The 126,173-nt window shown below is 39.2% G+C and overlaps 8 protein-coding genes, 2 long non-coding RNA genes and 1 other non-coding gene across 11 annotated transcripts; 6 read left to right on the forward strand and 5 right to left on the reverse strand.

Annotated features, from left to right (window-relative positions):
* The first annotated feature begins 9,120 nt into the window (after positions 1 to 9,120).
* Positions 9,121 to 9,227, forward strand: LOC130734851 (small nucleolar RNA R71). The gene has a single exon (XR_009018190.1). It is a non-coding gene; the product is annotated as a small nucleolar RNA R71 (small nucleolar RNA).
* A 9,219-nt stretch (positions 9,228 to 18,446) lies between these two features.
* On the reverse strand, positions 18,447 to 21,161 carry LOC130727927 (uncharacterized). Its single transcript, XM_057579233.1, has one exon. The coding sequence runs from the start codon at positions 21,159 to 21,161 to the stop codon at positions 18,447 to 18,449; it is 2,715 nt and encodes a 904-aa protein (XP_057435216.1).
* On the reverse strand, positions 21,125 to 22,010 carry LOC130731635 (uncharacterized). The gene is made up of 2 exons (XM_057583910.1): positions 21,436 to 22,010; positions 21,125 to 21,226 (listed from the first exon to the last, which is right to left on the reverse strand). Exons 1-2 carry the CDS (start codon positions 21,990 to 21,992, stop codon positions 21,220 to 21,222), a joined length of 564 nt encoding a protein of 187 aa, XP_057439893.1. The 5' UTR covers positions 21,993 to 22,010; the 3' UTR covers positions 21,125 to 21,219.
* A 7,429-nt stretch (positions 22,011 to 29,439) lies between these two features.
* LOC130733817 (CASP-like protein 2A2) lies at positions 29,440 to 32,150 on the forward strand. The gene is made up of 3 exons (XM_057586091.1): positions 29,440 to 29,733; positions 30,550 to 30,667; positions 31,593 to 32,150. Exons 1-3 carry the CDS (start codon positions 29,471 to 29,473, stop codon positions 31,881 to 31,883), a joined length of 672 nt encoding a protein of 223 aa, XP_057442074.1. The 5' UTR covers positions 29,440 to 29,470; the 3' UTR covers positions 31,884 to 32,150.
* Positions 32,151 to 32,545: 395 nt separating this feature from the next.
* On the reverse strand, positions 32,546 to 34,500 carry LOC130733818 (uncharacterized). The gene is made up of 4 exons (XM_057586092.1): positions 34,305 to 34,500; positions 34,135 to 34,210; positions 33,274 to 33,446; positions 32,546 to 32,915 (listed from the first exon to the last, which is right to left on the reverse strand). Exons 1-4 carry the CDS (start codon positions 34,418 to 34,420, stop codon positions 32,828 to 32,830), a joined length of 453 nt encoding a protein of 150 aa, XP_057442075.1. The 5' UTR covers positions 34,421 to 34,500; the 3' UTR covers positions 32,546 to 32,827.
* A 4,088-nt stretch (positions 34,501 to 38,588) lies between these two features.
* Positions 38,589 to 42,885, forward strand: LOC130733819 (uncharacterized). Its single transcript, XR_009017642.1, has 5 exons — positions 38,589 to 40,199; positions 40,315 to 40,354; positions 40,999 to 41,102; positions 41,263 to 42,169; positions 42,487 to 42,885. It is a non-coding gene; the product is annotated as an uncharacterized LOC130733819 (long non-coding RNA).
* A 5,272-nt stretch (positions 42,886 to 48,157) lies between these two features.
* On the forward strand, positions 48,158 to 52,466 carry LOC130733820 (helicase sen1-like). The gene is made up of 7 exons (XM_057586093.1): positions 48,158 to 48,357; positions 48,922 to 49,406; positions 49,670 to 50,941; positions 51,043 to 51,367; positions 51,461 to 51,719; positions 51,801 to 52,019; positions 52,235 to 52,466. The coding sequence occupies exons 1-7, from the start codon at positions 48,312 to 48,314 to the stop codon at positions 52,254 to 52,256; spliced, it is 2,628 nt and encodes an 875-aa protein (XP_057442076.1). The 5' UTR covers positions 48,158 to 48,311; the 3' UTR covers positions 52,257 to 52,466.
* Positions 52,467 to 69,478: 17,012 nt separating this feature from the next.
* LOC130731636 (probable helicase MAGATAMA 3) lies at positions 69,479 to 83,601 on the forward strand. The gene is made up of 8 exons (XM_057583911.1): positions 69,479 to 69,592; positions 71,827 to 72,390; positions 72,796 to 74,061; positions 74,173 to 74,497; positions 74,603 to 74,861; positions 74,940 to 75,158; positions 82,482 to 82,958; positions 83,042 to 83,601. Exons 1-7 carry the CDS (start codon positions 69,479 to 69,481, stop codon positions 82,561 to 82,563), a joined length of 2,829 nt encoding a protein of 942 aa, XP_057439894.1. The 3' UTR covers positions 82,564 to 82,958; positions 83,042 to 83,601.
* Positions 83,602 to 102,499: 18,898 nt separating this feature from the next.
* LOC130731637 (uncharacterized) lies at positions 102,500 to 104,777 on the reverse strand (the record flags this gene model as incomplete). Its single annotated transcript, XM_057583912.1, has 1 exon — positions 102,500 to 104,777. A coding segment is annotated over exon 1 (2,208 nt), but the record flags the coding sequence as incomplete, so codon positions are not given.
* A 4,147-nt stretch (positions 104,778 to 108,924) lies between these two features.
* On the forward strand, positions 108,925 to 111,370 carry LOC130727938 (uncharacterized; the record flags this gene model as incomplete). Its single annotated transcript, XM_057579252.1, has 3 exons — positions 108,925 to 108,933; positions 109,438 to 110,007; positions 110,117 to 111,370. Coding segments are annotated over exons 1-3 (1,833 nt in total), but the record flags the coding sequence as incomplete, so codon positions are not given.
* Positions 111,371 to 121,755: 10,385 nt separating this feature from the next.
* LOC130731638 (uncharacterized) lies at positions 121,756 to 123,456 on the reverse strand. The gene is made up of 4 exons (XR_009016767.1): positions 123,102 to 123,456; positions 122,780 to 122,877; positions 122,381 to 122,462; positions 121,756 to 122,213 (listed from the first exon to the last, which is right to left on the reverse strand). It is a non-coding gene; the product is annotated as an uncharacterized LOC130731638 (long non-coding RNA).
* Between the last annotated feature and the right edge of the window lie 2,717 nt (positions 123,457 to 126,173).

Raw genomic sequence — 126,173 nt, forward strand, 5'->3', positions numbered from 1 at the left:
AAAATGACGGTTTAATATTTAGTTGTTGATCTTCTTCTTTCAAGGCTTTCACCATCATCCATTATTAAAAATGGACCTACCCAATGCATGTCACCAAATTACCGGAAAAGATCAATGTTGTTGAACTTGTCTGTCCGTGCATTGATCTATCCATATATGTTGCAGCACAAGAGAAGTTAGTCATATCAATAATTAAGCACCATTAGGACTTGTATATTTTCGTCCACAAGCTTCGGCCAATACTTACTCATCCACGCAATGCAAGAGCTTAATTGCGGGTCTCCATCAGGGCACATTAATTAAATTTATAGCTAGGGGATGATGTGGCACTTAGAGAGCTTCATGCATGGTAGTATATAATATATATATATATACACACACGATATTATTGCAGAAACAATGTATGGTGTTAGCATTTTGTTCGTGAGACCTAACAATTAGGTCAAGATTTATATATTTTCCCCTAACGTATGGGATGATGATGTGGCCCATTTCTGCCTTGAGGTTCTCCAAGTCCATGAGAGGGTCTCTCTAAGTAACTATTAATCAAATTTGCTTATTGCTATTAGAATTTGGATATTTTAAGAATTAAAAGATTTGATCATTTCATTATTATTGAATTAAAGTCATGAACCAAATTCTAATTATATCAGGTGATATTAATTTTTTAAAATAAAAATTAGATGCGGAAGCGTATCGAGTGAATTTATTGATTGTTGATGATTGCAAGATGAAGCATAATATTGAATGCGGGATAAATGGATGATCTTCCATACTATCAGAGCTCGTTTGATATGTTGTATATAAGACCCTTTTTTTTTTTGATGCATCGGAAAATTACAAGAACAAAAGCAACAAAACTAACTAGCTGATATGGAGTCCTTTAACATAAGAAACTCCAATTCAGCATCTACACTAACTACCATTCTAAGACCCAAACTGGTTGCAGTAGATCCTCTCCGAGCCAGGCAATCAGCTATTTCATTGGTATCCCTAAGGATAAGGCAAAGTTTCGTTGTCCAGTTCCTAGCCACCAAGTCCTTAATTTCCCTCAGAACGTCGTGGGCTTCATGAAACTGCATATTTTCCTCATGTTCTAGAACTGTAAGCAAGTCTTCACAGTCCGTTTCACAGCAGACTTTTCTGTTCCCCTGATCCCACGCGAGCTTCATTACATCACGAAGTGCAATCGCCTCCGCAAAGAAAGCACTACCCGCGGTGGTTGTGGCATAAAATCCACCCAACCAGTGCCCATGGTGGTCACGAATTACACCTCCAGCCCCCATAACATTCGCCTCCTCCCTGAAGCTCCCATCCGAATTGCATTTTACTTCTCCCTCTACTGGTCTCTTCCAAGAATGCGACAGGAAATGCGAATTTGTACTCAAATCATCGCCAGACATTGATCGAATAATATCATCATGGTCATGGCAGAGCATTCTCCACGATTTCTCCACTGAGCGCGGGTTTGCATCTAGCAGCAAATTGTTTCTCCACTTCCAACAGTTCCACATACCTGCCAAGAATCTACTCGCATTCCTGCTGAGAGCCAGAGTTTTCACCCATGTTTTAATGTCTGCGAGTCTAAAATTAGGCCAGGCTGGAGCTCCCAAACGTTGCCAAAGTTCCATTGAAGCTGGGCAGTCCCTAAGACAATGAAGCTCGTCCTCCATCTCATGCTGACAACGGGTACAAGCTGCCGAGGGAGCCAGATTACATCTGAACCTACTTTTATTAACCTGAATAGCTTGATGCATCACCTTCCAAATAAACAATCTCACTTGCTCGGGCACTTTGAGTTTCCAAATCCACTCAATTCTCTGGGCGTCTGTTGGTTAATCCGCAAGTGTACGGAATTCACCCGGTTTTAAATTATCGAACCACAGGGAATTGGTGTGGCAATTCAGTTTAAGATTCGAGTTCACGGTTGGAAAGCAAATAAAATTCAGTTTTAAGGGTTGATTGTTCAAGTGATTGAGTGACAAACTTAAGAAATGTAAGTGTGTGATAACAATGGTGATCTTTCCTTGGGTTCTTGCTTAACTAAATCAGTTTTAAATTAACCTATTCTCCCCACAAAAATTCCGAGTCTCTCCTTGATGTTATAGCCTATGTAATCATCTATCAATGCCTTGTATAGACAATCCTCTAAAGTCAAAAGATAGGTTCAATTCCTTGACAACCTAAACATTTGCTAAAGGCACTAAGCATGCAATTCAGGCCAACAAACCCCAACCCCTACTCTATTCCTAGTAGCAAGCATAGAAGAGGTAATCCCATATCATGTCCCTAATCTATAACAAATTTCCATTATATTATAGAAAAGCATAAAGCTAGCTCATGATCTAACTTGAAACATAAAGCATAGATATGGAATTCAAGGGTTTACTCAGAGGATTCATGTGAAGAAAAAGGAGATAAGATTAAAACATCAAGAGTCTTACAAGGAACCCAAAGCAAAAAGGTGTTTAGCCAAACATGGCTATGAAATCCATGCTAGAAAATAAAGATGAAACCTGGAACATGAGACCTAGGGAAAGCTCCCAAAGCTTCAGAACTCAAGCTCTCTCTTCTAACTTATGAAACAAAATGATAAAAATGACAAAAGTTACAAAAGAAATGGCAAAAAGTCTATTTAAAGGCTAACAGGTCGAGACTGGGCGCTCAGGCGCCAATTCAGAGCGCCTGAGCGCCAATTGCACTTAGAAAACATGCTCTCTGGACTAATTGGCGCCTAGGCGCCCATCCCCCAGCGCCTAGGCGCTCAAGCTCGCTTGAAAATGACTTTTTGGCTTCTGAAACTCCTCTTTTCAATCCTCTTTATGTTCTTCATCAATTCCATGCTTCTTGGCCTTCTTTCTCCTTCAGTTTCTGCACTCCAAACCTAACCAACAAGACAAGGAAGATTCTAGAAGCTCCAAGAGCTCATTAGCACAAGAAGTCCTTCACTTAACACAACAAAACCATGCAAGTCCTAAACTTTACCTAAAATGCAAGAAAACTCCCTATAAAACTACTAAATTACCAAAACAAAATAAAGACTAAAGAAAAGATAAAAATGCATGAGAATGCATGAAACACTACATGAGACTCAACAAAAAGACTCAAAACCCACAAAGAAATGACCCTAAAAACACTACTAAATCCGGGTCATCACACCACTATACTCAACGACAGCTCGTCCTCGAGCGTAAATAACATTCGCTTGCCCTCAAACGCAAGAAATGCTCCCAAACAAGTGCTCTCAACAAGGAATACTTCACCAAAACAGGGGGACAAAGTAATCACAGCTAGTTCCAAGAGAAAGACTCAACAACCTACTTCATGCATCTTTTGAAAAGAGAAGAGTGTAGAGTCCATTCATGAGAAGCATTTAGATCTACAAATCCTAGGATGAGACGTTCATTTAGTGCACTGAGCATACAAGCAAGTTCATAGGTCCTGAATGTCATTCACTCAATAGCAACAAAGATCAAACATGCAAATATTCAAAGAGACTTCCATAAGGGTTGAAACATTGGCTAGGTAAAACACGATGGTGGTTGGTCCCTAAAGGAAAACTAGGCTTTCAAGCACATTGAGTGTGGTCCTCTTCTAAAAACCCCGGAGCTTACACACTTTTCTTTGCACAAGTCTCTTGCACCTCACCTTTTCAAACCTTTTTTTTCTTTTTTTCCAACTCCAACTTTTAGTTAGGAGTTCTTTTTCTTTCTCTTTTTTTTCACTGTTTTTTTTTTTGGGACAAGAGACTATTTCTCATTTTTTTCAGCTCCATACAACACAACAAGGACCATCACTCCCCCACTATTCCAACCAAACATCCATCCCAAACTTTTGGCTACAAAAAGATTCTCCAATTAAGCTCAAATGAGACAACTAAGGGCAATGTTCAACCACAAACTCAGAATCTCAAGAAATCCTATAAGTCTCAAGAATAAAACAGAAATCACTAAGCATGCTATGAGTGAAATTAACGCAGGACCAAGAATTGCAAGTGAGTCAGGATCCTCCAGAGAATTTTTTATGGTGAAGGGTCAAAGATAGACCCTTAATGGACTCACCTCGACTCCTTTCTCAAGAAACATTCGGAAGGCCGAAGTCTCCTCCTCTCTTCCCCAACATGCAATCACTCATCCCCAAAAACAACAACAAGTATTCACAAAAGCATTTACGAAAACAGCACTAGTAGGGAAGCAAAACTATAGCGAAAACATGTGAGTATAGGGAAGTGAAAAACCCAAAAACGAAAACTTAAATAACAATGCATGATAAAAAGAAAAATAAAAACTATAAAAGAGAAAATATGTAAGAATGCATGAACTAAACTAAGGGAAAGAGTTGACCTTCTTTACCAATTACCATAGAGGTCTTAGAGTCACCTCCTACTCTAGCATTTAGGCTCTCAATCCCTGCACAATGCAACAAACAAACAAGCAAAAACAACAAAACTTGGGTTGTCTCCCAAGAAGCCCATTGTTATAGTCTTAGGTAGACTATCCCCCTTATCAAGGAGGTTTGAAAAACATGGTTTCCAACTTCAGCACCTCACCACCTTGGTACACTTTCAACCTCTGTCCATTCACGGTGAAAGTGTTCTTGGTCTCTGGGTTTTCAACCTCAACAGCACCATGAGGAAACACCCTCTTGACCACAAAGGGTCCCGACCATCTAGACTTAAGTTTCCCAGGGAAGAGTCTCAATCTAGAATTGAAGAGCAGCACCAATTGCCCTGAGACAAATTCCCTATTCAAAATTTTCCTATCATGCCACTTCTTCGTCTTTTCCTTATAGATGCTAGCACTCTCGTAAGCTCGGAGTCGAAACTCATCAAGCTCATTCAATTGCAAGAGTCTCTTCTCGCTAGCAACTTTCCAATCAAAGTTCAATTTCCTTATGGCCCAATAGGCCTTGTGTTCTAATTCCACAGGTAAGTGACACGCTTTCCCAGAAACTAAATGGAAAGGAGAGGTACCAATCGGAGTTTTAAAAGCGGTTCGGTAGGCCCATAAAGCATCGTCAAGTTTCCTTGACTAATCCTTTCTGGAAGAATCTACCACCTTTTCAAGAATACGTTTCAACTCCCGATTAGAAATCTCAACTTGCCCACTAGTTTGGGGGTGATAGGGGGTAGACACTTTGTGCTTAACACCATAGTTTTTCAAGAGAGACTCGAAAGCTCTGTTGCAAAAGTGGGTACCCCCATCACTTATAATTGCCCTAGGTACACCAAACCTAGTAAAAATATTCTTTTTTAGAAAAGCAACCACCACCTTAGAGTCGTTTATTGAGAGTGCAGCGGCTTCAACCCACTTGGAAACATAATCCACAGCCACTAAAATATACTGGCAACCAAAAGAAGGTGGGAAAGGTCCCATAAAATCGATGCCCCAAACATCAAACAACTCAATTTCCAAAATATTCTTGAGGGGCATCTCATTTCTCCTTGAGATGTTACCAGTTCGTTGACATCTGTCACAACTCTCAACAAAAGCTCTACTATCCTTATGCAGTGTAGGCCAATAGAAACCACTTTGGAGAACCTTAGCAGCGGTTCTCTCCCCACTAAAATGTCCACCATAACTTGACCCATGGCAATGCCAAAGAATTTTCTCAAAATCAACTTCTGGGATACACCTTCTAATGACTCCATCAGAACAAACTTTGAAAAGGAAAGGGTCATCCCAGAGGTAAGATTTTGCATCATGCATAAATTTTTTCTTTTGCTGCCATGTCAAGTCATGGGGAATAAGTCCAGCAACACGGAAATTAGCAAAGTGTACATACCAGGGTAAGGGTTCCTCGGTGGAAACAGCTAGGAGTTTCTCATCCGGAAACTCCTCTTGAATAGGTATTGGGCTGCACGCTCCACCTTCCAATCTTGACAAATGGTCTGCCACGCCATTGTCCTTGCCTCTCCGGTCAATGATCTCAAGGTCAAACTCTTGAAGGAGTAAGACCCATCGAATCAACCTTGGCTTAGAGTCCTGTTTAGCAAACAAATGCCTCAAAGCAGCATGGTCAGTATGAACAATCACTTTAAAACCCAAGATGTAAGGCCTAAACTTTTCACACGCAAAGACTACACCCAGCAATTCTTTTTCAGTTGTAGTGTAGTTCCTTTGGGCCTCATTTAACACTCTACTTGCATAATATATCACATACAAAACTCTTTCTTTCTTTTGACACAAGACAGCCCCTAAAGCTAGATCACTAGCATCACACATGATTTCAAACGGTAGAGACCAATCCGGAGCAACAATTATCGGGGCTGTCACCAAACTCTCTTTAATAGACTCAAAAGCTTTCAAACAATTCTCATCAAAAGTAAAAGGTGCTTCCTTCTCAAGCAAGTTGGTCATAGGCTTAGCTAATTTGGAAAAGTCTTTAATAAACCGCCTAAATTCAGCATGCCCGAGGAAACTCCTAATACCCTTGATGTTAGTCGGGGGAGGGAGCTTTTCAATGACTTCAATCTTAGCTCTATCAACCTCAATCCCCTTTTCGGACACCTTGTGTCCAAGAACTATGCCATCCCTAACCATGAAATGGCATTTCTCCCAATTCAAGACCAAGTTGGTCTCTTGACATCTTTTCAGAACCAAGGCTAAATTCCCTAGACAAGCATCAAAATTTGGACCAAAAACAGAGAAATCGTCCATAAAAATCTCGATGCAAGTCTCTATCAAATCAGAGAAAATAGCAAACATACACCTTTGGAAAGTAGCTGGGGCATTGCAGAGCCCAAATGGCATTCTCTTATAAGCAAACACGCCGTAAGGGCAAGTGAATGCCGTCTTCTCTTGGTCCTCCGGTGCAACACAAATTTGGTTGTACCCGGAATAACCATCAAGAAAACAGTAGTATTGATGCCCAGCCAACTTATCCAGCATTTGATCTATGAAGGGCAAAGGAAAGTGATCCTTTCTAGTTACCGAATTCAACCTTCGATAGTCAATGCAAACCCTCCACTTCGTCACTTGACGAGTGGGAATCAACTCATTGTTCTCATTGGCAATCACAGTGATGCCTCCTTTCTTGGGAACCACTTGAACGGGACTTACCCATTCACTATCCGAAATTGGATAAATCACACCTGCATCAAGCAATTTGATTATCTCTTTCCTCACCACATCCTTCATGGAAGGGTTAAGTCTTCTTTGAGGTTGGACTATAGGTTTGTAATTTTCTTCCAACAAAATTTTATGCATGCATATCGCAGGACTAATACCTTTGATATCATCAATAGTCCAACCCAAAGCTGACTTGTGATCCCTCAAAACTCTGAGGAGTTTCTCCTCTTCCAAGGGAGTGAGAGCACTATTCAAAATAACAGGTTTATTCTCACCTTCCTCAAGAAAAGCATACTTGAGAGAGGAAGGGAGTGGCTTGAGCTCACTCTTATCCTCAATTGGAATCTCCTCATCCCTAGTTAACTCTTCTTTCCAAATGCTTTTGGTGGCAAGAGATGAGACAGATTCTAATTGAGATAGAGTAGCATTAACCTCACGATACAAAGAATCAAGTTCCCTCTCAAGATTTTGGTCCTCTATCTCTAACCCCTCCATGATTGTTGTTTCCAAGGGGTCCTTAATTGATATCCTAACAAACTCTTCACACACGAGCTCATCCACTACTTCACATCGGAAAACTTCCTCATCCGCTCGGTGTTTCAAAGAGTCGAAAATATTGAAGAGGACCTCATCTTCACCTACTTTCAAAGTTAGAGTTCCCTTAGCCACTTTAATCTCAGCCTCACCAGTGGCTAAGAACGGTCTACCCAATATGAGAGGAACTTTAGAGTCCTCTTCCATGTCTAAAATGACAAAATCCACTGGGAAGACAAACTTATCCACCTTCACCACAACATCTTCAATGATCCCGTAGGGGGTTTTTAAGGACCTATCCGCCATTTGCAAAGAAATCATAGTTGGGGTAACCTCACCTAAGTTCAACCTTTTAAACATACTAAGCGGCATCAAATTGATACTCGCTCCTAGATCACACAAGGCTTCTACCACAGTTAACCCCTCTATCTCCACCGGAATAGTAAAACTCCCGGGATCTCTCCTCTTTTTAGGCATCTTCCTTTGCAAAATGGCACTACACTCTTCGGTCATCAAGATAGTTTCATCGACCTCACTCAACTTCCTTCTCTTACTGAGGATATCTTTCATGAACTTAGCATAGATTGGCATTTGCTCCAAGGCTTCGGAGAAAGGAATATTAATGTGAAGCTTCTTAAAAACCTCTAAGAACTTAGAAAATTGTTTATCCAAATTTTTCTTCACCAAAGCCTTGGGAAATGGAATCTTGCGGAGTTCAGGAGTATGGGTGTTAACAACTCTAGTCCTAGTAGGCTCTCTAACTCTTTCCTCCACAACACCCTCATCTCTTTCTACCTCAGCTTCCTCACTTTTCTCTCCCTCAACTTTCTCCTCTGGCCCATGTAACACTCTTCCACTCCTAGTAGAAACCACAGCAGCATTTTCTTGCTCAGTCAAAGTTAAAGTTTCGGAAGAAAACTTACCTTGGTGATTCTCGGACATTTGCTTTGCTAGCTGTCCCAATTGACTCTCCAAGCTCTTGATAGCCATATCATGGCTCTTGTAATTACTCGATGTATGATCCATGAATCTCTCAATCAGCTCCTCAAGACTCCTCTTGCCAACCGTCTTTACAACAATTTGCGGCTGGACAAGAAGCCCTTGTTCTGAGGTTGGAGCTTTTCCTCCTTGAGTCAAAGTTCTGACCTTGCCACCATCATCATTGACAGTACACTGGTCACTATCATGAGATTCACCACAAAATTTGCACTCCAAACTAGTTACTCTCGCTCCAATGGACTTAGCATCTTGAATATGTTTCCGCATTTCCGCAACTTCCTCGGAGAGTTGCTTGTTGGAGGCTATGAGCTTGTCATAAGTTTCTGCTTCAAAAGAACTTCTTCGGATTTGGCGTTCATTCTCGGAGTTCATGGCTCTCATCGCCATTTTTTCTATCAAATCATACCCCGCTTGTGGGGGAAGAGCATCGAACTCCCCACTTGAAGCCGCGTCCAAGCCAAACCGTGATGAATATAGTAACCCATCATAGAACTTCGCCACACATTCAGCTTGGGTGAGATTGTGTTGAGGACATTTCCTCAAAAGCTTCTTGAAATGCTCCCAAGCCTCATAAAGATTTTCATCTGAGGATTGTGTGAACGTCATGATGTCATTTTTCAATTTCCTCAAGAGGGACCTTGGGAAGAACCTCGTTGTGAATTTTTCTGCAAGGTCTTCCCAAGTAGTGAGACTCCCTTGGGGTTGTGAGTTCAGCCAATCCTCTGCTGCGTCCTTCAAAGAGAAGGGGAAAAGGCTCAACCGGATTGCCTCTGAAGAAACATTCACCACCCGATAAGTGTTGCAATTCCGGATGAACTTCTCCATATGAGCATGAGGATCTTCCGAGGAACCTCCACCATATTGGTTTTGGCTCACCATGTTGATGAATGCTGGTCTTAATTCAAAGTTCCCCACTCCTTCGGGAATGACAATACTTCCGGGGTAGTCAAAGCTCATGGACCCCGAAGTTAGTTCCCGAAGAGTTCGGTTGGCATTCTCAACTTCTTGTTCACGTAAGTGGAGGGTGATACCCTCTTGGATCCTTGCCTCAATGTGGGCTTGCATCTCCTCCTCTGTCATGCGGCCACCCATGGTGGCGCCTCTCTTGAAAGCAACCTGCGTATGACACTCACAGAGAAAGATTAGTAGCACCAATTCTAGACAAGTTAAAACTTAAAATAAAACCACAAACTAAAAACTTAAACCAAAAACCACAAACAATTCCCCGGCAACGGCGCCAAAAACTTGTTGGTTAATCCGCAAGTGTACAGAATTCACCCGGTTTTAAATTATCGAACCACGAGGAATTGGTGTGGCAATTCAGTTTAAGATTCGAGTTCACGGTTGGAAAGCAAATAAAATTCAGTTTTAAGGGTTGATTGTTCAAGTGATTGAGTGACAAACTTAAGAAATGTAAGTGTGTGATAACAATGGTGATCTTGCCTTGGGTTCTTGCTTAACTAAATCAGTTTTAAATTAACCTATTCTCCCCACAAAAATTCCGAGTCTCTCCTTGATGTTATAGCCTATGTAATCATCTATCAATGCCTTGTATAGACAATCCTCTAAAGTCAAAAGATAGGTTCAATTCCTTGACAACCTAAACATTTGCTAAAGGCACTAAGCATGCAATTCAGGCCAACAAACCCCAACCCCTACTCTATTCCTAGTAGCAAGCATAGAAGAGGTAATCCCATATCATGTCCCTAATCTATAACAAATTTCCATTATATTATAGAAAAGCATAAAGCTAGCTCATGATCTAACTTGAAACATAAAGCATAGATATGGAATTCAAGGGTTTACTCAGAGGATTCATGTGAAGAAAAAGGAGATAAGATTAAAACATCAAGAGTCTTACAAGGAACCCAAAGCAAAAAGGTGTTTAGCCAAACATGGCTATGAAATCCATGCTAGAAAATAAAGATGAAACCTGGAACATGAGACCTAGGGAAAGCTCCTAAAGCTTCAGAACTCAAGCTCTCTCTTCTAACTTATGAAACAAAATGATAAAAATGACAAAAGTTACAAAAGAAATGGCAAAAAGCCTATTTAAAGGCTAACCGGTCGAGACTGGGCGCTCAGGCGCCAATTCAGAGCGCCTGAGCGCCAATTGCACTTAGAAAACATGCTCTCTGGACTAATTGGCGCCTAGGCGCCCATCCCCCAGCGCCTAGGCGCTCAAGCTCGCTTGAAAATGACTTTTTGGCTTCTGAAACTCCTCTTTTCAATCCTCTTTATGTTCTTCATCAATTCCATGATTCTTGGCCTTCTTTCTCCTTCAGTTTCTGCACTCCAAACCTAACCAACAAGACAAGGAAGATTCTAGAAGCTCCAAGAGCTCATTAGCACAAGAAGTCCTTCACTTAACACAACAAAACCATGCAAGTCCTAAACTTTACCTAAAATGCAAGAAAACTCCCTATAAAACTACTAAATTACCAAAACAAAATAAAGACTAAAGAAAAGATAAAAATGCATGAGAATGCATGAAACACTACATGAGACTCAACAAAAAGACTCAAAACCCACAAAGAAATGACCCTAAAAACACTACTAAATCCGGGTCATCAGCGTCCACCGAAGAGTTATTAATCCCATTCAACCAAGCATAAGCCCCTTTGACAGTATACCGCCCTTTCTCCCCCTCATCCCAAACCCATGAATCTCTCCTACCTGGATGCAGCTGAGCCCTCACAATATCGAACAGTTGTAAGTTATGGGGGGATAGTATAAGACCCTGATTATATTATGCTAATATAATGAGGCCCGAAAAAAAATTAAAAAAATGCAGTATTTGATCATACACTGTATAGTTTGGTGGCGACAAGAGTAGTGATGGTGGTATTGGAAGGTGATAATGGTGGCGGTGGCGACGTGTGGTGGTAGTAGTGGTGGTAGCCGTGATGGTGGCAATGGTGGAGGGTGGTGGCGACAATGGTGGTGGAGGGTGATAGTGGTGGCAGTAGTGATGGTGGTGGAAGGTGATGATGGTGGCGGCGACGACGGGTGGTGGTAGTAGTGGCGGTAGCCGTGATGGCGGCAATGGTGGAGGGTGGTGGCGACAGTGGTGGTGGAGGGTGGTAGTGGCAGTGGTGGTGGTAGTGGCGACGGCGGTGATAGTAGCGATAACAATGACAGTATCAACGATAGTGACAGTGATGGAGCGTGGTGGTGGTGGCGGCGACAGTGGTGGTGGCGGTGACGGTAGTGGTGGTGGTGGTGGAGAGTGGTGGAGGTGACGACCATGGTGGTGGAGGGTGGTGGCAGCGACGATAGTGATAATAGTGGCGATAACCATGAAGGTATCAACGATGGTGGCAGTGGTGGTGGTAGCGACGATAGTGGTGGCGGTAGTGGTGGTGGTGGTGGTGGCGGTTGATTAAATATATTCAAGTAGTTTATTTTTTTATTTTTTTATAGGAAAATGTTAGTTGTTAGTAATGTTAGTAAATTAGTCTCTCCTCAAGGTTCGAACCCTGAACCATTCACCCTTCATCCCACCCAATCCTTCTGTCCCCTAACTCTTACCACTTGAGCTAACCTTTGGGACGATGGCGGTAGTGGTGGAGGGTAATGGTGGTGGCGGCGGTGGTTGTAGTAGTGGAGATAACGATGACGATATCACCGATGGTGGCAATGGTTGAGCGTGGTGGTGGCAGCGGTGGTGGTGGTGGTGGTGGTGGTGGCGGCGGTGGTGGTGATGGTAGTAATGGCGATAACGTTGGCGACAATGGTTGAGCGTCGTGGCAGTGGCGGCGACGGTGTTGGCGGTAGTCGCAACAGTGACGGTAGTGGTGGTGGTAGTGGTGAAGGGTGATGGTGGTAGCAGTTGATTAAATATATTCAAGTAGTTAATACATCACACTCTTACCATGCCTAATCCATTATCTATAGGATGGATTAAATAATCCTTCATTTTAATATATAAGACGAGAATGATGTATAAACTTATACAATGTGAGCCCCAAACAATGAATAAGTCCATAATGTGTTGTATAAGTTTATACCATCGTGCCTAATGGTGTACCAAATGAGCCCTCAATATTGGAAGTTATTGAATGTTCTTAGAAACGGGGATAACATATGTTTTCATGACAGTAAAATTTGGGATCATGACCCTTTTAGACTTAAGTTGTGATAATTTTAATTTAGACCCTCAACAAAATAAAAATATCACTTCTATCTCTACACAATTATTACCAGGACAATTATACTCTTTAGCCCTTAAAACCTTAATGCCAAATGAGATCACTTTATATATTATTCGATAAATAATGGCTACACATTTTAATAATTACATTACATGTGTGACCTTAGATGCTTAATTTTATTCCAACAATCTCTTACTGACCCACATATGTAACTTAAGAAATATGTTCTACTTTATGAGCTCAATAACTTGACATTATCAATATAAGGTACACACAATCTAATCCATTAATTGCATCAATATAAGATCAAAGAGGTTTTCGTTAAAATTTTAACATGACCAACCCGACCGTGGTCACATATGCTAACACAATCAAACGACGTAGATCAATGAAGGATGTATAGCATGAAAATTTTACATGCAACATGATCTATACATGTCTATTTCTAACTGGTCATATTTTACTTTAACAAAATCATTTCTTTAGTACATTGTATTATTGTGAACCACAATAATTTAATGTTGAATAACTTTATTTCTGATCATGAAAATGTCAACACATAAGTCTTATCTATTGGACACAATGCATACTCTCACTAGATATCTCAAACACAATAACCTCCATATAAGTAGTGTGCTTATAAATGACAAAATATGATAAAGTGGAGTTGCTACCTGTTTACACCAAATTTTGGTAAAACAAATAGAGAATCCAAGGATCAATCTGGGACTGGATTCGAGTCCTCTTGGGTTCTTTGGTGAAAATGAATTAAATTTAGTCACTCAAAACTAAAGAAATTTAATAACAAATTAGAAACAAAACGAATAAATTCGACTTAAATGATAAAAACATGAATAAACTTTCTGAATCTGAATAATAATAATGAACTATAAGATGCAAAGTGTTACACGAATCCCTACTTTTTCACTCTAACTTGGCTTGTAATCATTGTGATCGATCGTAAGCACTTGAGAGTTTTCGAGTAAAGATTGCGAACCTCTATTCTTTCTACAAACCTACTATTTATAGACTTAAAATGTAACTGACTTCTAACGGTCAATTGATAAAACCATTACAAGTGTCTTCTGAATATGTCTTCATCCTACACGTGTCCTGTTTTGCTCCTTACGTGTCTTTCGCGAACTGTCTTCAAAACAACCGGCCTCCCGTAATGGATTCTTCACATCTCGAAAAATACTTTCCAACCGAAGTCACTTAGCACTTGGTAAATTTTCTTGAGTCTCCTTACTTTCGACTACATAGGTCGAAATTATGCAACATAGGTCGAAATTATATAAAATTGTGTAGTCAACAGATGCCCCCCAAAATATCATTTATTCGATCAGAAAAATGATATTTTCGTCTCACATGATTTCGACCCAACACTAACTGTCAGTTTTTTCCTTTTCCATTCCTGACAAAACAAAAGTCTCTTTTAACCTTTAGCAACTTCCACACTCCACTATCATAAATGTCTAATCATGTCAGACACGTCCTTCAAGAGAAACCAAAAAGTAGAAACTGCCATACCCCACTCAGAATTCAAACGGATTAAACTAAATTTCATTGAACAAAGTTTTGGCATCCGGTCTAATCTCAACCGCTCATCTTACTCAGACTTAAGTCTTATAAATAGGTGGAAAAACCTTTCTACTTCACTTCTTCTTCAACCTCCAGCTTTTCTCTCTGAAAAAACCCATTTCCAAACTCTGCAACTCCTTGATATTCCAAAGCTCTACCGGAGCCATTTCGGTTTGCGCGAGCTTTCACCATCACCATCATTGCATCATCATCATCTTCCCGTTCACCGGCCACCACCATGACTTCCACATCCTCTTCTCAGGTTCCGTCTGCGGTTTCTCTTTTAAAACCCATTGAAGTTGAAGGGAGGACCTTTGTTCCAGAACCTCCCAATGAAGAAGAAAAGATTAGGATCTGGAATTCCCAGGTACTTATTCCCTTCTCCATTGGTGATAAGTTGCATGCATATCTAGGACCTTACCAAACTACTTTCCCAAGAAATGCATCTGCATTCTTTCCTTCACCTTTACCGGATGAGAAAATCTTGGCCTTTAGGGATTCCTACAATCTGTCCTTTTTAGGTGACCCCCCTCGAGCTTTCCGTTCTTCACCTCCAGTGAAGACGAATCCCTACATTGAATGGTTAAACAAAGTCGAGAAAGTGAAAGGAGATTTCTGGAAAACTTTAGGGATTTTTGACATAATCCAATTATCCAGGACGAAAATTGTCTACCATCCAGCAATGTTAGCCAGTTCTTTCTTCTTTTGGGAGCGTTCGACCAATACCTTTCATACTCCTCAGGGAATGATTACCCCTACTCTCTTAGATGTAGCTGCTATTGCCGGTCTTCGACCTACAGGTTCTTCTTTTACATTCGACCGGCCTGTTAAGAAAGAAATCAAATTAGACTATAACCATCTAACTTACAAAAGCTTCATTCTGAGAAACCACGACAAGACCTCTGCAAATGTTTCCGACTCGGAACATGTAGCTTTCTTGTTGTTCTGGCTCTCTGCTTTCTTCCTTTGTTCCAAGTCTCTTCAAGTTCCTCAGAAATTTGTGCTTCTTGCTCAGCTTTTGCACGAAGGTACCGACGTCTGTTTAGGTAAAGTTTTATTAGGCGAACTTTACCTTTCTTTGAGTCAAGCCATCACTTCTCTTCAGAAGCCCTCTGGAGCCGAGAAAAACATCCTTTTTGCTGGACCTCTATGGTTTCTTCAACTTTGGCTAAATGCCATATTTGAGACCAAACTCTCAACTCCAAGTCCACAAAATGTCTCGACTTCTATTGCTGCTTTTCGACTTAATTTCTTGACTCCTTCCAAAGATAAAGTCGATCCAGAAACCACTTTCCGTGAGTTTTTTACTGCTTTTATGGAAATGACCTCTTTTACTCCCGACCTTGCTCCATTTGCTGCTCCAACTACTGGTCCCAAATGGCTTGTCCGACCTTTCCCATGCGAATCTCCGGGCGAACAACTTGAAAGTATTAGCATCTGGAGGGAATTTTTCCGACCTCAAGTTCTTCCCCTTGGTTTCAAAAAATCTGAGGTGAACGTGTTGGGTTACCAGCCTCAACTTGTGGCTAGACAATTCGGCCTATGTCAAATCGTTCCTATCCCTCTTTTCTCAAAAAAGGATGCCATTTGCAATGAAGGGTTTTGCGACAAAGATGTCGACTCTTTTTATGAAGCCCTCAACTATTATGACAAGAAGACGTCTGCTCTTCGTCTTGAACCTCTGTCTTTCGAACCATCCTTTTATTGCACTAAAGAATTCGAAGTTTGGTGGTCGACCTACTACAAGTCTATTCAGACCACCTTAGGAGTTTGTATTGGAAAGATGACTGAAGCTCTTCAATCTGTGCAGAAAAAGGCTACAAAGAAAACTCGAGGTATGCTCATCAAAGAAATCCAGTCATTTCAGAGATTCTTCAAAACTGTTTATCTTCCAGGTCGATTGAATTTAACCCTTTCGGAAGCGGCGGAAGTTTTAAAAGAAAAAGTCAAAGCCAAAGTTTTAAAAATTAAACTTTTTCCCCCTTTTGTGGATAAGTATGTTTATACTCTTCGACATTATTGTCCAACATTTCCAGCTTTTCCTACCAGTGACATGGCTTTGGCTTTACCTGTTATTTACCCAAAGTGGCTCGACCATTTTACATACAAATGTTTTATACAAAGTCTTTTACCACTTCCGAAAAGGGTTACTTCGACTAAATATTTCTTGCACAACTACCCCGGACACATTCATGTTAACTCATGTCACGTCCAAGTCCTTACACAAATTCATCAAGGTTAGATAGACTCGTCTTACTTTTGTTCTTTTTTCTTTTACTCTCGTATTTATACCCCTTTTCCTTCAGCTGAACCAATACCCAAAGTTCCATGCAAGGAAGACGAAGGTTCCGACAATTCAACAGGCATTCCAATTCAACAAAAGAACGTCCCTAAGGTATATTCGTTAATGCGTTGTTTTACCCTTTATTCAACTCCAAATCCATATCTTATATATTTTCTAGGCTCGAAAGAGAGGTTCTCAAAGCTCGACTTCGGATGCTCGAAAGAAAATAAGAATTTCATCCGAAAAGGACGACTCAGAAAGAACTTTGGTAATCTTATCTTCTATCCTTCTCTTTCGATTTTTTTTTTTTTTTTTTTACTCATTTTCTTCCCTTATATTTTGCAGGTAGACCCAATTCCTGAAGACGAGAACATTTCCTCCAAGACTGTCGATCCCGATGAAGCTGCCCAAGACAATGCTAACTCTAAAGCCTCGGACATTAACGAAGAGAATCCACCGATCTCTTCTGCAAAGAAACGTGCCGGGGCTGAGCCGAATCAAGAGGAGCAACAAGCAGAAACTGACCAAGAAGATTCTGGCTCCTCTCAAAGCGAAAGTTCGGGAGCTTCTTCTCCGACCAAAGCTCAGCAAGAACAAGTAAGTATTTTTCGTTCAACACTCCTTTCTTCGTTATTCCTTAATCCTTATATTTACCTTTTGCATTCTTTTCCAGGACACTTCCTCGAAACCAAAGCCCCCTCCCCAAGTAATCCATTTGTCTTCGAACTCTTCTGATTCCAGTTCTTCTGACTGCCAAAGTCTTGATGACTTTTTAAACTTTCAACCATTACGAATTCAATATCCTTCTGGTCGAATAGTTAGTTATGTTTCATCTGACAATGAGTCCTTTACGCAGGACCTTGGTGCTTCGGCCGAAAAGTCAGATACTGATGAAGACCGTCAGCCTATCCCTTCACCCATTGCCAAAGTCTCGAAGACCCAAGAAAAAGCCCTTGAGGCTTCGAGCCCTGTTGCTGGCAGGAAGTCTCCTCAGTCCATTCCTATCGAAGACTTTGACGCTCTTGCTATGGATGACCCAGTATTAGCCCTTGAGCAACTCATCAGCGGTCAAGTCTCTCTTAGCACCAGTCGAAGCCAAGAATCATCTATGCAAAACGAAGGCACAAGCACTCTGAACACTGCTACCACCATGATCAACAAGCTGCGATCTCTTACGTTCGAGCAAGATCTATTCTCTGCCCTCACCTCGAATCCTAACTTAGGCCGAGAAATTAAGCAACTTATCGCTGATCTTGGCAATGAGGACCTTACTGATCAACAAGAAAAGGGCATTCAAGAAGTTCAAGAGTTTCTTGACGAATCACTTTCGACCCTTGACCAAGCCAAACTTGTCGGTCAAGACTTAGCCTCCAAATTCACTGAGTGCACACAAGCAGCTGAATCATTCGACCAAGCTAAAACCGAAGTAGATTCCATCAAATTACTCGAAGAAGCTGACTCGATGCAACTGAATGAAATTTTGAAACAGATTGCCGAACTTCAACAACAGGAAAAGTCCCTCAAAGCCAATTTGGCCAAGTTCAAGAAACAAAAAACTGAAGTTGCTGCCAAGGCCATTTCTCACGTGAAAGACAAGAATCGGCTTGAAGGCGAAATTTCTGATCTTCAGAACAAGAAGGCGAAGGTTGACAAGCGACTTAAGAAACTCAAGGGTCGATATGCTCCCATGAAAGCCAATCCACCATTTTAGTCTTCTTATTTCTGCTGATCATTTTTTTTTTTTTTACATGGCGCCTGTGCCACTTTATTTCCACTATGTACTCTCTAATGGCGTTTTCGCCATATTTATTTTCAGCTTATGCACTACATTTCTATATCGATCTTTATCTCATGAATCGCTGGCTTAAACCTTTTTAAGTATTTTCCATTTATCGTCAATATTCGAGCAATCGTTCCAATTTCCTCAATCGAATACGCGTTGTTTGAATAACACTTGATCACTTTAAATGGCCCTTCCCATTTAGGGGCCCATTTTCCGTATGCTCGATCTTTTTTGTCCATTGGAAGGATCACTTTCCAAACTAAGTCTCCAACGTTGAATGCCTTAGACTTGACTTTTTTATTATAACTTTTAGTAATTTGTTCTTTTTGTCGAATCATAACTTCTAAAGCATTTAATCTTTCCTCGTCCAATTCAATTAACTCGTCATACATCATATTCCAATAATCATCACACGGAATCTCGAATTGCCTTTGAATTCTAACGGACTGTAAGCATATTTCGATCGGTAAAACTGACTCATGCCCGTACGTAAGTCGAAAAGGGGTTACTCCAGTGGCCTCTTTGGGCGAATTTCGATAAGCCCATAAAACTTGACTCAAAGTTTCATGCCACCTTCTCGGCTTTTGACTAATGTGTTTCTTAACCAAGTTAATTAAAACTTTATTAGCTGCTTCGACTTGTCCATTCGCCTGAGCATAATATGGCGTTGAGGTTAACAGTTTTATTCCAAAATCCTCAGCAAACTGAGCCATTTTCCTCCCAGTAAATACTGACCCTTGGTCAGTAGTTAACGTCTCAGGGATCCCATATCTAAACACTATATGTTCTTGAATAAAACTAATAACCGTATCTTGGTCGACACCTCTCAACGGAATGGCTTCGACCCATTTAGTGAAATAATCGATGGCCACTATTATATAGTCATGTTGTTTAGACGAAGAGGGATGTATTTGACCTATCAAATCCAACGCCCACCCCCTAAATGGCCAGGGTTTCACAATCGAATGTAACTCACTTGCCGGTACATGTTGGATGCCAGCATGCTTCTGACATTCGGCACAAGATTTGGCATATTCAATACAATCTTTTAACATATTTGGCCAATATACTCCTTGTCGAAACAATGTCCACTTCATCTTATGGCCAGCCTGATGCGCCCCACACACACCATCATGAATGGCCTTGACTGCTCGAAACGCTTCTTCTTCACTTAGGCACTTTAGTAAAACTTCATTCACCCCTTTTTTAAACAATTCGTCATCCAAAATCAAGTAACTTAGAGCTCGATACTTTGTTCTTCGGTCTGTTGGTGCATTTGGGTTTTGCAAGTATTTTACAACAGGTTTCCTCCAATCACTATCATCCAAATTACTAATGACCAATACCTCCTGCTCGATCTCCACTTTCCTTTCCTTAAAACTAGGAATGAACTTTCTTTTGACCTTTACTAGCTCTTTAAACTTTTTCCGAGGTAGCCGGTAACCTGACGCAATTTGTGCCAAAACATTCGCTTCAGCGTTCTCGATCCTAGGGATATGACATAATTCGACTTCATCAAAACTTCTTAACATTTTAACTGCTTTCGAATGATATTTCATTAAATTCTCACTAACGCATTGGTATTCACCCGTTAGTTGCTTAATAACCAACTCTGAATCTCCACGAATTAAGAGCTCTCTAGCCCCCAAGTTTAGAGCCGTTTCGAGCCCTATCAATAAAGCTTCATACTCCGCCTCATTATTCGAGCACTCACCTTCGATGCCCAACTTAATTTTTGTCGGGATTCCTTGGGGTGAAATTACCAAGATACCTATCCCGGTCCCCTTTTTATGCCTCGAACCATCGAAATACATTTCCCAAGGTTTCAACGTTACCACCGTCTCCTGTTCTTTCGACCCACTATGATCAACCAAAAAATCAGCTATTACTTGGCCTTTCATAGCCCTTAAATGTTGATAACTTAAAGAAAACTCAGTAAGGGCCAACGCCCACTTTCCAATTCGACTATGAAGAATGGGCTTGAACAGCATATGCTTTATTATATCATAATGGGAAATAACAGTTACATCAATGGGTTTAATATAGTATTTAAGTTTAGTACATGAAAAATACAAACATAAACACAATTTTTCTACTAAACTATATCTAGTTTCGGCATCATTAAGGATTCGGCTCAAATAATATATAGCCCTTTCGATTCCGTCTTCATCATCTTGAGCCAACACACTGCCAATAGTTTCCTCTGATGCCGAAATGTAGAGTTTCATTGGCTTCCCACGAATGAGAGGAGCCATGACTGGTGCCGTTGTTAAGCTGGCTTTTATTTCCTCAAACGCCTTCTGATGCTCTTCCATCCATTGAAACTCTTGTTCTTTCTTGAGTCGAAGCAATGTGGAGAATACCTTGGTTTTCCCGCTTAGATCCATGATAAACCTTCTCAAGAAATTGACTTTGCCCAACAAAGATTGTAACTGTTTTTTATTCGACGGTGGTTGAGTATCGAAGATTGCTTTCGCCTTGTTCTGGTCGATTTCAATGCCCTTTTTATGAACAATGAATCCCAGAAATTTCCCTGCAATTACACCAAAGGCACACTTGAGTGGGTTCATTTTCAAGCCGTACTTTCTCATTTTTTCAAATGACAACTTAAGATGTTCGATATGAACATCCTCAGATTTCGACTTTACTACAATATCATCGATATACACTTGCATAAATTTCTCAATATATTCATGAAAGATAGTGTTCATCACCCTCTGATAAGTTGCACCGGCATTTTTAAGACCGAACGGCATCACCACCCATTCATATGTTCCTAGTGCCCCTGGACACCGAAATGCAGTCTTCGACACATCATCCTCTGCAATGTAAATTTGGTTATACCCCGAATATCCATCCAGTAAACTTAAATATTCATTTCCTGCGGCAGAATCTACCATCATTTCGGCCACAGGCATGGGATATTCATCTTTCGGCGTAGCCGAATTTAAATCTCTATAATCTATGCAAACCCTCATTTTACCATTTTTCTTAAGTACAGGAACTACATTAGCTAACCAATCGACATACCTGGCTGTTCGTATGAACTTTGCTCCAAGTAAGCGCTCCACTTCCTCTTTTATCTTTGAGAACACCTCCGGGGCGAATCTCCTTGGGGCTTGCTTCACTGGTTTCCTACCAGGCCGAATTGGTAACTTCAACTCCACTAACTCCCGGCTTAAACCCGGCATTTCGTCATAATCCCATGCGAAGCAATCTTTGTATTCCTGCAACAAACTAACAATCCGATTCTTAAAACCCGAATCGATCAACGAACTTACATACGTCGGCCTTTTCTTGGTCCCATCTCCTAAATCAACCTCCTGCAAAGGATCCTGAGCCTGCATTTTTAACATGGGATCTAAAGATTGCTCGAATCCAAGGGGTTCATCATCATATATACAATCAAGAACCGGCTCTGATCTGTCTTCATTAAAATGATCCAAGTCTAGGCACTCCTCCGGTTTGCAAATTTCTTCATATTCGGCTTCCTTTGCCGTTCCTATATATTGTTCGGCCTCCAAGGCCGTCTTTATTCTCATCTCGGCCGCATAGGCCGATATTCGAGCTACGCTCGACTCAATCATCTAATTCGACGATTTGCCACTCTCCCGTGGCATTCCGAGCACGAAAATTTTTATTCCAAAGAAATCCGTACTCCGGGTGAAGATTCATTGCATAACTAGTGGAACCTTCCATGTGTTCTTTTCCTTCTGATTCATACGGAGCGATGTTTGCCATCCGCTTCTCGAAATTCTTTCGGTCAACAAACTCCACTTCAGCTTTGTAGTAACTCTGGTCAGCATCAACATTTTCGACCACCCCATCTGGCCTCCAAATTGACAGCTTTTGATGAAGGGAGGACGGCACAGCCCCCACCCCATGAATCCATTCTCGTCCTAGCAACAGATTGTAGTTTGCTTTCGATGGCACTACCACAAACAGAGTAGGTCGAGAAACAGTACCAATTGTGGTGTCCACCAATAACATTCCCAAAGACTTAGAAGTTTTTCCCTTGTAATCAGTCAACATCATGTTATGAGGTTGCAAATCCTCGACAGATTTCCCAATCTTCTTAAGCAGAAACTTTGGCATCAAATTTATGGCGGCCCCGCCATCAACCAAAACTTTGTTGACGCCTACTCCTTCAATGCGGGCCCACACAAAAAGCGGTTTCAAATGCTTCTTCATCTCCATATCTGGTTTCTTGAAAACGGCACAATCATCTTCGATTCCTCCTTTAGTCATCACATAATAACACAGTGGACTGTCATCATCCTCCTCGACGTAGTAATCCTCTTCATCATCAGTGATTTCAGTTTTCACATCGAACTCTTCTGGAAGGATCGAGACTAAGCTGCACATGGACTCAAACTCAGACTCCAGCATTTCAAAGTTGTCCTTCATTTCGACATCTTCAGACTGTTTCTCTTTCCCTTTTGCCTGGTTAGTGGTCACCCAATTCCCAGCATTCTTCATACTCTGCTTAATCACCTGAATAGGAACCATAGGAGCCCCACCACTTTGGCCCAAAAGTTGGTACTTGACTGGCCTCTCAGAACTGGATTGGCCTGCCTCGAAGGCTTTCTCCCTCTGGTGACGCCTCCATTGAGTTTTTGTCATTGGGTTTCGACCTAGATACGGCCTTGGGACATAGGTATAATTCTTATGATTTCGAGAATTATCCATATAGGCAGACCCACTTCCCAATTCGACCACCTTAACCTTAGGGTGAGGCGCCTGACTCCTTGCCATCCACTTGTTGAACGGAACTCGACTTGGTGGCATATAAGTTCGACCACGCCCTCTTCCAAACCCAAAGGATCCCCTTCCCCTTATGAAGGAAGAATCAGCTCGTTCTCTGGACCCAAAACTAGGAGGCCTTTCCGGTATTACTGCGCGGCGTTTCTTGATTTCAACATCTTCTATAGCTTGAGCAGCCACCTTGTCAAATACGACACTGCACCTTGGGCACAACATCACTTCAGAGTAAGACTTTTGGCAACGCTGCAGGAAATCCAGCAGGCTTTCCTCCGACCGAGGGTAAACCACCTTCTTAGCGGTTTCGACCTCTTCTTCCACGGAAGGAGCATCCATTCCCTCTTCAGACAATTCGACCTTCTCCATCCCTGGAGTAGGCCCCACAGCTTCGATATCATCTCCTCCAGTAGCAACCTGATTCAAATCAGACAACTCAACCATCATTATCCCGGCTGGCTCGACGTAATTGGCGTTGCCAATTTGCATTGGGTCAGAATCAATCTTCATAGCAGCCTTATCCTTTTCCTCGAACTTGAGCCGTCCTTCTTTGATTGCAGTTTGCACCAGATCCCTGAAACGTACACAATTATTAGTCCAGTGACTGAATACATTATGAAACTTGCAAAACTTTTTTCCTTTCCTTTGGTCGAAAGGTACTTCTTTTTGATCAGGAGATACTTTAATTTGACCATCTTTTAACAGAATATCATAAATCGCGTCGCATTTAGTAACATCAAAATTATACGCTTTCACAGGAAATTTACCAACACCTTTGTTTGTTTCCACATTTTTAGATTCATAGGGTTTTAACATCCTACAAACATAGGGAGGTCCTGATACCAATTCGGCCACATCAACCTCCTGCTGTTCGATATCATCACAGTTGCCTGGATACGAGTCATAATCGACTTCATATTCGCAACTTTCGACGAACGCGACTTTACCCTTCTTGGGAACTCTATTAAATTTTTCTTTTTTGAGTTTCAAATTTTCAATCTGTCTGACCCTGTCAGCCAATTGAGCCATGTCCCTAAGATGTTGGGTATCTATCTTCTTACGAATTGAGTAGTCTAGGCCGCCAGCCGCCATTTCGACTAACTCATGTTCTGGGACCTGAGTGAAGCACTTCGACTTCATTTGTCTGAACCTATTCAAGTAATCATCTATGGTTTATTTGAATTTTCTTTTCACGCTGGCCAATTCTTTCAGACTGACTTTCGACTCACCCCTGAAGAACTGTTCGTGAAAAACTCTCTCTAACTGAGCCCAATTATGGATTGAATTAGGCAACAAAGTAGTAAACCAAGTAAAAGCATTTTTAGTCAGAGAACTCGGAAAATATTTCATCTTTAGGTTCTCATTATTTGCTATATCCCCTGCTTCTATTTGGTACCTAGCGATATGCTCAACTGTCGACTCTCCAGTATCCCCTGAAAACTTGGTGAACTTAGGGACTTTCCATCCTCTAGGCAATTCTGTTTGAAGGACGAATTCGGAGAAAGCCGAAGCAAAATGGGGTCGATTTGCATAACCCACATTGAATCCATGTTGGTTCAATAACTGTTCGACTATGCCTGCTATATTTTGATGCCCCCCAACGTTATTTTGTCTAACTCTCTCGACTACCCTATCTGCATCCATATTTCGATTTATTAAGATAGGATTTTCAATGTTCAGAGGCATTTGGCCACCAAGGTTATCCAATTGATTTCGACCTTGCACTGCCGCCACTTCGGCATTTGCTTGAAGCGGAACATTTTGAGGAACCGCATTCATTTCGACGGCATTATTCGCCGCTGCCCCCACAGGATTCGCCACCTCGTTTCGAGGGACTCCAAAAGCGTCAGCAATTCGACCCATTTGTCTCGTCAACTGCTGATACGACTCATTTGTGTTTTGGATTAAAGGATTAAACACAGTTCCTATTTGTTGGGCCAACATGTTCACCATTTCGTGGTTGCTATCATCCATTTGTTGCCTCAATACGTTAACAGAGGTATTTGTCAACGAAGTCCCTATATGGTTGACACTCGCCCCTGCCATCCCTTGAGGATAAATATTATTTCGACCCCCGACATTGGAGGCCGAAGCCTGGTGTTGATTCCTCGGGGATCCGACTGACATTACGTTATCTGAATATACGGCAGGAAATGTCCCTACTCCAGCCATTAACCCTGGAGGCATCCCAAATGGCGGATTCACCGGCATGTTCACCGGTTGAGGGCGAGATGCCCCAGCAACCATTTGTGATACGACTGGAGTCGTCGGAGAGGGCACTGTAGCCGCTGGTGTCACCACAGGTATAATATTTTCGGCCACATTGGTCGTTGTTGCCTGTGCCGTTCCAGAGTTCAAGGCATTTCCCTCAACATTCACTCCAGCACCGGGATTTCCGGTTTGATTTGCCGAAGGTCCAGTATTCGCGGGAGGGGAATTACCACTTCTCGATCTACCATTCGCCATACTTACTAGTCTTCCACTTCTTAAACGCATAAACGTGGGTTAAGTAAGTTTGAATGATAACCGAATTCAACAACTATTTTCACAAAGAGGTCCCACTGGGCGTGCCAATTTGTTTACACCAAATTTTGGTAAAACAAATAGAGAATCCAAGGATCAATCTGGGACTGGATTCGAGTCCTCTTGGGTTCTTTGGTGAAAATGAATTAAATTTAGTCACTCAAAACTAAAGAAATTTAATAACAAATTAGAAACAAAACGAATAAATTCGACTTAAATGATAAAAACATGAATAAACTTTCTGAATCTGAATAATAATAATGAACTATAAGATGCAAAGTGTTACACGAATCCCTACTTTTTCACTCTAACTTGGCTTGTAATCATTGTGATCGATCGTAAGCACTTGAGAGTTTTCGAGTAAAGATTGCGAACCTCTATTCTTTCTACAAACCTACTATTTATAGACTTAAAATGTAACTGACTTCTAACGGTCAATTGATAAAACCATTACAAGTGTCTTCTGAATATGTCTTCATCCTACACGTGTCCTGTTTTGCTCCTTACGTGTCTTTCGCGAACTGTCTTCAAAACAACCGGCCTCCCGTAATGGATTCTTCACATCTCGAAAAATACTTTCCAACCGAAGTCACTTAGCACTTGGTAAATTTTCTTGAGTCTCCTTACTTTCGACTACATAGGTCGAAATTATGCAACATAAGTCGAAATTATATAAAATTGTGTAGTCAACACTACCTTATAATGCATCTCAATGTGTTTAATAGATATGTTTTCACTATACACTCTTTCTCTTAATACTACTTATTGTTCTCACAATATAACTTTAGTGGTCTTTCTATATTTTTCAGTATTTGCAACCCAACGACAATATTTTCTTTCATATTCTTTACTTAGATGCCTCATAATCCACGAGTGTTTGTCTAACAATTTATCAAGAAGTAGATTCATCTTCCAATAGAAAATTGTAGCCTGATTTGTACTTTTCTACTTTATTGTCATCCAACAAAATGAAATACGACAGAATATGGAGAAATAAATTTTCCATTGCAAATTATATTCAATCGCTAATTACTTTGCAACGGTTTTCCTCTCAATATTCCGTTGCTAACTCTTATTCTATTCACTAGGATTTTGTGACGGATATCCGTCGCAATTAATACTCTGTCACTAATTACTTTGTGACATAAAACTTCTTTATTCACATCTCATCACTAATTTTTTTTTTTATTATTCAAGAGAATTTTGTGAATGATTAAGTTTCCATAAAAAAATGTCAAGGGAATGTAAAATAAATAAAAAAAAACTGTATTGCCAATGAAAGTGGCAATTTTAGAATAAAAAAAAGTCTCGAATGATAACTCAAGCGGTAAGAGTTTGAGACATATGATATGAGTTGGTGTGGGAGGTCCATGTGATATCTGAAGGATGCAATTTATATTTTCGATTAAAAAAAAGAAAAAAAAGTAATATCACCAAATCTCATTGGCGATTTGCACTAAAGTTGTAAATAATTTTTTTTCTCCAATTCGATAGTAAGTCTTCCAAATTACACTATTTATTTAAAAAGTCGAAAACCCCATCTGATCATACAATATTGTCTATGGATTAAAGTAAAGTTGATGATACGTCCCCTTCCAAAATTTATTACTACTCAACCATCACTTTATCGTATCACATTCATGTACCCTTTTCTTTCTTTTTCTTATTTGATGAGAACCCCTTGTGAACCCAATGGAAATGGAAAGAGATGATGGATACCTCGAAACTTGAATGACAGAATGGGCAAAGCCAAAGTCATCCTGATCGCTGACAACAAAGCAAGAAAGTTTTCTTTTAAAAAAAATTGTTAGCAACACACTTTTAAATAGCTATAGCTGGATCTAGAATACTTCACCATGGAACCAAAGTGTGTTAGCAACCAAACAAAGCCTAAAACCTCTATGTTAGCCTCCTTGAATGAGTTACCGTCAAACAATCAATTGTTTCAAAAGTTTAAATTATTAGGTAAGAGTTACATGAACGATTTTATATTATATTATTTATAAAACGCTCCATCACGCAAGAGTCAATTTGAACTCGTCCGTTTAGACTTAAATCAGGACAAAACACAAGTCCAACTCTATCATGTGCTAATATTCAATTGCTTATTAAAAAAATTAAGAGCGATAATGAATAAATTATTCTAAGATCTGACTCAAACAATCAATTATCCGTAGGGTCGAGATATCCCCACCTTCAGAAGTGCATGTGGAAGTCTCTCAAAAATCACATAAACGGTTTTATATTGAAAATGCTCTTAGAGCATCTCCAACGCTGGTTTCTTAGACCAGGTGGAGATGCTAAGGAACCGTTTCTTATTTTTTGGCAGCGTTGGAGTTGATCTAGGTGGCAGTTTGGTTCCTTACAAACAGTGCAAAGTTCCTTCCACAAGGAACTTTGCTTTTTGGTTTCTTAGCACTAAAAAATAATTTTTTCTCTCACCAAAACCCAACTGATTTCCGTGGAAATACAACAGAATGAAGATGAAGGCAAGAAGAAGATGAAATTGAACCCAACACAGATATGCAGAACATAATAGGAAGACATGAAATTGAAAAAAAACAATATCATTAATTTTTTGAAAATTACAGAGAACAGAAAAGTAAATTTTTATAGAGAAAAAAAAATCCATGGAAGCTCGAATCTTGTAGTGCATGTGTGAAAAGTGACCTCCTTTCCTCCGATCACGTGGAAAAGGAACCACATTAGCTCCGATCTGGTGGAAAAGGAACCACCTCCGATTTGCTCCGATCTGGTGAAGTTGATGACAGGTAGTGATGGGGATGTCGGATTTGATGGAAAAGGAAGCTCCTTTGCGAGCTCAAAGCCTTTGAGCGTATGAAACAAGGGTTGTGGGGGCGGAAGGTGGCTGTTTGGTGGCCGGTTGGGGGAGGATTTGTGGCCGGTTGAGGGCTTAGGCCAGAGAGACAAAAGAAGTGAGGGAGAGAGGATTTGAACCCATAAGTCAGAGGAGGAAGAAGAAGTGACAGAGAGAGGAAGAGAAGAAGAAGAAGAAGTTCAGAAGAAAAGAGGAAGAAGACATGAACGGAAGAAAAAGCAGATTGAGAGCGTGAGAGGAAGGGGTGAATGGAGGCTAGGGTTTCATCAACAGGTTGGGGGATTTGATTTTATAGCTGGTGACCGGTTCACCCGGTCATCCACCCGTTGGGACCGGTTCCAGACCGGTTTTGACCAGCTGGAGCCGGTTTTAAGATGGGTTTGGGTAAAAGTGACCCGTTTGACCGGTTTTTAATATTAAAATTGAATTATTGATTTAATATTTTAATTTAAATTAAAAATTGATGAAAATTAAAATTATTTTTAAATTAGATTACTTCAAAAAAGAATTATTGTTATAAATATTAATAACATTGATTTAATATTAAATTTTAAATCTAAAATGAGTGAAAATATATATTATAAATTAATGTTGTATGGTGGGACACGGGTGAGACCCTTGAAATAGTAATTTAAGAAACCATGGGTTGGAGCAAAATCTGCTTCAGTTCCTTAGGAGTTCCTTAAGTCTGATGTGTCAATACAGGCTCACAGAAATAATGTAGAATATTGCTGAATAATGTGTAAGAAATCAAATAAGAAACTTTAGCATTGGAGTTGCCCTTAGTAGCATAACACTCACACTCATGACAAGCTATGGTCCTATTCTTATCTACTTGACTTGTCAAGTTACCTTTGTAATGCGTAGCTTCCCTATAATTAATGACATGATGGGACATTCAATGCTAGCTACCCCAGTGGTTGGCTGTGCCTGTATATCACAGTGATGAAATTCAGCCAGTTCCAAGTCCAATTTACCAAAGCCTTAACAACTATGGAGAAGGGAAATGTTGTGGAAGCAACAACAAGATCTTCCATGAGACATGGTGATGAGGAAATTGAAGGCAACACCAACATCTTACGCATTGTGGAGACGTTCCTGCGTTTGTTTCCAATTGGTTTGTGTGTGACGGCGCTTGTCATTATGCTTAAGAACTCTCAGGAAAATGAGTATGGCACGCTTGACTACACTGACCTTAGTGCTTTCAGGTATCAACCAATGCAATTTTTCTGTTTGAAATTTCATATATATAAACCATGAATTGCTACTCAATGCATGTTTGGATCTGCATGATATCGCCCAAGATCGATTCTGCTCTAGGGACAATATCTTCACTTTTTATAATATGTTTGGTTCCATGGTGAAGTATTCTAGATCCAGCTAGACTTATTTCAGAATGTTTCAAGCCTTAAGGTGGAAAACCAGGACAAAACCAAAATTAGATGGATTGATGAGAGTTAAGAGAAGTTGCTTATGTCCACTTGATTTTAATTTTACCGTGACTTTCTTTCGTGTATCCAAATCACGACCAACATAAGCAATTTTCATACCTTTAATCTCACTATAATTTTTTACTATTAATTTTATATCCAGACATGAAGTAAAAAAAAAGTGAGTCGAATTCTATGTGAATTTTAAAATTAAACATGTTTATATAAATTTTTATTTGTCAAAATCAATTATGTCATAAAGAGACCACAAGTACATAAATTTCTCACTAAAATTGACTTTGGTTTTAAAATCAAATGTACTTTTCCAGAATTGACTTTGTTTGAGTTTGGTTTAAAATCAACTGTAGATAGAAGTTTATACTAGTAGTAGTAGCTTCAGTATTTTAAATCTAATTCTGTGAAAAAAAACTCACCCCAAAAAAAAAATACTATTATGTGGTTTTGAGGTGTGCTTGTGGTTTGTGAAGCATGAAATATATTGGCAAGATAAATTGCAACTTACAGTTCGGGATTTTAATATCAATATAATGAACCGGAATTCTTGTTTTGGCATCTGAATTTTGTATCTTGTAGGTATTTGGTGCATGCAAATGGCATTTGTGCAGGCTATTCATTATTCTCAGCAGTCATTATTGCTTTGCCCCGCCCCTCCACCATGCCAAGAGCTTGGACTTTCTTTGTGCTTGACCAGGTCATTTAATTTCTCTTTTCTTTTTTAAATTTTATGCATGAATGATTGGGGTGATGTAGACTGGTTCTAAAACTGATAAGGTTGTCCACGGATTGAGTTAGTTTGAAATAAATAAATCTGAACTGATCATATTTAATTAGTTTGGTTTGAGTTCTTCAATTTTATTCAATAAATCTGAACCAAGCCAATCTAATTAAAGTCAGGCCAGTTTGGTTTGGGTCATGAGGCTGGCTAGTTAGTTTCAAAATGTCGTTACCCATTCAGGAAGCGGTTGCATGTCACTCCTAACGGGTCTAACTCGCTTACCACTAAACCAATATTTTAGTTCAAGTTGATAAATCAAAGTTTAATCATTATGCTTAAAGCTTTTATGTATGAAATTTTGAATTTAATAGTCTCTTGTTCTTCAAATAATTTATGCAGTAGTCAAGTCATTTCTAAACTTGGAAGTTCTAGTGGAAAGTTACAAGTTCTATTCCACATAATTACAAGCAATGTATGGAAATACCACTCCTATCCATTTTATCCGGTCATATAATGGATGAGGGGATAGAAACAAAATGAATCCTATCTGGCACTTCTTTCCAACATGTCTCAACTCTCAATCCAAAATCTTAACAATTTAATTTTCATATCCAAACGACTAAGACTGATGAAAAAAACTGAATTGGTCAAAGTGGGGTATTATGGGTTTATTATATGGGTGTAGCTAGAGACTGCAGTATGGAGGAGATGATCCCAATAGGGGATAGAAGTGAAAAGTGGATGTTAAGAGAAAACATGAGTGAAAATGTATAGCTTTATGTTGTAATTCTTATGTCTAAAGCAAGTGCAAAGATAAATTTTCCAATTCATGTATCATGCAACAAAATATCATCAGCAAGACAACTTCAAGAGCTAAATATGCTTCTATATATGTTCCCAGTTGCTTACATACATAATCCTGGCTGCCGGAGCTCTGTCAATGGAGGTGCTGTACCTGACTGAGAAGGGAGACCCTCCAGCAGCCTGGAGTTCAGCTTGTGGGTACTTTGGTCCATTTTGTCACAAGGCCACAGCATCAATAGCTATCACATTTGTTGCTGTCATTTGCTATGTTGTGCTTTCACTCATTTCCTCCTACAAGCTCTTCAGCAAGTATGATGCGCCAGCACCACCAATGAGCAACTCCAATAACAATAACAAGGGCATTGACATTGCTCCTTTCCATGGTTAACCCTAAACTTTGTGCTTGTGGTATGCTGGTGAACACTAATATACAGCTATGTATATGAAGGTGCATTGGTCTGGACTCGGTTAAACATGCTCATGGTTTGGATAAACACAAACTTGAAGTGCTTCTAAACTAATAGCATGTTTGGTTCATGTTTAACTTTTAATGATCACTTCTTAGACTACAAGAGCTAATAGAAGTAGCTTATCTTAGAAGCACTTCTCATCGCAACATGAAAATCTATCGAATTTCCACATGAACATTAAACAACATCAGAAGCATGCTCTTTGTTGCAATGTCTACCATGTTTGGTTATCTAATTGGAGAGGGAACATATTAAAATGGAACATATATAAAATAGTGGAATTGGATGAATAAAATGAAATTTGGCATTTATTATTATAGAATAAAGAAAATTATTTGTTTCATCTTGATTCCTCCAAATTGAAGCAAAAGATAAAATGGAATACTGAATGAAATTGAGTGTAATCTAGCAGGATCGAAGATGTGTCAGCATGGCACATTATGTTTGGTTATCCAAATGGGGAGGGAAACATATTAAAATGGAATTGGAATTGGATGAATAAAATGAAATTTGCATTTCTTATCAAAGAATAAAGGAAATTACTTGTTCCATCTTGATTCCTCCAAATTGAAGCAAAAGATAAAATGGAACACTGAATGAAATTGATTTAATTGAATGTAACTTAAGCTGCGTCAGCATGGCAAATTATTGGGATCCATATCCAAAGCCCTCTTTGAAACTCAAAACTTGTCCTTATTGTAATATAAAAAGTCTATCCAGATTCCAGAAAATCGAACAGTGAGAACTGAGAACACATTTTGAAACTACATTTCCTAGTCTTTGGCTATTTTATTTAATAATTCACCAAACACCAAATTGTCAAAAGGGTCTGACAAAAAGAAAGGTTAAAGCAACAACCAAATCAGTGGCTAGCAGGCTGATTGAGGAGAGTCCATCCAAATGAAAGTGTGCACAGCATAAGCCCCAATATCGCCACAAAGTTATATTTCCTGCAAGCATATTGATTAATTTACACATCAATACTTTCACAAAAATATCAAATGATATAGCAGCAGTAGATTCAAAACCTCATTTGTCATTACCACACGAAAAATCAAACAATTAGTTCATTATAAATTTTAATCACTTTATTCACATGATCTTTTTATTACTTATGGGGAAGATCACTCCTCTAAATCCCTTCTTGCAAGTTTGGAAATCCTGCTAGAATTTATTCTAAAGTCGAAATCAATTCTGCAGAGAAGCTAGCTGAGAAGCTTAGCTTCTGAGAAAAGAGAAGCTGATATAAACATAGATTTATACTCCAAAACAAAATAGCATGTGCAAAGCAAAAGAAAGAGAGCAAACCCAATCTTGAGACGGTTCTCGGGTTGGCCAGTGGAATAGCCTGTGAAGTAGAAATATCTAGAAACGGTATAAAGTAGTCCAAGGGCAGCACAAGTGGAAGGGTGCTTCAACCCTCCTAGAATCATTAGCATGAAGAAGATGGGTGCCATTTCCAAAGAGTTCTGGTGCCCTCTCTGCACTCACCAAAACAAACACATACACAAAACATTAACCACCCAATAAACCAAATAAAAACTACCACGAGAAACAACAGAAAAAAAAAATAAGGCTAACAAAACAGAGTGACAGTCTTACAATTTTCAATACACTCAATCTTTTTATTGATGGAAATGAATGAATTCACTTCAGTCTAACTAAAATGACAAAAAATCTCAATTTCACCCTTCCTTGGTGGATAATGGATATACTTCAGTGAATTTCAATTGAATGAATTCACTTAAGTCTAAATGAAATCACAAAAATCTCAATTTCACCCTTCCTTGGGGAATATACTTCAGTGCATTTCAGTTGAATGAATTCACTTCTAACTGAAATATAAAAATAAAAAAAATCTCAATTTCTCTCATCCTTGGTGGATAATGGATATACTTCAGTGAATTTCAATTGAATGAATTCACTTCAGTCTATCTGAAATCACTAAAATCTCAATTTCACTCATCCATGGTGGATACACTTCAGTGAATTTCAATTGAATGAAGTCTAACTGAAATCACAAAAATATGAATTCCTTTCTTCCTTGGTGGACATACTTCACTGAATTTCACTTGATAACACAATTTTTTTCAAAAGGGTATATCAAAAAACAAAAAAATAAACAAAAACTCAAAATCTTTCAGCTTTAAGCTAGAGAAAAAAAGGTACCTGAACACAGTTAAAGAGCTTGGCATCTTTGTTTTCAGACTCCAAAGCATAAAGGGTGGGATAAAACACCTTATACCTGTGAGGAATTTCAACAAACACCTTGTAAGCAAAATCACCATGTCAACAAAAAAGGGACACAAAACAAAACAAAACAAAACAAAAGCAATTACTTCTTGCGAGCCTTGCCCACTTGAAAGCTCATGAAGAAATTGAGGAAGCAGTAGAGAACAAGAACAATGGCTACAAAGCCGTAGCCTTTGGGAAGTGATTCCATGACTGTGACCATTTTTGAATGATGGGTTGGTTTGTTTGGTGTGAATCTGATGAGAGCAATGAAGCAGTGGTTACGGTTTGATGTAATTTTATTTTATTTTTTGAGCGGATATATAGGGTCCATGTTTGTTGACTATTAATTATTTTGTTTTTTTTTTAGTGGTGGAACTTATAAAATAAGTTAACTTGTTGTGAAATACTAGGTTCTTTTGGTTTCTGGGTGCTTCTTCACCAAGGCAAAATGCATCTAGTTGATGTATTGCAATACGAATGGGTTTTGTCGGTCAATTTTTTAAATTCTTTTTTTTATACATATTTATGCTTTGTTTGCATCAAGGGAAAATACATGGAAGACAAATGGAAGGATAAATTTTAGAAGGAAGGGAGAGACTAATGTTATGTTTGGTTGGAGAGAGGAAAAAGAGAAAGGAAAGAAAACACGGAAATAGTGAAAGTGTGTCTTAGGAGTGAGAATAGGTCAGACTACTCGTAGTCGAATATGTTATAGTCAAATTACATCAGGCTCATGTCACGTCATGTCAAGTCATGTCAAATCAATAAATATAAATATAAATAAACAATGTTTAAGCTTATACCAAAGTATATTAGTTAAAAAGTTAGTTTCAAACCATTTAAAAAGTCTTTTTTACACCTAACATGCTAATTTATTTAAGAAAATATAATTACTGTTTATCAAGTTTCCAAGGAGCATATGAATTCTCAAAGGGCGAGAAGCTATAAGAGTTACACCCTTGACAAATTCTCTAGGGAGAAAAGGAGAGAGTTTTGCAAAACTGGCAAGATCAAATTCAATTATTATCAAAGTTGTGGGAAAATACAAATCATCGTCCCTTTGCCCAAAATTCAATTATATGGAACTAAAGTGACGCCAAAAATGCTCAAGTGGGCTAGGCCTGACTTTGCCCAAGATGCCACACCATAAAAACTAATCTCAATCTATTCGGTTAGAATAATTCCGTGTGGGTTGGAATTCAATCCCAAAACAATATCAAAGATCAAAGCTCTTTGACAAAAAAAAAGGTCAAAGCTCAAACCTTAAATCCCTAAGGCCCATAAAGAAGTCCGAAACAAAATACAAAATAGAGCTTTGGCCTTTTTTTAATATTACTTTTTGTATAATTAAAATCTTTGACAAAAAAAAAGTCAAAGCTCAAACCTTAAATCCCTAAGGCCCATATAGAAGTCCGAAAAAAAAAATTTCTCTGCTAGGGCACAAATAGAGCAGCACCGTCAGCCCCCCTTTGGGAGTCTCCTCCCCCATTGGGGGGTCCTCCTCCTCTAGGGAGGCATTTTTCTGCTTGGTAGTAGTTGTTCTCCCACATCAGGTGGGTTTCTTCCACATTAGGTGGATTTCTTCCACATTTGGTGGATTTGTTACCCAAATAAGTGGGTTTTTTCTTGTTTTAGTTTAGGTTCTTTCCTCTTTTCCTTGGCCTCTGCCACCGTCCTCCTCCACCCTCCACACATGCCTCCATCTTGGCCATCTTCGCCACCTCCATCTTCCACCGCGGGGCTTCTTCAGATCCGGCTCTCAATCAATAGATCCAGAGGAAGCAAAGTCTCCGAGGAAAGCATCCCCGATCCTGAACACGTTATGTTCCTGTGACGTGTCTCCGCAACTTAAGCCTGTGGCCAACCTCTCCTGCATCTCTTTCCGACAGCGTAAGTGGTTGGTAGGGGTAAGTCTTGATTGGTACAGTTTTGGAGTGATTTTGGGGCTTGGATACATTGCTACTATTCTGCGGCACCCTTTCCAGCTTCTACTAACATCTCCTCGCGGCCTCTTCCTGCTAACGCCGATCTCCAACAACGGCGTGCCTCCAAGGTCTCAGTTTCACCATCTGGTTTTCTGTTCTGGTCTCCTACCTCTGAAGTTAGCATTGTGGCATAGTTGATTTCTGCAGACGGCAGAGCCGGCAAGGTTTAGAAGCGACATTTAAAATCTTAAAGATCAAATTTTCGCTTTTGTATGCTACAGATCATGTTTTAGGAACTTTTCTTTGGAGCCACTCTCGTTCGTTCCCCTCACCACCGTTTTGCCGCCCCTGTACTCTGGTTGGCTAGGGTTTGGAGACCCAAAAGCTATGGTTTGGCTGACCCATTTTCTAATGGGCTTTCTGTTATGGGCCTAACTCCTTTTGAGTGGTTCTTGCAAGTAGTTTGTCTTAATCTCTTAGTTCTAACCCTCTTTAGATGTGCTAAGAGTCATAGGCTTAAGTGTTAATGAACTCTCTTGTAAGTTGTTTTGGGCTATGGCCCAATTTCCTTTCATTCAAGTTTGAATGATCAGTTGCTGTAAGTGCCGTTAGGCAATTCACCTCTTGAATGGAATCACTTACCTTTGACAAAAATAAATAAATAAGGAAAATACTAGTACTAAAATTGGAAGTCATTTTGAACAATGATTATAATAAGTCTTCAAGTGTTATTCTCTTCATTTCCATGCACGTGTCAGAGTTTGTCAGGATGTTTGGGTTTTGCAATTAAAAAATATAAATAAAATAACAAATAAATAGAAATAAAATATTAATGCAAAATAAATAAAAATATTATGAATAATAAAATCTCGAATACAAGGAATGAAATAATGAGAGATTTTGTAACTCTTTGATATCAAGTATCTCATTTGAATGAAGAGTAAAAGTTATAAAAAAACTAATGATTATGAGTAAACACAAATATGAAGTTTTCAATTTAAAGATAACAAATATTTTATTCATTATTTTTTTGCAAATATAAATTTGCTAATACAAAACACCACTACTAAGAGCATCTCCAATGCTAGTTCTTAGTTATTCATGTCGGCTCATACTGTCATATGTGCTTAAGCAAATATTTGCAGATTTTGCTCAAACTATGAGTTCTTACTTCTTAGCTCTTAACACTATTCATCCGGTCCAACAATACCATTATATTAATATTTTTTATTTTCATATAATTTTGATTTAAATTTAAATGCTAATTCAATACTTAAATTAAATGAGTTTGAGATAAAAAAATTAATTTTTTATGCTAAGAACTCAAAAAGTAAAACTTCTTATATAAGAACCTAATTCTTATTTTTAAGAACTAAGAACTCCACGCCATCTCCTCTAGTGGTTAAGAACTCAGTTCTTAGTTCTTAACTCAGAAATAAGAACTAAGAACCTTGCATTGGAGATGCTCTAATAACTACAACTTTGCATTGTCCACGTTATAGTTAATATGATCTGGTTTTTCAATATTTCAGTATTTCTTAAATAACTATATTACTTTGATTTTAGGTTTTTGGACGATTTTAGAGTTTATGTCGGGTTTAGGGTCGAATGCTGATTTTAGGTCATTATGTCGTTTTTAGGGTTCAGATTGGGTTTAGGGTTAACTTTAGGGTTTTCGGTCGATTTTAGGTTTTCAGCCAGTTTTAGGGTCCAGGTCGGGTTTAGGGTCGATTTTAGGTTTTCGACTGATTTTAGAGTTCATGTCAGATTTAGGGTCAATTTTTTAGTTTTGTGTCGATTTTAGGGTTTAGGGACGTTTTTAGATTTTTCTGTCGATATTAGGGTTCAAGTAAATTTTTTTATTATAATTATTCAAATAATATTAAATAAGATTAAAAAATTATAATTATTATATTAAGATAAGTAAATTAAATGAAGGAAATTCAATTACTACATTATTCAAACAAAGAATTTTACAATTGAGGGAATTTCATCACTTTCTCTAAATAATGGAATTTAAAAGTCAAGGGAATTCCCTAGTATTTAAAATCCCTTGAATTTCTACAATCCCCATCCCAAACACAACCTAAGAATTTCAAGAGGATTATCCGATCCGAGTTAGGTATATATATACTACTTAACATGTTCTTGCTTACCAAAAAGAGAAAAAACTTAACATGTTCTTAGATAATCAAATAATGTAGCAAATTGACTTGCTAATACAAGGTATAATAAATCCATTGGGATTCATACTTACTAAAGCTAAGTAAGTATGAAAGGAATAATAAAAAATAAAAAATAATGTCAATAGGTTAAAACTAAAAACAAATAATATTTTTTAAAAAATTAACAAAATTAATTGCATTGTTTTTTTTAACATAATTAATTGCATTGTTTAATATTTGTGTTTCTGCTTCTTCTTTTCCTATATCTATCTACTATTACTTAAGGCAAAACCTCAAGTTACTATTCCTAAGAAACCTCAAGTTGTGCTCTTTCAATCTTGGCCATTTATATGTTTTCAAGGTTGCTTCCACGCTTTCTTTCTCTGGCTGACTGACCTCACTGTGTTCGTGGAAGAAGGATTGGGTTAGGTGGAGAAGAGAGGAGGGTTTGAAGTTCAATCATGCAGCGTGATGCGTCTCAAGCAACCTTCGTGACAGTGAATATCATCACTTTGTCAGATTTTTCGTCACCCTTGATCTGTGGAGGAAGCATGCCTTCTTTCGGATTAGGTGAGAACCATAAGGAGATGAGAAGGTCAAGGAAGATATCATCGTTGTACGGTGTTGCTGGTTATGTCAGATGACACGGGACGGGATGGAACGGTGGAGCCAATTACCTATTGGTTGTAGAGTGATATAGTGATTTCCTCTTCCCTTTATACTTTTTCTTGGTTTAAATCTGTTTTCTATATGATCACATGAATGGTTATTCCCTTAATTTTCATCTAAGAATGATTTAGATCTATTCAAGATGGTCTTGAAGTCACATTAAGTGAGATGCAGGACAGAGTTAGTTCTTGGAAGAGGGAAGTGATTTGGTTGTTACTGGAGAATGAGAAAAGGTGTTGGTGAAGGTCCTGTTAAGGTTCTTGGATTCGAGTTTTTTTGTTTGGTGGAGATGGGGGTGTGAGTTCTGGTTTGATGTGGAGAGGCTATGGTGGTAGAGGTTGAGGGAAATGGTGAAGGGTATTGTGCTCTGTTTGTGCAGGGGAATGAAAGGAAGAAGATGATGTTTTTCTATGCTTGGTTCGTCCCATTTGCTGAACCAGATATATACCCTTTTATGCTATCTCTTCTCTCTTTTCTTCTCCATATTTCAATGTGAGCTGAGAGTGCATTGTGCAGTCCCTTTCATTTTCCTCTTTGATGATTTTGTTTTATTGTTTGGCACTATTGCAACCCTTTCATTTTTGTTTGATACCCTATTACCTCTTACTTGTCACTTTATGATTCTGGAAGCCACACCACCTACGTGACACTTCTTCTTTCATTTTCTTATTTTTTTGCTTGCTTAAAGGAAAATACTACATAGAGAAACTGTGCTTTGTAGAGCTCATGGTATTCAACATATTGTAAAACATGTTCTCGACGATTTAATTTTTTACTAGACCCCTTCCACTACTCACTTTATGCATATGTAACTTTTTGGATGTGCTATTTTGTGTCTTAATTCTTACAATAAGCCAGCACATAAGATTACTTCACTCTAACTAATGTGATTTCACTCACCAGTGTCACAATTTGTTGATCGATTCTTTGAGCTTGTGTAGGAGGGATCCAAATGGTGAAACCAGTGTGTGGTACTTTTCCCTCTGTTTCAAAAGTGGACGTGGACAAAGCTTTAAGGAGCCAAAAGTCCTTAATGGCATGGACCTGCTTAGCATCAAAAGAATGCTTTTTCTATAGGAACTGTAATATGTTTTATGGTTGCAAAGATGAGATAGATATATGAAATGTTCTGAGAATCACAAAATGGAGAACTTGGTGGCTAAAAGGGCCTCGAACATGTATGCTTTCCTTCAATAATTGCAAGCATTTGTTTCCACTAACCTTTAGTGGTCTTGTATTTGTAAGTAAAACCATATGGGATTGGTGGTCACAAAATCTATCTTCAAGAATTTCTTTAAGGTTTTAAAGTTATTTTCATGATTTACTTTTGTAACTGATGTTTTAAAATTTTACAGGTTACTATGATTGCAATGAAGTTTCACTTTCTACCGGAAGGTATGTTCTACAATGATCAATTTTCCCAGCTGGTCCATGAAATGCAAGTACATGTATTCATATGATCTGAGTTATATTAAATGCATAAACTTTGTGCGATTTCCAAGCTATCTGTTCATCTCAATTATAATAAGTTGAAAAGTGCATGTATTTGAGTGTATAGATATTATATGCACTAGCTGGTATTTTAATTGATCTCTACAATAAGTAGAGAATGGTCAATCCTAAGATTTTTCTGTATATACAATCATTTCACAAAGATTTTGTTACTGAGTTTCGCATTCTTTTCAAAGCCATTTTTTTCAATCTACACAACCATTTTTTCTCGGTTTGGTTTAGCCGTTATAGTGACAAATGTAGCTTCGGATTTAAGAATGGATTTTCTCATAGATAGTGATATAAGTGCAATACTTGCTACAAAACTAAGAAAAAACAGTGTCTGGGAATATGGACGAAGCTTAACGTATTTGGCTTTGTACACATCTATACAAGTTTGGTCTTTATATTTACTGTGCTTTATTGCAAGTCCTCTCTTAGAATATGAGACCTTTGTATTGAGTCAGTCTTGAAGAACTTATAAAGGGGTATGGTGTGTTTAGTCTTTGACAGTTTAGTCATTTACCTGTTTGGAGTTCAACATGCAGTATTTTTTTTGAAACTGTTGGCTATTGCTCATAACTAGGGTGAGGAGCTCCGCAAACAGATTGGAGCTACCTATTATATTGAATACAACTCAAAAACTCAGCAGGTATGTTTATACAATTCTTAAGTGTTTTATTTCAACCTGTAGATGGAGAAATACTACCAATTTTCAATGGTGATTTGCTTATTGTGTATGTTTTTTCCCTCTGTATATAGTCCTTTGAAAGTTCTAAAACCACTTTTCTTCACTCTGCCATATGTTTTAGTTTATAGGTTAATGCAGTTTCCTTCCTCCTTTTTCCTCCTCAAAAGTACATGGAAGTGGTACTAAATGCAATGGTGAAATGAAATATACTTGATCTACATTGGCTAAACTAAGCTTAATATTGCAAGAGGTTAGCATTGTAGGATTCCAATTCTTATGTTTTAGTTTTAACATTGATCAATGCTTTTATAAGTTCAAAGTAATGTAGAACTATTAAAATTGAGCATTTGAAAGTCGGTAGCTATAGCAATCAAAAAGAGGTATTGTTGTTGTACAGTTATATAGCTGACCTATGCTCATTAAATTTCACAGCCTCTTCATATTGGTATTGTTTTTATCCTAATATTACCTCTCCTATTTTTCTTTGTTTGAGTTAATATTTGTGTCTTATTCTGTAACCATTTCAGGCAGCTAACAGAAATTTAACACCCTTCTATTAAACAATAAAAAGGAAAAAGAAAGTAAAGAGTTTTAAATATGTAACTAGACAACTGACTAATGCCTTGGATACTAATTAAGATCTATAAAAGCATGTATATTTAGAGTACTATTGTCTTGAGGTAACCTCTATGATAGTATGATGTGTAAACTTTGCTTGACCATGATGTAGTTTATGAAGATTTAAGGCAACTGCTGTTGATTTTTCTTGTAGTTAGTTAGGCACTGCTGTTGTTTTAGCATCTCACTTATTCATTGTTATCAATGTATCTTTGTCGCTTGCTGCAAAAACCTTCTAAGTGAAACTTGGGCCCCTAAAATAGCAAACTAGAAAAGAACATGAGAACATGAGCAACATAAGCATTTATCCTTTTTCAAGAGAAGGTGGAAAAGGAGGTCAGACTGTGAACAAAGTTGAAACTGCACTTCGAATTACACACAACCAACTGGTGTCACTATTCACTGAACATGTTATTTTTCCTCTTTTCACACTTATTTAATATGTGAACCCATCTTCCATGTTCCGAGGCTTCTATGGAACATAATATAGTTGGAGACAATTTATACGTTAGAAACATATTTTAGTCTCATGTTAAGTTAAGTAGATCCAAGATTCAACTTGGCTGTTGTACTTGTGCCAAGTTGGACTTGAGAAGAAGGAGCATGAGAGTATGATGAAAAATAATTAACAAAACACTCCTTAGTGAAGATTCAACTAATGTAAGAAGAATTTGGAATTTGGCAGCTTCCTATGAAGCTAAACCGTCGTGGGATTTACTTATTGCAGGTCCATGTCTCGAGTTGTTTCCTCTGGCATCTGAAATCTTTGTATTTAGTCAGTCTTGAAGAACTCTAGAGGTAGCTACTAGAGTGATGTGTTTAGTCTTTAACTTTGTAATTGTCTTCGATTTACTCGGAAGTTTCTCATTATTGAAAGTGTGCCTAATTGCATGTACTTGCCTGAAGTTGGTTTGGTATGGACTTTGCAGGCCATCGCTTAGTGGTAATATCATCTATTAGGATATTATTATGATTTTGTTGATTTAAAAAAAACATAAAATAGAGAACAACTTTTATTCAGGTGCTATTTGGTATTGGTGATTTAAATTGTAACTCAGTCATGATTTTGACTTGGACATACAATTCGTGTAGAGTTGTAAGGAATATATGTGAAGCTTTTATTTTAGTTAATTTATTTTAGTTAATTTTACTTTAGGAATGCTAACCACCGGCCCTAAATTTAAGTTGGTTCTATTATTTATATTTTTGAAATATTTTCTTTCTAAAAAATAAAAATACCAAATCTGCAAAACTAGAGTTGAGAACTGTTTAGCACCTAACAATAAAAGTAAGTTTGCTATAATCTAAAAGTAATGGTAATCCATGAATAAATTCCAATAGAAATAACAAGTTATATTATTTTTACATACATTTAACACTATTTCATATCTATATTTTTTTTATATAAATTTCATTAGTTCCTGAATAATAGTTCAAGTGGTAAGAGGTAGGAAACATATGAGTTGAGTGAAGGAGGTCTAGAAATTAATTCTTGAAGGGTGTAATTTATCTTTCCGTTGTAAAAAATATATAAAATTTTATTAATTTAAAAACATTATTGATTATAAAATTTTGTTTATAATAGACACATATGATATGGTTCAGTAATGTATTTTCAATTTCAAATCTTACAAATTATGATTATTGTGTAGTGGGCATCCTTCACGTAAAGTTATTTTGTTGACTACATACATATAGAGATTAAACCACTGCTCAATATAAGGTTTATGTGGGCTGGTTTCAGTTTACTACTGATGTATTCTGACACGGTTTTACTGAGATATACTTGTGTTTCTACTCTGTGGCAACTCGCTGATGTATGAAGCTGGTCTACTCTACTCTGTAATGAACCACGACTCAATATAAGATTCTTGATAATGGAGGAGTGCTTTCTCTAGCTTGCAATTGTTATCTTGCGTGCCTACTGGTTTCTCTTTCACCATTTGCTGAAGTGGTTCTACTTTTCATCATCTCTATTAGATTATTTAGTCTTTTTCCTTTGTAATAGTTTATCTTTTTAGTCTAGCTTTATTCCCATTGTATCAGCTTATGCCTTTTTTATTTCACTATTTGTACTCTTTATGTTTGGAATCTCTTATGGGAGTCCTTAATATTTGCCTATCTCATGAGAAGGTTGGTCTCATGGTCTTTATTATTATTAATATTTCTATTTTCTCGAAGAAAAAAAAAATTAAACATGAGTGCATCACAATAATATTGAAAACACGTTTTGTAAAAAAATTTCATTTATAAATTCATAATAGAATATTTTTTTACTTTTTATCTATCAATAAGTACTTTCAAAAAACTTTTAAAATTATAGTGCCTACCTTTTCCTATGTAACCAAAAAAAATTATGGAGGGTGGATCTTCTTTTTGTCCACCAGTGCACTAGGAGTGTATTAAACTATGCATGAGGGGTATTTTAGAATTTACTCATTCCTTCTTCTGGATCGGTACCACTCTGCATCTCCTTCTCCTTGCCGCCCTTCAAACCCACAATCTTCCACCACTAGCCAGCCCTTGCCTCTCTTTGATCTCAACTTTCTTTTTTATCATTTCTAGCGCGCATCGCGTATTGTATAATTATTATTAGAGAAAAAGTTTCCTGCACCGACAGTGTAAAGCTTTTTACAATGTCAATCAATCAAATTTGATAAATGATAATAAGACAGTAAAAACTCCACATACATATGTTTTATATACATTAAAGTTATTAATCGTTTTAGTGTCACCTATATATTGACAAAGATAATAATAAAATGTGTTGATTTTAGATAATTGAGTATATTACTGGTATGTGAATTAATGTGTTCGCTTTAATAAATTACAAAATTAAATATATTAAATCGTGGAATCGCTCGTCCGTGCATCGCACGGAAACGGGCTACTATCCTAGTATAGTTAATTAGGGTAAATTCTGTGGTACCTTGAATTCTTTTTGGGTATGGTACCTGTATTAAGTAATTTAATAGATTATTATCATGTTATTTTAGGTAAATACTACATCTTTAGATTTTACTTTACTTATCAATTAACTTTATCTTATGAAATTCATATTTTAATGAAAAATGAATGAGTGGTGAAAACGAATTATGGTGATGGAGATGCGCGTAAAATGACTATGGTTGATGAATGAATAAAGCTCAGAAAACATAACTCGCAAATCTCAACGTCCCTAAGAATGCAACGCTGCATTAATACGATAGAATAAAATCAAACTTTGAATCGGTATATTGAGTCTTTATTATCGAACAAACTCATTTTGGGTACCACGCCTTAATCTGATTAAGGTTCCACAACAAGCACCATAAAAGTATTGTTTTGCTACCAAAATATGCAAATAATGTACACATATACGTGAATCTTACATGAATATGAAAAAAATTAAAGTAATTCTTTATTTTGGTTCACTCCCCTACCAACCCCTTCACCTTCCAGTTCCAGCAGTATTGCACAATTCCTGATGCACCATAACTTAATATGTCAATTGATACATAAAAACGATGAAGAGTTAATGTACAATCGAGAAAACCATGCATCACGCGTACATGAGAAGTTGCTTTTAATAAATGGTTAAATTTAATGGCTTAATGCATTTCCACTAGGGATGGCAATTTCCACCTGTATATGGGGATCCCCGTGGGGACTGCCCCGTTTGGGGCCCCGATCCTGGGGAATTTTTCCCTGTGGGGGTGGGGATGGGGACAAAAATCCCCCCGAAACAAATTTGGGGATGAGGATGAGGATCACCCTCCCCGCCCCGCGGGGACCCCGCCCCGTATATATATGTAAAAAATTAATAATACCTTTAGTAATCAAAGTCAAGTAGATAATAAAAAATATAAAGTATCATAGCCAATTATATAGAGTTCAAAAAAAAAATAGCCAATTATATATAAAAATTTAAAAATAAGAATACAATCAGTCGGTTGTAAAAAAAAAGAATACAAACGGTCAATTATAAAACCCTAGATTTCTTACCACTATAAGTATAACCCTATTTCACATTGGCGATGACTTGACTGCGGGATGATTTGTATTTTTACAGAGTTTAGACTTTTTTCGGCGTTGACTTTTGAGATATTTTGGATGATAGACTTCACATTTTTTTGGATTGAATGTTGAATTTTATATGTCAATTTTCTTATTTGTAGACTTAATGTTATGAATTTTGATCAATGTTATTTGAACTTCAATATACATTTTCATGGAATTTGACATGTTCTATTCTCATCCGTGGTTTCTATACATTTGTGGTCCAGGAAGAAATTTGTGTATTTTTTATATTTAATTTAGTTTTATTATATTTTTAATGATGTGTTAAGACCCGAGGGGAGGTGAGGATTGGGGATGGGGGTGAAAATTTACCCCGCCGTGGGGAATGGGGATGGGGACAAAAGAGAGATGCGGGGACGGGGATGGGGGGCCACTCCCCGCCCCTGCCCCGCGCGGGTGCCATCCCTAATTTCCACCACGTGAACCATTTTGTATCGTAAAGGGTGCTTGAACTGTTTAGTTCCTTGAGTGCATTATATTAGTACTCTATATATATATATATATATCTTTGTTTTATGGTTTAGTGAATGAAGTGAAGTGAGTGATTTTGTTTTTGGTTTTCCTAATCTTTGCTTTACCATATAGTTGATAAAGAGGTGATCGGTGCAAGTTGACAAGATGGAGAAGACTCGTAGTACAAGGGAGGAAGACATTCTCAAAGTGGGCCTCTTAGACATCGTGTTTTCTTGGACTCTCGACCAAGTTCTGAACGAAAATCTTCTTAAAAACAAGGTACTTAATTTTTCTCCTCACTAGTCTCTTGAAAAAAAACCTCTGTCAAAATCTCCATATATATATTTGACACATGAAAAATCTCAGATTCTCCACTTTAGTGTTACTGTTTTTGTTTAAAACTGCATAAGATATAAACCACTAGTATGACATTCATAGAGAATTTGGAAATAAATTTTTTGCAGTTGTATTAGTGGTACTTGAGGCGTCGTACCAGATGCAATTCTTATCTTGATTTGATTATTAGAGCATCTCTAATGCAATGTTCTTGTTTCTTATTTTTGAGCTAAGACCTAAAAACTGAGTTCTTAACCATTGGAGGGGGCTGACGTCGAGTTCTTAAAAATAAGAACTAGTTCTTAGATAAGAAGTTTTGCTTTCTGAGTTCTTAGCATAAAAAAAATATTTTTCTCTCATTCATCAACTGATTTAATTTAAGTATTGAATTAACATTTAAATTTAAATCAAAATGATATCAAAATAATGAATATTACTAATATAATTGTATTGTGGGACCAGATGAATAGTGTCAAGTACTAAGAAATAAGAACTAATGGTTGGAGCAAAATCTACAAAGAGTTGCTTAAGCACATGTGGCCGTACGAGCCCACATGAATAGTGCTAAGAACTAAGAACTAAGAACATAGCATTGGAGATGCTCTTAGTGATTATCATTCTCTTTCTTTACATTGTTTTGCATTTTGATGTTTTATTTGTCCGTAGATCTAATAACTGTGCCACATACTCCTTAGCTCGGAGTGCCTCCTCTTTTTGTGTTTGGATTTAGGAGGGACCTTCTGGACTGGATGCTTTTGTTTGTGCTAATATTTTGGCCTTTATGCCTGCTTGATTTATTATATTTAAGCAGCTTTTATAAAAAAGGGTTAAAAACTATAACCGTCCCTGAACTTTGAGCGAGTTTTGAAAACCGTCCATCGCCGGAAAATTATCTGAGAACCATCATCAGACTTTCAAAAAAAAATTGGACCCGTCCCTCCGGCAGCCTTGGGTCCGGCCACTGTGCTTATGTGGAGCCTCTGATCCTATGTGGCACCGCCACATCAATTAATGAATTTAGTTGGAATTTTTTTATTTTGATTTAAATTATCCTGATTAAATTATATAAATTTCAATCAAACAAATTTAAAACTATTTTTTAAAAACCAAATTAAAACTAATTAACAACAAATCTTCTCTTTGGGGGCGTTTGTTTCAAGGTTTGAGATCACATGTTATTCCCGGGAATTCCCGGGAATGTCAACATTCCCGGGAATAACATTCCCGGGAATAACATTCCTGGGAATGTTATTCCCGAGAATGTTATTCTCAGGAATATGATTACCGGGTCTGTTATTCCTGGGTAAATTTTATAAATGTGTTTGGTAAGTATTTTGTATTCCTGGAAACATTTTAAAATTTTCTTAATTTAAAAATTAAAAAAAACTTAAAAATGGATGTAATAATGATAAATTGTAGGAGAAGTGAGAAGTTACATTCATCTTTCCCATGTAAGCAAAGTAAAGGGTGCTTGAACTGTTTAGTTCCTTGAGTGCATTATATTAGTACTCTATATATATATATCTTTGTTTTATGGTTTAGTGAATGAAGTGAAGTGAGTGATTTTGTTTTTGGTTTTCCTAATCTTTGCTTTACCATATAGTTGAGAAAGAGGTGATCGGTGCAAGTTGACAAGATGGAGAAGACTTGTAGTACAAGGGAGGAAGACATTCTCAAAGTGGGCCTCTTAGACATCGTGTTTTCATGGACTCTCGACCATGTTCTGAACGAAAATCTTCTGAAAAACAAGGTACTTAATTTTTCTCCTCACTAGTCTCTTGAAAAAAACCTCTGTCAAAATCTCCATATATATATTTGACACATGAAAAATCACAGATTCTCCACTTTAGTGTTACTGTTTTTGTTTAAAACTGCATAAGATATAAACCACTAGTATGACATTCATAGAGAATTTTGTTTTTTCTAAGGTCTCAAATAACCTCTTATATTTTCTTAATATGCTAACAATGCCTTAATTTTGATTATTCAATGGAGGGAGAGGAGAGGAAAGGAGGAGAAGGGCAAATAACTTTGCTTGTTTAGAGGTTTTGAGACAAATTTACTTTTGGAACTCAGAAGTCAGAATTAGATTTTAAAATATGAATTAAGGATATTTTATTACATGATTTATTTTCCTTACAAACACTCCAATTTCATGTAAAATTTTAGTACTTTTTCTTATGTGTGCTGGTTTCAACCGATGATATGTTGGTGGAAGACATTCTCCAAACCAACAAAATTTCATTAGTTTGATAGTACACAAAATTTCATTAGTTTGATAGCACTTTGAAACACATTGTCATCTATTTCTCAGGTGCAGAAGATACCAGAGACGTTCAACTCCACCAGAGATTTTGTGAAATCTGGAGTGTTGAAAGAGACAGAAAGAGCTTCAAACTTCCCAAAGCCTTGTTCTATGAGATGCTGTTGAAGGTTAAAACTGATGAAGTGGAAGAAGATATTGGAGAATATGTGCCTGAGTCTGGGGATCTCATTGCTTTCGCTGAAATAAGGCCCAAAAACGTATATGACTTGAAAAAGCCAGAAAGTAATTACTACCATCTCGCTTATGTTCTTGGGCCAAAAGATGTAGAATATCCTAATGAGTTATCTATACTGTCATCAAAATCCATAAAGATAGACATTGAGTATGGCTTGAGGGGTGATGAAAAACAGAAATTCTATGCAATTTACCTTTTGAACTTAACAACAAATATTCGTATTTGGAAAGCATTGAATTTTCAGTTGGAGGGTCAAACCATGAGCATGATTAGGAAAGTGCTGCAAACTGATTTAAATGTAAGACCCACTAGATCTTTTCCTTTATAAAGTTTCATACTTATACAATCATGATTTACTTTGCTTACATGGGAAGTTACTTTGAAGTGCACTTGCATTATTGTGTTTTGTAAAGGACATGACATATCTATGTTAAATCCTTGAAAAGCTTGTCCTTCCCTCAATCTTCTACTAAATAAATTTTTCTTGTTCTCAGTTTCTCTCTCTCTCTCTCAACTTTTTTTTGAATGTAACATGTCTAATGCTTGGTTTATACGTCACAGGGAGGCGAAGACTGTGAAATTTGCCCGTCAGGTGAAGATTGTCAAGCTCCTTCCATCATAAAGGACATAATTCGCTCTCAGATTCTGAATGATTCTCAGGAAGATGCAGTGTTAACATGTGTTAATATGATGAATTGCAAGCATAACAACATTAAACTTATATGGGGCCCTCCAGGGACAGGCAAAACAAAGACAGTTGCTTGCTTATTATTTTCTCTTCTCAAGTTAAAAGCAAGAACATTAACTTGTGCACCTACCAACACTGCTGTGTTGGAAGTGGCAACAAGGTTACATAGTTTAGTTAAAGGTTCAATTTCAAATGTTTATAAAGCATATGGGATGGGTAACATAGTTTTATTTGGAAATAAATCAAGAATGAAAGTGGATTCTTACCAGGGGCTTGGAGATGCGTTTCTTGATTATCGTGTAAAAAAACTTATGAAGTGCCTTGCTCCTTCATCTGGATGGAAGAATAGCTTGGAATCGATGATCCGGTTGCTTGAGGACCCTAGAAAACAATATCTATTGTTTGAGAAAGAGAAAGGTCTTATGTCATTAGAAGAATTTGCTGATCAAGAAGATAGTAATGTAGTACCTGCATATTATGCACACATGAAACATAAGGGTGATGATGACCAGATGACATTTGAGGAATTTGTGCAGATAAAATGGAAAGACATAGCAGAGAAGTACGAGTTGGCGAAAAATGATCTAAAGAAAACCATCTTGACATTGGAGGATTTTGTCAAGCAGCAATTCAGGGAATTAAGGGACAAGCTCAAGTCCTTCGTACATACCTTGTATACCCACTTACCAACATATATCATTGCACTTGAAACGGTGAAGGTAATGTTTAGAGTTCTGGTTTTGTTAAGGTCTCTTGAAATTTCCTTGAGTCAAGCTCAATTCAATCAAAATGAAGATGATAGTGATGAAGAAAGCATTCTAGTTTCCCTAGGATGGTCAAGCTTCAAAAGAGATGAGTGCCTTAGCCTACTAAATTCACTTTCTGAGTCAATTTCCCTTCCTGAGTATTCTTGGAGAGGTGATGTAGAAATTTTTTGCTTATCCATTGCATGCATAATTCTATGCACTGCATCAAGTTCTGTTAAACTATACACAGAACGGATGAGATCAGTGCAATTTCTAATAGTTGATGAAGCAGCCCAATTAAAGGAATGTGAATCAACCATTCCATTGCAGCTGCCTGGTCTCCACCATTGCATCCTAATAGGTGATGAGAAACAGCTTCCAGCATTGGTTAAAAGCAGGGTACTTAACTTTAGCATTGCCTTTTTTGTAATTTTAATTATAGATTCCCTGCCATCATGAAAGATTGCTATCTAACATGCTTAAAGTCCTTAAATTTTTAGACTGCAGATAATGCTGAATTTGGAAGAAGTTTGTTTCAGAGGCTGGTGCTCTTAGGATACAAGAAGCATATGCTTAATGTTCAGTATCGGATGCATCCATCCATTAGCTTATTCCCATGCAAAGAGTTTTATGACGAAAAACTTACTGATGCCCCCACTGTCAAGGAAGAAAGCTATAATAGGAGTTTCCTTGAAGGAGAAATGTTTGGTTCTTATTCTTTTATCCATATAGCAAAGGGGAAAGAACAGTTTGGTCGTGAACACAGTTTGAAGAACCAGGTTGAAGCTGCAGTTATTTCTGAGATAATTGGAAGCCTTAAAAAAGGTTAGTTTTATCTATGTGCTGTAACTTTATAAGAAATCTTCAGCTTCAATAATGCATGGTTCTGAGTAACACTGTTCTATTTTGTTTTGCCAGAGTTTATGAGGACTAGGAAGAAAATTAGCATTGGAATTATATCTCCCTATAATTCTCAAGTTTATGAAATCCAACAGAAAATTAAGCACCACATTTCAGTTTCTGATCCTGACTTCTCTGTCAGTGTTCGTTCGGTTGATGGATTTCAAGGAGGGGAACAGGATGTTATAATAATTTCTACTGTGAGATCTAATCCTAGTGGAAAAGTGGGGTTTCTTTCCAATAGACAAAGAGCAAATGTTGCTATGACTAGGGCTAGGTATGTGATATTTCATGTTTATTTGTTTTTGTTGTGCTGCAGCTTCCAAGTTGATGGAAAAATGGGTTTATGCTTGTGCAGATATAGCCTTTGGATATTAGGAAATGCGGCAACACTGGTTAGCAGTGACACAGTGTGGAAGCAGGTAGTTCTTGATGCTAAGAAAAGAGATTGTTTCCATACAGCTGATAAGGACACTAAACTGGCTCGGGTTATTGAAGATGTTGTTTTTGAGCTTGAACTACTTGAAGAATCTGAGTCGATGTTTAAGAAACTGAATCTAGGGGAGAGGTCTTCCAGGTATGTCGAACCATAATACCATAACAATTCACACACACACACACACATATATATATATATATATATATATATATATATATATATGTTTTGAAGAGTGTACTTAAAAAGGTGATGATAGCATTTCTGTTGGTTAGTTTGCTGTATAAATGAACTTTATAATTGTAACCTACCGGATCTTCAAACATGCACTAATCTGTGGTGTTTGTTTTTGACAGGCCTCGGAAAGCACGGAGGTGATAATGTGAATCTCTCTGGTGAACTTAAAGTGAAGAGGTGTTAAGACCACTATGGACATGGAATCCTGAGGAGCATTTTTAGATTTTCAATCTTTGCGCAATGAACTGAAAGTTGTGATAGCATTTTGCAATGTAGTAAACTTAATTCCCCATTCAAGGTTTTTGTTTTAAAAAAAAATTTAACACTCTGTATCTCTTTATTAGAGAGAGAGTGTTTCTTCAAACTCGCAAAAACTTAAAGCATTTAAAATGACACCTAAAATGGTCAAGTGGGTTAGGCTTTTGTTTTTGTCAAATACCACACGATAAAAACCGCTAATCTAATTGGGTCCAAACGGTAAGCCCAATTTCTCCATCTCGTGTCGTGTCGGTCGGAATACAATCTCAAAACAACATCAATGGCCCTGGCCCAAACCTAAAACTCATGAGGCCCATGTAGAAGCCCAAAACAAGATACAAAAAAGAAATATTGAAAATAAGAAAAATGCCAAGACCCCATTTGGAAACATACCTTAATTAAACGCTTATGACATAAGCGCTTATGGTCTTAACTATTGGAGGGGGCTGACGTCGAGTTCTAAAAATAAGAACTAATTCTTATATAAGGAGTTTTGCTTTCTGAGTTCTTAGCATAAAAAAATATTTTTTTCTCTAATTCATCAACTGATTTAATTTAAGTATTGAATTAACATTTAAATTTAAATCAAAATTATATGAAAATAATGAATATTACTAATATAATGGTATTGTGGGACCAGATGAATAGTGTTAAGTACTAAGAAATAAGAACTCATGGTTGGAGCAAAATCTACAAAGAGTTGCTTAAGCACATGTAGCAGTACGAGCCCACATGAATAGTGTTAAGAACTAAGAACTAAGAATTAAGAACATAGTATTGGAGATGCTCTTAGTGATTGTCGTTCTCTTTCTTTACATTGTTTTGCATTTGGATGTTTTATTTGTCTGTAGATCTAACAATTGTTCCACTGACTCTTTAGCTCGGAGTGCCTCCTCTTTTTGTGTTTGAATTTAGGAGGGACCTTCTGGACTGGATGCTTTTGTTTGTGCTGATGTTTTGGCCTTTATGCCTGCTTGATTTATTATATTTAAGCAGCTTTTAAAAAAAGGGTTAAAAACTATAACCGTCCCTGAACTTTGAGCGAGTTTTAAAAACCGTCCCTCGCCAGAAAATTATCTGAGAACCATCATCAGACTTTCAAAAACAAATTGGACCCGTCCCTCCGGCAGCCTTGGGTTCGGCCGCTGTGCTTATGTGGAGCCTCTAATCCTATGTGGTACCGCCACATCAATTAAAGAATTTAGTTGGGATTTTTTTAATTTAATTTAAATTATCCTGATTAAATTATATAAATTTCAATCAAACAAATTTAAAATTATTTTTTAAAAACCAAATTAAAACTAATTAACAACAAATCTTCTCTTAAAAAAACACTTCATCTTCCAGAAACAATTTTCACGCTTCTCACTTCATCTCCTTCACCCACCACCCTCCACCCACCCACCGCACCCCCATCGCTAACCCGCCACCCACCAAGAACCCAAGGTCGTTAAGAAGCGGCGAAACATTCAGATCTGTTGAAAGAGGAGGAACAGATCGAGAATCAGGGTTGAAGTCCTCGCTGCTATGAACCCCACCTTCAAGTCCTTCAAGCAGTACGATAGGGCCGGATTTGGTGCGATTTTGCTACTTGGGGTTTCAATTTTGGTTTGATTATTGCATTGGGACTTGGTGATGCTTCCAAAATTTGCTATGCAATCTCCATCACTTGACCTTTTCTGCACAATTAAGGCAAATATTAGAAGAAAATGTTTGTTTATGTTCTCGGAAAGTTCACAAACTAATCAGAACTGCAAGTATCCTCGATTGTTTCAAATTACACATTGAATACATACAAGAACTAACCCACTTTGATTTTATTTAATCTAAAGGTTGGCAATTCGGTGCACCGTGTCTTCAATTTGAGAATTTGCGGGTTTCATCTTCGTTTGGTGTGAAGGGTGTGTTTGATTGGATTTATTCGAGGTGTGGTTGGTTTTCTAGGGGGGGGGGAAGTGTGGGTTGGGGGGCGATTTCTGGGTGTTGAGTGGCTATTGCAGATGAAGAGGTAGAGAAGAAGAAGTTATGGGTTTGGGGTATTGCAGATGAAGTTCTGGGTTTGGTTCGGTATTGCAGATGAAGTTATGAGTTTGGTTCCATTTTTATCTCCTTTTATTTTGAACGACATTTTTATCTTTTTTTTTAAATTGACATTTTTATCTCTTTAATTGCATTATTTTGTGTCGATTATGTTAGTGTATATTGGGGAAAAGGGATCAAATTTGGGTGTTTTGATTTTGTGTAAATTTAGGGATTAATGTTTAGATTTAGTGTTGGGTAATTAAGATTTTTTTTTAATTTTAAATAAAAAATTACACGTAGGTTCATTAATTGACGTGGACAGCCACGTAAGCAACTAACCGGACCTGAGGCTGCCGGAGGGACGAGTCCAATTTGTTTTTGAAAGTCTGAGGATGGTTTTCATAGAATTTTCCGGCGAGGGACGGTTTTCAAATCTTGCTCAAAGTTTAGGGACGGTTATAGTTTTTAACCCTAAAAGAAATTGAAAATAATATTTTGAACATTGATCTAATAAGGCTTCAAGCATTACTCCCCTCCTCTCCATGCATGTGTCAAAGTTTGTGAGGATGATCATGGAATTTGGATGTTTGGGTTTTGTAGAAATCTTGGAGCTTCAAATGTCTTTTCCTCTAAGTTAGGGACAATTCCCACAGTTTTGCCTATGGCTCAAGCAGAGAGACTATATATTATTCCCTCCGTTCCTAATTATATATAGGCTTAATTGCACATTTGGTCCCCATGTATACCTTTTCAACGATTTTGGTCCCCGACAAAAATTAATTGCATTACGCATCTCCCACGAATATCTCCGTTTGCAGAATTGGTTTTCCGTCCAGATTTCCATCCAAAAACTAACGAAAATCTGACGTGACACTTTTTAATAATATTTTAATTAAAATAAATAAACATTTTAATTGAATCAGGTTTAGCTTATTTCAATTTTGGTCCCTCCCCCATCAACCACCACCACACTTCCCCTCAATCACCCTCTCCTTGAACTTTCTTTAGTCTTTACCCACCACCACTTAATTCCAGAAACTTTTTTTTTTAATCACTAAGCCTTGATTCTGTTTACTTTAATCTAACTCACTGTTTGACACTTTGCTATATACACTAATTTTTTCCATCCCAAAAAAAGGAAGAAATAAACAAATGATATATTAGAAATAAATAACAATCTTCAATCTTCCAGGAAAAACTTCTTCGTTGATGTTCCTGAATCCTTCAACTGAAAATCTCTCCTTCTTCTATACCATTCAGAACCTCGTCTTCATCTCCAACTTTCTAAACTCTGAAATCTTAAAACACTCACATATTCCATCTTCCTTCTTCTCCCTTTATTTTTCTTCCTCTTTTCATATCTAATTTCCCAAATCCAAAGACTCCAACTTTCCCAGATCCAAAGACTTTCAACTTTCATATCTGACATCACAACCAACAAGATCTCACCCCACCAACGCAACGCCGTCCCCCACCACCTCCTCGGCGAAGTCGACCCATCCATTGATCTGAACCTATACTGCTTCGATTTGCAACCGAGCATGAAGATCTGCAAGCAGAACACGCTATTTCAACCTCTCTTCCCTTTTGGACGGAGGCGAAGTTGAACCAACTTTTGCATCTTCAAATTCGCCTCTAGTTTTCTGTTTCCAAATCATCATCTTCAGCCTCGATCTATTTCTTCATCATACTGTTCCAATTCGCCATCGACCTCGTCTTCTTCTTCTTTTTCTCCTATTGTTTCCTGTGCTGAACTTCCGGCAACAACAGCAAGGGGAGGTGGGTGAGGAAAAGTGAGAGAGATAGAAGAGGTTGCGGTGGAGAAGAGAGAGGGGAATAAGGATTTTTGAAGTGGGGGAACATGGATTTGTCGAAGGTGAGGGATGATATAGCTTTGGAAGAAGAAAGAATGGAAGTAGAAGAGTCAGAATGTGACTATTGGAATGCTGGCTCAATAAGCATAGAAAGAAAATATTTTTTAGAGTTATATAACATACGAAGTGATTCGTAAACAACAGTGTTCTTGCCATGAACATTGATGAAAGGTATAGTACCTAGAGAGTGGAGAATTGCGCTAGAGAGAGAACGCTGAATTTCATGTATGATTTCATCAAATGAGCCAAAATCCCTTACAACTGATAACTACCTCCAATTTATAGAGCTCGGGTACTACCTATTGGGCCAATTGGGCCTCCGAGATCAAGGCCCAATTTAAGGCCAGGGCCCTGCCACGGGGCGGGCTATATGCTGGGCGTTGCCCCTCTAGGGGCTCGCCCAGTCCACTAGTCCACAAGACACCGAGCTCGAAGTATGAGAGCTAAGTGTGTCTTTTAAATGCCTTTACATGTGTCCTATTGTGCACTGGGATCTAAGCTGTCAACATGACTTGAGAAAAGTGTGGTAAACTATATCGCCAACATGGCGTGAGCAAAAGGAAACTAACATCTTTAGCCACCCAGTCCACTGACTTGGCGAGCAACCCGAGCCGGCAAGCCCACAAGTCCACAAGTCCACAAGCGGCGAGAGCGATTGCTCCGTGCTGGCGATTAGCTGGAGCAGGTACATGACCGTTCGCCGGCGGGCATCATTCTGGAGCGACTAAACTTTGTTGCTGGCACCACCTGTCAGGCGATGGCGTTTGGTTTCTTCAGTGGCGAGGCCTTTCGCGCTTTCTCTTATTTCAAAACTCTTTCAAATCCCTAACTGCCCCACGTGACTGCCCCACGTGATGTGTCAGTTACATCAATTTCCCTCTTTCTCCGGAACCGTCACTTCACTTTTCATAACCGTCCCATCGTGCGCAGTAACTCCTCATTACACGCGACCCACCTTCCCAAAACCATCATGACTTCTAACCTTCCACACGCGTCCAACACGCGTCACCCTTCCAGACTCCCTCCTTTCCCTATAAAAACCCTTCTTCCCTACAATCATCCCTTTCCGAAACCCCTCTTCACCTCCTTAATCGCTTACCAGACTCCTTCTGCCAACTTCCGTTCCGGAGCCATCGCTTATCACCCCTTCCGCTACCCACTCTTCACATCTTACTCCGGTGAGTCCCACTGTCCTTATCTCTGCATCATTCACATACTCATCTTTTCCTTTCTTTCACTTTGCTGCCTTCTAAAAATGGCTTCAAACCCTACCTCCCCTAATCACTCTTCATCCTCCTCCGGAAGCGACCCCGACGCCACCGCTGCCGGCGGCCTCCGTTTAGAGGTCCCGGAGATCCCTCCTTACTGACTAAAAACCTACGCCACTCTGCCCCTTCCAGTCCAAATAGCCCCCACTCACGAGGCTATAAACCAACCTTCTATTTTCCAGGATAGCGATCTCATCGTGCAGTTCGTAAACTCCTTGGGTGGTTTGTCTAATGACGATGAGTTTAACGCCAAACTCAGGATCTGGATTTGCAGTCCTGGGGATCGCCCCTGGCTTCATAAGCCAGACGGCGACGTAAAGAGATCCCATTTTTTCTTTGCATATGAATACATGTTTAGCGAGCTTGGAATCAGGCTTCCCTTCTCGCCTTTTGTTCAAACCGTCCTCCGCGACATCAACGCGGCTCCCTGCCAACTCCACCCCAACGCCTGGGCCTTCATTCGGTGCTTTGAAATCTTAAGCGCCGCTGTTGGCATCGCCCCATCCCCCACCAGTTTCTTCTACCTCTACGACGTCGACCCCAAGTCCATCAAAAACAAAGGATGGATTTCCTTGAAGGCCCGGGCCGGCCGGAAGTGCTTGCATCCCCACAAAAGTAATGCGAAGTCTTCCTTTGCGCGGAAGTACTTCCGTGTAGCGGTTCATCCCGCCTACCCAGAGGCCTTCACCCTTAGAGACGGGACCGCCCTTTTCCCCCTTTACTGGACGGAGAAGCCTAATGGGATTACTGATCCTTCCGAGGAATCCTTGTCCGTTAACGACAAAGCTTTTCTGCATCTCCTTGCCCCATTCCCCATCCTTGACTGCTCAACAGTCCTTGAGGGCGCTGGCTCCTCAAGGACTCCCAAATACCTAGGTCGTCCATGGCTTACTTCTATTATCGACATCTTCTTTCTCGCCTCTTATGTTGTTACTGATATTTTTCTTTGTTGCAGAAGACATGAACTTTACAAACGCCGAGCTCCTGAAGGCTCGTGAGAGGAGAATGGCCCGCTTTTCCCCAAAGTTCAACACTGAGGGCGACGTGAAAAAGCGGGGCGGTGCCGAGAACCAAGGTGAGGGCGCCAACGCTCCCAAAAGGAGAAAATTGGTCAAAGCCTCCTCCGTCGCCGGCACCTCCAACCCTGGCGCTCAACCCACCACCGCCGCTGCGTCTAAAGGTAAAAGTGTTGCTAAAGCCTCCGCCGCCGCAGCTACCTAGACAACCACTGTCCCGGCCCCCAAATCTGCTACCGCGGACGTGGCCTCTACAGCCGCCACCAAGTCCACTACTGTAGGTGCCACAGCCGCCTCCACCGATGCCACTACTACCTCTGCTGGTGCCACAACTACCTCTGCTGATCCATCGCCAACCGCTGATTCGACCGCCAACATCTCCCAACCTTCAGCTGCTGAGAAATCTGTCACCGTCAATGCCACAACAGCCGCCACGTCTTCTGATGCTCTTGCCGGGGAGAAAAGGAAAGAAAATGAAACCCCCCAGTCTCCTCCTCGCCAGGACGCACCTCCTAGCCCGCCCCCAACAAATGATGGGTGCCCTGCGTCTCCTCTACCTCGCCGCGAAGAGGGATCTTCTAATGTCGCCGCAACCCAGATTGAGCAAGCTCCTGGTAAAGAGAGCGATTCCTCCAGCTACTTCAACATGCTTCCTAACGCCATTGAACCTTCAGAATTCTTGCTTACCGGCCTCAACCGCGAAGTCATAGAGAAAGAGGTTTTGAGCCGGGGTATCAATGAAACCAAGGAGGAAACTCTCGCTTGCCTCCTACGCGCTGGGTGCATCTTTGCCCACGCGTTTGAAAAGTTCAACATCGCCACCATCGAAGCTGAGCGATTGAAGGCCGAGAGTGCTAAGCATCAAGAAGCCGCCGCTGCTTGGGAAAAGCGTTTCGACAAACTGGCGACGCAGGCAGGAAAAGATAAGGTCTATGCCGACAAGATGATTGGCACGGCGGGGATTAAAATCGGCGAACTGGAGGATCAGCTGGCGCTGATGAAGGAGGAAGCGGATGATCTTGACGCAAGCCTTCAAACTTGCAAAAAGGAAAAAGAGCAAGCTGAGAAGGACTTGATTGCCAGAAGCGAGGCGCTGGTTGCTAAGGAGTCGGAGCTCGCGATATTGCGCACTGAGCTGGAGTTAGTGAAGAAGGCGCTGGCGGAGCAAGAGAAAAAGTCTGCCGAGTCCCTGGCCCTGGCGAGGTCTGACATGGAGGCGGTGATGCAAGCCACAACTGAGGAAATCAAGAAATCGACTGGTGCTCACGCCGAGGCCCTCGCCTCGAAAGATGCCGAGATTGCTTCCCAACTGGCAAAAATCAAAGTGCTCGAGGACGAGCTGGCGACGGAGAAAACCAAAGCCACTGAGGCGAGGGAACAAGCCGCTGACATCGCCCTCGACAACCGCGAGCGCGGTTTCTACCTCGCCAAAGATCAGGCCCAACATTTGTACCCGAACTTTGACTTTAGCGCCATGGGAATAATGAAAGAGATAACCGCTGAAGGACTGGTTGGTCCCGACGATCCTCCCCTAATTGACCAACACCTCTGGACAGCGACTGAAGAAGAAGAGGAAGAAGAAGAACAAGAGAAAGAGAAAGAAAACAATGAATAATGTAATTTTAACATTACTTTAGCTTTTACTGCCACCTTATAGTGTACTTTTCCGCCATAAGCAACCTCGCCACCTTGCCATAGCTTTTTATATCGCCGTTGGATATTTTGTAAACCATGTTGGAATGCTCTTCGCCGTACATTTTTTGGTCGCCGTATTCTTATTGCTTAAAAAATTTAAGAACGAGTTTCATAGTTTAACCCCCCAACACGCCGAAGTAGTAAAATACTCAACATCCTGAGTGACCAAGCACTCGCCTTCCACCTTATTCATTCGCCGACCTTATATCTTGCGCTGTTTTTCACGCGTCATATGATTGAATTACGCCTAACGATTTCGTGCATTAATTTTAACTAGGACTTGTTGCTTGGTATTCCACCACCAAGACTTTAGACGTTTTCCCCAAAGGGAGAAAACGGCCTCCATTCTCGAGGGCTTCGCCCGGGGCTTTGCCTGCTCGGGGCTTACAATGCTTGGATCCCAATGGCCATTTGGAGGTCCCAAGACTTTTGCCTAGTTAACGGCGCTCGTCGTATTCTGGCGAGACTTACCCAGCACATCGTTTACGGGACCGGCGATCACGTCAGACTTTCCGGGGGGTGATTCCCAGGCGTCAAAGACCATTTGTGGAATCGCCGCCACCTTCAGGGTTCCAGCAAGCCCCTTTGGGGATCAAGCTTGTCCCACTTAGTGATCGCCGTAATTCTTTAAGTCGATCGGCAATTCCGATCGTCAGGGAATCCCTGGAATTTTTGGACACGAATTTCGTGAATTTTCGTTTTATTTTATTGATGGAGCGCCTCATTAAAAAACTCCTTTCGGAGAAAAAGAGCACGCTTTGTTTTTGTAATACATTGGAGAATTTGGAAACACTTTTCAGAAAATTTTAAAGATCTCTGGCTCCGGCGACTCCGCCTTGCTCGCTTTCTCGCCTGCGATCAACTATAATAGTAGCGCAAGCTCAAACCATTGAACGACCGAGGTAGCCGCCTTCCATCAAGCTCTTCTAAATGATAGGCCCCATTACCAAGAACTTTAATAATGCGGTAGGGCCCCTCCCAGTTAGGAGTAAGCTTATTTCCCGGGGCTCCCGATCGCCACTTGAGGACCAGGTCGCCGACCTGCATATCTCGGACGCGAACCCTGCTGTTGAACTTCGCCGCCACGCGCTGCTTTATCGCTGTTTCCCGAATGTGCGCCTCGTCACGCGTTTCCGACAAAATGTCCAACTCCGCCGCCATATTGGCCTGATTCTCCCCTTCAAAATCTGGCTGGGTTCGCCATGTGAAGTTGTCAATCTCCACTGGCAACATAGCATCAACCCCATAGGTCATTCTAAAGGGGGTTTCCCTTGTAGTGGATTGCACAGTGGTGTTGTATGACCATAGCACCACCGGGAGTTCCTCCAGCCATGCTCCCTTAGCCTCCTTGAGCTGCCGCCTTAATCCACGCAGGATTACCCTGTTTGCAGATTCCACTTGCCCGTTTGCTTGCGATGTTCCACAGAGGCAAACCTCATCTGTATGCCCATTTCCTTGCAAAATTCTCTAGTTTGATTGCTTGAAAACTGGGTCCCGTTGTCGGATACGATCGCCCTTGGGATCCCGAACCTGCAAACAATTCGCCTCCAGTAGAAGTTGACTATTTTTGCAGAGGTTATTTTGACCAAGGGCTCGGCCTCAATCCACTTAGTGAAATAATCCACCGCCACCAATATAAACTTCATTTGCGACTTGGCGATCGGAAAAGGTCCGACCAAGTCCACGCCCCACATGGCGAAAGGCCACGGGGCGCTCATCGTTACCAGCTCCTTTGGCGGTGCCTTATATAAATCAGCAAACACTTGACATTTTTTGCATTTTTTCACAAAGTCCATGCAATCTTTCCTGAGGGTGGGCCAGTAGAATCCCGCCCTCAACACCTTGCAAGCCAAAGATCTCCCCCCAATGTGGCTTGCGCACACTCCCTCGTGCACCTCAGACATGATCGCCTCGTACTTTTCTGGCGGCACGCATTTTAACAATGGCGCCGAAAAACCACGGCGATACAAGTGTCCGTCGATGAGAGTGTAGTGGCTCGCCTCTCGCCGCTGCTCCTTTGTGCATTGCTCTACTTCCGCCGGGTCCCCCGCCAAGATAGACAATATAGGCCCCATCCATGTCGCCCCTCTGTCCACACATGCCATAAGCTCGCCTTCAATGCTGGGGAACGCCAGCGTTTCCTGAATCACACTTCTATTGTTGCCGGGCTTTCGCGTGCTCGCCAATTTGGCCAACGCGTCCGCCCGCTGGTTTTCAGTCCGAGGAACATATTCCACCACAACCTCTTGAAAAAGCGTCATCAAATATCGCACTCGCTCCAGGTACTTGATCAGATTAGGATCTTTGACCTGGAAAGTGCCCTTCACTTGATTCTCCACCAACTGCGAGTCCGTCCTTATCAACAAGCTCCCGATCTTTACCTCCCGCGCCAACTTCAACCCGGCGATGAGAGCTTCATATTCTGCCTGGTTGTTTGTGGCTTTGAACTCAAATTTCAGCGATTGTTCCAGTACTAGATCCCCTGGTCCCTCCAACGTTACTCCCGCGCCACTGCCGCTGCTATTGGAGGATCCATCTACAAAGAGAGTCCACTGTGTGTCTACTCTTTCAAACCGATCTGGGGTTAATTCCACCACAAAATCAGCCAGCGACTGTGCGCCAACCTTGCCTCGTTTATCATATTGCAACCCATATTCGGACAATTCAACCGACCAGGCGACCAATCTGCCTGACAAATCCGGTTTTTGTAACACTTGTCTCAGGGGTAAATCCGTCCGCACTCTTACTGGAAAACTCTGAAAGTAAGGTCTTAACCGCCGGGCGGTGACGAGGACCGCTAATGCTGCCTTCTCGATTTTCTGGTATCTGACCTCTGCGCCCTAGAGTGTGTGACTAACAAAATAAACAATTCGATGTTCGCCATCTACCTCCTGCAATATCACAGAACTCAGAGCACTATCGCTCACAGCAAAATACAAATGCAGCGGGTGTCCCTGTATTGGCTTCGACAAGATCGGTGGCGACGATAGGAGTTCCTTGAGGCGAACAAAAGCTTCCTCACACTCCACCGTCCACTCAAATGCGACATTCTTGCGAAGACACTTGAAAAAAGGGAAAGATCTGTCACCAGACTTAGGAAGAAACCGAGATAACGCTGCTATTCGCCCTGTTAAACGTTGGACCTCCTTCACATTAGAAGGGCTTTTCATCTGCTGAATTGCCTTGCATTTATCTGGGTTTATCTCTATTCCTCTGGATGTGATCATGAATCCCAAAAACTTGCCACCCTGAACACCAAAAGAGCATTTCTCCGGGTTGAGGCGCATATTGTGCTTCCTTATCTCGCCAAATGCTTCCCCCAGATCTTGATGATGGTCCAAACCACATACCGATTTAACAATCATATCATCAACGTAATCCTCCATGTTTCTTCCCACCTGCCCAGCAAACACCCTATCCATCAACCTTTGGTAGGTCGCCCCAGCGTTCTTTAGTCCAAATGCATGGCGGAAAAGTACACTATAAGGTGGCAGTAAAAGCTAAAGTAATGTTAAAATTACATTATTCATTGTTTTCTTTCTCTTTCTCTTGTTCTTCTTCTTCCTCTTCTTCTTCAGTCGCTGTCCAGAGGTGTTGGTCAATTAGGGGAGGATCGTCGGGACCAACCAGTCCTTCAGCGGTTATCTCTTTCATTACTCCCATGGCGCTAAAGTCAAAGTTCGGGTACAAATGTTGGGCCTGATCTTTGGCGAGGTAGAAACCGCGCTCGCGGTTGTCGAGGGCGATGTCAGCGGCTTGTTCCCTCGCCTCAGTGGCTTTGGTTTTCTCCGTCGCCAGCTCGTCCTCGAGCACTTTGATTTTTGCCAGTTGGGAAGCAATCTCGGCATCTTTCGAGGCGAGGGCCTCGGCGTGAGCACCAGTCGATTTCTTGATTTCCTCAGTTGTGGCTTGCATCACCGCCTCCATGTCAGACCTCGCCAGGGCCAGGGACTCGGCAGACTTTTTCTCTTGCTCCGCCAGCGCCTTCTTCACTAACTCCAGCTCAGTGCGCAATATCGCGAGCTCCGACTCCTTAGCAACCAGCGCCTCGCTTCTGGCAATCAAGTCCTTCTCAGCTTGCTCTTTTTCCTTTTTGCAAGTTTGAAGGCTTGCGTCAAGATCATCCGCTTCCTCCTTCATCAGCGCCAGCTGATCCTCCAGTTCGCCGATTTTAATCCCCGCCGTGCCAATCATCTTGTCGGCATAGACCTTATCTTTTCCTGCCTGCGTCGCCAGTTTGTCGAAACGCTTTTCCCAAGCAGCGGCGGCTTCTTGATGCTTAGCACTCTCGGCCTTCAATCGCTCAGCTTCGATGGTGGCGATGTTGAACTTTTCAAACGCGTGGGCAAAGATGCACCCAGCGCGTAGGAGGCAAGCGAGAGTTTCCTCCTTGGTTTCATTGATACCCCGGCTCAAAACCTCTTTCTCTATGACTTCGCGGTTGAGGCCGGTAAGCAAGAATTCTGAAGGTTCAATGGCGTTAGGAAGCATGTTGAAGTAGCTGGAGGAATCGCTCTCTTTACCAGGAGCTTGCTCAATCTGGGTTGCGGCGACATTAGAAGATCCCTCTTCGCGGCGAGGTGGAGGAGACGCAGGGCACCCATCATTTGTTGGGGGCGGGCTAGGAGGTGCGTCCTGGCGAGGAGGAGACTGGGGGGTTTCATTTTCTTTCCTTTTCTCCCCGGCAAGAGCATCAGAAGACGTGGCGGCTGTTGTGGCATTGACGGTGACTGATTTCTCAGCAGCTGAAGGTTGGGAGATGTTGGCGGTCGAATCAGCGGTTGGCGACGGATCAGCAGAGGTAGTTGTGGCACCAGCAGAGGTAGTAGTGGCATCGGTGGAGGCGGCTGTGGCACCTACAGTAGTGGACTTGGTGGCGGCTGTAGAGGCCACGTCCGCGGTAGCAGATTTGGGGGCCGGGACAGTGGTTGTCTAGGTAGCTGCGGCGGCGGAGGCTTTAGCAACACTTTTACCTTTAGACGCAGCGGCGGTGGTGGGTTGAGCGCCAGGGTTGGAGGTGCCGGCGACGGAGGAGGCTTTGACCAATTTTCTCCTTTTGGGAGCGTTGGCGCCCTCACCTTGGTTCTCGGCACCGCCCCGCTTTTTCACGTCGCCCTCAGTGTTGAACTTTGGGGAAAAGCGGGCCATTCTCCTCTCACGAGCCTTCAGGAGCTCGGCGTTTGTAAAGTTCATGTCTTCTGCAACAAAGAAAAATATCAGTAACAACATAAGAGGCGAGAAAGAAGATGTCGATAATAGAAGTAAGCCATGGACGACCTAGGTATTTGGGAGTCCTTGAGGAGCCAGCGCCCTCAAGGACTGTTGAGCAGTCAAGGATGGGGAATGGGGCAAGGAGATGCAGAAAAGCTTTGTCGTTAACGGACAAGGATTCCTCGGAAGGATCAGTAATCCCATTAGGCTTCTCCGTCCAGTAAAGGGGGAAAAGGGCGGTCCCGTCTCTAAGGGTGAAGGCCTCTGGGTAGGCGGGATGAACCGCTACACGGAAGTACTTCCGCGCAAAGGAAGACTTCGCATTACTTTTGTGGGGATGCAAGCACTTCCGGCCGGCCCGGGCCTTCAAGGAAATCCATCCTTTGTTTTTGATGGACTTGGGGTCGACGTCGTAGAGGTAGAAGAAACTGGTGGGGGATGGGGCGATGCCAACAGCGGCGCTTAAGATTTCAAAGCACCGAATGAAGGCCCAGGCGTTGGGGTGGAGTTGGCAGGGAGCCGCGTTGATGTCGCGGAGGACGGTTTGAACAAAAGGCGAGAAGGGAAGCCTGATTCCAAGCTCGCTAAACATGTATTCATATGCAAAGAAAAAATGGGATCTCTTTACGTCGCCGTCTGGCTTATGAAGCCAGGGGCGATCCCCAGGACTGCAAATCCAGATCCTGAGTTTGGCGTTAAACTCATCGTCATTAGACAAACCACCCAAGGAGTTTACGAACTGCACGATGAGATCGCTATCCTGGAAAATAGAAGGTTGGTCTATAGCCTCGTGAGTGGGGGCTATTTGGACTGGAAGGGGCAGAGTGGCGTAGGTTTTTAGTCGGTAAGGAGGGATCTCCGGGACCTCTAAACGGAGGCCGCCGGCAGCGGTGGCGTCGGGGTCTCTTCCGGAGGAGGATGAAGAGTGATTAGGGGAGGTAGGGTTTGAAGCCATTTTTAGAAGGCAGCAAAGTGAAAGAAAGGAAAAGATGAGTATGTGAATGATGCAGAGATAAGGACAGTGGGACTCACCGGAGTAAGATGTGAAGAGTGGGTAGCGGAAGGGGTGATAAGCGATGGCTCCGGAACGGAAGTTGGCAGAAGGAGTCTGGTAAGCGATTAAGGAGGTGAAGAGGGGTTTCGGAAAGGGATGATTGTAGGGAAGAAGGGTTTTTATAGGGAAAGGAGGGAGTCTGGAAGGGTGACGCGTGTTGGACGCGTGTGGAAGGTTAGAAGTCATGATGGTTTTGGGAAGGTGGGTCGCGTGTAATGAGGAGTTACTACGCACGATGGGACGGTTATGAAAAGTGAAGTGACTGTTCCGGAGAAAGAGGGAAATTGATGTAACTGACACATCACGTGGGGCAGTCACGTGGGGCAGTTAGGGATTTGAAAGAGTTTTGAAATAAGAGAAAGCGCGAAAGGCCTCGCCACTGAAGAAACCAAACGCCATCGCCTGACAGGTGGTGCCAGCAACAAAGTTTAGTCGCTCCAGAATGATGCCCGCCGGCGAACGGTCATGTACCTGCTCCAGCTAATCGCCAGCACGGAGCAATCGCTCTCGCCGCTTGTGGACTTGTGGACTTGTGGGCTTGCCGGCTCGGGTTGCTCGCCAAGTCAGTGGACTGGGTGGCTAAAGATGTTAGTTTCCTTTTGCTCACGCCATGTTGGCGATATAGTTTACCACACTTTTCTCAAGTCATGTTGACAGCTTAGATCCCAGTGCACAATAGGACACATGTAAAGGCATTTAAAAGACACACTTAGCTCTCATACTTCGAGCTCGGTGTCTTGTGGACTAGTGGACTGGGCGAGCCCCTAGAGGGGCAACGCCCAGCATATAGCCCGCCCCGTGGCGGGGCCCTGGCCTTAAATTGGGCCTTGATCTCGGAGGCCCAATTGGCCCAATAGGTAGTACCCGAGCTCTATAAATTGGAGGTAGTTATCAGTTGTAAGGGATTTTGGCTCATTTGATGAAATCATACATGAAATTCAGCGTTCTCTCTCTAGCGCAATTCTCCACTCTCTAGGTACTATACCTTTCATCAAACATTGATGAAAGGTATAGTACCTTTTGATGAAAGGTATAGTACCTAGAGAGTGGAGAATTGCGCTAGAGAGGGAACGCTGAATTTCATGTATGATTTCATCAAATGAGCCAAAATCCCTTACAACTGATAACTACCTCCAATTTATAGAGCTCGGGTACTACCTATTGGGCCAATTGGGCCTCCGAGATCAAGGCCCAATTTAAGGCCAGGGCCCCGCCACGGGGCGGGCTATATGCTGGGCGTTGCCCCTCTAGGGGCTCGCCCAGTCCAAACAGGGTGTTTGGTCTAGTGGTATGATTCTGGAAATTAGTGGTGGTGGGTGAAGAAAGTGGAAGGAGAGGTTGATTGAGGGGAGGATTGGTGTTGGTTGATGGGGGAGGGACCAAAATTGAAATAAGCTAAACTTGATTCAATTAAAATGTTTATTTATTTTAATTAAAATATTATTAAAAAGTGCCACGTCAGATTTTCGTTAGTTTTTGGATGGAATGTGGACGGAAAATCAATTCTGCAAACGGAGGTATTCGTGGGGGATGCGTAATGTAATTAATTTTTGTCGGGAACCAAAATCGTGGAAAAGGTATACGTGGGGGACCAAATGTGCAATTAAGCCTTATATATAAGACCTAGTTTTAGATTTTTCATGTTTCTAAATATAAGACCTTTTACAATAATCTAGCAAAAAGTATTTCACTATTCCATATATACCCCTCACATTAATTGTGTGTTTTCAATTCCAAAGTTTTAATTACCACCTACCATTAATTAGTGAGAGAAAATGATAAAGGGTAAATATGAAAGAATATATGTATTTTTAAAAAATTAATACACTAATTAGACACATTTAATACTTAATAAACACAACTTTGAACTTTTTATATTAGATCTTATAATTAGGAACGGAGGGAGTAATTGTTTAGAGTGATTCAGCTTTAACTGTTAGTTCGGTTAATACAAGAGTTCAGGAGCATAATCATTATGCGGCTTTGGTATATATGGAATTTATTCTTTGTTAATGAGAAGATGGGGAATTTATATTCAACATGTTCTCATAGAATCAAATAATGTCGTAGATTGATTTGTTAATATATATGGCACATGAAAAATCCATTGGGATCTATATTGAGTGATCAGGCTCCACCAACAATGTCAGTTATTTTTTTTCTACGGAAAGATAAATTTTACATTTTAGAGATTGATTTCTGGACCTACCACACCCAGTTCATTTTAGCTATCATTCGGAGACGTACATTATTTTAAAATATGAAAGTTTTTTCAGGAAAATTAGAGGTGGTTTAGTTCTCCTTTGTCAGACATTATTATTTTGCTAACAAAAAATGTCAATTTGAGACTTGCTAAGCTAAGTTTCACACATGTGAACTTACATGAAGAAAAAAACTTCAAATCTGTATTTTGGTCTTCCCCTTCCAACCCCTTCATACGCCTATTTTATATTTATTACCCACCAGGAGTATTTCAATTGACGCATGGAAACGAAGAGTTAATGTACAAGTCGAGAAAATCATATGCATGACGACGCATCTATCTTTTCATTTCATATTAATTAAAGTGCCTCTAATTAATTAAGCACAACTTTTATTAATTAAAGTTTAAAGTACCTCTAATGAATGATAGTATTACCATTCCACTTCTACCAATTACCATCCGTTTTTTTTCTTTAGTTGCCATGTTTTGTGTCTACGCACGTACATGATTAGTTGCTTTTGATGGTTAAAATTAAATGACTTAATCATTTCCCACCATGAGAACCATTTTTTACTTTTGCTCTTCTAGCTAATTTCACTATATATCATAAAGGGTACTTGAACAGTTTAGTTCCTTAAGTGCATTGGTACTCTATATATATTTTTGTGTTATGGCTTAGTGAATGAAGTGAAGAGTGATTTTGTTTCCAAATCGTTGCTTTAGAATAGTTGAGAAAGAGGTGATCGGTGCAAGTTGCCAAGAATGGAGAAGACTCGTAATTCAAGGGAGGAAGATATTCTCAACGTAGGCCTTCTGGAAATCCTGTTTTCTTGGAGTCTCGACAATGTTATCAACGACAATCTTTATAAAGACAAGGTTCTTAATTTTACCCCTAACTAGTCTCTTGAAAAATCCGTGTCAAAATCTCCACATGTACCATTGATCAACATGTTCTTGGATTTTCCACTTTATTGTTACAGTTTTTTTTACCATGATTGAAAGTGAATATTAAAACTACATAAGATATAGATATATACTTGTGTGACATTCACAATGGTTGTAGAGAAATTTGTTTTTTTTTTAGGTCTGAAACACCTAACATTTTCCTAATATGATTACACTGATGAGTGATATTGATGCCTTTTGGTTCAATAGAGGGAGGGAAAGGAGGAGAAGGAGAAATAACTTTGCTTGTCTTATGAAGAAAGGGTAGAATAGAGGTTTTGAATTTATATCTTTATTAATATTAGAACTCAGATTCAGATTTATTTTCCTTACGAACTCCAATTTTTTTTTGGGGGGGGGGGATTCAGTATTTCTTTCTTATGTTGTGGTAGTTTCAAACCGAGAATCTATTAGTGAGAGACATTTTTCAAACCAACAAACCACTCAAAAAACTGGCCAAATTTAAGTACTTTAATATGACATACTTCTTCATTTTGAAACAAAACAAGACATTTGACATGTATGTATGTTAATATTTTTTTTCATTTTTTAAAATTCAAACAAAATAATTAAGCCTTATTAGGCTTAATTCCACTTTGGGCCCCTGATCTTTCACAAATGAGCGATCGGGGCCCCCCGTGTTTAAACGTAGCGGTCAGGCACCCCAACATTTCAAAAACGTGCGTTTCAAGCCCTTCTGTTAAGTGTCGTTAGTTTGACTAACGGAACTAGTGACGTGGATTTTCTTTTTCATTTTAAAATTATTTTTTTACCCAAAAATTCCCCCCCCCCCAATTCTCTCTCAATCTCTCGACATCTCTCCCTTTCTCACTTTCTTCTCCATTCTTCTCCATTTTTCTCACTTCATCTTCATGGTCGCCGCCACTGCTCTTCGGCCAAGCCGCCACCACCGCGAGCTTCCTCACGCGAGCTCGCCGCTGGCCACACCACCATCACTGGGCCTCCTTCTTCTTCTTCTTCTTCTTCTTCTTCTTCTTCTTCCATGAGAGCCACCGCCGCTGGCCACACCACCATCACTGCGCCTCCTCCTTCTTCTTCTTCCATGAGAGCCACCGCCGGTCACACCATCACCTCCTCATCATCCTCGCGCGAACCTAAAGGGCAGCCACCACGGCCACCCCGTGGAAGCCATCACCACCATGAAAACCTAGGACCGTCGCCTTCAAAGTTCGATCTACGGCGAAACGCTCACGATCTCGACAAACCAACACCACCGCTGTGCTCCTCTCCTCGTCCGCAACAAAACCCACAAAGAAATTTCTGATTCCGATGACCTCCGCCGTGAACCGCCGTGCGCCGCCGCCGGAGGCGATTTCCGGCGACTCACCCTCTTCTCCTCTTCTCTTTCTCTTGCTAAATTAGGGTGAAATTAGGGTAAAAAATTGAGGGGAAGCGTGTTTGTGAATTAGGGGGAATTTTTGGGTGAAAAATTTAATCTTAAAATGAAAAAGAAAATCCACATCACTGCTCCGTTTGGTCAAACTAACGGAACATAACAGAAAGGCCCCGATCGCACTTTTTTGAAACGTTTGGGTGTCTGACCGCTACGTTTAAACACGGGGGGCCCTGATCGCTCATTTGTGAAAGATCAGGGGCCCAAAGTGGAATTAAGCCTAATTATTAATGTGTAAGAGTGGATAAGTAATTTGTTACTACATGAGTACTCAAACTTTGTTCCAATTTTAGAGAGTAGCCACACTTGAATGAGAAGATATTTTTAACCCACTATTTCGCTCACAAACGAAACAAGGACACTTAAAACAGAGTCTATCCTTCCCTTCATTTCCCTCAAACCAAATACACTATTAATATTAGAAAATTAATTTATCTCTGGAAAGTAGGTTTAGAAAGGAATTGAGATTCTATATCCCAAAATGATGTTACTGTTTTAAAAATATTTATAATCTTATATGGGCGATTTTTAATTGACTTGGAACAGAAAATGAGACATCTTCGGAGCAAACGATGTTGATCCTATATAAAGAATGTTTTATGTTCTTGAATAATTTGTTTACATTAGTCAGAAAATCATACATTCTGGATTTGCTAAATGTGTGGGTGTTATATATGACATTTTTATTGGTTAGAAATCCAAAAGCCTACATTATCAAAATTGATACAGGTTGTGGAACATTTTCTTTCAGGTTCATAAGATACCAGAAACGTTCAAGTCTACCAAAGATTATGTGAACTCGTTCATTCCAGCACTGATCGAGGAGACGCACAGTGATTTATCTTCAAACTTAATGGGGATTACAAAAGCACGTTTTTCTGAAATCATGATGGTTGAAAGAGACAAAAAGAGCTTTGAACTTCCAAAAGCTTTGTTCTATCAGCTAGTGTTGAAGAGTACTAAAACTGATGAAGTGGAAGAGAAAGGTATTGGAAATTATGAGCCTGAGTCTGGAGATGTCATTGCTTTGACAGAAATAAGGCCCAAAAACATACATGACTTGAAAAAACCAGGAAGCTACCATATCGCTTATGTTCTTGGGCCAAAAGATGATGCTGATGAGATATCTATACTGGCATCCAAACCCATAAAGATGGATATTGAATTGGGATTGATTAATGATAAAAAGAAGAAATTCTATGCAATTTACCTTTTGAACCTGACAACTAATGTTCGTATTTGGAAAGCTTTGAACTCACAGTTGGATGCTGAGGACATGAGCTTGATTAGAAAAGTGCTTCAACCTGATTTAAATGTAAGAACCACTAGATCTTTATTCAGAATAATCTTTTGCATTTGAGTGATTATACATAGACATATGCATTTCTGACGCCCTTTGGACATACGCCGTAGTTTTTAATCTCCACAAAAGTTTATGGTGGTTAATGTCTCCCAAATGCGTATGTCCAAAGTGTGTCACCAGAAATAGTTTTTCTCTAATTCCATTTTTAAATGTCATACTATGAATTTAAACTTGTTAAATCATGATTTACTTTTACTAGATGGGAAATCACTTTGAAGTGACATGCATTCTGTTTTGTAAATGACATGTTTATGTTCAATCCATGGATGTATATAAGAAAGAAACCATGGATGCTAATTGTTCTATAATTCTCTTTCTGCAGTTAATTGTGAATGTAACATGCTTTATACTTTGCAGGGTGGAGAAGACTGTCAAATTTGCCTTCCCGTTGAAAGTTTTCAAGCTCCTTCCATCATACAAGACATGATTCGTACTCAGAATCTGAATCAATCCCAAGAAGAGGCAGTTTTAAGATGTGTTAGTATGATAAATTGCAGGCATAACAACACAAAACTTATATGGGGCCCTCCAGGGACAGGGAAAACAAAAACTGTTGGATGCTTATTGTTTTCTCTTCTCAAGTTAAAAGCAAGAACACTAACTTGTGCTCCAACCAATACTGCAGTGCTGGAAGTGGCAGCAAGGTTGCATAGTTTAGTTAGAGGCTCCAATCTGCATAGAACATATGGTATGGGTGACATAGTGCTATTTGGCAATAGATCAAGAATGAAAGTGGACTCTTATCAGGGCCTAGGAGATTTGTTTCTTGATTCTCGCGTAAAAGGTCTTATGAAGTACCTTTCTGCATCAACTGGATGGCATCAAATCTTTGAATCATTGATCCAGTTGCTTGAGGGCCCTAGGAAACAATATTTATTGTATGAGAAGGAGATAGGACTTATGTCATTAGAAGAATTTGAAATGACAGAAGATACTAATATGGATTTTGCATATCGTGCATACAAGAGAAGTATGAGTTATGATGTTTCAGTGACGTTTGAAGAATTTGTGCAGAGAAAACGGAAAGAATTACCAGAAAAGTACAAGTCGGATCAAGATGCAAAGAAGAAAAGTATGATGACAATGGAGGATTTTGTAAAGAGGAAATTCAGGGAATGTAGTGAGAATCTCAGTCTCTTTATGAATACCTTGCAAACCCACTTACCAACATCTGTCATTTCACTTGGAACTGTGAAGCAAATGTTCAGAGTTCAGGATTTGTTAAGTTCTCTTAAAATTTCCTTGAGCCAAGTCAAGTTCATGCCAAATCACAACGATAGCGATGAAGAAAGAATTCTGCTTTGCCTTGGATGGACAGGATTCAAAATCAATGAGTGCCTGAGCTTACTAAATTCACTTCCTAAGTCAATTTCCCTTCCTGAATTTAAATGGAGAGTTGAAGCTGAAAAGTTTTGCTTGTCCAATGCATGCATAATTTTATGCACAGCATCAAGTTCTATTAAACTGTACTCAGAAGGGTTCAGCTCAGTGCAATTTCTAGTAATTGATGAAGCAGCACAATTAAAAGAATGTGAATCAGCAATTCCATTACAGCTGCCAGGTCTCAACCATTGCATCTTAATAGGTGATGAGAAACAGCTTCCTGCATTAGTGAAAAGCAGGGTAAGTACTTAACTTGAGCATTGCCTTTTTTGTTATTTTTGATGAAATTTTTTTCTATATGATGAAAGATAGCTATCTAATCTAACATGTTTAAAATCATTAAATTTTTAGACTGCAGATAATGCTGAATTTGGAAGAAGTTTGTTTCAGAGGCTGGTGCTCTTAGATTACAAGAAGCATATGCTTAATGTTCAATATCGGATGCATCCATCCATTAGTTTATTCCCATGCAAAGAGTTTTATGATGAAAAACTTACTGATGCCCCCACTGTCAAGGAAGAAAGCTATAATAGAAGTTTCCTTGAAGGAGAAATGTTTGGTTCTTATTCTTTTATCCATATAGCAAAGGGGAAAGAACAGTTTGGTCGTGAACACAGTTTGAAGAACCAGGTTGAAGCTGCTGTTATTTCTGAGATAATTGGAAGACTTAAAAATGGTTATTTTCTCCTTCTTATACTCCTATCTGCTGTTACTTAATAAGAAATCTTTAGCTTCAGCATTCATGCATTTGGATAACGATTGTTTTTTGTTGTTTTGCCAGAGTTTTTTAGGACAAGGAAGAAAGTTAGCATTGGAGTAGTATCTCCATATAATTCCCAAGTTTATGAAATCCAAGAGAAAATTAAGCAGCACATTACAGTTTCTGATCCTGACTTCTCTGTCAGTGTTCGTTCGGTAGATGGATTTCAAGGCGGGGAACAAGACATAATAATAATTTCTACTGTGAGATCTAATCCTAGTGGAAAAATTGGTTTTCTGTCCAACAAAAATAGAGCAAATGTGGCTATGACCAGGGCCAGGTATGTAATATGTGATGTTTATTTTTGTGATGCTTGCTGCTTCCAAGTTGATTGAAAAATGGGTTTAATTTTGTGTAGGTATGGCCTTTGGATAATAGGAAATGCAGCAACACTTTTCAGCAGTGACTCAGTGTGGAAAAAGGTAATTTTGGATGCTAAGCAAAGAGATTGTTTCTATACGGCCAATGAGGACAAGAAACTGGCTCGGGTTATTGAGGATGTTGTTTTTGAGATGGAACTACTTGAAGAATCTGAGTCCAAGTTTAAGAAACTCAATCTAGGGGAGAGGACATCCAGGTATGTCAGAACCATAATTCTCTAACTCTTCACAATTCACATATGTATATTGAAGAGTGTACTTAAAAGATTGATACTAGCATTTCTCTTTGTTAGTTAATTTGGTGCATAAAAGAACTTGATATTTGTCTAATACCTACTTTTAATCATCTTACAATCAATTTCTACCTCCACAAAAGCTACATCTAATAGTTTTTTCTTTCTAGAATCACTTCTCCAAGCGTCGAAACCTACTGGATTTTCAAACATGCACTAATCTATGGTGTTTGTTTTTGGCAGGCCAAGGAAAGCAAGTAGGTGATAATGTGAGGCTCTGTGCTGAACTTAAAGTGAAGACAACACAATACTAAGGAAATGAAGAACTTTATTTAATTTTAAACCTTTGAACAATGTACTGAAAGTTGTGTTATCATTTTGCAATGTAGTAAACATAGTTCGTCCTTTTTTTAAAGGTTTTTGTTTTCCGTAATTAAATTGATGCTTTCAATGAAATTTGATCTATCATCCTAATGTTATTAACTTTTTTATGTATGAATCTATTAAACTTCATACTAAGAGAATCTTGTAATTCAGATTTAAGTTCTCTGAATATATATTCACAAGGAAACTAGTAAACATCAAGAAAATATTTGAAGATCATATAAAAATGTAGACAAATATTTGATGGTTATATATATTGATGAGGAAACCTGTAAGCACTAGTATTTGCTTGAATGAGGTCAGGGACAAGGAAGCACCTATAGAGGAAAATAGACAAATATTTAGATGAGACATAGATGTGTGAAGGAGTTACGGGATATTTATTAAGCATGAAGCAGCACTTGTAACGTTTTCACAGAACCTACAGCACTTGAGACATAGATGTTGTGGAATTAATGATTCTGAAACAAGATTCAGAGGTGTAGAAGAATGAATCAAAGAACTATTGATGTGAAGAAGATGCAAAATGACTTAGGGATAAAAATTGAAAATATGCTGTTTAGTTTTGATACCCTTATTTTTCTTCAATAGTAATTTATCTTTCTTTAGGCGAAAACTTTTTTAAAAAGATTTATATTAAAGAGTAAAATTGTAATTTTAAAAACATTACTCTCACTTAAAAAAAATTACTTTTTTTTGTTACAAAAAAAAATACTTTAACTTTTCCTTTCATGTTCTCTTAATTCAAAAGAATTAAAATTCATCTTATTTTCCATTTATATCTTTCTCTTACGTACATTCTTTCAATTTATATCTTTCCGCTAATTTTCATTTCTGCTTCCAAACAAAGCAATACCATTTAGCTTTTTTTATCACTTGTTACTACTAAGTTAAAATCAATTAGTTAAATATATAGTTGGTCCGTCATGAATTTAGATTGGGTCAAGCGTGACTCCGAGCAGAACGACCCAAAAACCAAGTAAGGAAGCCCAAAAGGAAGACAACCAAGCATGAAGTGGAGTACAGATTCATCCATTTTTCTCCCAAAAAATAGTCAAAGTAGTTATTATTATTCCTCTTGATTCCCTCCCCAAATCATGTAACCTAGTAAACTCAATCAATGCATTTATTACTAGGGGTGGGAGGGGTAGCTCACTTGGTTGAGCTAAGGGTAGGAGTAGGTGTTGGAGATGGAGGTTCAGGGTTCGAACCTCGAGGAGAAACATTTATAATTACTAACAACTAACCACTAGCATTTGCCTATATATATATATATATATATATATATAAGGGGAAGCCTAAGATGTATAATATATGTTCACTCTATTACCAGAATAATACTCTTGAGCTTCTTTACTCTGTCTTAAGGTTTTATTCCGGAACAATAGTTTTAAATTTTAATTAAAATATGCTTCCTTCGGGAAAAAATTAAAATGAGCTATCTAAATAAATTTTAGTTAATTTTAAACATAGGCTCATTTATAAAAATATAAAAAAAAATTAATTGAATAATCACTTTTTTTTTTCAAAAGAAAATTTGTTTTATTTTTTATTGTTTATATATCATACCCTATCATTTATCCTAGTATCATCTTATCATGTCTTTATCTTATCTTGTTCATATCATATCCTGACCACCAAACAGGTCATTATTCACTTAAAAGTGTGTCATGTTACAATAAACGCCTATAAACGAAACTTAGTTTTCTAAACCACTATAAACTCAATTTCGTAAACTTTAATCCAAACACGTACACACTTAATGGATGGTCATGAATGATCATGTGAAAAACACACATGATATATAGTATCAAATTCGGATGATAACACAATCCCACGATCAAGATTTTTTTAGTATAAATCACTTAGTACTCGATCACCCTTTAGATACCCCATCCGTTTCTTTTTAAGTGTTGTTTTAGCATAAAACTCTCCAACCAAGATAGTTGATTGTTAGAGTTTTTTTCTCCAATCTTCCCTCTCACATCCCTATCATAAAGTCATAAAGCTCTCCAACCAATTAGTGGATTGTTAGTTTTTTTCCACTCTCTCATATCATTAAATCATTTACCACTCTCACCCAATCATAAAGTCATAAAGCTCTTCATAGTTATTGAGAAATGAGAATTTTATGAAAAATGTGAAGTGAAGTTATTGAACAAGTAAGGGTATAATTGAGAAATTGTAACCTTAAAACATCAAAATGACAGTTAGATAAGAACAAAAAAATTCTTCTAAAACGACACTTAAAAAGGAACAGAAGGAGTACCAACTATTTTATATTTAGGAATTAGTCATAGTTAAGATTCATCCCTCCCTAAAGTTCTATTGTGTGAGGACCGAAGTTAAGAACTCTTCCTGCACATTTAACATGTGTTGCCAACTGAACTACATACCCCTCCTGCAATAATGGGATGACCAATATAACTGATGTGCTTGAGCCTTGAATCAAGCATGGAACGATGCCCGCATTTATTTTATAGCCACTAAGAGCATCTACATCTATCATACTCACTAAAATATCTACACGTCATTTTTTTACAATTCCCCCTAATGCCAAACAATTTACACCGTTTTACTAACTTTTTACTCCAATTCAACAATTCTTAAAAGTTTCTATAGTTGATCACACCATCAACATCACATTAGTATATTTTATTATTTATCTCCATTTTAATCTAATTATATTAATTGTAAGTGTTTGTTATAAATATAAGTTCACTTTTCAAGTCTAGTGTAGAGTATATATTCTCACATACTCATCTTTGACATGTTGGAATTGAATATGTATTCCAATAGTAATAGATACTTAACATTAAAATACTACCATTGTAGATGCTCTAACACTACTATTTGTCTCGTTGTAATTCAAATCATCAATGAAAACTAGAAGAAATTGTAGAAGTCGAAGAAACAATGCCAACATGCATTCATGCGCATTTATCTTTTCATTTTCCTTTGAAGTACTTCGAGGGCTTCATTAATTACATACTCATGTAACTAAATTCCACTTTAATTTCTTTTAAGGTCCTCACATATATACCTTCCCATTGCCACATGTGGTTAAGCAATTCTCAAGCAATTTTGCTTCAATCATGAGTTCTTAGTTCTTACCAATATTCATTTGGTCCCACAAACACATTATTTATACTTTTTAGTTTCATAAAGTAATAAAACAAAACTCATAAAGTAATAAAGTAATTTGGTTGAGAGAAAAAATAATTTTTTATGCTAATAACTCAAAAAGTAAAACTCCTTATATAAGAACTGAGTTCTTATTTTTAAGAACTAAGAACTTCATGTCAGCACCTCCAATGGTTAAGAACTCAGTTCTTAATTCTTAACTCAAAAATAAGAACTAAGAACCTTGCATTGGAGATGCTCAATGCAAGGTTCTTAGTTCTGATTTTTGAGTTAAGAACGAATTGAGTTTTAACTACTAAAGGGGATGACATGAAGTTCTTAGTTCTTAAAAATAAGAACTAGCTTCTTATATAAGAAGTTTTACTTTTTGAGTTCTTAGCTAAAAAAATTATTTTTTCTCTCTAATTCATTTAATTTAAGTATTGAATTAGCATTTAAATTTAAATCAAAATTATATAGAAATAAAAAATATTTACATAATGGTATTGTGAGACCGGATGAATAGTGCTAAGAACTAAGAACTCATGGTTGGAGCAAAATCTGCATAGAATTACTTAAGTACATGTGACAGTACGGACCTACATGAATATTGCTAAGAACTAAGAACTTGGAGATGCTCTAAGCAGATAAGAGTAAGGCAGCCAACATTTCATATAAAGTTTCAAAATCGGACTCATAGTTTCCTTTTCTTCCATTACCCATACTTATATAGCTCAGCTTGCTTGTTTAGTTTATGAGAAAAGGGTAAGGCAGAGGTTTTGAACCAAATTTGATTTATGTTTAGCCAAGTTTGTTCAGACATCTCAGTTTATTCTATGAAATTGGCTTCCTAAGAAAACAAAAAGACCTTGCGATTTGCATAAGGGAGATATCATCGTTTTTACTCTTGTAGAGGTAATAAAACAATTGATATATAGAGCGAGAAAGCAAGCAAGAGAGATAGACACCCTAAACTTTTTTTTGCCATCCTAGCTAATTAATCCTTAAATTATCATATTTGTTGTAATATATCATAACGTTAACCATCTGTTAAATCATTATAAGGAATTTGGATCCTTTGTTTAAATTAAATCCTAATATTTGGTATATATTTGATCTTTTCCAGTGTTAAATTAAAAAAATACTAAAACAGATTTTTGCAAAAATATAAAAAGTCAAAAATGAAGAACTAGGAGGTTTCCAGCCATTTGTTCCCAAGATTGGAACTGATGCTACACTAACACTCACCAACCAAAGAAACAAAAACAGATGCAGATTCAGGAGATTCTGCTAAGTCTTTCACCCAATCGACTAGATTGACCTCAAAGATTCATCATACAACTAAAAGTTCTCGCTTTAGCTGCAAGTCAAACTCTTCACTCATAATTATGAAAACATTCAATCATCTCTCAACCAAGCAAACAGGAAAATCCAGATCATATTGAAATGAGAAAGTAAGCAAACTTCGCAAAATGATAAGCTACCCTATAATTGGCCTCCCTAAAGTATATAAAAGCCAAAACGTCTGAACGGATACAAAAATTTAAGATAACGGTGAAAGAAATAGAAGTCAAAAAAAGAAGCTAGATACTGAAGCTTGCCATTGATAGCGTGAATCAACCCTCTGATAGTCTTATTCAACAACAATATTGAGGCAGTTCTTCTCCAAGGCCACCTTTAACCCCCCCTTTTTGAACCCTATTGCTTCTGCAAATTCAGCCCCAAGTCAACATACTTCATTAATTTATAAAACAACAAATAAAATCACAAAGAATATCATTTACTTAAGGGTTAATCATCAAATTAGTCCCTGTCTTTGTAAGATCGTTTGCGTTTGGTCCCTCATTGGAAAATATTGTAATTCTCGTCCCCACGATTGCAGCAAGTTTGAATTTAGTCCTCGTCGGAAGGCGGAGCTCCGACGAGCTTGCTGAGTGGCAGGCGAACGCTTACATTGCCTTTTCCACGTCATTTTTAAATCATTTTAAATGACACTTATTTAATTATTAATTAATTATATTAAAATAATTAATTAAAAAATATTTAATTTCTTATTTCAGAAATATTAATTCCAAAAAACACCAATAAAAAATTATTCATGATTTCATCAATGTTCTTCCCTTAATGATCTCCAACCAAGAAAAAATGCAGCTTCCATTGGACTATGCAGGATAATAACCAAGAAACTAAATAACATGGTGTTCTTGGAATGAACATTGAAGAGAGGTATAGTACCTAGAGGTGGAGGATTGAGCTAAGAGAGGGTGAGAATGAGAGAAAGAGTGCTGAATTTCATGTGCTATTTCATCAAATGAGCCAAAAGTCCCTTACACTTGATAACTACCTCCTATTTATAGAGCTTGGGTACTACTTATTGGGCCAATTGGGCCTCCGAGGTCAAGGCCCATCTGAAGGCCAGGGCCCCGCCTCAGGGCGGGATACATGCTGGGCGTTGCCCCTCTAGGGGCTCGCCCAGTCCACTAGTCCACAAGACACCGAGCTCGAGGTATGAGAGCTAAGTGTGTCTTTTAAATGCTTTTACATATGTCTTACAGTACACCGGAATCTGTACTGCCAACATGGCTTGAGAAAAGAGAAGTAAACTATATCGCCAACATGGCGTGAGCAAAAGGAAACTAGCATTTTCGGTTACCCAGTCCACTGACTTGACGAGCAATCCGAGCTGGCAAGTCCACAAGTCCACAAGCGGCGAGACCGATTACTTCGTATTGGCGATAAGTTGGAGCAAGTGTATGACCGTTCGCCGGCGGGAAAGGTGGCAGGCATGGGTCATGTGCTGATCATTCAATCATTGACTGGCGGTAACCCCGGCGAGCGACTGAACTTTGTTGTTGGTGTCACCCGTCAGGCGATGGTGTTTGATCCTTATAGTGGCGAGGCTTTTCGCACTTTCCCTTATTTTAAAACCTTTCCAAATCTTTATCCGCCTCACGTGGCTGCCCCACGTGATGTGTCGGTTACATCAATTTCCCTCTTTCTCCGGAACCGTCACTTCACCTTTCATAACCGTCCCATCGTGCGCAGTAACTCCCCATTGCACGCGACCCACCTCCCCAAACCATCATGACTTCCAACCTTCCACACGCGTCCAACACGCGTCACCCTTCCAGCTTCTCCCCTTCCCCTATAAAAACCCTTCTTCCCCACAATCATCCCTTTCCGAGACCCCTCTTTACTTCCCTAATCGCTTACCAAACTCCCTCTGCCCACTTCCGCTCCGGAGCCGTCGCTTATCACCCCTTCCGCTACCCACTCTTCACATCCTACTCCGGTGAGTCCCACTGTCTTTATCTTTGCATCACACACATACTAATCTTTTCCTTTCTTTCACTTCACTGTCTTCTACAAATGGCTTCAAACCCTACCTCCCCTAACCACTCCTCTTCTTCCTCCGGAAGCGACCCTGATGCCACCGCCGCCGGCGGCCTCCGTTTAGAGGCCCCGGAGATCCCACCTTATCGACTAAAAACCTACGCCACTCTGCCCCTTCCAGTCCAAATAGCCCCCACTCACGAGGCTATAGACCAACCTTCTATTTTCCAGAACAGCGATCTCATCGTGCAGTTCGTGAACTCCCTGGGTGGTTTGTCGAATGACGATGAGTTTAGCGCGAAACTCAGGATCTGGATTTGCAGTCCTGGGGACCGCCCCTGGCTTCATAAGCCAGACGGCGACGTAAAGAGATCCCATTTCTTCTTTGCGTATGAATACATGTTTAGCGATCTTGGAATCAGGCTTCCTTTCTCGCCCTTTGTCCAGACCGTCCTCCGCGACATCAACGCGGCTCCCTGCCAACTCCACCCTAACGCCTGGGCCTTCATTCGGTGTTTTGAAATCCTAAGCGCCGCTGTCGGCATCGCCCCATCCCCCACCAGTTTCTTCTACCTCTACGACGTCGACCCCAAGTCCATCAAAAACAAAGGATGGATTTCCTTGAAGGCCCGAGCCGGCCGGAAATGCTTGCATCCCCACAAAAGTAACGCGAAGTCCACCTTCGCACGGAAGTACTTCCGTGTGGCGGTTCATCCCGCCTACCCAGAGGCATTCACCCTTAGAGACGGGACCGCCCTTTTTCCTCTTTACTGGACGGAGAAGCCCAATGGGTCACCGATCCTTCAGAGGAATCTTTGTCCGCCAACGACAAAGCCTTTCTTAATCTCCTTGCCCCACTTCCCATCCTTGACTGCACAACAGTTCTTGAGGGCGCTGACCTCTCAAGAACTCCCAAATACTTAGGTTGCCCATAGCTCACTTTTTATTATTGACATTTCCTTTCTCGTCTCCTATGTTGTCACTGATCGTATTTCTTATTGTTACAGAAGATATGAATTTCACGAACGCCGAGCTCCTGAAGGCCCGTGAGAGGAGAATGGCTCGCTTTTCCCCAAAATTCAACACTGAGGGCGACGCGAAAAAACGGGGCGGTGCTGAGAACCAAGCCGAGAGCACCAAAGCTCCCAAGAGGAGAAGATTGGTCAAAGCCTCCTCCGGCGCCGGCACATCCAATCCTGGCGCTCAGCCCACCACTGCTGCTGCGCCTAAAGGCAAAAATGTCACTGAAGCCTCCGTCGTCGCGACTATCGAGCCAACCACCGTACCAGCTTCTACTCCTGCCACCGCCGGTGCGACCGCTGCTGCTGCCGCCGAGTCCTCTGTTGGCGCCACAGCCGCCTCTGCCGGCGCCAACGCCACAAAAGCTGCTGCGTCTTCCGACACTCCTATTGGAGAGAAGGAAAAAGAAAATGAAACTCCGAAGTCTCCCCCTCGCCAAGATGCGCCTCCTAGCCCGCCCTCAACACATGATGCGGGCTCCATGCCTTCCCCGCCTCATCAAGGGGAAAAATCCTGTCCTGGCGCTGCCACTACCTCTGAAGCGGCTCAAATTGAACAAACCCCTGCTCCCGCGGTCGGTTCCTCAAGCTATTATAATATGCTCCCCAACGCCATTGAACCCTCAGAATTCTTACTTGCTGGTCTTAACCGTGACGTCATAGAAAAAGAAGTTTTGAGTCGGGGCCTCAATGACACCAAGGAGGAGACTCTTGCTTGCCTCCTACGCGCTGGGTGCATTTTTGCTCACGCATTTGAGAAGTTCAATGCCGCCACCGTTGAAGCTGAGCGGTTGAAGGCCGAAAGTGCTAAGCATCAAGAAGCCGCCGCTACTTGGGAAAAGCGTTTCGACAAACTGGCGACGCAGGCAGGAAAAGACAAAGTCTATGCCGACAAGATGATTGGCACGGCGGGGATTAAAATCGGCGAGCTGGAGGATCAGCTGGCGCTGATGAAGGAAGAAGCAGATGAGCTTGATGCAAGCCTTCAAGCTTGCAAAAAGGAAAAAGAGCAAGCTGAGAAGGACTTGATCGCCCGAGGCGAGGCGCTGATTGCTAAGGAGTCAGAGCTTGCCATACTGCGCACTGAGCTGGAGTTAGTGAAGAAGGCGTTGGCGGAGCAAGAGAAAAAGTCTGCAGAGTCCTTGGCCTTGGCGAAGTCTGATATGGAGGCGGTGATGCAGGCTACGTCCGAGGAGATCAAGAAAGCGACCGAAACTCATGCCGAGGCCCTCGCCACGAAAGATGCTGAGATTGCTTCCCAACTGGCAAAGATCAAAAGACTAGAGGACGAGCTAGCGACAGAGAAGGCCAAAGCCACTGAGGCGAGGGAACAAGCCGCTGATATCGCCCTTGACAACCGCGAGCGCGGTTTCTACCTCGCCAAAGATCAGGCCCAACATTTGTACCCGAACTTTGACTTTAGCGCCATGGGAGTAATGAAAGAAATAACCGCCGAAGGACTGGTTGGTCCCGACGATCCTCCCCTGATTGACCAAAACCTCTGGACAGCGACTGAAGAAGAAGAGGAAGAAGAAGAACAGGAGAAAGAAAACAATGAATAATGTAATTTTAACATTACTTTAGCTTTTACTGTCGCCTTGTAGTGTACTTTTCTGACATTCGTCTATGTTTAAGCAACCCTTCGCCATAGCTTTTTATATCGCCGTTGGATATTTTGTAAATCATGTTGGAATGCTTCCGCCGTACATTTTTTAGTCGCCGCCTTCTTATGGCTTAAAAGATTTAAGAATAAGTTTCATAGTTTAACCCCTCAACACGCCAGAGTAGTAAAATACTCAACATCCTGAGTGACCAAGCACTCGCCTTCCACCTTATTCATTCGCCGACCTTATATCTTGCGCTATTTTTCACGCGTCATATGATTGAATTACGCCTAACGATTTCGTGCCTTAATTTTAACTAGGACTTGTTGCTTGGTATTCCACCACCAAGACTTTAGACGTTTTCCCCAATAGGAAGAAACGGCCTCCATTCTCGAGGACTTCGCCCGGGGCTTTGCCCGCTCGGGGCTTACAATGCTTGGATTCCAATGGCCATTTGGGGGTCCCAAGACTTTTGCCTAGCTAACGGCGCTCGTCGTATTCTGGCGAGACTTACCCAGCACATCGTTTATGGGACCGGCGATCACGTCAGACTTTCCGGAGGGTGATTCCCAGGCGTCAAAGGCCATTTGTGGAATCGCCACAACCTTCAGGGTTCCAGCAAGCCCCTTTGGGGATCAAGCTTGTCCCACTTAGTGATCGCCGTAATTCTTTATGTCGATCGGCAATTTCGATCGTCAGGGAATCCCTGGAATTTTTGGACACGAATTTCGTGAATTTTCGTTTTCTTTTATTGATGGAGCGCCTCATTAAAAAACTCCTTTCGGAGAAAAATAGCACGCCTTGTTATTGCAATACATTGGAGAATTTGAAAACACTTCAGAAAATCTTAAAGATATCTGGCTCCGGCGATTCCGCCTTGTTCACTTTCTCGCCTGCGATCAACTATAAAAGTAGCGCAAGCTCAAACCATTGAACGATCGAGGTAACCGCCTTCCATCCAGCTCTTCTAAGTGATAGGCCCCATTACCAAGAACTTTAATAATGCGGTAGGGCCCTTCCCAGTTGGGAGTAAGCTTGTTCCCCGGGGCTCCCGATCGCCACTTGAGGACAAGGTCGCCGACCTGCATATCCCGGACGCGAACCCTGCTGTTGAACTTTGCCGCCACGCGCTGCTTCATCGCTGTTTCCCGAATGTGCGCCTCGTCGCGCGTTTCCGACAAAAGGTCCAGCTCCATCGCCATGTTGGCCTGATTTTCCCCTTCAAAACCTGGTTGAGTCCGCCATGTAAAGTTGTCAATCTCCACCGGCAACATGGCGTCTACCCCATAGGTCATTCTAAAGGGGGTTTCCCTTGTAGTAGATTGCTCGGTGGTGTTGTACGACCACAGCACCACCGGAAGTTCATCCAACCACGCTCCCTTAGCCTCCGCAAGCCGTCGTCTTAGTCCTCGCAGGATTACCCTGTTTGCAGATTCCACCTGCCCGTTCGTCTGCGGATGCTCAACAGAGGCGAACCTCATCTGTATGCCCATTTCCCTGCAGAACTCCCTTGTTTGGCTGCTTGAAAACTGGGTCCCGTTGTCAGATACGATCGCCCTTGGGATTTCGAACCTGCAAACAATATGCTTCCAGTAGAAATTGACTATCTTTGCAGAAGTAATCTTGGCCAAGGGTTCGGCCTCAATCCACTTAGTGAAGTAGTCCACCGCCACTAATATAAACTTCATTTGTGCCCTGGCGGTCGGAAAAGGTCCGACTAAGTCCACACCCCACATGGCGAAAGGCCACGGGGCGCTCATCGTTACCAACTCCTTTGGCGGTGCCTTAGACAAATCCGCAAACACTTGACATTTCTTGCACTGCTTCACGAAGTCCATACAATCTTTCCTGAGGGTGGGCCAGTAAAAACCCGCCCTCAACACCTTGCAAGCCAAAGACCTTCCCCCGATGTGGCTCGCGCACACTCCTTCATGTACCTCAGACATTATCACTTCGTACTTCTCTGGCGGTACGCATTTCAACAATGGCGTTGAGAAACCACGGCGATACAAGTGTCCGTCAATGAGAGTATAGTGACTCGCCTCCCGCCGTTGTTCCTTCGTGCATTGCTCCACTTCTGTCGGGTCCCCCGCCAAGATAGATTTTATGGAATCCATCCATGTTCCCCCTCTGTTCACGCAAGCCATGAGCTCGCCTTCGATGCTTGGGTACGCCAGCGTTTCCTGAATCACACTTTTGTTATTGCCGGGCTTCCGCGTGCTCGCCAATTTGGCCAGCGCGTCCGCCCGCTGATTTTCTGCCCGAGGAACGTACTCCACCACGACCTCTTGAAAAAGTTTCATCAAATACCGTACCCGCTCAAGGTACTTGATCAGATTAGGATCTTTGACCTGGAAAGTTCCCTTTACTTGATTCTCCACCAATTGTGAGTCCGTTCTTATCAACAAACTCCCGATCTTCACTTCCCGCGCCAACTTCAAGCCGGCGATGAGAGCTTCATATTCTGCTTGGTTGTTCGTTGCTTTGAACTCGAATTTCAGGGATTGCTCCAACACTAGTTCTCCCGGCCCTTCTAACGTTACTCCTGCGCCGCTGCCACTACTATTGGAGGATCCATCCACGAAGAGAGTCCACTGAGTGTCCACTCTTTCAAACCGATCTGAAGTCAACTCGACCACAAAGTCAGCTAGCGACTGCGCACCAACCGTGCCCCGCTTATCATATTGCAAACCATACTCTGACAATTCAACCGACCAGGCGACCAATCTACCTGATAAATCCGGTTTTTGTAATACTTGTCTCAAGGGCAAATCCGTCCGCACCTTCACGGGAAAACTCTGAAAATAAGGTCTCAACCGCCGGGCGGTGACGAGGACCGCCAGCGCCGCCTTCTCAATTTTCTGATATCTGACCTCCGCGCCCTGGAGTGTGTGACTAACAAAATAAACAATTCGATGCTCGCCATCTATCTCCTGCAACATCACAGAACTCAGAGCACTATCGCTCACAGCAAAATACAAATGCAGCGGGTGTCCCTGTATTGGTTTCGACAAGATTGGCGGTGACGATAGGAGTTCCTTGAGGCGAACAAAAGCTTCCTCACACTCCGCCGTCCACTCAAATGCCACATTCTTGCGAAGACACTTGAAAAAAGGGAAAGATTTGTCACCAGACTTGGGAAGAAACCGAGACAAAGCTGCTATTCGCCCCGTCAAACGTTGGACCTCTTTCACATTAGAAGGGCTTTTCATCTACTGAATCGCCTTGCATTTTTCTGGGTTTATCTCGATTCCTCTGGATGTGATCATGAATCCCAAAAACTTGCCCCCCTGAACACCAAAAGAGCATTTCTCCGGGTTGAGGCGCATATTGTGCTTCCTTATTTCGCCAAATGCTTCCTCCAGATCTTGATGATGGTCTAAACCACGTACTGACTTAACAATCATGTCATCAACGTAAACCTCCATGTTTCTTCCCACCTGCCCGGCAAAAACCCTATCCATCAATCTTTGGTAAGTCGCCCCAGCGTTCTTTAGTCCAAACGGCATGGTGCGATAGCAATAATTGACTCTGGCGGTCATAAAAGCCGTTTTTTCCTCGTCTGCCGGGTGCATGCGGATTTGATGATAGCCAGAATAAGCATCCATCAAGCTAAGCAGTTCGTTGCCCGAGGCACCATCAACAAGGCTATCGATGCTGGGAAGGGGATACGAATCCTTTGGACATGCTTTGTTTAAGTCTGTGTAATCTACACACATTCGCCATTTCCCGTTCGCCTTCTTCACCATTACGACGTTCGCCAACCACGTCGGATACTTCACCTCCCTGATGAACTCTGCCGCCAGCAACTTGTCGACTTCCTGTTGCACCGCCTTCCCTTTGTCGCCACCCAAGCGCCTCCTGAGTTGTGAAACTGGCTTGACACTTGGATTCAATGCTAACCGATGACATATGAAGTTTGGATCAATTCCAGGCATGTCTTTGCAGCTCCAAGCGAACAAGTCTAAGTTCTCCCCAAGCAGTTTTGTCAGGCGCGTCTCCTGCTCTTCCGTCAGCCTGGTCCCAATCTTCAAAGTGCGATTGCCAAACTTTAGCGCCTTCGTTTCCTCAATTGGCGTGGGCCTATTTACTCGCCCCTCGCCCCGGGGATCAAGATTTTCATCCGAAGCTACGATTTCATAACATCTATGACCAACCAACGCACTCTTCTTGCCATACAAGTTAAGGCAATTATTGTAACACTCCCTCGCCATCTTCTGGTCCACCTTCAGCTTTCCCACCTTTCCACTGCTTAGCGGATACTTGACCGCCAAGTGGGCTGTTGAAATTACAGCACCAAGGCGATTCAATGTATTTCGCCCAATGATGACATTGTAAGATGCCACCACCTGGAGAACCAGATACCTTACCTTCAAAACCCTGGCACACTCATCTTCCCCAAATATTGTGTCTAGATCAATGTATCCCCGCACCATTACTTGCTCCCCCGCGAAACCTACCAAGGTTCCCGCATATGGAGTCAGATCATTGTCAGTTAGTCCCAACTTGTCAAATGCATCACCATAGATAATATCAGCCGAACTACCCTGATCCAGGAGTACCCTTCTGACGTTGAAACTGTTCATCCTTAACTGTACCACAATCGGGTCGTCCTTATGAGGCTTTATCCCCTCAAAGTCCGCCATCGAGATTGTTATGTCAGGGTGTACGAATCCAAAAGCGACCTCATGAACGGAATTAACGGCACGAACATGGCGCTTACGCGCCGCATGAGTGTCGCCACCGCCGCCAAATCCCCCGGCGATGGTGTTGATGGTCCCGACGGGCGGGCCTGGGTGTTGAGCGAACGTGTCATCAGCCCCTTTTGTGGCGATAGCCGCTGTTTCTTGCTTTTTCTTGCCCTTAGTGTCCGCTCGCTCCTCTTCCCGCTTGTGCGCTTTGTTTTGATCGCCACCGTTGCGCCACTGACCTTGACGATTTCCTTGATATCCCGCCCGAATCAACTTATCAATCTCCCGCTGCAAAGTCCAACAATCATCCGTATCATGCCCGGCGGACCGATGGAACTCACACCACTACTTGGGATTGGCGTCCCGTGGCTGATACTTTGGGGCCTCCGGTTCATCCACTAGATTTGCGTCCCTCGCCCCTTGGAGCATATCCGATAAATCTGTGTTCATCACCATATCAGTTTCCTCCCGCTGGCGATGAGACTTAGATTGCCAAGGCCGACGTTGTTCATAATCATCGCGCCGTGGATACAACTGTTCCTTGGTCGGTTTGAATACCGACTTCCCCTTACCTGGTCTCTGCTGCTTGCCATCCCCCTTATCTTCGCCGCTCCTATCTTTTTTCGCGCGCTTGGGCGACGTGTCGCCCTTTTCCAACTTCGCGCGCTTTCTTTTGAAAGCGTCGTCCTCCTCGTCGAGAATATAAGTGCTGGCACGAGCACGCATCTCTTCCATCGAGCGCGCCGGCTTACGTGTCAATTTGCTGTTCAACCCCCCCGGCAGCAAACCGTTTTTAAATGCTAAAGCACAAGCTCGTGGCTCCTCGTCCTCTACCTTTATCGACGCCGCGCTGTACCTTGCCATGTATTCTTTCAGTGACTCCCCTTCATGCTGGCGAATATTGTATAGGTCATTGATCGTCACCGGCTGATTCTTATTTGCCGAGAATTGCACTAGAAACTTGGATGAGAAGTCTCTGAAATTTGAAATCGATCCTCGCGGCAAAGTTGTGAACCACGCCATCACCGTCGATTTGAACGTCGATGGAAACATCCTGCACTTCACCGCATCTGACGCCGCAATTATCACCATCTTCGTATTAAAATACAGAAGATGATCCTTCGGATCGGAATCTCCGGAGTAAGAATCCAGAACTAACGTTTTCATGTTATCCGGAATCGCCACACTCTCGACATCTTCCGAGAACGGACGGAACTCAGCCACGGAATCTGCTTCTCTGCTTCCATCATCTCGCTGCTCGCGACGGTAGAAATCTAACTGAGCCTGTAGATGCTCATTCCGCTGCTGGATGTTGCCAATGCTACGCATCAAATGGCGCCATTGCTCCTGTGTCACCGCTGGTTGTTGTTCCGGAGCAGGTGAATTCTCTGGTGAGCGCTCCAGAGACCCCACCTGTGAAGGCGATGGAGGAGGTGGTGGTGCAGGAGGTGATGGAGGAGGAGAAGGCGATTGTACTCCTGTCGTTCGTACCGGAGAATCCAGGTCCACACGATGAGGCCGCCGAGGCGGCGAAATCCGCTGTCGCATTGGTGAATGATGTTGCCTCCTGCGTCGAGTCTCCATCCAAACCAGAAACGATGCAAACTCGATCGGAAAACCAAACACTAGTCACAGAATCAAAATCAGAAAACCAGAGAATTGCCTAATCACAATCAGAGGTAACTTCATGCACAATCAATCCACGTGAATGGGAGTAGAAAGTTTACAGTCCCCACAGACGGCGCCAAAGTACACATGGGAATGCTTGATACAGGAAATAATGATGATGCTTTCTGTATCAGGAGCAATCTTTAGTAAGTTTTTGTAGGGAACTTAGAAAACCGTTCCCCTATCACATAATTTCCAGAACCAAGGTCAGATGCTCCAAATGTGATTCCCAATGCTTACTATATATACTAGGATGTCATCGAAGAACGCAAGAACAAATTTCCGAAGATAAGACTTGAACACTTGGTTATTGTGGATTGGAAGGTGGACGGAGCATTGGTTAGCCCAAATGGCATCACCAAGCAGTTATAATGTTCTTCGTGTGTTCGAAAAGTCATCTTATGCACATCCTCCACTCGAACTCTGATTTGGTGGTATCCCGACTTGAAATCCAATTTGGAAAAATAACTTGCCCCGTGCAACTCATCTAACAGCTCATCCACCACTGGAATATGGTATTTGTCGGGCTCAATCACCTTGTTTAATTTCCGATAATCAACACACATCCACCAAGAAGCGTCCTTCTTCTTAACCAATATCACAAGGTTGGAGAAAGCACTTGAACTATGCCGAAATATTCCTTCCTGCAACATTTCATTAACCTGCACCGGTTGCATCTCAATCGAATGTGTTTTTTTTATAAGCCAATGAATTTCATTCAACCTTAGCATAAGGGGTGCTAAACCCAAATACAATGATGAGAAGAAGTAGCAGCAAATTAGCCACCACAAAAAATAAAAATAAAAATAAAAGGCAAAGCTCTAACTAGAAGGTCCACAAAAATGCAACCTGTATGTTCAATGTCACCATTCAAAGAACACACTTAAAAAATGACAAGACCAACAACTAATCCACCAACCCATAAGCGAACAAACCCCATAAATGGCAAACCAGCACCAGCAAAAGTTCCCAAAAATTTACTAAACCCAGCATAGGAAACAACAAATTACAAACCAGCAAGGCAGGCACGTGAATTTGTTTTCCATTCCCCACCTCCTTTGTCTTAATCCAATGCCAAGACTGAACCTGAATTGAATCCAGAATAAAAACAATGTCCAACGCTCCATCCTTAAAAACAATAGCATTCCTCATAATCCATAACGACCACACTGTGTAATTTCTCTCTATGTAATTTCTATGTATTTGTAGAAACCTATTCAAATATAGCATTAGTGATTAAGTGCTGATTTTTTACGTTCATTATTTAGTAGTGGATACTGAAATAATAGAAGGATTTCCTTTTCTCACAGAATTTTAATTTTTTCAACTACCCCTAACACCACCCAACCCATTTGGTATATCCAAATTTAATTTTCAGTAGAAACTTTTAACATTTTAGGAACTAGTTTTCAGAAGCTATATTTTACCCAAAAGACAAAGATATAACAAAACAACAAGTAGAAAGTGAGCATAATACAGACCTTAGATCACTACATCGAATCCAAAGAAACCAAACTTGGTCCAATCACAACTTAAAAAACAGTCAGTACAAAGGAGCATAACACATGGGATTATCATAGAATCCAGTCATTTTATTTCCTCAAGTTAAAATGAAGCTGAAACTTCAAAGATCACTATTAAAGGTAATTAACTTTACAGAATTCAGATATAATAGTCAGAGGTTATCAAAAACTCACATTAACTGCATGATGGGCAGAGAAAACCATGCTCAGAATCACCAAGAACAACGCCACTGTATTGTGTATGCTGCCACCTTGAGCATTGGAGACAACGAATCAGTCTATCGCCGTCATCATGACTAGCGCCGCATTGACATTGGACCAACTTGCTATTGTCTCCTTCATATGACATAATAGTAGGATCTGTTGTCTCTAAAAACACTTTGAACATAACAGAGTGTCATTCGTTTCCTCTGTTTGAAACATTTCCAGATCTACGACACGCACCACTTTAACAGAAGAAATCGAGTGAACGTCTCTTAAGTGTTCCTCAAATATGAATGACAATTGTCCATATGTGATGTAGATTGGAATCTCTTTTTTCCCCATGTAAATTTTTTACGATATGATCTAAACATAAGTATGTAGTACTCATTTAAGAAAAAAAATTTAAAATCTAACTGAAAATTTGGCCCAAATTACTATGATTTAGTACTCATTTTAAATTTTAAACTCAAATTTGGATTTTTTAAAAAGGAAATGCATTAACTTAAATTTAATATTAACTCCTTGATCTAGGAGATGATTCTTTAAATTATATTTATTTCTTAAAAAAGTAAAATAAATCTAATTAATTATTATGAATGAATTGACAAACCATTTAGGGTGAAAAAAAGCGTATTCTGTGTCTAAGTAAAATAATTTAAAATCCAAGTGAAAAATTGGGTCAAATTACTATTATTTAGTACTCATTTTAAATTTCAAACTCAAATTGTAAATTTTTTTTTAATTTTAAAAATAATAAATAAATTAACTTATATTAAATATTCACTCCTTAATTTATGAGATCATTCCATTTTTTTATTTTTTTTTCTAAAAAAAGTAAAAGAAACCCCAATAATTATTATGAAAGGAAAAATCAAAATCTACTCACTAAAACATAATTGACTCTTTTTTCCATCTAATCACAATCGTTTCACCAACACCAAAGAACGAAATCTAATATACACGTCCTTCACTCAGCAAAGATTGGAATCGGTAAATAAGAGTATTCCTAACTGAAGCGTGAATCTTACAACCCTGAAATTCAATAAATACAGAACATAAGAGATCGATTTAAAAAAGAACTCAAGACATGGTGATTATGTAAAAAATGTTATACCTTGTCGTCCATAAGAACCATGTCCATGGAAAATGGAAGATTCGAACCATATAAGCTCGAACTTAGCCATAAACGGCTCACTTTTGCAACAATAGTCCAGTTCTCCTTAGAGGCATCGATGGTGGCGAGATCGTCGATTGCCATCAGAACAAAGGTTATTTCAAAGCTATTAGGTGCTGGAAAATGGAATGAATGATGAAGGTGAAGAATAGCATAATGTGATTTATATAAGGTGATTTATTAGATGAGTAAGAATTAGGGTTAATGATGACTGGAGGTTAAAAAAGGAAGGAGAACATTTGATGAAAATTAATAATGTAATTAATTTTGTACGGTGTTTGAAATTGTGATTATTACTTTTTTACGAAATCAAGATTGTTTTTCAAAGATGGAAGGAATTTGAAATTGTGATTATTTTTATTTATAGTCATAACTCATAATTATTGGAGGCAGTCTTAACTGAGACAATTACCGCAGCTAACAATCCTTGCAATCAGACTTAATTATTTGTAATTTTTCAAATAAAGTTCGTTGCTTAAATTATTTTTTTTTGAAAGCAAAAGGAGAAATATATATATATATATATCAAGAGAACTGAGGCCAAAGCTCAGGAAAAACAGGGGAAACTGATGATTAGTAGACCAAAAAGCTAATCACCTTTCACTAAACTCAACCCCCAAAGAGAAACACCAAAAAAAGCCCCAAAAAAAATACCTAAACCAGGGAATACAGCACAATCAAAAGGAACCACGGGCAATCCACCAAGAAACCTCTAAAAACCACTAACTAAGCCTACGAGAATGAAAGGAAATTAGTGCGTTTAAAAAATGACAATAAATTAGTCAGTTAAAAAAAAACTATAAAGTAGTGAGTTAAAAAATCAAAATTAGTTTGCTAAATGTAAGGAACGAAATTAATGTATAAAGCAGTCGACGAAACTAAGACTACTAATTGTTAAAATCATCCCAAAGTAATGAATTCGAAATTGCCATTATTATTTATTCTTCAAATTAAGGCTTAACATTTCTCAAAGATGGAAGATTTGAAATTGTCATTATTTTTATTTATAGTCAGAATTATTGTAACATCCTTAACTGAGCCATTTACTGTACCTAACTATTGTAACTACATTTAATTATTTTTAATTTTTCAAATCAAGATCATTGCTTAAATTATGGAAGAAAATTAGTGAGTTTAAAAAACGTCAATAAATTAGTGACAAATCAAAAAACGACCATAAGTTATTTGTAATTAATTAAAATCAAATTGGTCAAATGTTAATCAACCATTAATGTGCCTACGAAAAATTCAAATAATGAGGGGGTTCAATACAAAATTCAAATAAGTATTCAAAAGACTTTCAATAATGGGCATCTATACAAAATCAAATGAAAATGAATTTGTAATATTTTGGTCCAAATGAATAGGAGTGTGACACTTGTCCGCTAGTGAGGGGGAGTGGGTGAGAGTTAACCTTGGAATGCCAAGTCATCTAGGTGAGGCTTACAGTGATTCTCTTTTCTAAAGTATATAGATATAGATGTATATAACCTTAAACAACAATAATTTTGAAAATGTTTAAGTGTCACATCTTTTTTTTACATAAGCAAATGTTAGTTGTTAGTAATGATAGTAAATTAGTATTTCTCAGGATTTGAACCCTGAACCATTCATCATTCATCCCACCCAATCACTATGTCCCCTAACTCTTAACACTTGAGCTAACCCTCGAGGACAAGTGCCACATCTAAATACGTGAAGAAAAAAAACATCAATTCTTTATTTTGGTTTCTCTCTTCCCCTCCATTAACACCTTCATGACCTTCACCTCTCTCCCCAAGTCCCAAGTTTCCTTTGAATAGATGTCACGCTTACTTGATATATTTATTACCCACCACTACCAGCAGTACATTGCACAACTCCTGATGCATGATAACGAAGAGTTAATGTACAAGTCGAGAAAACCATACATCACGAACATCGATCTTTTCATTACCTTCTAAACATTAAACTACCTGATCATGCGCCTCATTTTAAGTGTACTGCTGTTCCTCTAATAAGAGCTACTTCTAAAAAAATTAAGTTTCGGTAATATGCTACCCGCTATTAAGAGAACCATACTACTCCCTTTAAGACAATTTTGTTAGTAGAAGTTCCCTTTAAGTTGCTTAGTGTCAACCTCTACTTTTTATGGATCCTTGGTAAGAGTGAGAATATTTCTGCACAGTGCATACATGAGAAGCTGCTCTTAGTGTTGAACAAATATATATATATATATATATATATATATATATATATATATATATATATATATATATATATATATATATATATATAATTCCTAAAGTGGCCGATCCATTTTCTATGTATATCTTTCTTTGTGCTATATATGGTTTAGTGTATGAAACGGAGAGAAAGTGGCTGATTTTGTTTTCCTAATTGTTGCTTTATAGTTGAGAAAGAGGTGATATTTTCAAGTTGCAAAGGATGGAGATGACTTTTTATTCAAGTGAGGAGGAGGAAGACTTGGACCAAACAAAAAAGGAGGAGGTGGAGGATCAATGGAGTATCGGCTTTTTAGAAATCGTATTTTCTTGGACTCTTGATGACGTTCTCAACGAAAACCTTCTTAAAGACAAGGTTATTTACCCCTCTCTAGTCTTTTGAAAATCTGAGTAAAATATCTCCATATATAATACCATTGATCCTTTTCGGCAGATTCTCTCTCTACTTTATTAATGTTATTGCTTAACTTTTTTTTTTTGAAATTGTTACTGCTTAAGTTACTATGTTTTTAAATGCATGAATTATATATAGGACACATGTAACACCCCGATTTCCAGGTGTCACTTTAGTAACCAAAAATAGACTTTACGCTGAAAACAGGTAATTTTTTTTTCTTTCCTTTAAATCAAAGCGATAAAGAAGTAAAGACAAAACCCAACCAACACACAAATATATACACATGTACAGCCTCAGCTGCACTCCCATGTCACGCGCACTCGCAGTGACTCCAAAGTAGTGTGCCCGTAGGCAAATAGTTACAGATCCAGAAGTGTGAGTGAAAAGGTTATAATTACAATCCACTGGGAGAAAGTCGGCCTCAAAATGGCCTAAGCAAAGACTCCTATAGTCCGACTGACTCACTGTGATCCCTCAATAAGAGAACCACACAAAAGCCATGCGTCGGGAACCTACCCCGTCCCAAAAGCAAAACGAATCAGAGCTCTACACAAATATGACGCCTGCCTAACTCTACCAACCCATAACTGCTCACACATCCGAGTCCTCGGCGAACTGAAGACGGCAAGTTGAAGCTCAGCTCCATGCGTCGTAGAACTTCTTTCGTCAGATGTTCACACTCGTCAGTCCGGTCCTCCATGACCCTTCCCCGGTACGTCGCTCGATGACCCACAACATCGATCACCCAAGCGGTGGGGGCATCCCGATCCACAAGCTCATATCTGATCCCCCCCGAGGGAGAGACCATCGAACACCAGTCGGCCATCGACATCTGGCAGCAGGCCGACCGCCCAAAGACAAACATACAAACAAAGCCAAGGCGCTAGGGTCAACTCACAGCAATAAGTACATATACACACAGCAAGTGACAGGGTATATATATAAGTTGTTATATAAGCATATAAGTAATCCTAGCATGTTATGGCTCTAACATTGCTTCAATAAACAAACAGCACACAGTCTCAGTCAGCATGAATGTATGCGTGAAATGCACAATATGAATCCGGATTTGTGACGCGTTCCCGTTCGCCACAAGTGAAGCATTTTCACTATGGATGGACCATTCCCGTTATCCATCCTGGATGAAATCCATCCTGGATGAACCATTCCCGTTATTCATCCTTGGTGAACCATTCCCGTTATTCACCGAATGATGAACCATTCCCGTTATTCATCATTAATGCAAGGTGAACCATTCCCGTTATTCACCATGATATGCACAGGTGAACCATTCCCGTTATTCACCCGATTGAATGCAACGTGGTTAGCCAAACAACGAATCGTCCTTACCACGAAAGTGTTTAGCTCACAACCCACTCTCAACAAACCCATGAGTTAGTGTCGGTCAATACAACACAACTCGGAGTAAGTGTCGGTCAATACAACACAACTCCATCCACAGAATACACAAGGGTCTAGTGTCGGTCAATACAACACAGCCCAAACAACAAGAGCACTAGGTGTCGGTCAATACAACACGGCTCCACAACAATCCCCAAGAGTACTAGAGTACTCGGTGACTTTCAATCATCACCATAGCTCACCTTAGTGGCTTCCCCCAATTCCGATAACTCTCCAAACCCACAACAAAGTCGACTTTTCCCCGTCTTTCGTAAATATTTTCCCCTTCAGTTCTCCTATGCTTAAACGTTAATAAAAATTGTTTCAATTCGAATTAGTCAAGTTATGAGTTTATTTCTCAAAGTCTAAGTTTCCCAAGTCTTTAGTTTTTCAAAGCTCTATCATTCTAAGTTTTCAAAGATCAACCACCCAAAATACATTTCCCGGGGAAAGTCTAAGAATTCCAACATATGGCTAAGTCTCAAACCCCACATTTGGACTTGCCTAGGGTTGTTCATCCAACCCGAAATATCAAAGATCACCAGATCAATGAATCTCCACTCCGAAATTGCGTCAAAACGCTCAATCCAACAAAAGCACAACATCACAAGTATGGAAAAGCATCATAACATCAACTCATCATCAAAAACAACATCAGATAAAACATAAGTCGAATTTATCGACGCCTATCATGCAGTCATAGCTAATATATAGTAAGTTGCCCTAACCTCGAGCTGATCCAGCTTCGCAAATCAAATCTCCTTCACAGGAATGCCTTGAAACTTCCAAAGTTCCTTCAACTGAACCTCGGAGGAAAAACAAAGCAGAATCCACACAAAATCGATTAGTTCGATCGCAATACAATACATAAACGATAGACAAAGCATCAAAGCTTCAGAATACGACAAACAGGTACGAAAGGACAAGTTTTCGAAAACGAAAAACTCCCCCCCCTTAGAAATAGCCCACGGCCATAAGGAGAAAAGGGCTTCGACTCTTTTTCTTCGATCAAATCAGTTTACAAGGTAGTTTTAGGGTAAAACTAAGGCAAAGAAACTGTCAGAACAATTTTCGGACAATCGGGCCGAAATACGACTACGCAGGGGCATTTTGGTCCAAAATAAAGGCTCAAAACTTCAAAGTTATCAGTTCTGAAAACAAATTTGACAGCAACGATCCTCATGACATCCGTGACAACAAATCCTAAAGGCACGAAGTCAGATTAAGTCTTTTCGACAATAAAGTTTCGAAATGTGAGACAAAAAGAGTTTTGAGTCAATTTTTCAGATCCTGGACAACTGAATCGCAATCAGAGTTTACTGACAGAGGTTTTAGACTCAGGGGAACATAAGGAACATAACCCAAGCGAGAAATCAGAGAAATCGGACAATTTTAGAAAAAGCTCAAAACTTAGAGCACAGAAACGGCTTCAGAAACGCAACAGAAACAACAATCAGAGGCAGGATTCATGATAGTTACCTCGATACCTATAAGTAGGGACGAACTGCACGAAGATTGGTCAAGGTTTCGCGAAATCTCCTTCTCCCCCCAAGCTCTCCACAATCTCGGCCAAAATGGTGAAAATGAAGAGGATATTAGCTTTTTCGCCTATTTATAGGCGGGCGAAATCGCGGGAAAATGAAAATTTCGCGATTCCGATTTTTGCAGCACGATCACCGAGAAATTCTAAGAGAGATTCTGGCGTCAGAAATCCAGAACTCAAAACAAACATCTAAGATTTGGGAAAAACGATATCGAAAAACTCAAAAGCGGTGTCGGTTAATCTGCCCCGAAAAACTACTTTTTGCTGTGATGCTCAGACGACAAAACTTCCAACAGAAGAAAGATTGGAAATGTCGAAACAAGTCTGGCAACGCGGACGGAATCTTCGTTAGAAGTCCCGAATAGAAAAAGTCTTCATCCATTGCTCGAAAATAGGGTTTCGAAGCAAAGAAATTAGCGTCGGCGGACATCCGAAAAGTGAAACCTATCGTGCGTACAGTCCAGAGTTCCGAAATGAAACGCTGGTCGATGGAAAAATAAAGAGAATCTTTAAATTTTCCGAGAGTTCGAAATCTCACTCAAAACGTTGCTTTAAGAGCGAAATAGCCTATTCTGGACACGCTCGCCCTAAGGCAAGTGTGCAGACGACTCGTACTAACTCCGAAAACGACTACGCAACATTCCTCAAGCAATTCCTGAACTTTCTTCTTCATTAATCTTCCTCAAATATCAAACTCCTGTCACGCTTACACTGATCCTACGCGTGAGTCGGAAACTAGCTTGTTCTGAAAATTCAGGTCTTACAATACTCCCCTCCAAAAAGAAAGTTTCGACCTCGAAACTCAGAGTTCAGCAAAAAGTCCGGGGTACAATTCCTTAATCTTATCTTCCAATTCCCATGTAGCATCTCCCGTATCCTTGTTCCATATCACTTTTACCAACGAAATCTGCTTTCCCCTCAGCTGTTTCACTCTCCTATCCCCAATACTCACTGGCGGTGCCTCAAAGGTCAAATCATCCTTCAGTTCAACGTTGTCTGGCACGATCACATGAGTCGGGTCTGGAATGTACTTCCTCAACTGTGACACATGAAATACATCATGAATGTTGGAAAGAAATGGCGGTAGTGCAATCTGATATGCAACTGGTCCAACACGTCGAGTGATTTGATAAGGCCCAATAAACTTTGGCGCAAGTTTCCTTGACTTAATAGCTCGTCCAACCCCCGTAGTCTGAGTAACTCGTAAAAACACATGGTCACCTTCCTCAAACTCTAGGGTTCTACGTCTCTGATCAGCATAGCTCTTCTGTCTGCTCTGTGAAGCTCTCATCTGTTCTCTGATCTGCTTAACCTTCTCAGTCGTCTGTTGCAGCATTGCTGGCCCAATCAACAAACTCTCCCCATCTTGATACCAACACAAAGGTGTCCTACACTTCCGACCATACAAAGCTTCATACGGTGCCATCCCAATGCTCGCATGGAAACTATTGTTGTAGGTGAATTCAACCAATGGCAGAAGATCATCCCAGCTTCCTCTGTTATCTAGCACACAAGCCCGTAGTAGATCCTCTAGCGACTGAATAGTTCTCTCTGTTTGCCCATCCGTTTGTGGATGATACGCCGAACTCAACCTCAGCTTGGTTCCTAACGCATCATGAAGAGCTCCCCAAAAGTGCGAAGTAAACTTTGGATCCCGATCAGACACAATACTTGTCGGAACTCCATGTAGTCTCACAATCTCCGCCACATAGATCTCAGCCAACTTCTCCACATTGTAGGTAGTTCTCACTGGTAGAAAATGCGCTGACTTGGTCAAACGATCCACAATCACCCAAATCGAATCGTGTCTCTTCTGTGTTCTTGGCAAAGCCACCACAAAATCCATGGATATACTATCCCATTTCCATTCTGGCACGTCTAAGCTCTGTAGCATACCAGCAGGTCTTTGATGCTCTACCTTTGCCTTCTGACAAGTCAAACATGCAGCTACATACTCGGCCACTTGTTTCTTCATTCCTGGCCACCAGAAATTCAGCTTCAAATCTTGATACATCTTGGTCATTCCCGGATGAATACTCCATTTGCTCTTGTGCCCTTCATCCATGATCAGCCTTCTCAATTCTGGATTGTTGGGTACACAAACTCTGTCTTTGCATCTTAAAATATCATCCGTTCCGATCTTGAATTCCGGGTCTTTCCCTTGAATCACTAAGTTCCTCTTCTCCAGCAGAAACTCATCTTGCAGTTGTTGCTCTCTAATCTCTTCCATCAGTCCACTGGCAATTCTGATCATACCGAACTTCAACTTTCCTTCAGACGGTGTCACACCTAAACTCATATCTCGAAATTGTTCCAGTAACTCCAACTCTTTAACCATCATTGACGAGACATGCATCTTTCTGCTCAAAGCATCAGCAACTACATTCGCCTTCCCAGGGTGATATTGCAACGTAAACTCATAGTCTTTGATGAACTCCATCCATCTTCGTTGCCTCATGTTCAGCTCCTTCTGATCAAACAAGTATTTAAGACTCTTGTGATCGCTAAATATCGTGAAAGTACAACCATAGAGGTAATGTCTCCAGATCTTCAGCGCAAACACAATGGCAGCTAACTCCAAATCATGAGTCGGATAGTTCCTCTCATGCGTCTTCAACTGTCTCGAAGCATACGCCACCACTTTTCGATGTTGCATCAGCACACATCCCAAGCCTTGATACGAAGCATCACAATAAACTTCATAAGGTTCTTCTGGTTGCGGCAAAATAAGCACAGGTGACGTCGTCAAACGTTCCTTCAGAGTCTGAAAACTTGATTCACACGCCTCAGTCCATGCAAAAGGTTGATCCTTCCTCGTCAGTTGAGTCAAAGGTCCAACAATCTTAGCAAATCCCTCAATGAAGCGTCTATAGTATCCAGCCAAACCCACAAAACTTCTTATCTCCGTCACTGTCTTCGGTTGCTCCCAAGCCAAAACAGTCTCTACTTTCGCCGGATCCACAGCTATGCCTTCCTTTGAGATAACGTGGCCTAAGAAATTAACTTCCTTCAGCCAGAATTCACACTTGGAAGGGTTCGCATACAGCTTCTTTTCTCTCAACACTTGTAGAACTTGGCGCAAATGTCCTTCATGTTCCGTTGCATCCTTCGAGTATATCAGTATATCATCAATAAACACCACCACAAACCGATCTAGGAATTCATGAAAGATGCGGTTCATGTAATCCATGAAGACAGCAGGTGCATTTGTCACTCCAAACGGCATCACTAGGTACTCGTAGTGTCCGTAGCGTGTTCTGAATGCAGTCTTCGGTATATCCTCAGTCTTCACTCTGATCTGATGATAGCCTGACTTCAAATCTATCTTCGAAAATACAGCAGCCCCTCGTAATTGATCCATCAAATCATCTATCCTCGGCAACGGGTATCTGTTCTTGATCGTCGCCCTGTTCAGTTGTCGATAGTCCACACACAATCTCGACCTTCCGTCTTTCTTCTTAACTAACAACACTGGCGCTCCCCACGGTGAAACACTTGGTCGAATGAATCCTTTTGCCGAAAGATCCTCCAACTGAGATTTCAACTCCGCTAACTCCGCAGGTGCCATACGGTAAGGTGCAATCGAAATCGGTCCAGTTCCGGGTACAATGTCGATCACAAACTCCACATCGCGTACAGGCGGCAGTCCAGGTACATCTCCAGGAAAAACATCCGCAAAATCTCGAACCACCGGAATACCTTGAATATTCGATTCCTTCTTCCCCTCCAGACTTAGCAATGAAAAGTACTTCTGAGTGCCCTCGCTCAACGACGCACTAATGTGGTTAATAGAAAGGTACTCGAAAAGATCCGAGTCTGGGAACACCACTTTCTTTCGACTACAGTCCAAAAGACAATGGTAGTGGGATAACCAATCCATCCCTAGGATTACATCTAGGTTTTTAAGGGGTAGACATACTAGGTTGGCATGAAAAGTTCTATCTTTATATACTACTGAACAGTGCATGCATGCGGCATTAGCAATTAGAGTCCTAGCAGGTGTAGTTACCATAAGATCAAAACTCAAAGTAGTAATAGGCAGATGCAGTCTTGATACGCAATCCTTAGAGACAAATGAATGAGTTGCACCAGAATCAAAGAGTACAGTTAGAAGATTACCGTCAATTTCACATTCCCCTCTGATCAACCCATCAGCTCCTTCAGCTTCTTCTCCATCCATGGTATACACTCTTCCCTTCGCCACTGGGCGCTTCCCACTAACAGCATTCACAGCCGGTTCAACCTTCGGTGCCTTGCATTCCGTAGCCAGATGCCCAGATTTGTTGCAATTGTAGCATCTTGGTGGCCTCGTGCAATTGTTTGCATAGTGTCCCGTTCCTCCACACCGGAAACAAGTCACTTCACGATTTTGGGGACGGCTTCCCGACCCTCCAGAAGTAGCAGCACCAGTCATCGGCTTGTAAGATCCCGGGGTAAACCCTCTCCCCGCAGGACGTTGATATGGCTTCCTCGCCTGAAACCTCCCTTTTCCCTGAAAACTCTGTGGTGTCGACCTCACCGGTCCTCCTGTTCCAGCCCTGTTGTATCTCCGATTCTTCATCAATTCCACCTCAGTTGCCTTCTCAACCAATGCCTGGAATCTCATGATCCCCAATGGTCTCACCGAATCTTCAATATCAGGCCTCAATCCCCTCACAAATCTCTTGCACATGTAGGGTTCATCAACTTGATCACGGAAAAACCGAAAGTACTTTGCCAGAGACTCTAACTTGGCAGCATACTCCGGAATGGTCATGCTTCCTTGTTTCAGAGTCAGAAACTGTGATTCACGCTCGTCACGAGCACTGTCTGGGAAATACTTCTCGAGAAAAGCAGTTCGAAAAGAATTCCAGTTCACCTCCACATGATTTGCCTCCATCATTCCTCTGGCGCCTCTCCACCAGTATTCAGCATCTCCCAACAACAGATAGGTTGCCAGCCCCACCTTGGCTCCCTCAGCAGTCTGTAACACTCCAAAGATCTTCTCAATCTCCTCTATCCAGAGTTCCGCTTTGTCCGGGTCAGTACCTCCCGAAAACTTAGGCGGATCCTGTCTCCTGAAGTCATTCAACCCTCTATTCTGGTCCAGGGTCGCCTCCCTCTGACGCTGGTGTTGATCACGCGCTTCCTCCGCAGCACGTCTCAAAGCATTGTCATTCGCTTGGTTAGTCATTGCCTGGGCCATAGTGGCCATCATCTCTGCTAGCTGATTCGTGTTCACCATCGTCTGTTACCCCCAAGAAAACTATTAGTCCTACTCGTAGAATAGCACCAAACTATAACATATGGTTAAACAACCATGCAATCAATTAGAACGAAAAATCGTCCTGCAGACAATCAATTTTCACCCTTTGCAGAGTCACACAACCTAGCACAGAAGACCTATTCCCCAAAGACTCCCAAAAGACTCGACTAAGCTCTGATACCACAATGTAACACCCCGATTTCCAGGTGTCACTTTAGTAACCAAAAATAGACTTTACGCTGAAAACAGGTAATTTTTTTTTCTTTCCTTTAAATCAAAGCGATAAAGAAGTAAAGACAAAACCCAACCAACACACAAATATATACACATGTACAGCCTCAGCTGCACTCCCATGTCACGCGCACTCGCAGTGACTCCAAAGTAGTGTGCCCGTAGGCAAATAGTTACAGATCCAGAAGTGTGAGTGAAAAGGTTATAATTACAATCCACTGGGAGAAAGTCGGCCTCAAAATGGCCTAAGCAAAGACTCCTATAGTCCGACTGACTCACTGTGATCCCTCAATAAGAGAACCACACAAAAGCCATGCGTCGGGAACCTACCCCGTCCCAAAAGCAAAACGAATCAGAGCTCTACACAAATATGACGCCTGCCTAACTCTACCAACCCATAACTGCTCACACATCCGAGTCCTCGGCGAACTGAAGACGGCAAGTTGAAGCTCAGCTCCATGCGTCGTAGAACTTCTTTCGTCAGATGTTCACACTCGTCAGTCCGGTCCTCCATGACCCTTCCCCGGTACGTCGCTCGATGACCCACAACATCGATCACCCAAGCGGTGGGGGCATCCCGATCCACAAGCTCATATCTGATCCCCCCCGAGGGAGAGACCATCGAACACCAGTCGGCCATCGACATCTGGCAGCAGGCCGACCGCCCAAAGACAAACATACAAACAAAGCCAAGGCGCTAGGGTCAACTCACAGCAATAAGTACATATACACACAGCAAGTGACAGGGTATATATATAAGTTGTTATATAAGCATATAAGTAATCCTAGCATGTTATGGCTCTAACATTGCTTCAATAAACAAACAGCACACAGTCTCAGTCAGCATGAATGTATGCGTGAAATGCACAATATGAATCCGGATTTGTGACGCGTTCCCGTTCGCCACAAGTGAAGCATTTTCACTATGGATGGACCATTCCCGTTATCCATCCTGGATGAAATCCATCCTGGATGAACCATTCCCGTTATTCATCCTTGGTGAACCATTCCCGTTATTCACCGAATGATGAACCATTCCCGTTATTCATCATTAATGCAAGGTGAACCATTCCCGTTATTCACCATGATATGCACAGGTGAACCATTCCCGTTATTCACCCGATTGAATGCAACGTGGTTAGCCAAACAACGAATCGTCCTTACCACGAAAGTGTTTAGCTCACAACCCACTCTCAACAAACCCATGAGTTAGTGTCGGTCAATACAACACAACTCGGAGTAAGTGTCGGTCAATACAACACAACTCCATCCACAGAATACACAAGGGTCTAGTGTCGGTCAATACAACACAGCCCAAACAACAAGAGCACTAGGTGTCGGTCAATACAACACGGCTCCACAACAATCCCCAAGAGTACTAGAGTACTCGGTGACTTTCAATCATCACCATAGCTCACCTTAGTGGCTTCCCCCAATTCCGATAACTCTCCAAACCCACAACAAAGTCGACTTTTCCCCGTCTTTCGTAAATATTTTCCCCTTCAGTTCTCCTATGCTTAAACGTTAATAAAAATTGTTTCAATTCGAATTAGTCAAGTTATGAGTTTATTTCTCAAAGTCTAAGTTTCCCAAGTCTTTAGTTTTTCAAAGCTCTATCATTCTAAGTTTTCAAAGATCAACCACCCAAAATACATTTCCCGGGGAAAGTCTAAGAATTCCAACATATGGCTAAGTCTCAAACCCCACATTTGGACTTGCCTAGGGTTGTTCATCCAACCCGAAATATCAAAGATCACCAGATCAATGAATCTCCACTCCGAAATTGCGTCAAAACGCTCAATCCAACAAAAGCACAACATCACAAGTATGGAAAAGCATCATAACATCAACTCATCATCAAAAACAACATCAGATAAAACATAAGTCGAATTTATCGACGCCTATCATGCAGTCATAGCTAATATATAGTAAGTTGCCCTAACCTCGAGCTGATCCAGCTTCGCAAATCAAATCTCCTTCACAGGAATGCCTTGAAACTTCCAAAGTTCCTTCAACTGAACCTCGGAGGAAAAACAAAGCAGAATCCACACAAAATCGATTAGTTCGATCGCAATACAATACATAAACGATAGACAAAGCATCAAAGCTTCAGAATACGACAAACAGGTACGAAAGGACAAGTTTTCGAAAACGAAAAACTCCCCCCCCTTAGAAATAGCCCACGGCCATAAGGAGAAAAGGGCTTCGACTCTTTTTCTTCGATCAAATCAGTTTACAAGGTAGTTTTAGGGTAAAACTAAGGCAAAGAAACTGTCAGAACAATTTTCGGACAATCGGGCCGAAATACGACTACGCAGGGGCATTTTGGTCCAAAATAAAGGCTCAAAACTTCAAAGTTATCAGTTCTGAAAACAAATTTGACAGCAACGATCCTCATGACATCCGTGACAACAAATCCTAAAGGCACGAAGTCAGATTAAGTCTTTTCGACAATAAAGTTTCGAAATGTGAGACAAAAAGAGTTTTGAGTCAATTTTTCAGATCCTGGACAACTGAATCGCAATCAGAGTTTACTGACAGAGGTTTTAGACTCAGGGGAACATAAGGAACATAACCCAAGCGAGAAATCAGAGAAATCGGACAATTTTAGAAAAAGCTCAAAACTTAGAGCACAGAAACGGCTTCAGAAACGCAACAGAAACAACAATCAGAGGCAGGATTCATGATAGTTACCTCGATACCTATAAGTAGGGACGAACTGCACGAAGATTGGTCAAGGTTTCGCGAAATCTCCTTCTCCCCCCAAGCTCTCCACAATCTCGGCCAAAATGGTGAAAATGAAGAGGATATTAGCTTTTTCGCCTATTTATAGGCGGGCGAAATCGCGGGAAAATGAAAATTTCGCGATTCCGATTTTTGCAGCACGATCACCGAGAAATTCTAAGAGAGATTCTGGCGTCAGAAATCCAGAACTCAAAACAAACATCTAAGATTTGGGAAAAACGATATCGAAAAACTCAAAAGCGGTGTCGGTTAATCTGCCCCGAAAAACTACTTTTTGCTGTGATGCTCAGACGACAAAACTTCCAACAGAAGAAAGATTGGAAATGTCGAAACAAGTCTGGCAACGCGGACGGAATCTTCGTTAGAAGTCCCGAATAGAAAAAGTCTTCATCCATTGCTCGAAAATAGGGTTTCGAAGCAAAGAAATTAGCGTCGGCGGACATCCGAAAAGTGAAACCTATCGTGCGTACAGTCCAGAGTTCCGAAATGAAACGCTGGTCGATGGAAAAATAAAGAGAATCTTTAAATTTTCCGAGAGTTCGAAATCTCACTCAAAACGTTGCTTTAAGAGCGAAATAGCCTATTCTGGACACGCTCGCCCTAAGGCAAGTGTGCAGACGACTCGTACTAACTCCGAAAACGACTACGCAACATTCCTCAAGCAATTCCTGAACTTTCTTCTTCATTAATCTTCCTCAAATATCAAACTCCTGTCACGCTTACACTGATCCTACGCGTGAGTCGGAAACTAGCTTGTTCTGAAAATTCAGGTCTTACAACACATGTATTGTATGATACTCAAATTGGTTGTAAAGTTAACATGAACTTTGTTTTATGTAAGATCTCATTTTGTCTTTTAGTTCAATGGAAGGAGAGGAAACGAGACGAGGAGGAGAAATATCTCTGCTTTTGTTTTTTATCACAAGAGGAAAAGTGTATCTCTGCTTGTTTAGTTCTACAGAAATTTGAAAAAAAAACTTATTTTATATATTTTTTTTTACAACTCAGATTTAGGTTTCGAAATACGAATTATAAATATTTTATTATATGATAATATTCTGAAAAAGCATATTTTTTGAAAAAAAATCAATACCCTGGTACTAGTACATTTTCCCCCTTTTAAAGCAAGCTATTTAGCATGTATATTAAGGAAATCAATTGAAAGAATAATTGTCAAATTGTGAGGCTGGATAAGTAATGAGTCTTCACGTCCCTGAGTAATGACTCAAGTAAGATTTAAGAGACATGTAAGTGTAGAGATTGATCCCGCAGAGGATTAAACCCGTCTTTCAGAAGAAAAAAAAAAATTGGCCGATAAAAAAACATGATCATTGGATTTTCAGAACTACTGACACTTTGTTCTAAATATAGAGTAGCCACACTTGAGTTAGGTTAAATTTAAACCCCTCCATTTCCCTTTCTAACCAAACAAGAATACCATTATAAAACATTTTTTTCTCTCCCATTCAATGTTATCCAACCAAGCATGTTAGTTGTTACTATTAATTTTTTTTTGTACATCGAAAAGTTAAATTACACCGACCTGGAATTGATTCTTGGACCTTCACCTCCCCAACTCATATGTCACCCAACTTTTACTACTTGAGCTTTTTTAAAGGATTTATCTATATAAAGTAGGTACAGATAGAATGCTGTATGTTGGTTGTCTAATTTGTTTGCATTAGTGAGAAAAACATGGTTTGCTGAATGTGGATAGTTTTAATTTCTCTTAGGTGTATAAGATACCAGAGACGTTTAAGTGCGCAAAAGATTATATGAACTCCTTTATTCATCCACTGCTCGAGGAAACACACTGTGATCTGTCTTCAAACTTAATGGGGGTGTCTCGAGCACCTTTTTGTGAAATCTTGATTGTTCAAAAATACAAGACGAGCTTCAAACATTCTAAGGAAGTGTTCTATCAGATAGAGTTGAAGAAGAGAAAACCTCATGAAGTTAAAGGTATTGGAAATTATGAGCCTGAGTCTGGAGATCTCATTGCGCTCACAGAAATAAGGCCTAAAAGCATACATGACTTGAAAAAGCCAGGAAGTAATTACTACCTTATGGCTTATGTTGTTGGGGTAAAGAATGAATATTCTGATAAGATCACAATAATGTCATCGAATGACATGGGGATGGATCTTGAGTTTGACTGGTTAAATGGCACGAGAAAAAGATTCTATGCAACTTACCTTTTGAACCTGACAACAAATGTTCGTATTTGGAAGGCTTTGAACTTACAGGTGGAGGGTGATAACGTGAGTAGGATCATTAAGAAAGTGCTGCAACCTGATTTATATGTAAGAACCACCAGATCAATGATCTTTTCAATTATTATTTGTGAACACTTTTTGTTTTAAGATTCTCTTTCTCTCTACAAATGTTTAATGTTTGCATTTTACTTCATAGGGTGGAGAAGACTGTCGAATTTGCCTGTCTGGTGAAAACTGTCAAGCTCCTTCTCACATACAAGACCTTATTCACACCCAGAATCTGAATGAATCTCAGGAACAAGCTGTTTTAAGCTGCATTAATATGATAAATTGTTGCCATAACAACACTAAACTCATATGGGGGCCTCCAGGGACGGGCAAAACGAAAACTGTTGCTTGCTTATTATTTTCTTTTCTCAAGTTAAAAGCAAGAACGTTGGCTTGTGCTCCAACCAATACTGCAGTTTTGGAAGTCGCAGTTCGGTTACATAGTTTATTTACAGGTTCAAATGAGCATAAAACATATGGGATGGGTGACATCTTGCTGTTTGGGAATAGATCAAGAATGAAAGTGGATTCTTATCAGGGCCTTCGTGATATGTTTCTTGATTATCGTGTAGAAGATCTTAAGAAGTGCCTTGATCCATCAACTGGATGGAAGCACATCTTGGAATCAATGATCCAGTTGCTTGAGGAACCTAGAAAACAATATATATTGTATGAGAATAAGAAAGGTCTAATGTCATTACAAGATTTTGCAATGAGGAATGATTTTCATATAGTACATGCATATCGCTTATACAAGCGAAGTCAGGGGAACGATGATTCGGTGTCATTTGAGGAATTTGTGCAGATAAAATCGAAAGCCTTAGCAGAGCAATACCAGTCCTATAAAAATGATAAGAAGAAAAACATCCTGACAATGGATGATTTTCTAAAGCAGGAATTCAAGGTATTAAGTGTGGAGCTCAAGCTCTTCATGCAAACCTTGTATACTCACTTACCAAGCTCTTTCATTTCACTTGAGACTGTGAAGGAAATGTTTAGAGCTCAGGATTTGCTTAGGTCACTTGAAATGTCCTTGAGGCAAGCAAAATTCAAGCAAAGTGGCGCTGATAATGACAACGAAAGCATTCTGTCTAGCCTTGGATGGTCTAGCTATGAAAGAGTTGAATGCCTAGGCATACTAAATTCACTTTCTAAATCAATTCCTCTTCCTGAAGTTGATTTGGAAGGTGGAGTTGCAAAATTTTGCTTGTCTAAGGCAAGCATAATTTTATGCACTGCAACAAGTTCTATTAAACTGGACGCACAAGGGGAGAACCCGGTGCAATTTTTAGTAATTGATGAAGCAGCACAGCTCAAAGAGTGTGAATCAACCATTCCATTACAGCTGTCAGGTCTCAGCCATTGCATCCTAATAGGCGATGAGAGACAGCTTCCTGCATTGGTGAAAAGCAGGGTATTTAACTTACACATAACCTTTTCTGTTATATTAAATATGGATTTTTTTTGCCATAATGAAAGATAGCTGTCTTATATCTTTAAATTTTTAGATTGCAGATAAGGCTGAATTTGGAAGAAGTTTGTTTGAGAGGCTGGTAATGTTGGGATACAAGAAGCATATGCTTAATGTTCAGTATAGAATGCATCCATCCATTAGCTTATTCCCATGCAAAGAGTTTTATGATGAAAAACTTTCTGATGCACCGACTGTAAGGGAAAAAAGCTATGATAGAAGTTTCCTTGATGGAGAATTGTTTGGTTCTTATTCTTTTATTCACATTGCTAAGGGTAAAGAGCAATTTGGTCGTGAACACAGTTTGAAGAACCAGGTTGAAGCCGCTGTGATTTCTGAGATAGTTGGAAGGCTTAAAAAAGGTAAGTTCCTCTTTCATCTACTTGTGTGCGTTAATAGTGGCTGCATGAGTTGTTAATAAGAAATCTTCAGATTTAGTATGCATGCACTTGAGCAACACCTTTTGTTTTGTTTTGCTAGAGTTTATGAGGACAAGGAAGAAAGTTAGCATAGGAATTATCTCTCCTTATAATTCTCAAGTTTATGAAATCCAAGAGAAAGTTAAGCAGCACACTTTGGTTTCTGATCCTGACTTCTCTGTTAGTGTTCGTTCTGTTGACGGTTTTCAAGGTGGGGAACAAGATATCATCATAATATCAACTGTGAGATCTAATGGGGGAGGAAAAGTCGGTTTCCTTTCAAACAGACAAAGAGCAAATGTGGCTATGACTAGGGCTAGGTATGTGATATCTGGTGTTAATTTTGTAATGCGTCACCTTACATGTTGATTGAAAAATGGGTTTATTTTTGTGCAGATATTGCCTTTGGATATTAGGAAATGCAGCAACATTGATCAGCAGTGACTCAGTGTGGAGACAGGTTGTTCTTGATGCTAAGAAAAGAGATTGTTTCCATACAGCTGATGAGGACAAGAAACTAGCTCGTGTTATTGAGGATGTTGTGTTTGAGCTTGAACTTCTTGAAGAATCTGATGCAGCATTTAAGAAACTCAGTCTAGGGGAGAGGTCATCCAGGTATGTGTGGAACCATAATTCCATAACTCTTATCATATATTCATATAAAAAGTAATACTAATTGCACAATTCCACATGAAATAAAATTAATCTATTAGCATTTAGCACTTCACATCATCAAGTGATCCCATATGTTTACATAAGTATTTCCCTTGTATTTGTTAGTTTAGTGGGTAAAGTAACTTGAAATTTGGCTAATAGTTTGTTTGGATCTAGTTTTAGGTTGTTTGGGTAAACAACTTAATAAAGTGTCTATGTCATGAACTGTTTATCGGATGAGTGCTTATTCATAAATTATTCATAAGAGAATTATTCTGCTTCTGAAAATAAGCTCAAAACAACTTATAGGTAGTTTATAACCTATTTACATAAGCTTTCGCAAACACTTACATAAGAGAGCTTATGCTATAAGATAAGCTCTTTAGAACATATCCTTAATCATCTTACAATCACACTTCTACCTCCATAAAAGCTTCTAATACTAGTTTTTTTCAGAATCACTTCTCCAAACCTAAAAACCTATCAGATCTTCAAGCATGCACTAACATTTTGCATTTGTTTTTGGCAGGCCGCGGAAACCAAGGTGGTGATATGTGAGGCTCTATAATGAATTTAAAGTGGAAGAGGGGTTAAGGTTGGTTATGTAAGACAATACTATGGACTTGTATCCTGAGGAACTTGATTAAATTTTAATTCATTGCACGAGTAACTGAACAATGTGTCATCTTTTTGCTATTTAGTAAGCATTATTCCTCCGTTCAATATTTTGGTTTTCTGTATTTTTGTCATATAAGCTTTGATCAGTATATATAACGGTACTCCACATAGGCGATTTCATGGAAATTTGATCTATCCACCTGATTCTATTAACTTTTCTGTGAATCAAATGAAACTTTGTACTGTCTGAATCATGTAATCTAGATTTAAGTCCTCTGACTATATAATGACAAGGAAAAGGGTAAGCATAAATTTGAAGGTCTTATAAGCAAATAGACAAGTAAAAGGAAAACGGTAAGCACCACTATTATCTAAATTGAGGTCAGGGACAAGGAAGCACCTACCTGCAACGGAATGATTCTGCTGGAACAAGATTCAGAGCTGAAGACGAATGAATCAAAGTGAACTGTTGATGTGAAGTAGATGCAAGTGAATTAGGGATAAAAACTGGTTTCGATTTCAAGCGCTGAATTCATGATATGTTCAAATTACACATTCCCTTTTATTTGGTTTTTACTTGATTTTTCTTCTTATATTTCTCCTTTTTTTCTATCTTACCATTCTTCATATCTCTTTACTAGTGTGTGCCCATATGTTTTAGAAATGTATGTACATTAATTTATAAAATAGAGTGATATATTGATATCATTTTTTTTTAGAGCAAAAGGAATGATAATTTATTAATCATCAAAAGGGGTACAACCCAACAGAAAGGGAAAAACAAAAACACCAAACCAATCAAGAAAAAAGACAACCACCCAAGGAGAAAAGAGCACCCACCCTAACACCTAGAGGGAAAATTCTCTTTTATAACTTCAGCCAACCCTCGAACAACATCTGCATCACTACCGGGGAAAGACATGCCAACAGACTTAGCAAGACACCAAGCCTTCATAGCTGGTGTAAAATAAGGTCCCGAAGGAAACGGAGGACTAGGCGGCGCTGACGCTAATGCGGGCTCCACGGTATAAGATTTACGAGGACGACCCCTAGGCCGCTGAGAGCTACCCATGCTACGCTTCTCCTTCTTACATTTCTTAGGCCGACCACGAGGGCGAGGCCTCAGAGGGGAAAAATCGACAACGTGATCGATGACAGCAGAAGCAACATCCTCCTCAAGGGCCTCCTCCTCCCTCACATGAACTGAAGCTTCCGAAAAAACTTGAAGGCCCCTGGAAGGAACGGAGCCTTCACTAGAACATGCGCCAACCTCAAAACAAGAAAGCGAAGTCCGACAGAACGAAGGCCCCTTCATTTTTTTTTTCGAAAGCAAAATGATATATATGATAAGATAGTCAATAGTACACTGACAAAAAAAGGGCTCAACAACCAAATTATGGTAGCGTTTGGCAGACACGTGAGAAGGGGACGAAACATGACATGTTGGTTCCGTTCCATGTTTGTCATGTTTTTATGATGGAACAAAACATTACATAAGTCTCTTAGAACGATACATTTTGGTTCCCTGAAAAAGGGTGGAACGCAAGAGAATGGAACAGGACACCAATTAAAATATTTTATATTGACAAAATTACCCATAGGTTTAATCTCTCATCTCTCCTTGTCCTCCACCGTTATCTTTTTCTCCTTGCGTCTTCTTCCTCATCTCTCTTTTCATCGCTTATGAGCATAATTTGTATTCCACCATTTGCTTCACATCCTTCGATTCTTTTTTTCTTCACAATCACACATCCTGAATCCCACAATACATAAATTATTTGTGTTCTCCATCATCAGATGTTTTCGTTTTTGTTCTCCATCATCAAATTCACAAATTAGTTTCATATAATCCTTTTGCCAATCAATGGTTACAGGGTTGAGAATTGGATATATCAATATAAAATTAAAAGAAAGGTGGATGCTTTATTTTGGCATTTGCGTGATGGAAATTTTATTCTGTACAAACCAATTTTTATGTTTAATTAAATATGATAAGAGTATATATGTAATCAATCTTATAGTCATGTTTTGTCTGTGATTTATTTACCAAACACAGTGTACAAAACATTATTGTACTCTGTTTAAAAAAAAAGAAAAAAACATTATTGTACTGTACCATCATGTTCTGTACTGTTCTATTCAGTTTCCAAACACAACAAATGCTTAGACAATTAGCTCGAAATAAGAAAAGGGAACGACCCTATACCCATAAATTTGGTGGAAATTTAAGACTTTGATGGAATTAAGGTGGGTCATATTGCAAAATCTCACGCAATTTTTATATATATATTTACTCATAAATTATTTTTATAATGTAAAAAATGTATTTAAATTATACAAAAATTAATTTTATACTAGCATTAACATTATTATCATGTTAAAATGTTCCTCCCCATAAGAGTTTTATATGCTGTAATTTGTAAAAAAAAAGGTAGACTATATACTTATATAGTACACTTTTGACTTGAAATTATTATTTTTTACTTCATGGGAAATTTTTTTGACTTGAAATTATAATGTAAAGTAGTGAAATTTTATTAAAATTTATTTATCTATTAACTTTTACGTAAAATTATTTTCATGTAAAATTTTCCTCATTGTAGAAATTCTTAAGAGAAAACATACCACTATGTGGTTCCATTATAGAAACATATGAAAGCCTACATTGACCTAATTTACCCGCCTTCATAAAGGTTTGAATTCCGAGCCAAATTAATGTAGGAGAGAATAAGTAAAATAATTAAAGAGTTATTTCTTCCCTTCAACAAATTGAAGCTCTTGATTGTCCCGACTGAACCAATCCCTTCAACAATATAAATACTAGTATGTATACCCGTGCTAATGCACGGGGACATATTTCTAAGTATATAATAATTTTCTTTTAATATATAGAATTATTTATTTTGTATAAATGAAATGTAAATGTAAATATTAATTTTATTGGATTAATTTTTTTATGGTATAATAATATAAAAATTGTATGAGTTTTTTTTCTTTTTTTTTCGTTTTTCCTATCTCCAAATAAGTTTACTCAATTTATAACTTATAAAAATTGATAGAAAATATGGATTACATATTTATTAAATTACATATTTTTACACTATATAATTGTGATTTCCGAAACTCTAAATAAACATGGATGGGTAAAAAAATTTAAAGGATGCACTAATAATTCTCTTATATAAAATACTATAATATATTTATCAAAAAGCAATAACATTTAACTAAAAATCGCAATAGATATCTCTGGTGGAAAAACACTACATTCTAGTAAAGCATACAAAATTGTTCGATTTAAAATCCAATCTATCTAATTCTTAACCACCAACAAAAATAAAAAACACAACAGCGAAATTTTAAAAATTGACTTTTGGTTGGAGAATTTTTTGACGAAATTAATTCGTTCATGACTCCAACATGAATAACGTGTGGATTATCTTTATGAATTTCAAACCAAACAAAATGATTCTCTGTAAGGTTATTCGCTTTGATGAATTTTTCTACCCCTTCTTCAAGGGGCACTTAGACTCTCTCCTTGGGTTCCAAACCAATCCAAAGTAAAATCTAATGTTTTTCTGATCTCGCAGAACCAAATTGTAATGCTTCTCTATATCTACTCCTAAAAATATTTAAAAAGTCTAGAAAAAATTTAGAAATTATATTAAAACATTTTTTATTAGTTTCAACTTGAAGGTATTTTCATACTAAATGTTCCTCTTCGTATCAGCCTTTTTTTTATACCCCAACAAATTTTGACTATATATTTTCTATCATCGTGTGACAAATTGTTTTTTTTCTCTCTCTCTAATGTATAAATGACTTGTTATTCTAATTTTTACAATTAAATTATAATGATTCTATATATATTCCCTTAAAATCATTTAAAAAGTCTGAAAATAGCATATAGCATAAACTTATGTAAAACATTTATCGAAAATGACTGATAGATACCGTGGAAAATAGCACCACATATATCATAGTTTTATATATTTTTACTTCTACAAATATTTAATTATAAATCCACCATATGAATTAGCAGAAAAAGATATTTCTTTATAAATTCTTGACAGCAATAATAATATTTAAAAGTTCTTTCCGGTCAAAACTGAAAGAAATTTTAAAAAGTGAAAATTAATATGATTAGAATATTATATAATATTACAATAATATTTTAAAATTAGAATAATTATTCCTAATTTACTATACTGAAATAGTTACAAAACTATCAATTTTAATTTTTAAGAAGTTTATTTGAAATTAATAAAAGATTTAGTATTTCAGTTAGCATAAATATCTTACCAGCTGATTAATGTATCAATACGCTCGTATACAAATAATATTTTATATATATAATTTAATTGAAAATCTTCCTCCTTTAGAGCCGTATCTACCAGCACTTATTTGCACCAGTAAAACCTCATTTTCCGTAACTTGGCTTCTGTTTGCCTATCAATGTAAGTAAATAGATCTTCTAGCCTGATTCACGCCAAATAAAGAGAGTCTTTTAGTAACAATAGACTATCATATTGCCTATAAAACAAATTCAAAACAGTAGATCAATCAATAAATAAAGGAAATCACATGAACTTTTAGGTGTACAATTTTCCATGTTTTTGAACTTATAGTTGTGTTATTAATCTCTCTCTCTCCATCCCTCCTCCCTCTCTCTCTCTCACTCTCTCTCTCTCTCTCTCTCTCTCACCCTCCCTCCCTCTCCCTCTCCTCCTCTCTCTCTCTCATGTATAAAGGACTTGTTATTCCAACAACTTGTTCATTTGTAAGCTGAATTATTCTATATTGTGAGATTGTTATGTATATTGGATGCTTAGAAAACTTGAATTTAGAGACTCAATAATTTATTTTACTTTCTCATTGAAAAAATTAAACATAAAAAATATAAGCTATATATTTTTATTTATTCCAATTGTAATTAAAAATTTATATATATATATATATATATATATACCTTTAAACTTATAAAAAAATGTAAAATTGTATTAGTTATTTTCAACTTGAAAATAATTTAATATAAATGTTCTTCCCCGTAGAATCTATATTTTCCCAATCAAATTAAAATGATTTTGTATATCTACTCTTAAAATTATTTAAAAGTATGGAAAAATTACTAAAATTATATTAAAGCTTTTGCTATTAGTTTCAACTTGAAAATATTTTCATGCAAACTGTTCCTCATGTAGGAGCTTTTTAGTATATTATTAATACATATAGACTAAATATGTTTATTCTTCTAAACCATCAAATTAAATTTTTAGGTATATTTACTCTTAAATTATTTAAAAAGTATGAGAAATGTACTAAATTGTAACAAAACATTTTCTATTAGTTTCAACTTTAAAGCATTTTCATGCAAAATGTTGCTCATGTAGGAGCTTTTTGCTATATAATTAATAAATATAGACTAAATATGTTTATTTATCTCTAATTCCTCATGGAAGCCCTATATTCACAATTAAATTATAATGCTTATGTATATCTACTCTTAAATTATTTAAAAAGTATAAGAAAAGTACTAAAATAATAATAAAACATTTTCTATTAGTTTCAACTTCAAAGCATTTTCATGCAAAATGTTTCTCCCTGTAGTTGGATTGTACTCCCTGCTTGAGAGTGACTCTCAATCATTTAACTAATATACCTTTTTGTTTTTATAAACAAAAATTAAACAAAAAAAAATATAAATGAAAATGTTCTCCCCTCTTACTTCCCAATTTTCACAATTAAATTATATTGTTTCTATATATTCTCTTAAAATCATTTAAAAAGTCTAAAAATAGCATAAACTTATGTAGAAAATTTTATCGGAAATGGCTGATAGATACCGTGGAAAATAGTACCACATATTTATCATCGTTTTATATATTTTTACTTCTAAACATATTTAGCAAAATAAGATATTTTTTTTATAAATTCTTGACAGCAATAATATAATTTAAAAGTTCTTTCCGGTCAAAACTGAAAGAAATTTTAAAAAGTGAAAATTAATAAGATTAGAATATTATATAATATTACAATAATATTTTAAAATTAGAATAATTATTCCTAATTTACTATACTGAAATAGTTACAAAACTATCAATTTTAATTTTTAAGAAGTTTATTTGAAATTAATAAAAAAGTTAGTATTTCAGTGAGCATAAATATCTTACCAGCTGATTAATGTTCAATACGCTCGTATACAAATAATATTTTATATATATAATTTAATTGAAAATCTTCCTCCTTTAGAGCCGTTTCTACCAGCACTTATTTGCACCAGCAAAACCTCATTTTCCGTAACTTGGCTTCTGTTTGCCTATCAATGTAAGTAAGTAGATCTTCTAGCCTGATTCACGCCAAATAAAGAGAGTCTTTTAGTAAGAATAGACTATCATATTGCCTGTAAAACAAATACAAATCAATAGATCAATCAATAAATAAAGGAAACCACATGAACTTTTAGGTGTACCAATTTCAATGTTTTTGAACTTATAGCTCTGCTTTCTCTCTCTCTCTCTCTCTCTCTCTCTCTCTCTCTCTCTCTCTCTCATGTATAAATGACTTGTTATTCCAACAACTTGTTCATTTGTAAGCTGAATTATTCTATATTGTGAGATTGTTATGTTGATTGGATGCTTAGAAAACTTGAATTTAGAGATTTAATATTTTATTTTGCTTTCTTATTGAAAAACTTAAACATAAAAAATATAAGCTATATATTTTTATTTATTCCAATTGTCGTTAAAAATTCATATATATATATATATATATATATATATATACACCTTGAAACTTATAAAAAAATCTAAAATTGTATTAGTTATTTTCAACTTGAAAATATTTTAATATAAATGTTCTTCCCCGTGGAATCTATATTTTCCCAATCAAATTAAAATGATTTTGTATATCTACTCTTAAAATTATTTAAAAGTATGGAAAATTACTAAAATTATATTAAAACTTTTGCTATTAGTTTCAACTTGAAAATATTTTCATGCTAACTGTTCCTCATGTAGGAGCTTTTTAGTATATTATTAATAAATATAGACTAAATATGTTTATTCTTCTAAACCATCAAATTAAATTTTTTATGTATATTTACTCTTAAATTATTTAAAAAGTATGAGAAAAGTACTAAATTGTAACAAAACATTTTCTATTAGTTTCAACTTTAAAGCATTTTCATGCAAAATGTTGCTCATGTAGGAGCTTTTTGCTATATAATTAATAAATACAGACTAAATATGTTTATTTATCTCTAATTCCTCATGGAAGCCCTATATTCACAATTAAATTATAATGCTTATGTGTATCTACTCTTAAATTATTTAAAAAGTATAAGAAAAGTACTAAAATTATAATAAAAAACATTTTCTATTAGTTTCAACTTCAAAGCATTTTCATGCAAAATGTTCCTTCCTGTAGTTGGATTGTACTCCCTGCTTGAGAGTGACTCTCAATCATTTAACTAATATACCTTTTTGTTTTTTTTAAAAAATTAAACAAAAATAAATATAAATGAAAATGTTCTCCCCTCTTACTTCCCAATTTTCACAATTAAATTATATTGCTTCTATATTTATTCTCTTAAAATCATTTAAAAAGTCTAAAAATAGCATAAACTTATGTAGAAAATTTTATCGGAAATGGCTGATAGATACCGTGGAAAATAGTACCACATATTTATCATCGTTTTATATATTTTTACTTCTAAACATATTTAATTATAACTCCACCATCTGAATTAGCAAAAGAAGATATATCCTTATAAATTCTTGACAGCAATAATAATGATTAAAAGTTCTTTCTGGTCAAAACAGAAACATCCTTGAAAATAAACAATTTAATCTTTCAACATTTCCAATTCATAAATTCGACTCCTCAATTAAAAATTTCTAATACACATTAATAACGTCAATGAGCCCCTAAAAATAAGTATAGTCTATATTATGTTAACATTTTCTATTCCCTTTATGTCATACTTTTAAGGAGCTATACCTATAGAGATTGAGTTATTTATAGCCTTTATGCCATATTTCTTTTAATAGCCTGCCGGATTGCATGATCTCTACTTCCAACAGAAAATTTCTCAGCTTTCAAAAGCTCTATTATTCAAGATCATCTTCTCTTTCAATGGTAATAGAACCTAAAAATTCTTGAGTTATTTACAGGAGAATGCTATAAGAGGGGTGGCAAAATTAACCAATCAAATATAATAGGTGAATTAATGTCTCTGAATTTTGGGAATAAAAAATTATCCAAAAAAATTAAATACTTATAATTAAATACGTTTTGAGAATATAGAGAATTAATGCCTCTGGATTTATTTCAAGGCAATTGTGCACATGAAACATTACAAAATGATAAGCTATTTATTTCTCCTTTTTTTAACTGGCCAGATTGGGAGGCAATATTTTTGTATTTGTTTTTCAACAATAGGAAATTAGAAGATAGGGAGGTAGTCAAGGGAATGGAAGTAAAAAGAAAAAAAGAATCATAAAGGAATTTATGAGGTTTAAAAGAGCACTCACAATGGTTAAGTATGATTGGGTATTGATGAGGTGGTTTTAATTATAGATAAATACATGGTTGAAAATAATCAGCTGAAAAAATATGATTGACCAACAAAATATTAGTGGGAGTCCAATTTGAATTAGTCATTAATAATAGTTTTTTTAGTGCATAAAATAATTCAAAACTAAAATAAATTAGGTAAGCTATTTCTTGCTTACCCTTAACTAAAATTACATTAATCAAGTAAGCCCTTTCAAGTACAATACAAATATGAATAAACTTCTTGCAAATAGTAAAACCTGCCATGAGATAAAAATGACTTTCATTATTATTCACTCAAATAAAAAAAAATTATCATATAAAAAAAACTCATCACTCAATGGAAAAAGAAGTACAAAAGGATCTGATTAAACATAAGATTATTCTTAATTTGAAGACTACTTCTAAATTATTTGTGAGAGCATTTCCACTATTCTCCATCACTCTTATTTTGATCATTTGGGTTAACCTTAGCACCATTTGCAGGATTGACTTCATGGGCATTGTTATGTGCAGGGAGATCAACAGAAAATCTTCATTGATAATAAAAAAGAAATTAGAAAAAGTCAGCAAGCTAAAATTAAGGAAAATATATTATTCCAGATTAATAGCAGCAAGTTTAATATATGGAGAACAATAAACATCCTTTATTTACGAATAATAGATTGAATAATTGTTTCTATCTTGAGAATGAACTAACCTCAGAGATTAAGGATTCAGTTTGTAAAACCAATGGGCACCGACGATCATCTTTCATCCCATCAACCACTGGGACTTAGTTCCTGTAGCGCAAAACAGAGGAATTGAAAATACAATCAAAGAATAGAGAACCCTTCAGCTTTCAGGAAGATAGTAGTATCAATTGAAGAATGATAAAAAAAAAACAGTGAAAATCACCCAGATAAAGTGAAAGACACACAATTTTCCTTCCTGATATAAAAAATCTTCTTCATAAGAGTCATACAATTATAAAAAAAAGCTAATAAAAACTATTATCATTAGCAAACTAAAATGTAAATAAACCCACCAACGTAGTGAAGGGGCATCTTCATATCAGAAATCTAAAAAGAAATGGAGAATAGCATGTTGTATTAACAACCTTGGGTACAACAGGTTTGGAGGTCTCCTTTGGGCTTTGATGCTTCCGAACTTTCCATGAAACTTGCTAGTGTTTGGAATTTTTCTGGCGACTTTGACCTACATGAACAACCCCATAATCAATCAAACACAAATTGACGCATAGTGATTGTTAAATTTAGAAAAAGATAAACCATTCCTCAAATTATCATCAAGCAAACACACCAATTGAAGAAAAAAAAATTATATGTCAACAACCCCATTATCACCGAGTTAATTCCTATCATCCAAATTAAATACAAAAATTCAGCGGAATAATAAGAGAAAAAACAACAAAAGGATACCTCAGTCTTCGCAATGGATAAGCACAGATTCCACGCCTATGTTGGTGCCCTAGATTTCACAATTATATAGTAGATATATAAGCATAGATTCAAACCTGAATCCCTGATGCAAGAAAAATTAGTGGGTAGTTGGGAAATTGGATTTGTTAAAGGCTTGTGGGTTCCCAATATTTTTCAAGAAGAATAATGGAAGCATGTTTTGATAGTCTAAAGCCTTAATTAATCTCCTATTTCCAATGCTTTGGTCGTTTAAGACTTCCAATATTTTTTTAAATAAATCAACATGTTAAAGGATGGTCTCAACATTTCAATAAAAAAAGGATGGTCTCAAATTTTACCAAAAACAAAACAATGGTCTCGAAAAATTGAAAGGTCATACACAAAAGGTATAATGCAGGGTGGACTTAGATCAATTGGGTTTTAAATGAAACTTTGAAAAGAGAGATAAATTGTGTTTTAAATAATGATTTTAAAAAGAGAAATGATGTTTAATTTTCTTTGGTGAATGAAGGAGGTGGTTTATAAAAGGAAGATAATAATGATTTAAATTGTTTTTAAGAAAAAATATGATTGGTCAAGAAATTGGCAGTGGGAGCAAAATTTAAGTAGTTATTAATGTAAGGTATAAAATTGATTAAAGAAAATGAAATATGAATAAATTAGGTGAGCTATAAAGGTTGTTTAAATCTTTGAACAAATTTTTTAAATGGTTTAAGTTGTTAAATAGTGATTGGTTTAGAAGTAGGTAGTGGATAATTAATGTGAATCAATAATGAATGTTAGTCAAATTTAAGGATAAAAATATTTCTAAAATAAAATAAATTGCAGGTGTTATTACATGGCTACCCTTAGATAAAAAAACAATTAATAAAGATGCCACTCCCAAGTTTCCAAAAGTGGTAATAAGATTTTTTTTTTGATTTTTTTTAATCATGCAAAAATTGCTGAAACCTCCTTCAATGCTTGCCAAGTGTTAAAACTTGCCATCTTTTAGATTCTCTTTTATATACTATTTAGATTTAGATAAGACACTTTCTTCTTACACTCTTGGAAATGATGAAATATAAGATGCTTTTCAAAAACTAACTTGATTTTCTTATATTCTTATAAGTAAAAAAAAAAGTATATTATACTTGGATACGTTTTTAAATTTAATTTTTTTTTAATTTTAATGTGAGATTGCTCGAGCCACAGATTTAGCAAATTATACTTGAAAAGCTCATAATAAACAACTCATAGGTGGCTTTTTTTAAAGTCTGGAGTTTATTATAAGTATTATTTTTTATGTTAATTTATAATGGTAACTTATTTATAATTGGTTTCCCAAAAAAAAACTTATTTATAATATAATTTTATGTTAAAAGTGGATGTAACAATATAGTCTATTTTTAGTTTTGTAAAAATTACTAGGTAAAGATCATAGGGAAAGAACATTTTATATAAAAATAATTTCATGTTTAAACTAATAAGAAACTAACTTCTCTTATAAATTAAGTAAAAGTTATGACGAGGAGAAATATTCTAAAAAAAATATATTCATGTTAAATATACTTTAAAAATATATTTTAATTTTTTTTAGTACTTCTTATAATATTTTAAAAGTTTTAAGAGTAAATACATATAAAGGTATGATAATTTGATAATGAAAATATGTAACGCCGAGACTAGGTAACAATAATACGTATATAGTCTGTATTGATTTATATTTAAACTACATGGTTAAGAGTTCCCACAAGAAGGAACATTTTACATGAAAATACTTTTATGTAAAAGTTAATAGACAAATAAATTTTAATAAAATTTCACTACTCTACATTATAATTTCATGTTAAAAGTGTACGGCATAACAATATAGTCCACTTTTTTTCAACAAATTACCGTGTATAAAAATATTGTAATGTTTTTTTTTATAGAAAGCAAAATATATATATTCATAGATAGATGAGGAAATTGACAAGATTAACAATCCTCCTCAAAGGGAACAAGAGCTCGCAAAGCCAGAAAGGAGCAAAGAAAGGAAAAACAAAGGAACCCCAAGAACCGGAGAAGAAAAAGCCCCCAAAGCCTAGGAGAAAAACCGCAAAAGCACCCAAAAGCCCACCCGACAAAAAAAAACCAAAAACCCAAACAATCCGCACTAACCACTAGCAAAACACCCCAAAAACCCGCCAGGACTGAGAAAAAACCAGCCAAAATTCCAATCCTGCAAGGGAGAAAAACCAAAAGGGGGCGCAGCACACCCTCACCAGTAAGCCAAAAACAAGACCCCATAAGCACCCATACCAACCCAGCAAACCAGCGCCAACACTAGGGATCTCCGTAGAGACGAGGATGAGTAGCAATGAGGTGGTCAGCGAAGCTCTGAATGGCTTCCTCCTCAGGACCGATAGGGACGACTCCAACTTGTTTAGCAATTAGAAAGTCCCTACGAGCTCTTGTCAGAGCACGGGCAGAGCCACAAGCTTCCGGGAGAATCAGAGAAGACTCCTCTACCACCGGTTTCACGACGACCTCATCAACCAAAACCCCTTTGACCTTCTGATTTCCTGCTGCCACGCCTTTCCTTGGACGACCCCTCCTCCGCCACTCCGACACAGAACCCACCTCACAACCCGCTGGAACCAGACCTGCACCAGCACAAACCGGAGAAGGGAGAGAGCAAAAATCGTCCAAGATTACTTCGCCAGCAGAGACAAGATCACCTATTCCCAATTCAGGAAAAAGGGCCTCGCAAGAAACACGCTCCTCCTCACCAGAGGCTGAACCTCCCAAGAACCCTAAGACAATTGTCTCCGGGAAAAGAAGCATCGCCGGCCAGCCAGAGCAAGGAGAGTCCCTAGAGAGCTCTGAGATCATCCTGAGTTCGTCAACTGAAGGAGCAACAGCACGGCCAACCTTCACCGGCAATGGCGTAGGAAAGACCTCGGCAGCAAACGACCTGGCACTCCCCGATTTTGGAAATTTTGCCAACGCCACCGAAAGGATTGAACCCCCCACTAGAACTCCGTTGAGCAAATTTATCGCTGAAGAAGCTAGTTCTACCGATGAATACCTCACGAAGCCGAAACGGCA

Source organism: Lotus japonicus, chromosome 1 (assembly GCF_012489685.1).
Source record: "Lotus japonicus ecotype B-129 chromosome 1, LjGifu_v1.2".
Classification (NCBI taxonomy): Eukaryota; Viridiplantae; Streptophyta; class Magnoliopsida; order Fabales; family Fabaceae; genus Lotus; species Lotus japonicus.

Coding starts and splice junctions, on each gene's coding strand:
- LOC130727927 (XM_057579233.1), bottom strand. CDS start 21,161: ATGCCGTTCGGTCTTAAAAATGCCGGTGCAACTTATCAGAGGGTGATG.
- LOC130731635 (XM_057583910.1), bottom strand. CDS start 21,992: ATGATTGAGTCGAGCGTAGCTCGAATATCGGCCTATGCGGCCGAGATG.
- LOC130733817 (XM_057586091.1), top strand. CDS start 29,471: ATGAAATTCAGCCAGTTCCAAGTCCAATTTACCAAAGCCTTAACAACT. Junction 29,734..30,549: donor ACTGACCTTAGTGCTTTCAG/GTATCAACCAAT, acceptor TGTATCTTGTAG/GTATTTGGTGCATGCAAATG. Junction 30,668..31,592: donor CTTTCTTTGTGCTTGACCAG/GTCATTTAATTT, acceptor ATATGTTCCCAG/TTGCTTACATACATAATCCT.
- LOC130733818 (XM_057586092.1), bottom strand. CDS start 34,420: ATGGTCACAGTCATGGAATCACTTCCCAAAGGCTACGGCTTTGTAGCC. Junction 33,447..34,134: donor AGCTCTTTAACTGTGTTCAG/GTACCTTTTTTT, acceptor TGGTGAGTGCAG/AGAGGGCACCAGAACTCTTT. Junction 32,916..33,273: donor GAGAACCGTCTCAAGATTGG/GTTTGCTCTCTT, acceptor ATATGCTTGCAG/GAAATATAACTTTGTGGCGA.
- LOC130733820 (XM_057586093.1), top strand. CDS start 48,312: ATGGACTCTCGACCATGTTCTGAACGAAAATCTTCTGAAAAACAAG. Junction 50,942..51,042: donor CAGCATTGGTTAAAAGCAGG/GTACTTAACTTT, acceptor TTAAATTTTTAG/ACTGCAGATAATGCTGAATT. Junction 52,020..52,234: donor CTAGGGGAGAGGTCTTCCAG/GTATGTCGAACC, acceptor TGTTTTTGACAG/GCCTCGGAAAGCACGGAGGT.
- LOC130731636 (XM_057583911.1), top strand. CDS start 69,479: ATGGAGAAGACTCGTAATTCAAGGGAGGAAGATATTCTCAACGTAGGC. Junction 69,593..71,826: donor ACAATCTTTATAAAGACAAG/GTTCTTAATTTT, acceptor ATTTTCTTTCAG/GTTCATAAGATACCAGAAAC. Junction 74,498..74,602: donor AATTGGAAGACTTAAAAATG/GTTATTTTCTCC, acceptor TTGTTTTGCCAG/AGTTTTTTAGGACAAGGAAG.